Genomic DNA, 144,179 nt, shown 5'->3' on the forward strand with positions numbered 1-144,179 from the left:
CCAAGGAAAAATATCTGCCCTGCATTTTTCACATTAGCCTTTTATAGCGCCACCAGGAGGCCGACTTATGTAAAACTTTTTTTTTTTTAGATTAAGCCTTCACATTTTTTCCAAATTTCACGCAAATCGGTACACATGATCTCTATAGTCATGTGATCAAGATGCATCTGTTTGATATTTCATATTCCATCGTGATTGGCTAACATTGACATCTAAAGTTTGCAGGAGTGGCCCGCTTTGAACAAAATGCCGCAAATCATGAACACAGCGTCCAATTGTGGTGGAACTTTGCACGCACATTTGCACTACGTTGAAGAACAAACGCCACCCTTTTAACATTGCCCTATTATAGCGCCACCAGGAGGCAGATGTTTCTTTTTTATATTACTTTTAATTTTGTCCAAACATGCAAATCAGTACACATGATCTCTATAGTCAAGTGATCAAGATGGATCTGTCAAATTTTTTATATTCCATCCTGATTGGCGAATTCCGAAAATTGCTGGCCCACAATAACCTACCTGACCTGGCGGAGACCTGTGCTCCGAGGAGCACTTTTTCTGGTTTTTATATTTTTCTCTGTTGTTGGTGACAACTCTAGTGCGACGCCACGACGGCACGACGGTGTCATGAATGCGTCCTTTCACAATATTGTGCGTCAGCGACGCAGGACGCAGGCCTATGAGCATCTCTGCTCAGTGCGGCTGCAGAGTTCATGTGCAACATCGCATGGCTGTGGCTTTACAGTTTTCCTTCGCCGTGTCTGTAGGTCACCCCCAGGGACCCCCAAGGGTCTCCAGGGACCCCTAAGGGGGGGGGACGACCGCGGACCTCCTTTTTTTTTTTTTTTTTTTTTTTTCATCCCATGCTTTTGTACCCCCAAAACTATTTTCTTTTTTTTGGGGGTGGGGGGGGGGTCCTGCGCTGTCCATCATGACATCTATGTCATTCTTTCTTGTTTAATACTGTATGCTGTACTGCTGTTTTACTTATCCTTATCCTTCACAGGCTACTACTGTTCAGAAAGAGCCACGACCCCCATGCCGTCAGATGGTGTGACGGGGGACAAATGTCCAGTGGGACACTACTGCCCCCCAGGCTCAGCCTCTCCTGTCCCATGTCCTGACGGGCAGCACTCTAACGTCACAGGTACCACACACCATGTCCTGACGGGCAGCACTCTAACATCACAGGTACCACACACCATGTCCTGACGGGCAACACTCTAACATCACAGGTACCACACACCATGTCCTGACGGGCAGCACTCTAACATCACAGGTACCACACACCATGTCCTGACGGGCAGCACTCTAACGTCACAGGTACCACACACCATGTCCTGACGGGCAGCACTCTAACATCACAGGTACCACACACCATGTCCTGACGGGCAGCACTCTAACGTCACAGGTACCACACACCATGTCCTGACGGGCAGCACTCTAACATCACAGGTACCACACACCATGTCCTGACGGGCAGCACTCTAACGTCACAGGTACCACACACCATGTCCTGACGGGCAGCACTGTAACACAATGGTTCTCAAACTGGGGTCCGGGGACCCCCAGGGGTCCTTGGGGGGTTTCTAAGGGGTCCCCAGCAAAAGTAGTTAATGTAGCATAACACAAATCTTTGCTTCTGGGGGTCCCTGGCACAACATTATTTTCAGACGGGAGTCCGGGGCCAAATATTTATCAATTTGGGGGTCCTTGACATGAAAAAGTTTGAGAACCACTGCTCTAACATCACAGTGTACCACACACCATGTCCTGACGGGCAACATTCTAACGTCACAGTACCACACTCCATGACCTACTTAGGTAATTGTATGGTGAAAGGTCAAAGTTCAGTGAAATGCATGTTGAGTCAGTGGTCCCCAAACGTTTTCGTGTCAGGGACCCATTGGTATGTATTTGGCCGTGGACCCCCATCTGACAAAAGTTTTTGCCAGGGACCCCCAGAAGAGAAAATGTATGTTAAAATGTTTTTCGTAACATTCTCGGTATTTTTCAAATATTTACAAAAATAGATGTACAAGCCTGCAGCCCGGCACAAAGTGACGTGCAGTGAGCTTGTATATCTGCTATTTATGAATAGCCAACATATAAATGGAATAAAGTCATTGGGATGCTATATTAACTACTTTTGCCGGGGACCCCCTGCTGTAACCCCGTCAAGGACCCCTGAGGGTCCCCGGACCCCAATTTGAGAACCACTGTACTGTAGATGAAGTGAGATTTCTCCAATTTGGTGCAGTAAAATGTGTGTTACCATATGTGTACCAGTGATAGAATACAACCTTCTCACATGGTTTGAAAAGAAAAAGTCAACTGACTTACTGAGGCATTTGTTTGGTGAAAGGTAGTCGTGTATGTGATGATGAGTTGTGCATGTGAAAATATCATATATCATAAAAGTGGTATCTCCCAACCTGAAAATGAATGTTCTGTTTATTAATGAGCCGAAGAGATGGGGAGACCCATGTTACTGAAAAATAACTCTATATAGTAGGGATGTCCGATATTATCGACCTCCCGATATTATCGGCCGATATTAGCATAAAAATTGATATCGGGAAAATATCGGTATCGGTTTTTGAAAAAAAAAAAAAAAAAATTTTTTTTTTTTTTTTTTTTTGCTTTATAAATAAGTTACAGGAGTTCTTACTGTATATGGTGTGTGTGATATGAAATTTGAGCTTACCCTAATCACAATAATCCCCGCATATATCGGTATCGGTTGATATCGGTATCGGTAATTAAGAGTTGGACAATATCGGTATATCGGTTATCGGTAAAAAAGCCAATATCGGACAACCCTACTATATAGCAATAGATAGATACTGTAGATAGATAGATAGATACTTAATCCCAGAGGGGAAATTCAGATATCCCATAGCTCATATAGGCATACAGCAAGGTTAGTTAATACAAACACATCACAAAAAGAGGGGGCACAGGTTAAAACTGAGAGAAGACAAATATAAAAGATATATTATGAATAAGGATAAAACACATGGTGTCACTGGGAATGATAATAATAATAATCCTTTGTCATTGCACATAGACCCATAAAAAACTAAAACTAAGACCATTAGTCCAGTTCATAGGCCTAGCGGCTGGTCAGGGAGTTGAAGAGCCTAATTGCTGTTGTGACAAAAGCGTTCCTAAACCATTCATTCTTGCAGGGTAACGAATGGAACAGATCCCTACGACTGCTTTTCCGGCCTGCCAAAATGTTCTGGAGGGAATGACTCACATTATGGCCAATGATTACTATCGGAATATAGAGCTATTTAATACTTACTTTAACTTAAATAGAATAAACTTACACCCCCTTTAAGTGCATGTATTAGCAAAACGTTTCATTGTTTTACCAACCCAGGGGCAGAGGAGTGTGAGGAGTGTCGTCCAGGGACCTACTGTCTTTCGGGGGAAGGGGTGCAGCTGTGTCCGGCAGGACACTACTGTCTGGGGGGCAGTGAGGAGGGAATCCTGCCCTGTCCCCCTGGCACATACAGCCCTGAGCGCGCCCTCAGCCAAGTGGAGCAGTGCCTCATATGTCCAGCAGGTGAGAGCATTGCCACATACATTTTTCACTGCATCCCATGGTGTTGTCAGATGCAGGGAATTCTGATTTGGATGAATTAACTGCTACTGATTAAATCAATGTATAGAAACGGGTGTAAAGGAATCCTATGGTTTGGATCAATTAACTTGCACCTGATTTCACCTCAGGGATGAATAAAGTTTTTATCCAAAGTAGGAATTATAGGCACATTCAACTACCAGTTTAAGAACATGAACCCTAGCGTCACTATTCTGGCATGAACATTCAATGTGTTTTATGGTGTGGATCTTGTAGACCGGCTAGTTTGGGTAAAGCGATTTGTTGTAGAGGGGGGAAAAAAGGAGCGGACCAAATATAGAGCCCTGAGGGACACCGGTCAACTAATCATATAGGGTTTAAGTGGTTAAAGGTTCTGTTGTCAAATATGTTTGACTAGGGTTCATGCCATTCACTCTGATCTTGCATCTTGTACTGTAAATAGCTCCGGATAAGAGCGTCTGCTACAGTAAATGCCCGAATTCTATTTGCTATAAATGTTTTGTTTGTTGTTCCTGAATGTTGTCATGAAGTTGAATTGGTCCCACAGGCTTGTACTGTGAGGAGTGGGGTTTGTATGAACCCACTGGGCCCTGTCAGGCCGGCTACTTCTGCTTAGCAGGTACTGTCAAATATACATGCATCATACATTACTATCATTATTATGATGACATTTCATACCAGCGCAGTCGCTGGCTTTTATATCAAGAGTGCACGTTAAACTCTCTCTGAAAGTGTAACTTTAATTAACAAAATGAATAGACGTATCTGTGTAGGGCAGCATAGCTGAATGAATTAATCTTGTCAAAGGTATAAACTTCCGGAATCCAGATGGAAACTTCAGCACAGGAGTGGGAGGGGCGTGCCCACAGGGGCGGTACTGTCCTGAGGGCACCAGTCTACCTGTGCCCTGTCCACTGGGCACCTACTCCAACAGGTTGGGCAAACACACTTCTTAAAACCAATGATGATGGATGCTTTCTTGTTTAGTTTTTTTTTTTAAATAATGTTTTACATTGTAGCTCTTCAGAGGCGAGCCATCTAAAACAGTGGTTCTCAAACTTTTTCAAGTCAAGGACCCCCACATTGATGTGTATTTGGCCGCAGACCCCCATTTGAAAATGTTTTTGTGCCAGGGACCCACAAAAGAGAAGATCTGTCTTTTTATCCCATTTAGACATGAGGCCGATTTTAAAAACGCCCTCTAAATCCTGACCTAAGTTATTTGACCTAATATTTATTTAAATATTTATTCAAAAATAACCAAAAAAAGGGATTCCTGGCTTGAAAGGTATACCGTTACGTAATGGGGTTCCAGGTCTAAATGGGTTATTAACAATGTTCCAAACATTTTCAATATTTTCAAAAATAGCAGATATACAAGCAATTCTCCTAGTTGAAATGTAAAATGATGTGCCTGTGTGCGTGCCGTGCATGTACTGTATGTGCTCTTTGTGCATGTCTGTTTGTCTGTGTTCATTTAATATATGATAATATATTCATGCTTGTTGTGTCTGTGTGGGTGTATATAGCAGTAGTGGAAGAAATACTCAATATTACTTACGTAAAAGTATCAATACTGCAATGTAGAAATACTCTGTTACAAGTAAAAAGTCTGGAATTCCAAATTTACTTGAGAAAAAGTACAAAAGTGCTTTTCAAATGTAAGTTATCAAATGTATAAAATGTAAAAATCTTTTGAAAATGGCAGATCTACAAGGTCACAATGCGTCGCATTGTGAGCTTGTAGATCGGATTTTCAAATGGCTGAAATGGATAGGGCTGAAGTGGTTGATGTATGTTTTGTAATAATAATCAAATTCTATAAAATAACTAGTAACTAAAGTTGTCAAATAGTTGTAGTATTATTTTCCTCTGAGATGTAGTGGAGTAGAAGTAAAAGTATTGAAAATTGGAAATACTCCGGTACAGTAAAAGTAACTCAAAATTGTAGTTAAGTACAATACTTGAGCGCTGGTACTCAGTTACTTTCCACCACGGAGGATAATATATTCATGCTTGTTGTGCCCATGTGGGCGTGTATATAGTGTGTATCTAACAGAGGTGGGCGGCTGCATCTGGTGCCCGGCGGGACAGTTCTGTGGTTCTGTGGGTCTGACCCGTCCGTCTGGACCCTGTCAGGAAGGATTCTACTGCCCTGGAGGAGACGCTGCAGCCACCGGTACGCTACACACTGTCTGGAACACACACTGACTCACCACTTGAAACCCATTCACCCATTGAGACCAGGAACGCATCTGCGTCATTTTAGATTTCTTTGGCTGTTCAAAAAATAGCGAGAACACCGAGCGCCGCGCAAAAAAAATGGTGAACATTTGAAACTCAAATATTTGCTTCTGGAGGTCCCTGGAACAAAATATTTTACAAATGTTAGCTAAAATATATATTGAAAGATTTGCACAAATCTTCAAGATTTTTCAAAAATAGCAGATCTACAAGCTCATAGCGCGGCACTCCGCCGCGCTATGAGCTTGTAGATCTGCTATTTTTGAATAGCCAAAGACATCCAATAGGTTAAAACCCATTAAGACCTGAGGCTGATTCTACTTAATGTCCTCTAAATCCTAAGTTTTCTGAAAAAAACGTATGTTTCTATATCAGTGGTGGTCAAAACTTTTTCATGTCAAGGACCACCCAAAATTATATATGTGTGGCCGTGGACCCCCATCTCAAAATATTTTTGTTCCAGGGAACTCCAGAAGCAAAGATTTGAGTTGAAAATGTTTTATTTGAAAAAATATATATATTCAAAGATTTGCACACATTTTCATGATTTTTCAAAAATAGCAGATCTACAAGCTCATAGTAGAGCTATGAAGTGACGCACTATGAGCTTGTATATCTGCTATTTTTGAATAGCCAAAGTATAAGATAATGGTGAACCATTTTATATATATATATATATATATATATATATATATATAGCTAAAATCTAAAATGACAGATGCTTTACCGGTTTTAATGGGTCAAGACCTATATCCATCGTACGCCGGATATCAAAAGTAGCCGATCTGCTATATTCGCTATTTTGAACATATTGGAAAGTTATTCGAAAGGGAATTTCGAAAATTGATGTTTGAACATTTTCATCCATAAAGACATGCCCAAAATAGGAATGGCAGGTTAAAAAAACCTTTTAACTTATTTTATTAAAACGCTTTGGTTGTAGTGTAAGGAGGAAAAAATAAGAAAAATCAGTTTCCCTTCATTTATTCATGATTTCATATTAAACAATAATGAGTTAATTAATACTTTCAAGACTTTGGCCCAAAGAAACATGCTGATATGAAATGATGCAATATGGCAATTCTTATGAATAAGCTCACCAGAGAGCTGCTCTGGGTGTTCGGTACATTTGATTACTGAATTAAGTAGGATTTATCACATTTTAAAAGATTTGCATCCATAATGTCATTGAAAGTGTGTGTGTTTTTTAGTGGTGAAAGAAGTTCTCACATTTTACCACAAGCGAACGCAGCTTGACTTTCAGCCACACTGTAGTAGTGCACTCTGGCGCACTCTGGCGGCTGCACACAGGTAGTGCAGCTGCTATATTTCATTCACGGAGTTTCGAGTCACATGGGGGCGTGAGCCAATGAGGGCGTGAGTCACATGGGGGCCCGGCTGCACACATAGACAGGTTTCCTGTTAGTAAACATTGAGAGGAATATGACCGCGCAGCTGCGGGGGGAAGCCTATGGGTGCGTTTGGAAATTACGCACCGGAGCACACTCGCCTATTAGTTTGTATTGGCCAGTGCGCTCACTGCCGCTCAGGGCTGTATTTTCGAACGCGCCTTCCACCCCCAGGCATGCGCAGATTGCGCATTCTGCTCTGTGATGACGTCGCTCGGAAACCCGTCTATACTGCACACACACAGACAGAGCCACAAGCCGAGCCGAGTTTCATAGTAGGCTCCACTTGGGCGCCTCCTTCCGCGTTCGCAACAATGTAGAAATACTCTGTTACAAGTAAACGCCTGGTAATCAAAATTGACTTGAGTAAAAGTGCAAAGGTATTGGCATCAAAATGTACTTAAAATAACAAAACGTAAAAGTACTCATTATGCAGAAAAGTTCAATGCAGATCAAGTTTTCAAAATGTATAAAAATGTTTTGAAAATAGCTGATCTACAAGCTCACAATGCGTCGCATTGCGACAGCTTGTGAGCTTGTAGATCGTCTATTTTCAAAAAGCCAAAGTACAGGGCTGGGTTTATGAATGTTTTGTAATAATAATCAAAATCTACAAAGTAACTAGTACATATTTTTCTTTTTAATTTGTATTGCTACTCGTTTATATGATGTTTTTGCATAGTATTGTATATTTGTCTGTAATTAAATGTTTCGATGAATTGAATACACATGGACCCCAATGGAAACCAGCCATAGTGCTGTCTTGGGTTTTAATCCTTTTAACAGACCTTGTATAGAACTGTACTTTCAAACCGTTAATAAAATATTCAATCAATCATTCAAAGTAACTTTCCTCCTCCTCATGCAGGCTCAGAGGGGGCAGGAAGGATGTGTCTAGCGGCTCATTACTGTCCGGGTGGCAGTGCCAGCTCGGTGCCATGCCCAGCGGGAACCTATGCCAACCTGCCAGGCCAGACACACTGCTCCCACTGCCCAGCTGGACACTACTGTCCTGAGAACACTGGCAACTTCACCCAGTTCCCATGCCCACCTGGACACTACTGCCTCGATGGTACGCCACCAGTCCAGGGCTCCCCAAACCTTTCCATGTCAAGGATCCATAAGTAGCCTTAGCATCAGGCTGCACCCCCCGAAAATAGCAACAAAAAAATAGCCCATCTACAAGTTTGATCTATGAGCTTGCAATTGTTTTTACAAAATGACATGCCCAAAATAGAGGTGCCAGATTGGAAGTGGTTAAACTGGCACAATTTTCTGAATTAAAATTACTTTTTATTTTATTTTATTTGTTCATAGTTTCATAGTTTTTTATGATGAGCTTGTAGATCTGCTATTTTCAAAAGATTTTTTACATTTTATACATTTGAAAACTGAAACGGGACATTCTGCATAAGGAGTACTTTCTACTTTTGGTACTTTATTTTGATACCAATACTTTTGTGCTTTTTCTCAAGTAAATTTAGAATTCTGGACTTTTACTTGTAACAGAGTACTTCTGCATTGCAGTATTGATACTTTTACTTAAGTAAAACATTTGAGTACTTTTTCCACCACTGATAATAAGTGTGATTAGCATATTGTTTTTTGCATTACAGGCACCAAACATGCCACCCAGTTCCCGTGTCCTCGTGGGTATTACAACCCTGAACCCATGACCCAGAGCCTAGACAGCTGCCTGCCCTGTCCGCCTGGACACTACTGTGAGAAGGAGAGACTGGCCAGCGTCTCGGGAAAATGCAAAGCCGGTGTGTTGTTGTAATAACCTTATGCTGTTCAGTGTATTCTATAACTTAGACCAGTGGTTTTCAACCTTTTTCATGCTAAGGACCCCTAAAGTTAAATACATTAGGCCGCGGACCCCCATCTGAAAATGTTTTTTTTCAGGAAGAGAAGATTTGTGTTAAAAAAAAATGCAAAATTCTTCAAAAATAGCAGATCTACAAGCTGTGAGCTTGTACATCTGCTATTTTTGAATAGCCAACGTATGCAATATGGATAAAGGGGTGAAAATGTATTAACACCTTTTGCTGGGGACCCCCTGGAACCCCCTCAAGGACCACTGGTTGAGAACCACTGACTTAGACATTCCATTCATAATTCACATTCAGTCATTATGTTCCTGGGGGTAGTTTACCGTATCTTTGATTATATGTCACTTGACAGACAATAATTGGTGAATACAGTCAGGACAGCTCTCATCAAAGTTAAGCGCCACTCTCGTCAACGCAAAAATGTTGTATTAGCAGCTTCAACGATGTAATTAATGTGTCATTTATGTATGCCATCTACTGCAGCATGCAGCATGAGAGAGAGTATTAGGAGGCTTAAAAAAAAGGCTCCTAATGCCTATGATTAGTGTGTGAATCAGCGTACTGCTTTCTGTCAGTTGTGCCTGGTTTATACTTGGCTGTCCCACCTACTAACAAGCTCACAACACGTTGCCGATCCAATGCATTGTGAGCTTGTAGGTCTGCCGTTTTTTGGCGAGTATAAATGGATACAGGAAAGGTGGGCAGATCTGGACACCTTGATGTAAAATTGCCTATTTTGTCCAAAATGTAAAAAAAATGGTCTTAAGTAATGTAAAGTACATGATGTGAACATGCACGGTACATCATTATCAGACTTAATGTTAGCCTTCAACTTCTTGTTTATGCCCTCAAAATGATGGATATACCGGTTTTGTAGCAGTTTGTAGCAATTGTAGAAATATTAGACCTTAATTGTCGAATGTTTAAGCATGTTCTAATCAAGGGGCCAGCTTGAGATTTTTACATTGACTCCAATACGGAAGAGACAGTTCATATGAATGGCCTGTAGTTTCGCTGTTTTACCCCTGCAGGTGTCAGAAAGAATTTATTTTAACGCAAGCGGATGGGTTTTTGACAAACTTTCAGAGGTGGGGACTTGGACTCGAGACTCGACTTGACTTGAAGTCCCGATTTTGATGACTTGAGACTTGCTTGACCAAATCAAAAATAGACTTGGACTTGCTTGGGACTTGAATGCCAAAGACTTGAGACTTGACTTGACTTGAACACTAAAGACTTGAGACTTGACTTGACTTGAGCCCTCGTGACTTGAAAATTCAAGTCTTTTCAAGTCACCTTCAAGTCACTTTCAAGTCACTTAAGCAAGCCAAAAATGTTTAAAAAAGTGTGCATCAACTATAATGTTATTAGTCAGAAATCCCGGCCGTCAGTGACACCTAGTGTAGTGTTGCCAAAGCTGCTTATTTACCCTAACCTTTGGACAAAATTTGGTTTGTTTTTGGCTTGTTTTTGGAAGTCGGTTTGCTTGTTTCTCTCCCGATACTTGGCAACACTGGCCCACATGTTGCACGTTACCAAACAAACAACACACCGGCTTCACTCCTGCCGTCGCTGCTGGAACTGAAGCCAGGTGGAATAAAATGTCAACTCCAGCAGTTATAGCTTTCGGTTTTAAAGATAGACAAGACGAGAAAAGCAGTATGCAAGGCAAGACCTATACTTCACATTAACATTACTGCGTGCTAAGTGCAAACTATAACCAGTGGTGGAAAGTAACTAAGTACATTTATTCAAGTACTTTACTTAAGTACAATTTTGACTTATTTTTTACTTTACTGAAGTATTTGCAATTTTCAGTACTTTTACTTCTACATTATTTAGCAGACGCTTTTACCCAAAGCGACTTACAGTAAGTGCATTCAACATAGGTAGGGAACGAAACTACTAATCACCAGAAGTCTTAAGTGCATTTTCTGCAAAAACAAGCAACCAAGAGTATACCTAGCGCTAAGGTAAAAGTGCAATATATCAGCTACCTACTTCTACTCAACTACATATGAGAGGCAGATATTAGCCTACTTTTACTCCACTACAATTATTTGAAAATTTTAGGTACCAATTACTTTGTAGATTTTGGTTATTAATACAAAACATACATTGACCACTTCAGCGCTATATACATTTCCTCTTCTACCCCGGATTTGAATTATCACCATCGTGATAATAGAGCCTGCCTGCTTGATCAGAGGATACACTGAATTTGTGTCAGATCCTGTGTCTAGGTGAGACATGGCCTTTGACATTATCTAAATGTCTCAATAGAAGAGCAGGGAGACAAAATACAACCACCCTGATTGTATAAGTTATATTGTAGTAACATACTCTACCATACAGATTGTACAAAATTACATTATATTCATTAAAAAGGGCCCTTTTAAACCCTGTCCTCAAGGAGGATATTAAAAGTACAGTATCTGCGTTCTGTTGGCCTGGAAGAACCCATGTTTTAAAACAAATGCAAATTGTGAAAAATGCTCATGATGTATGTAAATCTTTACATATCTTGAATTAACATTTTGACTTGTTTGGGACTCGAAACAAAAGGTTAGGACTTGTTTGGGACTCGAAAAAAAAGGTTAGGACTTGTTTGGGACTTGAAACAAAAGGTTAGGACTTGTGTGGGACTCGAACCAAAATGCTAAGGACTTGTGTGGGACTCGAAACAAAAAGCTGAGGACTTGGACTTGACTTGGGACTTGGCTGTGTTGACTTGGACTTGACTCGGGACTTGAGAGCAAAGACTTGAGACTCGACTTGGACTTGCAACATAGGGACTTGGTCCCACCTCTGCAAACTTTAGACTAGATTTTCTTACCTTAATAAAAATGGTCATAAATTCTACATGCTTCCAGTCGCTAGTTTAAAGTCTCCTTTCAATCATCATGATATGCGTTTTGCTAAATTATGGTCCCATTTATTCTAAAATTGACGATAAAGTAGGCTATTCTCTAAGAGGGGCGGGATGATTTGATTGACAAGCTACACAACCAAAAGCATTCATTCCCCGCCCCCGCTCTTGATTGACAAGCTACCCAACCAATAGCATTCTTTGGGGATTGTTTTCCGGTTCCTGTTATTCCCCGCCCCCGCTCTTGATTGACAAGCTACCCAACCAATAGCATTCTTTGGGGATTGTTTTCCGGTTCCTGTTCCCGACGTGCTTTTAGGCTTATATTAGAGATGGCGGATTTCAAATTCCTGAACAATCGGCTTAATTTTCGATCGGTAGAAACCAGCGGTCTGGCTTTGTCCATCTCTTTTATACAGTCTATGGTTCTAATCATGTATACTTTACCTTTCTGAAAAACATTTTCCAAATATATATTTTTTTGACATTAAGGAAAAAATAGCCAATTTAACACTGAGGTGCCCACTCCTCCTTGGTGCCAACCCATCATGTTACCGTATAAATTGGGCATTAGAGCGTGACTGTTGTGGCATGCCTGAACCCACACAACGCTCAATTAAAGCCTCAGTCTTGAGTCCAAAGTGTCATCTCCTCCACGCGCCTTACTGTATAATTGCCCTTTCCTCCCCCACCAATCTTTGTGCCTCTCTCAGGGTGGTTTTGTGTGTCGGCGGCGTGGACCTCCCAGCCCTTCGACCTGGACAACTACACCAACGCCAACTGCCTGTGCCCTGCCACCTCCACTGGGGGCCGCTGTCAGGAAGGCTTCTATTGCCCGTCGGGCAGCTCTGAGCCTCTGCCCTGTCCCCCTGGAACCTTCTGCAACACATCTGGTGTTTGGAGCTTTAATATAGTCAAACATTGTTTTAACCTCCCCGCAATTCTATCAGCTATTTGGTTTATAGCTGGTGGCACTAGCGAATGCAGTCAATTTAGTACATTTCTTATCTTAATGCCAGCGCTGTGACCAATACATAGAAAACAATAGGACAAGATTGTCGCTGTTGGGTGGAAACCTTGTATGTCTAAAACTGTTACTTTTCAGGACATGGAAAAAAGAACCTGGGTTCCATGTAGTTATATTTTAATCACAAGCTTGTTAATACTATTTATGAAACCCATAGACACACTTAACTACTTTAACTTTCACAAACAAAATGACGCCTTGTATGCTTGTAGATCTGCTATTTTTGTTACCTTTGTGTACGGCATTAATTTAGTTGAAATATGGAGGTGCAAGGTTTCTACCCAACAATGAACAATGAAGTGCTGTGACCAATATAACAATACAATAGGATAATATGATAAATATGCAGTAGACAATAACAGTGCTGTGTCCTTGTGTTCTCCTCCAGGCTTGGCTCTGCCTATGGGCCCCTGCTCCCCTGGGTACTTCTGTATAGAAGGAGCCACTGACCCCAGACCCGGCGATGGAGACACAGGCAGCATCTGTCCCCCAGGGACATACTGTGGTATGACTTTGTTTTTCCCTCCAGCTGAGCCGATGCCATACGGTGGTTAAATATAAAAAGGTCAATTTATGCTTGGAGTGACAAGTGGTCGAGCTAGTATACGTGTGACACTACTGCAGTGGTGGAAAAAGTAAAAGTACCAATACTGCACTATAAAAATACTCTGTTACAAGTAAAGGTCTAGAATTCAAAATTTACTTGAGTAAAAGTGCAAAAGTATTGGCATCAAAATGTACTTAAAGTACTAAATATTTTCAAATAGCAGATCTACAAGCTCACAACGCGTCGCAATGCGACACGTTGTGAGCTTGTAGATCGGCTATTTTCAAATAGCTTAAGTATAAAATAGGGCTTTTATAGTTTTAAGTTTTCAGTTTTAAGTTTTCAAATAATTGTAGTGGAATAAAAGTACAATATTTGCCTCCGAGATGTAGTGGAGTAGAAGTAAAAGTATTGGAAATTGGAAATACTCAAGTAAAGTACAAATACCTCAAAATTGTACTCAAGTACAGTACTTAAGTAAATGTACTTAGTTACTTTCCACCACTGCACTACTGTACGTGTTTGACTACAGAATGTTCTCAGATTTGAGCATTCATACTTTCTGCGACTTGCCGACAGCCTCCTTGCCAGAATATGTAAACAAGGAAGTGAATGTGGTCTTGTGCATTACCTCATCTCCCCAACCAACCAGATTGTACGCAACATTTCATTAACACTCGCGTGTCTAAACGGTCAGCCTGACCGATTTTGAAGTTGATTATCTTTGCTCATATGAAGCTCTCAGAAGGTTTCCCTAAACCCTTCCATGACAAATATTCAAGCCAAATGACCCCTCTTTTTTTTCATATTTCTAAATATTTCTAAATATGAAATTAGGCATCATACCATCCCTGATGTTAATTTACGGCTAAATTGACCGCTGTCATCCATTCACCACCAGACACCGGTCTTGGAATCCGAAGTTTCCAAGTTCGATTCCCGGCTTCTTCTGGCTACGTGTCGAAGTTTCCTTGAGCAAGACACTGAAACCCTTGCCTTGCATGGTCTCCTCCGCCATCGGTGTGTGCATGGGTGTGAATGGGTCAGTGAAGCACACTGTAAAGCTCTTTGGAGAAAAGCGCTGTATAAATGCAGTCCATTTGTCTCTCAAAGCATATATTGGCCGTAACCCATTAAGACCGGGAAAGCATCTGTAATTTTAGATTTTAACCACTTTAATCTTATACTTTGGCAATTCAAAAATAGCAGATATACAAGCTCATAGTGCAGCACATAGTGCCGTGCTATCAGCTTATAGATCTGCTATTTTTTTGAAAAATCATGAACATTTGTTCATGATTCATCTTTGAATACATATTTTTTTAAAGCGAACATTTGTAACTCAAATCTTTGCTTCTGGGGATTCTACAAATGTCTTCTAAATCCTGACAGTTTTTTGAAAAAACTTGTCGCTATAATCAGTGGTTCTCAAACTTTCAAGGGCCCCCAAGATGATATGTATTTGGTCGCGGACCCCCATCTCGAAATATGTTGTTCCAGGGACCCCCCCCCCCCACCGATGAAAAAAAAGATATATATTCATAGCAGATCTACAAGCTCATAGAGCTGCTATTTTTGAATAGCCAAATTATAAGATAATGGTTAAAGTGGTTACACAGATGTGTTCCTGGTTTTAATGGGTTAACACTCCTAATTTGCGCACAGCATTATAAAGAACCAGATGGCATGATGTGATAGCAGACATACGTTGTGTTTGGGTTTCACCAGTTGAGGGCTCAGAGGAGCCGGAGTTGTGTCCTGCTGGTACCTTCTCCCCAGTGCCGGGTTTGTCCAGCGAGGACGGCTGTCAGCCGTGTACTGCAGGCTTCTACTGCGGACGCCAGGGTCTCAGGACCCCCACGGGACCCTGCACTCAAGGTCAGCCCCACGCATCGGCAAAAAAACACACGTGGAGGTGTGTTTTTTACACACAAAAAAAAATACACAATAAGAACAATACATAAACTAGAAAAAGTGCTCCTCGGAGCACAGGTCTCCGCCAGGTCAGGTAAGTTATTGTGGCCTCTTGGTGACGATATAATAGGCCAATGTGAAAAGAATGCCATTTCTTCTTAGACTTGCACGTCAATCTGACACTGCATTCATGATTTGAGGCATTTTGTTTAAAAAAAATGTTTTGCTAAATTAGACCTGCTGGTGGCGCTATAACAAGCCAATGTTAAAAGGGTGGCATTTGTTCCGTAACTTAGTGTAAATGTATGCGTGCAAAGTTTGACCGCAATAGGACGCTGTTCATGATGTTTTTGATTTTTGTTCAAAACAAGCCACTACTGCCAACTTTAGATGTGAATCTTAGCCAATCAGGATAGACTTTGAAAAATCAAACAGAATCGTCTTGATCACATGACTATAGAGATCATGTGCACCAATTTGCGTGAATTTTGGATAAAATCGGGTAATCGAGTAATATAAAGACATTTGTTTTCATAAGTCGGACTCCTGGTGGCGCTATAAAAGGTAGATGTGAAAAATGCAGTGCAAGGTTTTTCCTTGACCTCTAGGGAGTGCGCATACAGAGTTATACACAGATCGGTGCAGGTATAGGTAAAAACATGAATCGGCCTGTTATAGCGCCACCATGAGGCTGATTTGAACAAATTCAAGTGGCATTTGTTCCTCTCCGCATAGTGGGAATGTGCGTGCAAACTTTCACGGAAATGTTATGCTGTGTTCATGATTTCAGGCATTTTGTTCAAAACGGAGCGCTTCTTTAAACTTTGGAAGCCATTTTAGCCGATCAGGATGGAATATGAAAAATCTGAAAGACCTGTTTCGTTTAATGACTATAGAGATACTGTGTACCGATTTGTGTACCGGACGGGGTGCAAAACATACTCTCGCCATGCCTTTCGGCCTGGCGGAGACAATAACAATACTAACAGCATACAAGGCCATAATACAACAGAAGGTGTTCATCATATGAACACCTGGGGAGGAAGCTGTTCCTCAGTCTCTTTGTGCTGGGTTTGAAGATCCGATACCTCTTCCCTGTGGTGTGTGGGGTCTTTGATGACCCTCAGGGATTTCTTCAGGCAGCGCTGGGTGTATACAGCTCCTCCATCTACGGCCATCTTCTTCAAATAACTTGATTGACAACAAGAAAGTGCGCTCATCTGAGCACAGATCCCCACCAGGCGGGGTTTACTTGAGTAAAAGTACAAAAGTATTGTCATGAAAATGCACTCAAAGTACCAAAAGTTAAAAGTACTCATTATGCAGAAAATGTCATCTACATATCTACAATGCGTCACGACACGTTGTGAGCTTTCAAATAGCCAAAGTATATATAGGCCTGAAGTGGTTAATGTATGTTTTGTAGTAATAATCAAAATCTACAAAGTAACTACGGTAGTAACTAAACATTTTCAAATAATCGTAGTGGAGTAAAAGTACAATATTTACCTCTGAGGTGCAGTGGAGTAGAAGTAAAAGTGTTGAATGTTGGAAATACTCCAGTAAGGTAAAAAAAAATACCTTAAAAGTGTACTTAAGTACAATACTTGAGTAAATGCACTTAGTTACTTTCCACCACTGCTGAGCGCTGTGTGTCATCTGTGATCTGTGTTGCAGGCTACTGGTGCCCACCGGGTCAGACCGTGTCGATAGGCACACAGTGTCCCCCCAGGTACTCTTGCCCCCAGGGCAGTGCCGCCCCGCAGCCATGCCCACCAGGGACGTACCAGGACCACCAGAAGCAGGCAGCCTGTGATGTCTGTCGGGCAGGTAGGTTAAAAGACTGATATACAAGGAGAAATGCAACGTGTCATGTCGTCACCTTGCTAAAACAAGTAAGACGCGCGAACGCTGGAAGCGAACGCAGCTCGAAAATATTGTGTATTCACAGACTTGTGTGTGTGTGTGTGTGTGTGTGTGTGTGTGTGTGTGTGTGTGTGTTTTGGCTGTAGCTGCACTCTGGCGCACTCTGTGGGTTGCACACAGGCAGTGCAGGCAGTGCACAGGCAGTGCAAACACACACACAGACAGAGACACAAGCCGAGCAGAGTTTCATAGTATGCTCCACTTGGTCCGCGCCTCCTTCCGCGTTCGCAATAATGGCCTAAGTAATTTTTTTACGTTTTTTAGAAAAAAATAAAACTGATCCAAAACAAAACTATGTGATTCTTCTTAATCATTTCACCCACATTTTTTATAACAAATTATGACTATGAGCTTGTAGATCTGCTATTTTTGAATAGCCAAAGTATAAAATAAAGGTTAAAGTGGTTAAAATCTGAAATGACACAGATGCGTCCCCGGTGTTAAATTAGATTCTAGCCTACAGTGGCCTCTTTGCCTTCTCAGCAGAATGAATTCCATTTCTTTTATCATTGCTTTGTACTTTTGTGCTAGAATCCTCCATGCTAATATAAGGGTCCATTTGGATCCATTTGCACACTCTTCAGTGTGCTCTCATTAGTCTTAAAAGTATTCAAATGATTACAGATTAGTTTCTTAATAGAAGTTCCATTCCTTTCAATTTCACGGCACTCTGTGACTCTCTCAAGACTGCTGCTACGGTATTATGGAAATGTTCGAAATGTAATTTTTTTCCCCCTTAAAATTGCTCTTGGTAGTTTCTCCAAAAGTGGCCATTGTTCAATTATCGGCTTTTATGGATTTTCGATTGTGCGTCTTTTGTTCCCTCTAGGTTACTACTGTGATCTGAGCGTGGGTCCAGCCAACGCGTCTGCCCTGAGGCCCTGCCCCATAGGGCACTACTGCCCCGCGGGCACGGTGCTGGCCGGCGAGAACCCCTGTCCCACGGGCACGTTCAACCCCAGGGAACGCACGCACGGCCCGTCAGACTGCATGTCGTGTCCCCCCGGACAACACTGTCCTGACGTGGGCTTGTCAGCGCCAGCAGGTGACATTAGATCAAGGGTTCCCAAACTTTTTAGGCCCCCCCACCAGTGGTGTTAAGTAACTAAGTACATTTACTCAAGTACTGTACTTAGGTACCATTTTGAGGTACTTTTACTTTACCGGAGTATTCCAATTGTCTATACTTTTACTTCTGCTCCACTGCATCTCAGAGGCAAATATTGTACTTTTACTCCACTACAATTATTTGAAAACTTCAGTTACTACTTACTTTGTAGATATAAATTATTATATTATAAAACATACATTAACCACTTTAGCCCTATTTTACTACCTAGGCTATTTTCGGGACTTTTACTTGTAACAGAGTACTGCCCCCCCCCCCCACCCACCCTGACAAGCACTTGGAATTGTAGGCATTAAATTTAGTCTGACTCGGTTCCACAGATAATATTGTGAAAATGTTTGCCTCTTTCTATTATGTAATATTTGAAAATTTGGCCAATTTGGTATTAAAAAGGTCTTAAAAGTCATTGAATTGTAACTTTAGTAATGTGCAGTTCCCTGTATACACTGTTGGTTTGTTTACTGTTGAGTGAGAAAACAATGTTTTACATTAAGCTAATCACCTCCAAAATAATGTGGGGTCCCCCTTGACCCAGTTTGGGAACCACTGAACCCTGTTCTGTTCTGTTCTGTTCTGTTCTGTTCTGTTCTGTTCTGTTCTGTTCTGTTCTGTACTGTACTGTACTTTTTCATGTCAAGGGCCACCCAAAATGATAAGTATTTGGCCGCGGACCGCCATGTGAAAATGTTTTGTGCCAGGGACCCCCAGAAGAGAAGATTTGTGTTAAAAAAAATTATCCAAATTATTCAACACTTTCAAGATTTTACAAAAATAGCAGATGTACTATGTACAAGCTTGGTATATCTGCTATTTTTGAATAGCCAATGCTAAAATCAAAATTGACACAGATGCTTTCCCGGTGTTAATGGATTAACTTAGCTAGTTATAAAGTGTCTTTGTTATAAGTTGTTATGCATAGTTATAAACATTTATAGTGAGTGTTATGAAGCATTATAAGTGCATTATAATATGTTATAAATGTGATTGTAATGCATTGTAGACCCGACCTTAGTATAAAGTCTTACAAAAAAATCCCAGTTCTCCTTCGAGCACCACTGGATCTTCTGTTTTGTTCTGGTTCTGTCTCCATCAATCTGGGATTCTCTGCTTCCCTCCTCTCTCATGCATTAAAGCATGGGTGGGCAACTTTGATGATGGAGAGGGCCACTATATTTCCATACTCACTCCAGAGGGCCACATTGCATATACTGTCGGGCAGACACCTCGACGACGCGTTTTGAGCTTGTAGATCGGCTATTTATGCTATTTTTGAATTGGAATCCTGTTTTTCTTTTGCTATTTTTGAATTGGAATCCTGAAAAGTTACATTTTTATTTCATTTCTAATGCATTTAGTTATGTTAACTTTATGAACTTAAATACAAATACATAGGACATAAAAAAGACAATAGAATTTTAATACTAGTCATTAAGCTACTCATATAGACTGAAGTAATTAAAGTGGGTCATGTTTGGAATTGTAACAGCTGAAATCAATAATATATCAGTATTCCCATATTAACCTGCAGGCCGCATTCAGTGAAGGTGGGGGCCGCATGTGGCCCCCGGGCCGCCAGTTGCCCATGTATGTATTAAAGTCTTCCTAGTTGGAATTCCTGGAAACCACACTTACATATTCCTTTTTAAAAGCTGAAACATGATGAAATTCCACAGTGTTATAAAAAAAAATATATATATATATATATATATATATATATATATATATATATATATATATATATATATATATATATATATATATATATATATATTCCACCCATATGCCAACCTGCCCCGGGTGATTTATAATCACCTTCAATTCACATTCCACACAGTCAATCACAGTCTCCAACAATTTCTGGTTGTACTTGTGGATGACTGGTAGGATTTCGTGTCAACGATGAGTTTGGCAACTCAGAAGTTCAGAATGAGAATTTGCTGTTCTCTCTATTTATACACCCAGACCTGGGAGTGATGAGTGACAAGTGGTAGGATTGCAGGAAGAGAGAGCGGGGTGTGTGTGTGTGTGTGTGTGTGTGTGTGTGTGTGTGTGTGTGTGTGTGTGTGTGTGTGTGTGTGTGTGTGTGTGTGTGTGTGTGTGTGTGTGTGTGTGTGTGTGTGTGTGTGTGTGTGTGTGTGTGCGCGCAAATGTGATTACTCCCCGCTTTCGTTGTATGCTAATTTTATTACTTTTCATTGTTTGATTATCTGACTCTTAACTTGACTTGCATGGTTTAAAATGCTTCTCTCATCGTTTTTTCATTGACATTGGACTCAATCCTGTTTGCTTTCAGCAGCAGAGAGAGTAGTAGGGTAATAAGAGTGTTTCTCTTCCTCTTAATGCCCTTGTGTGACTTTTAGCTTACGTTTCGCTGCGCCCCCTGCCACCTCAATGGTGGGCAACGGCGCATGCCACCAGCCCAACACTCTGTGACACTGTCATGGCAGGGAAGGGAAAATTGAGACGGGCATCTAAAGGTTGACGCACGCAGCACACGATAGGACGTGCAGAGGTGGTCACCAAACCCACCCTCTACTCCATGCAAATCTGATGGACTGCGCCCCACCGGAAGTCTCGCTAGATGAGATTTCAATCTCGTGATTTCAACACTTTTGATGTATAATACGTCTCTGTCGGGTGGAAACCTCACATGTCCAAAACTGTTACTTTTCAGGATTCAAATTCAATAATAGCAAAAGTAGCAGATCTACAAGTTTCGAGCTTGTGGATCTGCTGCTTTTGATACTTTTGTGTGACACTGTAGTATGATCAAGTAGGGCATTCATTTATGAATACATTTAAAAAAAAAAGCTAATTTCAATCCAGTCCCCCACATGTCAAAAACAGAGAGAACGAATAAGAAATAAATAGTTTGAATATGAGATAGGAGGTTTGTGTTGAATATTGATGTTAATTGTGATGTTCTTGTACAGGTCCATGTCATGCTGGCTACTGGTGCAGAGAAGGTGCCGTCTCTCCCAGTCCTTTGGATGGAGTTACAGGGTTTCCATGTCCCCCTGGTCAATACTGTCCTTCAGGTGAGCTACTGTAGATTTTCCTACGAGGAAAAGAGAAGACGAGAACTTGGTTATGTTACCTCAACAAGGCAGGCGTACTGACAGTGTGGGCTTGAGACTCGTGAGCTGCCCCATGAGCGAGTTGACGAGCGCGCCGCCCCAGTTGTCAAAAAAATATTATCTTAGGTTACTGTCTAACTCTTCAGCCAATCAACCACCAGGTTACTGTCTTCCACTTTAGCCAATGAACTTCCAGGTTACTGTCTTCTTCTTCTTTAGCCAATCAACTGCTAGGTTACTGTGTTCATCTTTAGCCAATGAACTGCCAGGTTACAGTCTGAATCTTTAGCCAATCAAGCGCCAGGTTTCTGTCAACTGACACCTGAACTGTATACAATTCTAAATATTTTCTCAGGAGATGCACTTGTCTATTTTTGGGAGGCAAAAGCTCGGCCCTGGCCTCCCTAGGCTGGTGGTGGGAGTGTAGTGCCCAGGATCACTTAGCAAATTGGCACCGGGTGAAATAGTCTATATGACCCATTTAAACAAGCGAGTTCACATAAATGTAACTTTACAGTCAACACATGGCAAAACCTGGGACTGCTCGGCATCCTACACATATGATATTCCGAGGTATTTCTTTAAATTGCTGTTTAAATATAGATTTTAAAATAACACTTTCGGGCTGTAATGATTATGACATTTTACGATTCATTGTCGCTCAAATAATTGCAATTAACAATTTAATTTAAAGTTTCCATGATTGAACATTGGGACATTATGAATATAAATGACATTTAGGTTTTTAGGTTTCAGAAACAAAAGTTGCACGGGGCAGAAATTACAAATAACTTACATATTTGATAACTTTATACTTCATAACTTTATACTTAACACGAATAGTGGAAATAGACAATCTATTTCTGCTATTTCCACTATTTTTGAAAATGTTTGAAAATTTGATTTTTATATATATATATATATATATATATATATAACACTGGAATTTTACTGTGCATGACTGCAATGACTAAAAGTACAGCTGAAATCTCCAGTTACTGGAGGTTTTTGAAAGCAGGTGGCTTGTTGTTTGTGGCAGCGGTGGCCTAGTGATTAGAGGGGCGGCCTTGATACCGGAAGGTCCCTAGTTCGATTCCCCAATTCATCACATCAATCATGAATCACCGCTGAATAGCCCTTGAGCAAGGCTTCCATGCAGGGTCCGGCTGGAAACAAGTTTCGTACTTAGTCCGACACCCTGGGTAAACAACAAACTTTGCTTTGCTTTGCTTTGCAGGCGCCCCGGCTCCGGTGGCCTGTCTTGAGGGCAGCTGGTCCAACACCTCTGGCCTGCAGAGCCAGGAGGCCTGCCAGCCATGTCCTGGGGGACACTACTGTCATTCTGCTGGCCTCACCACTCCCACTGGACTCTGCTCTGGAGGGTACACCACACCCCACCACACCCTACCACACCACACCACACCACACCGATGCAAATATGGACATGATGAACATAATATGTTCATCATGTCCATATTTGCATCGGTATTTGCAAGTAGGGTGTTCATTTACGAAAAAACAGTTAGAATATGGAGATAGGAGGTTTCTGCCCGACAGCAACGATCGTTGCTGTCGGGCAGAAACCTCCTCCATATTCTAACAGTTTTTTCGTAAATTAACACCCTACTTGATCATACTACAGCGTCACACAAAAGCATCAAAGTAGCAGATCTGCAAGCTCGAAACCTTTGAGCTTGTAGATCTTTTACTTTTGAACATATGAGGGTTTCCACCCCGACAGTGACGATATATTGTGTTGCCTGACTAATTAAGTTGTTTTCTCCAAGCCTGTCTAATCCCTGAAATAATGAGACACGTATTAGAAACTTTAATGAAATCCACATTTTTCTAATTAATCAGAAAATGTTGCTTTTGCTTTTGACAAAACATTGGTCCAAACATTGGTAATCGATGGCCTCTACTAGGGCCAAGACCTAGACCAGTGATTATTTTATTTTTCTTTCAAAAGAATCAGTAACCCAGACCCAAAAATGTGTCATTAATATATAATAAAGCAATTGCAGACATTTGTGGGTAGGTCTGCAATCAAAGATTTAAATTGACCTTATGTTATGGGAGAACAGATCTTACATGTAACCCATTAAGACCTGTGGTTGATTCTAAAAATGCTGTCTAAATCCTAAGTTTTTGAAAAAAGCAGAAGCAACGATTTGAGTTACAAATGTTCGCTTTTGAAATATATATATTCAAAGATTTGCACAAATCTTCAGGATTTTTCAAAAATAGCAGATCTACAAGCTCATACTGTAGCTTGTAGATCTGCTATTTTTGAATAGACAAAGAAATCTCAAATGACACGGATGTATTAGCGGTCTTAATATTAAGCTGTAGGTCATTCCAAGTGGTTGGGGCACTAAAACAAAAGGCTGTTTTTCCCAGTTCAGTCTTTACTTGAGGCACCTTTAGCGTGGTTGGATTGTGTCCTGTTATGTTCCATGATTCCATTCCAGCAGAGATTTAATGTACAACGGTAATGTCCCATCAACTGTAAGTGTCTTGTTTTCTTTGTCAGATACTACTGTGTGAGGGCCTCGGTCACATCCACACCCACTGACGGCACTACGGGCGGACCTTGTCCCGAGGGGCATCACTGCCCGGAGGGAACTACTCTGCCTGTGCCCTGTGATCCGGGGACATATATGACTGTGACACATGCTACTCAGTGCGAGGCCTGTCTCCCAGGCTGGCACTGTGTGTCTGGCTCCCTGTACCTGTGTCCTGCAGGTGTGTGACCTGTGTGATGTTGTCACACATTACTTATACTAGTGGTTCTCAAACTTTTTCATGACAAGGACCCCCAAAATTATATGTATTTGGCTGCGACCCCCCCCCCCCCCCCCCCTCCCAACTCCAAACAAATGTTGTGCCAGATACCTCCAGCTATGATTTGAGTTAAAATGTTTGCTTTAAAAAAATATATATATTCAAAAGATCTTGAAGGAGTTGTTGGAGCTACGTGCTCAGAAGAGCGCTTCGCAGGGCTTCAAAAAATAATGCTTACATTTTCCAGAAGACAAACATGGCAAAGTCTGCCAAGATGGTCTCCATCTTCCTGGAGGAGGTGGCCCATAAGCTGAAGCCACTGGGAGACAAGGAGAGAGCAACCTCCTCAAACTAAAGGAGGATGAGTGTCAGAGAGAGAGACTGCCATTCAATGGGGAGCTATATGAAGGGGACCTTCGATACTACATGGCCCAGGTGATGAAGAATCAGTATTGAGTGGATCACAACCAGTTGAGGAAGTATTTTCCCTTGGAGGTTGTGACCCTGGGTCTGCTGGACATCTGCCAGGACCTGCTGGGTCTGTCGTTCAGCCTGGTGCACGGCGCCCCCGTGTGGCATCCCGTCACTCTGTACTGTGTCACCGACCGCTCCGCTGGACAGACAGTCGGACAGTTCTACCTTGACCTGGTCACCAGAGAGGGGTCTCTGGATGCTCTCCAGATATATTAAAACTCTATGGGTACAACGGGTGCTCTGACAAATCCCCCTGACGCTATGACATATTGGTCGGATCGACAGTGTGACGTAGGCTGTAACCTTAAACACCGTTAACACCTTTAAAACCTTTAACACTACCAATACTTTAACTATTTTAAAACCTTTAACACTACTAATACTTTAATACCTTTAACACTTATAACACTATCAATACTTAATAATATCAACATTCTTAGCGAGCCCACAGTGTTTCTTCAGGAACAGTACTTTCTAGTTATGCTTAGGATCGTACACAGCAGCAGGTGCAGGTATGTACATGAGGTTAGAAATAAGGTGCAAAAAAGTGGCAATGCATCGGTAGGTCCACATATAGTAGCAGCAGTTACGTACATGAGGTTAGACATAAGGGCGTTGTTATGGTCATTGACATTTTGTTTTAGACATGTTGTTTCTGGTTTTGGTTTGTTTATGTACAGTATTGTCATAGAACAAGAAAAAAGAAAGGAAGAAGAAGCCAGTTTCCCAAACATACTGTAAGCCTTGTTTATACTGTGATACAGTTTGTTTTTATAAGATGTCCACCTAACAGTATCTGTGTTGTTGTCCTGTAGGCTTCTACTGCCCTGAGGGAACTGGGTATGACATGAGAGGCTGTCCTGAGGGGACGTACAGCCCTGAAACTGGCCTCTGGGCTGCCTCACAGTGCAGGCCGTGTGACGGGGGACATTACTGCTCCTCCGCGAATGCCACCGCTGTCACAGGGCCATGTCAGCGGGGACATTACTGCTCGCTTGGAAGCACCTCGCCACGGCCCGTCTCACAAGATGCAGGTAGAACGAAACGGCATTGTTTGCAGACATTCAGTCAATGCAGGCAAGATGTTTGCTGTATATCGTTGCTGTGGGGCAGAAACCTTGTATCTCCATATTTCAACTTGTTTTTTCCCTAAATGAATGCCCTACTTTGTCATACTAACTACAGTGTCACACAAAAGTAGCAAAAATAGCCGATTTATAAGCTCAAAGCTCGCCTGCGATGCGACACATTTTGAGCTTGTACATTGGCTATTTTTTGCTTCTTTTTAATCGGAATCTGAAAAGTAACAGCAACGATATTATATAATCGCTCAGGTGATATATTGACATCCATTTAGAGACGTTTCTCTCAAGTCTGCATACATTTGTATTAGCCCTGTTTTATACTACTTTGTACAATGGTGTCGCACTTCTATTTTCACTATTACAACTTTTTCGGAAAATGTGTGATAATTTATTTTTGTTTGCGTCATATTGAGTCTCAAAGAGCAATATTTGCTCTGTGGATGTGTTGCGGCTTATACAGGAGAGGGAGGGCCATGTCCTGCAGGTCATTACTGTCCCAGAGCCACCAGCCAGCCCCTTGCCTGTCCCCGTGGAACCTTCTCTAATGTCACCAAGCTGGGCTCCCAGGTCAGACACACTCCCATGCCTCATTGACCACCGTTCAGAGGAAACCTTTTAATGAGTGACTTACTTTAGCGCTGTTCGCAGGGGAATAATATTACCTGGGGACCTCTGGTAACTTCAAATAATTGTGGAGGTCGTGTGTGATCTTAATCCTGGGCAGATCGGTAATTTGTAAAGTAGAAATTCCAGATCAAATTACCTACCATAACGGAGAGGTAATCTGTGTTTGTAATCTACTTCCCCCTACAGTATAATTCAGGATACTCCATGCCAAAGTTATTGTGGTAACTTAATATCAATATATACCTTAATATTGGCATTTACATAATTTTGCCAGAAACGTACAAAGGCCCCTGGAACCAAGCTCACCCAAGTGGGGAGTGTTTAGTATCAGCTTGTGATGGCCCAAGATACTGCACAGGCTACGAGGAAATAACAGTGGAAAAAAATGTAGCAGAAAAGTGGCCCCCGGCCTTCATCTTTCAACAGGCTCGAAGAAGTTTTTCATTCAGTAAATTTGAGTAAAATACAGACCAGCTTATCCTGCACAAAACGTAGACCGAGATGCTGGGGGGTCATTTCTAAATGATACAAGGTCCCAGTGTAATACTAGGCAAATAAAAAGATTAGGGCTGGGACTCGATTAAAAAAAATAATCTAATTAATTAGAGGCTTTGTAATTAATTAATCTAAATTAATCGCATTTTAATCGCATCAATATTTGACCTGAGATCAATGAAAAAAAATGTTTTCAAATGGATTTTGGTAAACGTCTTTAAGTACATGTACTCAAGAACTGTACTTAAGTACAATTTTGAGGTATTTGCACTTGACTCTCGAATACGCCTATTTCCAATTTTTTAATACTTTTACTTCTACCCCAGTAACTCCACTATATCTCAGAGGCAAATATTTTACTTTTAAACTTATTTTAAAACTTTAGTTACAAGTTACTTTGTAGATTTCGATTAATATTATAAAACATACAGTAACCATGTGAAAATAGCAGATCTACAAGCACAAGGCATTGTGAGCTTGTAGATCTGCTATTTTCCACCATTGGAGGCTGGTAGAGTGTGTTGTTGTTAGTTGTTTTATAGTCGTTTAATTAATTATTTTAAAAAATCGCGCGCATGTGACCCGCACCGCATCGTGCCCCCCCCCTTCCTTTTCACAAAGATCCTTTTCACATCTAGCGCATAGAACTGACGTGCAAGTGAAAATTGAGGGCGACCCGTGACAAATTACTTCCCTGCTTGGGAACTAGTTGTCACCGGATTCGACGCTTCAAATGTACGAAACACCTTTCAGTGTGGAGACCTATCAATATCCCCCCCCCCCCCACACACACACACACACACACACACACATCTTTTCCTCTGTTTCTGTCTCTCTCTTCCTCTCCATTTCTCTCTCTCAATTTCTTAATCTCTCTCTCTCTCTCCCTCTTTCTGCATCTGTCTCTCTCTCCCCTTCTCTCTTCCTTTCTTTCTCTCTCCCCCTCTCCATGCCTCTCTCTCACCTTCTCTCTTTCGCTCTCCCCCCCCCTCTCTCTCTCTCTCTCTCTCTCTCTCTCTCTCTCTCTCTCTCTCTCTCTCTCTCTCTCAGGAGGACTGCCAGCCCTGTCTGTCTGGTTTCTACTGTGATGCGGTGGGGCTGACGGCGCCGTCAGGTGCATGCTGGGAAGGCTTCTACTGCCTGGGGGGTTCGCAGCGTCCAGACCCTCCTTCCAGGGACATCAGAGGAGGTCCCTGCCCCAGAGGTCACCACATCCTCCTGTTGTAGAACCTTAGACGTGTGTGCAACTAGTTTCTCCAAAACAGAACAAGGAAATGGCTCTTCTTACAGAATAGAACGTTCATGAAGACAGTGGTGGACAAAGTATATGCTCAGTAAGATTCACACATTGAAAAGTACAAAATAGCACATTGTCTTTTTAAAAGCAAAAAGGTACAGTAATCATGCTGGCAGAGATTTAGCAGGAAAAGCAGCAATGCAACACCACCCTGTTTAGCCGCTTAAGCCCTTTATAATTCATCATATACCACAAATAGCGATAATAGCCGATCTGCAAGTGTGTGTCGTTTTTTATTCTGGGAAACTTTGGAAAAAAACGTCTGACCCATTTCTGACATGGTTTTGGTCAAGTGTTGCTCTCCTGGGTGAAGTTGAAATCTTTTGGAATTTGTGTACAACTTTTTTGTGAGGTTGAAAGTGCTTCAGTTCAAGCCTTTCAGATCAGACCTGATAAACAAAACACTCCCACACCATACTGTAACAATGCATTACTGTATGTAAACACCTGGTGGGGTCACACTGGATGATGGGGGGAAAACAAATCGTGTGTGTGTGTGTGTGTGTGTGTGTGTGTGTGTGTGTGTGTGTGTGTGTGTGTGTGTGTGTGTGTGTGTGTGTGTGTGTGTGTGTGTGTGTGTGTGTGTGTGTGTGTGTGTGTGTGTGTGTGTGTGTGTGTGTGTGTGTGTGGTGCATCCCCACCATTAGGTCATTTCTGTGTGGAGGGATCTAGCGTTCCTCTGGAGTGTCCACGGGGAACCATCAGTTTGGAGGAGGGCCAAGCCTTCTGTAGCCCCTGTCCCCATGGGTAAACACACTTATCACACACACACACACGCGCGTGCCTCGAACAACAAACATACACACAGAGTATTATGATGAGTATATAATGTTATTTTGGGTAGGCTATTATATAAAAACTGTTACTGCACACGCAAACACTAATACGTGTGGGAACATCAACATTTTATGAATGGCATCATTTTTTGCCATTTCTTTTACTCTAAACCGAAAGCCGAAAATTGCATATGTAGGCACACAGCTTGTGTTTTGGATTGGCTACTTTCGGTGTAGAGCACGGCACACAACTAAGTGTAAATCAGGCGTAACTCTAACCTTAACCCCTTCACCTAACCTCTAAATGACTATACCTTTACATATTGTCTCCTACGTCCCACTAAGTTCCTACTGTCCCAGTGGTAACGGCTCCCTGTCCCAGAGCTCTGTGTGTCCAGCGGGTCACTACTGTCCCACGGGGACGCGGGACGGTCATCAGCATCCGTGTCCAGCTGGCTCCGTCAACCCTCACACCAGCATGTCCCAGCCTGAGGACTGTCTGCCCTGCCCTCCAGGTTTACTACTACTACTACTACTTTATGATCAGAATCAACTTCATTATCATTGATTGATTGATTTAATACTTTAACAGTTTGCAAAAAAGTACAGAGGTACAGTTATACAATAATGCTAAAAGGATAACACAAAAAGCCCTGAGGGCTTGTTTCTATTGTGGTCCTGTGTATTCAATTCATCAAAGTCAAGTGCACTATGCATGGAGCCACCAATCATACCGTACATCACTGGTTTACAGGTGTAGTGGGTGAGAGTCGTTTTTTTTTGCGTAAGCTCCCTCATTTTATTGTCTTCCCGAAAGGGGGAAGAAGGAGAAGGGGGGGGGGGGGACAATGTCGGTTCTCTGCAAAAATGTAATTGAATTCAACACATAGTATGTTGTACACATATAAGACCAGGAGATACAATATGTAGGCCATATGAGCTTAAAGGACGACTTCACCCATTTTCAACCTATCTTCATATAATTGGTCCTCACTAATGCTCATTATAATATGATACCATTTTTGTCTACTTGGTCTCAGACGAGGGCTGTGGACAGTTCAGAAACCTGCCTACCAGTGACATCATCGATGGGGAATCCAAGCTAATAGAAACTGCAGGCTTTCTATTGCTGGAAAGTTAGCAAGCTATAATGGAAGCCATTGTTCTCTTAATAAAATATGTGAAATATTGTTTAAAAAAAAAAACCCTGTCTAACGATGTCACTGATAGGCGGGTTTCTGAAGTGTCCACAGCCCTTCTATGAGACACAAACCGAGTACAACAAATGGTACCATTTTATCATGAGCAATAGTGAGGACCAATTATATGAAGATACGTTGAAAATGTGTGACGTCGTCCTTTAAGCATAAGGTGCAAAAGTGGTAACACATTGGTAGGTCCACATTGTGGCAGGTATGTGCATGGTTAGACATAGGGTGCAAAAAAAACGTAAACCGCATAAACCTCACAGGTGAAAAATCTAATCCACAGCACAGGGAAGTCCACACGGAGGAACATATCTCCACATAAAGGGAGGAAAAACTGTCGGTTAACGATGCAGCTTACAGAACAGCGGGCTGCAGATCAATAGCTCTGCGGTTTACATCCGATGTAATGTGCAAACAGACTCTCTCACTTAACTAATTAAGACCGGGAACGCATCTGTGTCATTACGTTTATTTGGCTATTTTTGAAAAAAAAAAAAAGAAATGTGTGCAAATATTTGAATATATAATTTTAATAATAATATATATTATTTATTTATTTTATTCAAATCTTTGCTTCTGGGGGGGTCCCCGGAACACAATATTTTGAGATGTGGGGGGGGGGGGGGGGGTCCGGGGATAAATACAAATAATTTCGGCGGTCCTTGACATGAAAAAAGTTTGAGAACCACTGATATTATAACATCACAAGTTTTTTTTTTTTTTTCACTTTATAAGACATTTGTAGAATCCCCAGAAGCAAAGATTTGAGTTACGAATGTTCGCTTTAAAAAATATATATATATTCAAAGATTTGCACACATTTTCACGATTTTTCACAAATACCAGATCTACAAGCTCATAGTGCAGCACCGAGTGCCACGCTATGAGCTTGTAAATCTGCTATTTTTGAATAGCCAAAGAAATCTGAAAATGACACAGATGCGTTCCTGGTCTTAAAGGGTTAGGACCATTAGACTAGTCGTTCAGCTTTAGAAAAGAGTAGATGGTGAATAAGGAGGAGGCACTATACGGTAAAGAAACTGCAAATGCATTTTTTATAGGTTTTACTGGGCACAAGAGGGGTCAAACTCGTACTGTATTACAGGATAAATAAGCACAGCAGTTTAGAAGGTAGTTTAGAACTGTTTCCTAAACGCATAACATTGGTATCCCGACCTGAAAATGCATTTTCTGTTTAATAAAGGGCTGTAGAGACATGGAGACTCCTGTTACTGAACAAACACTCTATAGCAATTAGTACTATCAGAATATAGAGCTATTTAACTCTTACTTTAACCAAAGAAAATCACTTACCCTACCTTTTTAATGTTGATTTCTCCTCCAACCAGGCTCATTCTGTGCTTGGCCCGGGCAGGCCCAGGTGACAGGCCAGTGTAACGCCGGCTACTACTGCCTCTCTGGTGCTCAGTCCCCTACGCCACAGGACGGGGGGCTCACAGGGGACAGGTGTCCTGAGGGACATTACTGTCCTCAGGGGTCGTCGGTGCCATTCCCCTGTCCCTTGGAGCATTACAGCAACAACACCAGAAACACTCAGATCTCAGACTGCCTGATTTGTCCTCCAGGTTGGTCCCACATTTACACAGGTGTTTTTCATATCGTTGCTGTCGGGCAGAAACCTCTTATCTCCATATTTTAACTGTTTGTGTTTTTTTTTCATAAATTAACGCCCTACTTGATCATACTACAGAGTCACACAAAAGTGTCAAAAGTAACAGATCCACAGCTCGTTTTGAGCTTGTAGATCTGCTACTTTTGCTACTTTTGAATTTGAAAAGTAACAGTTTTGTACATATGAGGTTTCCACCCAACAGAGACGATATATTAATCACTTATGCCCTATATATACCTTGTCCTATAAGACGGATAGCAAAAATAGCCTATATACTGTACATTACAAGATTACAACGCGTCGAAATGCAACGTGTTGTGAGCTTCTGGATCTATTTTTTTCTTTTTTTAAATATCATGGAATATCAGATGACATTCCCAATAAAGGGACACCGGTTGAAAGTTGTTCATTTACTATTTATTTATGCATTTTCTTGGTCTCTGTTGCTATGTAATTCTTCTGCACTTTAACCTGTTTTTGCTTCTTTTGTTTTATGCACCTTAATGTCATTGTTTAATTGTGTTTCCTTCGCCTGATGTTACTGTATGTGTAAAGCACACTAAATTGCCTTGTTGTTGAAATGTGCTATAAAAATACAATTGCCTTGCCTTATGTATCAATTTATTTCCTGCCTGTCTTGCAGGGTTCCTTTGCTCCAGCAGAGGGCTCTCTCTCCCTTCACATACGTGCCACGCAGGGTCCTACTGCCCACACAGACACACCAGCAGCCTGCCCGCCTCTCTGCTGTGCTCCCCGGGGAACATGTGCCCCCCTGGCAGTGCCAGCCCAGCGCCCTGCATGCCCGGGGCTTACCAAGACTTACCCGGGCAGGTCGGGAGATGTGCTGCATTCTTTAAATTCCTGTTGTCATTCAGTCACAAAAAAACTCGGCATGCAAAAATATAAATGAGTGATTGGACTGTCTACTTTGTGAACCACCGTTGGCTGCTCCAGGCTTTGCGTGTGCTTTCATTTACTGAAGATGTTTTTCATTTACTGAAGATGTTTTATTTTAACCTCTAAAGCTTCAATACGGAGGTACTAACAGCTAACTGCATTTTTTTTAATGAATTGTGAAGGGCAAATATTATGGTAGTACCTTAAAGGTGCCATAAGTGATATTTTTCAAAGTTAAATAGCTCCATTCTGATAGTAATGATTGCTATAGAGTGTTGTTTCAGTAGTCTCCCCGTCTCTCCAGCTCTTTAGTAAACAGAACAGATATTTTCAGGATTTTACCAATTTGATGCATGAGAGAAAACTCATAGATGAAATTTGAAGAAGTGATGAAACAAAACCGGGTTAACAAAACAACGAACAAAGCAGGCAAAGTTGGAACTGGAACTGGTGCCCTACACGCAGTGTGATATTGTCTGGCCACGCGAGGCTAGAAGAGAATAGTAATTGAAGCTGATAAATCAAATTGGTGTCCCACCTGAAAAAGACTCCTGTTACTGAGCAATCACTTCTGTAACAAAACAGACAACGTTTTTGTGTGAACAAACAAAAACAAAAAAATCGCTTACAGTGCCCTTTAAAGCTGCAATCTGAAAGTTATTTTATTGAATGAAACATCATTTTAATAATGTATGAGTAGTTCACCCCCCAAAATATTATGCATTTTCTATCAATTACACACCCCATGAAGCCTTGAATTCATGGAGATTTGTATTGTTTTTGTCGCAAAGCCAATCATTTGATGACCGGCGGAGACTCTAATAGTCTCCTACTGAGTCTCTTATTGACCGATGACCCTGTCATCAAATAATTGCCTCAGGAATGCAACAAAAACAAAAAGATCTCCATGAATTCAAGGTTTCATGGGGTGTGTAATTGGTAGAAAATAAATGTGGGTGAACTACTCCTTTAACACGATTATAATAGTACATCTGCAGTGTAGTTGGAGGTGGTCTCCTTACTCTTCCATTAACCCATTCAATCCGGGAATGCACCTGTGTCATTTTATGATTTCTTTAGCTATTCAAAAATAGCAGATACACAATTTAAATCTGCTATTTGTTTTGGAAAAATCTCGAAAATGTGTGCAAATCTATCAGAATGGACTAATCTATTAGAATGGACTAATCTATCAGAATGGACTAACCTATCAGAATGGACTAATCTATCAGAATGGACTCATCTATCAGAATGGACTAACCTATCGGAATGGACTAATCTATTAGAATGGACTAATCTATCAGAATGGACTAATCTATCAGAATGGACTAATCTATCAGAATGGACTAATCTATCACTAATCTATAGTACTTTATTCTCAAATTGAGTTTGGACTGGAGGAATTGAACTGTCTATCAGAACGTTTACATAGTGTGTGCTCCACAGGCTGAGTGCAGGACGTGTCCATCTGGTTCTTACTGTCCTGTCACAGTGGATGTGGACACTGGACACGGATCTGGGACTGTCCACCCTGTGCCTTGTCCTACAGGACACTACTGTCCGCCAGGTGAGACAAGGCAGTCACAGCCATGCCAACACAACATTATTGCTGTCCCCCCCCCCCCCCCCAATGGGGACATTCATTTTATATGCTCATTCTGTGCGTCATTTAACCCATTCCATCCGGGAACGCATCTATCGTCTTCTAAATCCTGACAGGTTTCTGAAAAACCTATGTTGCTGTAATATCAGTGGTGCTCAAACTTGCATGTCAAGGACCCCCAAAATGATATGATATTTGGCCATGGACCCCCATCTAAAAATATTCAGTTCCAGACCCCAAAAATGATATGTTTTTGGCTGCCAGCCCCATCTCAAAATATTTAGTTCCAGGAAGCGAAGATTTGAGTTACAAATGTTCGCTTTAAAAAATATGAACACAGATGCGTTCCCGGATTGAATGGGTTAAGTTCTGATAAACAGACATGATTCACGATTAGTTCAGTTCTGATAAACGGTTGTGTTTGGTGCGGTCCTATACCATCTGTGTGTGTGTGATAAACAGTATAATTCCTTCCACAGGCACACAGTCTGCTGTGGCGTTCCCCTGCCCAGCTGGCACCTACGGTGGGCAGATGGGGGTGCCCAGAGAGGCGGGGTGCGAGCCCTGTCCTCCAGGGAGATACTGCAGCTCCTCTGGCCTGGCGTCCCCCACCGGAGACTGCTCTCCTGGGTATAAGCACAGGAACACTACACTCAAACGTTTTCATGTCAGGGACCCCCAAATTAACATGTATGTGGCCACGGACCCTATAGCCTGGAATCCAGACGGAGGCACTCGTTCAGCGTTTGTTGTTTTTCACTTCGCTTCTCATCGTTTGTTCTCATCCTGTATGAGCCGGAATAGGCTCTATGCACAGCAGCCATTTTGGAGAAAAATTGGGCCTCTTCTGACTTCCTTCACAGGTGTTACAAATGATGCTAATGAAGGCTCTGTTCCATTCTGGTCAAACAGAGTCAGGGTGCTGATATTGTGCATGTTGGCTCACTAGAAATACTAGTGGGTCTCAAAGTGTGGTCCAGGGACCCTCATGGTTCCTTGAGAGGGTGTAACTCTGAGAGTGTACAAATGGAACCAAATGGACCCGGAGGGTCCATTTGGTTCCATTTGTACACTCTCAGAGTTATGGGGGTCCTTGAAATTAAAAAGTTTGAGAACCACTGTGCTACATGGAACGGAGCCTTCATTAGTGTCATTGGTAACACCTGTGAAGGAAGTACTGTAGGGAAGGGGCCCAATTTCTTTCCAATATGGCTGCTGTGCATAGAGCCTATTTCAAACATCACCAATTTACTTTGGCAAGTCAGGAAGTGACTCGAATTTTACATCGGAAGTCTCTGTCCCGCCCCGCCCAGTGCCGCCCACAGACCTTTACATTGGAAGCCACTGGTCCCTCCCCACACCAATCAGAAGCCGCGGCTCCTGTGTGCCCGTTCCGCCCTGCTCCCGGCCCTTTGAAATAGCATGATTTCCAGACTGAGAAGCGACGTGAGGAAAAAAATGTATCATCCGAACAGAGCGGATCAGTCTGGATTCCAGGCTACCGCAGACCCCCATCTGAAAATATCTTGTGCCAGGGAGGACCCCCATACAAGATTTGTGTTCCAAATGTTTCAAAAATAGATTTCTGCACATTTCTTTCAAGATTTTTTTTAACAATAGAAGATCTACAAGCTCACAATGCGTTATGATGCGAAGCGCTGTGAGCTTGTAGATCGGCTATTTTCTAATAACTAATTTTGCTGGGGGGCACCTGGAACCCCATCAAGGACCCCTGGGGGTACCCGGACCCCACTTTCAGAACCGGACATCTTTGAGGGGTAAAAACCAGGTTGACTTAACATTGCCCAATGCCACGCCCAATAAGGGTTAAGATTAGGGTTAGGTTAGGGTTATGTTATTTAATTATTATTTTTGCCTGATTTTACCGATTTATTATCAAAAATTTTTTTTTTTTTTTTTTTTTTTTCGTATCTTTGATTTTCGGGACATTGCTCTTCTTGTACGGGACGCGGGACAGAGGGTCCAATTTTGGCCCCGAATCGGGACTGTCCCGCGAATTTCGGGACGGGTGGTCACCCTACGTTCATTTACGAAAAAACACAAAAAGCTAAAATATGGAGATAAGAGGTTTCTGCCCGACAGCAGCGGGATATATTTCCCCCCAAAATCTATGATTTAAAAAAGAAAAATCAGTTACTGTACGTCTTCATATTCAGTGAAATGGATTAGTTGAAAGCACCTCTATTACTCCACTCACGGTATCATGTTCACGCTTTAGACCATGAGAGATGAGGCTCTCTCCATCTGCTTCTATTCATTGTCCTACCAGCTGCTAATTAACCCATTAAGACCGGGAACGCATCTGTGTAACCACTTTAACCATTATTTTATACTTTGGGTATTTTAGAGAAATCGTGAAAATGTGTGCAAATCTTTGGATATATATATATTTTTAAAGCGAACATTTTTAACTCAAATCTTTGCTTCTGGGGGGTCCCTGGAACAACATATTTTGATATGGGGGTACGCGACCAAATACGGGGGTCCTTGACATTAAAACGTTTGAGTGATTGTAGCAACATAGTTTAAAAAAAAAAACTGTTAGGATTTAGAAGACATTTGTAGAATCCCCAGAAGCAAAGATTTGAGTTACAAATGTTCGCTTAAAAAATATATTCAGAGATATGCACAAATTCTCACGATTTTTCAAAGAAATAGCAGATCTACAAGCTCATAGTGTGGCTTGTCTATCTGCTATTTTTGAATAGCCAAATAAATCTTAAAATGACACAGATGCGTTTCCGGTCTTAATGGGTTAAAGGTCTGTGGCAGTGCACAGTGAATCATTGTGTCTCTTCATTCATCACCTCCGACATGCCTTTTCTTTCCGCCTCTTGCATCACAATATGTCTTCTCTTCTTCATCCCCCTCCTCTTCATCCTTTCATCACATGTTCTTTCTTTGTATGTCGGACTACATGCCGCCCCTCCCCTCACGCCCCTTCCTCCCTCTCATCTCCTTGCATTGTCTCCTCTCCTCTCCTTCTTCCTTCATGCTTTATTCTCTTCATTCTTTATGCTGTATGCTTTATTCTTTATGCTTATTATTTACGCTTTACGCTTTATGTGTTATTCTTTATTCTTTACTCTTTACTCTTTATGCTTCATGCTTTATGCTTTATTCTTTACTCTTCATTCTTTATGCTGTATGCTTTATTCTTTATGCTTATTCTTTACGCTTTACGCTTTACGCTTTATGCTTTATTCTTTACTCTTTACTCTTGTGTTTTAATAGGATCCCCATTAGCTTCCACAAAGTGGTCACTATAGTCTTCCTAGGGTCCACACAAAATTAATACAATAAAAACAGACGGGCGTACTGCATAATAAAAGTTCTCACCATACTATTTTTTTGTGATCTTGGCACCACCAGATGACATGAGCTCACTTGACGAGTATTATCTCCCCTCCCCACCCCTCTCCTCTCCTCTCCTCCCCTCTCACCCTCTCCTCTCCTCATTACCTCCATCTTTCCTTCAGTTACATCTGTGTCCAGGGTTCTATTCACCCCCAGCCAGAGGGAGGCCACTGCTCTCCTGGGTCCTACTGCCCCCTGGGTTCAGGGTACATGTCACCCTGCCCTGTGGGGACCTTCAGCAACATAGAAGGTGACATAGTTATAAGAGGCTGATCTACCTGAAGTTGTTGCTTGCTGTTACTTGTATTTGTTTGTTCGTATGCATAAATATCTATCTATTGCATCAGGGACAATGCACGTTAAACATTTCTGTTTGTGCTGCTTCTGTTTCTGTGCTATAGATATGAATAATATATATTCATCTGTAGTTTCTGGGCAGGTTGTTGCAATTGGTGGCTTAGCTTTGGCAATGCAATATACTGTACAACAAAACAGAACAGAACAGAACAAAACAAAACAACAAAACAAAAAACATGAAAAAGAAAAGAAAGAAACAGCATGTACAGTAATATGTAGACTGAAATAGTAATGTCAGACTCAGAATCGAGGTGGTATGTTTATTTTTGATTGCAAATTTGGCTTGCTTTAAGCCATCTCTTGAGTTTATGTTTAAAAGTGTGATAATTGGTGGTCTCTCTTAATTCAGTATTCAATTACGTCTTCATGGTGGCAATGAAGTACAAAACCATGGTGTTTGTTTTGCCGATCCAGGGGCCGTGTCCGCAGCGGCGTGTCAGCCATGTTTGCCGGGTCACTACTGTGCACGAGAGGGCCTCTGGTCTCCTTCTGCACCCTGCAACCCAGGCTTCTACTGTCTGCTGGGAGCCATTAGCGCCACCCCCTGGGGTAATATCACCACTACACTACCACCCCCTGGGGTAATATCACCACTACACTACCAACCCCTGGGGTAATATCAACACTACCTCCCCCTGGGATAATATCACCACTACACTACCACCTACTGTTTTTTTTTTTTTTTTTTTTCGTTTTCGTTTTTCTCACACAGATATAGTGATCCGAAGATTTGCTGCTCCATTCACTTCCTGGTTAACTTATTACTTAAAAAGGCTGTATCTCGGCTCCTGTGTACTTTTTTTACTATGTATTTTTGCTCGAGACATGCTCTTTTCAAGGGCGGATAACAAATGTCAACGAGGTCGCGATGACCTCGTTAACATTTGTGAAACCTCACAGTGAAATCCTCTGTAGGGTTGCCAACAGTCCCGTATTAGCCGGGACGCCCCGTATTTGAGCCAAAAGGGGCGTGTCCCGTACGGGACTTTGTTTGTCCCGGACTCCGGTGTAAAGGGAAAAATAAAAAATATATTTCTGTTTGCGCACACTGCAGTGTCTGGCTGCGTGTTTGTGTGCTGTATGCGAAGGGCGCTAGGACCGCGCAGTTGACAGGGCACTGAGGGCAGGCACAGTACTCGCACGTGTGCTTGTGTGTGTGTGTGTGTGAGATTTTCTCCGGTGGGAACGGCATCATTGTTTGTGTGGCATGTCAGCCTGTTCCCAACCCTAACCCTAACCCTAAAACCGAAATAAAGTAACAAAAAAAGTAACTTTATCCGCGGGAAACCCGAAAAAAAAAACGCGAGCGCGCGCACGAGGGACCCATGCACGCGTGCTGCGCGCGCGTGCATGTGTCCCGTTTCTCCAGTTCTGGATGTTGGCAACCCTAATCCTCTGTGATTAGCAACCATCAGGGGATCGATCTTACTGGAGGTACATATTCTGTGACTACTTCAAAAGGTAAGAAAATCGCTGGCAGTGGGTGCACGCAGCCAGAAATAAGTCTGGCAGTGAAAGAGTTAACGTAACATACCTGCCATCTCAGTATACAACCCACAATATGCTATAATATACTCCATCAGTGTGTCAAAAGTTCTCGCATCTGAAATCTAAAGTTTAAGTGGTCGCATGGTATGTCACGGACACAAGGTTTTCAATACCCAGATCTCATGCATAATTTTTATATGCTTTTTATTTTGGACAATTAACCAAACAGAATCTTGCAAGACTATTTGTATATTAATACTAACCTGGAAAATTCACTAAGTTGTTGAAAATGTCGGGATATGTCACTCCCCCATATAGTTGGGTTATTTCCCCAACTTACATTCAGGCAAGTTAATGCCTGAATTATTAACATTTTTCATGTGCCGTCGAAGCTCTGCGGTAGGTAGAAAATTAATATAAGCCTATGCGATGTTCAAAATATAGACATGAACAAAGTCAGTCGGGATTGGGATGAGAATTCAACACGCCCGAGATACAGACGCCTCAGAGCCGGAGGAGGCGTCTACCTTTATATGTCTATGAATATCACCACTACACTACCACCTACTGGGGTAATATCACCACTACACTACCACCCCCTGGGGTAATATCAACACTACCACCCCCTGGGGTAATATCAACACTACACTACCCACCCGGGGTAATATCAACACTACCACCCCCTGGGGTAATATCAACACTACCACCCCCTGGGGTAATATCAACACTACCACCCCCTGGGGTAATATCAACACTTCACTACAGTTTACAGTTTGCAGTTTAGGCATTTAGCAGACGCTCTTAATCCAGAGCGACAGTAAGCAAGGACACAAGATAAAACATCATGATACATCATAATACACATAATACTAATAATAAAGTAATACATAAGTAAATCAATAATCTAATAATAACTAATACATACGTAAACCAAGAACCATCATCAGCCTACATTGAAACTATACACACTATAGGATGCCAGGCCAACAATGATCTGGCATCTGTCTACATAACATGCTATTTAAGTTACATTTTTGCCTTTGCATAATCCTGCAAGGTCGTCAAGGCTAGGGCAAGAGCTACGGGCTAAGGTGAAGTCTGAAGAGGTGAGTCTTCAGATTATGACAGAAGATCGGGAGTGAGTCTGTAGTTCTAATTGCAATGGGGAGTGTATTGCATAAGAAGGGAGAAGAGTCTGGGACGTGTGGAGTGTTGTCCCGGATGTTTTAGCGAAGGTTCTGACAGCTTCCCTGTGTTATCTGATCTGAGAGAGCGTGTCATATACGTACCTTTGGTTGCTTTGTAGGCCAATGTCAGTGTTTTGTACTCTGTGCGGGCAGTAACTGGGAGCCAATGGGTTAATATCACCACTATATCACCTCCTGTGGGGTCATACTCTACCATGATTAATGGCTGCAGCATACTTCTTGCCAGAACAAAGTTCGGTTTGCGGTAATAATAATACAACTGAAAAGAACAAAACAAGACAAACGCTGATGTTCCTTTCAGCAGTTCTCTTGCAACTCTGAGACTTTTCTAAATAGCTGAACATCACCACAGAGACTCCGATGTGAACATCGTATTTGATTGGGCCAGAAACTCAAACTCAGTGATTTGTACTGTTTCGTGTCTGCAATCTTGACAATTTAGAAGAACGCTTGTCTGGGGAGTCTTCTTGGGAGGTGCAGTACAAATTACAAAACCTTTATAATCCTTCACTGAAACACTACCTGACAGCAATTTGTTAAAAAGAGAGAGATAGCACACACAACGCTGTACTCTGTTGTCTGTCGCCAGAAATTGTGAAATCTCTGAGAAAAATTGTCTGAGACACAAAGAACTTTTTGGGTTTTGACAAGCACAAAAGAAGTATGCTGCCAACGTAACACCATGTTATATTAGATTTTTTTTCTGGCTTTCTTTTGTAGAATTATGCATGTAGACTCAAAGCCCTTGCTTTGCATGCATCTTTTATCGACCATTTTGCAATTCTTGTGATTGAGCAGTGCTGTTAGATTACCCTGTGGGGTCCGGGGACCTCCAGGACGTCCTTGAAGTGGGTTCCAGAGGGTCCCCCAGCTAAATGATTCATAGTGAGGAACCAAAAGAGACAGTGTACAAATGGAACCAAATGGTCTTGTTTAAGGGTCTGTTTGGTTCAATTTGTACTGTCAGAGTTAAATTAACACTTTGACTGTCAGGAATTAATTAATTAATTCATCATCCTTGCCAGCGTTTTGACCATAGACGCAATCGTCCATTTTGTTGTTATCGGCAGTGGAATATGGCTCGTTTTCACAAAAAAAACAGAAGACTGTACCATGATTAATGGTTGCAGCATACTTCTTGCCAAAACAAAGTTTGGTTTGCGGTAATAATAATAAAACTGAAAAGAACAAAACAAAACAAAACAAGACAAACGCTGATGTTCCTTTCAGCAGTTCTCTTGCACCTCTGAGACTTTCCTAAATAGCTGAACATCACCACAGAGACGCCATAGTGTTTGATTGGGCCAGAAACTCAAACTCAATGATTTACTATACTGTTTCATGTCTGCAATCTAGACGGTTTAGAAGAAAGATTGTCTGGGGAGTCTTCTTGGGAGGTACACAGTACAAAACCTTTATAATAATCATTTAGCTGGGGGGCCCCCTCGAACCCCCTTCAAGGACCCCCTGGAGGTCCCCGGATCCCACGTTGAGAACAGTGTAATCTCACAGCACTGCTCAAGAATTGCAAAATGGTCAATGAATTCATTCATGCAAAGCAAGGGCTTTGAGTCTACATGCATATGATTCTACAAAAGAAACCCAGATAGGAACCCAGAACATTTTTAAATATAACATGGTGTTACGTTGGCAGCATACTTCTTTTTGTGCTTGTCAAAACCCAAAAAGTTCTTTGAGTCTCAGATAATTTGTCTCAGAGATTTCACAATTTCTGGCGACAGACAACATTGTGTGTGCTATCTCTCTCCATTGATACTGTATATACTGTACATTAGGCCCTAATGTACAGTACACAGTATCAAACTGGGGGTCCTTGAAATGAAAATGGCTCAGACTCCCAGCTCTCTAGAACTCTTATCCCATTAAGACATGAGGCCGATTCTACAAATGCATTCTGAACCAGTAGATCTCAAACCTTTTCGTGACAAAGACCCCCCAAAATGATAGATATTTGAACGGCTGACCCCCATCTGAAAATGTTTTGTGCCAGCCAGGGACCCCCCAGAAGAGAAGAGTTGTGTTAAAATAAAATCTAAGTTATTCAAGATTTTTCAAGCACTTTCAAGATTTTTCAAATATGTAAAAAAATGTGATGTACAAGTTTTCTGAAAAACATATGTTGCTACGTGTGTGTGTGTGTGTGTGTGTGTGTGTGTGTGTGTGTGTGTGTGTGTGTGTGTGTGTGTGTGTGTGTGTGTGTGTGTGTGTGAGTGTGAGTGTGAGTGAGTGTGTGTGTGAGTGTGTGTGTGTGTGCCTGCCTCCTGGTGGCACTCTAAAAGGCAGATGTGAAAAATGCATGGCAAAGGTTTTTCCTTGGCCTCTAGGGAGAGTGCGTGCAAAGTTTCATGCAGATCGGTGCAGTTATAGGTAAAAACGCGAATTGGCCTGTTATAGCGCCACCATGAGGCTGATTTGAACATTTTCAAGTGGCATTTCTTCCTCGGCCTAGTGGGAATGTGTGTGCGCAATTGCACGGAAATCCCATGCTGCGTTGATTTGAGGCATTTTGTTCATAATGAATCAATCCTGCAAACTTTGGAAGCCAATGTTAGACAATCAGGATGGAATATGGAAAATCGGACAGATCCGTGTTGATCACATGACTATAGAGATACTCTGTACCAATTTACGTGATGTTTGGATAAAATCTGTAGGAGTAATAGAGAGACCTGGAGTTTATTCCAATTGTCAGGGGCATAAAATTAAAAAGCAGATTTTCCTTTTTCACTATTCATTGTTGGAGTGGCAAGAGAAATGTAAGCTTGTGTGTAAACGTGTGTAATGTCCCGTAGGGTTGGTAAATACAATGCCACACAGGGCCTTATAAACAAATAAAACACAATGTTGTTCTCTACGAGTGGCTAGAGAAGGCCACCCTAACAGTGATGAGTATAAAAGCCATCGCTGGTATTGAAGCATAGTGCACTGCATCGAGAGGTTTTAGTATGGATAATGAGGTATGCATGTACAGAACATCTCCATAGTCAAACACAGACATAACTACAGCTTGAACATTCATCCTTCTTAGTTAGAGAGGGAGAGAAGCAAGCCTTATTTCTTTATAGGAAACCAATTTGTCCCCTTAGCTTTCTTATTAGTTGTTCAACATGAATCTTATAATGATATAGATGCTTTCCCCGTTTCATGGTTTAACAGAACACTTTCCAATCCTCCCTGACTGCTGGCTGCCTGGTGTGAAGGACGCGTCTCTCCGGCAGTATAAGGCATAATGGTGCTGTGGCCTTTTAGTTGGCCTGTATAATCTAATGAACAACGACATGCGATGAAGATCTATTGTCTCATTGCATACAGGAAATGGCACGTCTCCGTTCCCTCTGCCCGGTGGTGACTCAGATGCCCAGCAGCCTCAGATCCACGGAGGAGACGAGTGTCCTGCTGGACACTACTGTCCTGAGGGCAGCGCCACGCCTAGCCCCTGTCCTCCAGGTACTGTGGTGGTGATTGATTGATTGAATACTTTATTAACAGTTTTCAAATAGTACAGTATATATACTGTACTATACAATTATACAATGGTGCTAAATGGATAACACAAAAAGCCTTAAGGGCTTGTTTCCAGTGTTGCCAGATTTTGCGAGAGAAATAAGTAACCAAGTCTATGAAAACAAGCCCAAAAGAAGCGACATTTGATGTTTTAAAATATCAAGCTCACAACGCATCGCGATGCGACACATTGTGAGCTTGTAGATCTGCTATTTCTCAAAAAACAAATGAAAAAAAGGGAAACATTTTGACAACACAACAGCCCAAAGGTGCTTGTAATAAACAGACATGGTAACACTGGTGGTTATGGAAGAAAGTACTCAGATTTGTTACTCAAGTATAAATACAAGCTGTCAAATATAAGTAGTGGAATATACATACATGTATACAGTGCATGAAAGTAGCATAAAATGGAAATACTAGGGAACAAAAAGTACAAGTTCCTCTAAAGATTGTCTTAACTACTTTCAAACTAATGCCCCTATTTTAGCCATTATGTAGAAATGTAAAAACAAAAACAAACATAAAAAGAAGAAGAAGATAGCATTTTCCGTGGAGTAACGTGTTGAGAACTTGTAGATCTGCTATTTTTTAAATAATGTGACATTATTTTGTGTTTAAGTGGTTACGTACAATGCTTGAGTAAAGGTACTTAGCTAATGTTTGTCCCTCACTGTGTGCGATATAGTGCTGGTCCAGGAGGTGATATAAACATTATACAGACTTAATGTATCTGCAGCACTACAGAGCACGCTGTCAAACTTAATAGCAGGACAGTAAAATTGTCATTATGGCCAGACGGCTACTTAACTCACTGAATCATTTGTCACAGGCGAGTGCATGGCATGGCATTGTGATTCGTGTGTGTGTGTGTGTGTGTGTGTGTGTGTGTGTGTGTGTGTGTGTGTGTGTGTGTGTGTGTGTGTGTGTGTGTGTGTGTGTGTGTGTGTGTGTGTGTGTGTGTGTGTGTGTGTGTGTCCGCGCGCGCGCGTGCGTGAGAGAGAGATGGAAAGACATAAAAACAATGAAGGAAGAGTTAAGTTTAAAGCTGCAATCTGGTACTTATTTTAATGAATACAATGTTATTTTAATGAATATGTGTGGTAGAGTATGCTAATCCAATAATAACTAGTACATCTGCAGTAGTTGAAGGTGGTGTACTTGCATTGAAATGAAACAATAACACACATTATTTGAATATCCAGCATTTAAAATCATCTGTTGGCCTGAATTTAAGGATTGCAGCATTAATGTCTCCTCCACACACACAGGCACCTTCCTGGGGAGGTCTGGGGCTGAGTCGGAGGCCGAGTGTGAAGCGTGTTCCCCGGGGTTCTACTGCCCGTCCTGGGCTCAGACCTCTGCCGACCTCCTCTGTCCACAAGGATGGTTCTGTCCACCTGGATCAGTGTCTGGACATCAGCCAGGTCCGTGGCTTGCTTGCATACCTGGCTAGTGGCTCCCTTGGGCGTGCCTCCCAAGACCTCGCTGTCTTGTGATGCATTTGTTCTAAGACCGTGCACACAAAATACACAGGATGTGGAGTGAACAACAACGAGGCGTCGAGTGAAAGAAAATGAGCGCTCCTGTCCGCATGACATCCACGGAAAAACAAAACTGCGCACAATAGCACCTCTTGATGTGGCGATATTATACGCTTGGGTTACTGTATAAATCATGCTGTTGAAGTGGTTGTATGCTTCCAGCGCCACTGTGCAGCTAGTTTTCTTATGTATATGTGAACAGATTTTGTGCCATTATAATACAATAGAAGGATACCTGTTGTTGAAGAGCCTCTGCTCACAGCCCTCTGACTCCTATACGGGGTTCCCCTACAGGGTTTCCCTGCAGGGCCTGTGTAACACATTATTAACTAAAGGATGAACTAGAAAAGTGTTCCTCAGAGCACAGGTCTCCGCCAGGTCAGGTACTCATTCTGGCCTCCTGGTGGCGCTATAATAGGCCAATGTGAAAAGGGTGGCATTTCTTCTTAGGCCTTTCACGGCAATTGGACACTGCATTCATGATTTGAGGCATTTTGTTCCAAAAATTTGTTCTGTTAAATTAGACCTGCTGGTGGCGCTATAACAGGCCAATGCAAAAAGGGTGGCATTTCTTCCTCGGCCTAGTGGGAATGTGCGTGTGAAATTTCACGGAAATCGCAAGCTGCGTTCATGATTTAAGGCATTTTGTTCAAAACGGACCAATCCTACAAACTTTGGAAGCCAACCTTAGCCAATCAGGATAGAATCTGGGAAATCGGACAGATCCGGGTTGATCACATGACTATAGAGATACTGTGTACCGATTTGCATGACGTTTGGATAAAATCTGTAGGAGTAATATACCCAAATCGGCCTCCTGGTGGCGCTATAACAGGCCCATGTGAAGAATTTGGGCCAGAGGTTCTGAATTGGCATCCAGGGAGTGTGTGTGCACAGTTTTGCAGCGGCCGGGCCAACGGTGCCGGAGATTGGCTGCTCATAGACAGATGGACGGACGGACAGGGGGTAAAACATATTCTCTCGCCATGCCTTTCGGCCTGGCGGAGACAACAACGAGATCGGTGTGTTTTTAACTGATAAGATTTTTATATATAGAAGCCACAAAATGAATTGACAATGAATTATCCCTGATAAAATAACTAAACAAATACATCAAAAAACAATAATTATTCTCACAAGGCCCTCCCAATCCAATCAAGTCCCAATGTCCTTAAAGGCATTGTAGGGAACATTAAGCCTAAATTTAAAAAATATGCATATATATTTTTTTTGCATTTTCTCCCCTCTATCAGCCACTATATAATGATGCTGGGGTGTTTTCCTTCATTGAAACACAGTCCTCTGTCTGAAATCCGTATTTTCCCTTCTGTTTATGTTCATGTTGTTTATGTCCGGGTCGTAAATTAACGCACGCATGTGCGTGTCCGTGCGCGTCCGTGCCCGTATCAACTTTTTACTTTCGGTTTTAAAACGCTCTCAAACTTCTTTTTTGAGGCACATAATTTACTTTTAAAAAATCGTTTGGATAGAATTTAGTTGTTTAGCTTCATATATGTGGTCAATTTATCATGAAAGAGCCTATTTAAAAATATAAATTCAGAGAACCGTAGGGTCGGGCATTTCCGCGAATTGTATCCGCATAAGGCAACCTATTTTGGGCATGACTCATTTAAAAAGTCTGCCCTGCGTCACCCCCTGGTGGTCGGGGAAAAGAACTGCTGGAGGGGCGGTGTTTGACAACAGTTTTTTTCTTTGATTATGTCTGAACTCCCTACAATGCCTTTAATCACTCGGATAACAATTCAAACAAAAAAAATAAACAATCTCACACTGAATTAGAAGTCTGCTACGGCCCGCAGGCGATTTAAATAATAAACAGTCCCCGCGATCAACTTCTTCTCACAGCGCTCCTGCGAAAGTAAAGTTCCTTAATCCGAACGAAATGAAAAGGTTCTATCGCACGACACGGCCCAAAAGTAACCTAACGTTCGGGTTGCCCCTGTAATTTGTAATCCAAAAGAACTGGACGCATGGTTGGATCTCACCTGCCGCGGCTCCATCAGACTCCACACACCAACCGGTGTCTCTTTCACAAAACCAGCGCTCGATATCCCACAGCAGTTCCTTCATCCGCTGGGCACAAACGTTATTTATTCCTGGCTGCAGCTTACTATTATGTTAAAGGGACTACACCATGACTTTTAACTTTTCTTCTTTTTTGTGTGTTTTTGGTCTCCCCTACCTCTCTTCTATCCCAAAAAAACCCAGTTTGAGCACTCAGGCTTTCACAGCATATCTGGGGTTTTATGTAAATTGGTCTCAAAACAGGCCAAACTGATTTGCCCCCGAAAGTGACGTCACTAGTGGTACAATCCCTCCGGTTTTTTAGTTCCAACATTAAAAAAAAAATAATAATAATATATTTTTTTTCTTTCTTTTTTCTTTTTTTTTTACTTTTTCCACACAGAACCAGGAGATAACATGCATACAAACTATCTCAATAGCACCACGTGCCAAATCAGGACAATGTGGTATTGCAGGTGAAAGTGCTTTATAAGCCAGAGAGAAGTTAGTTGGAATGAGTATATCTGAGGCTTGATTTAGGCTCAAACCTTTTGAAAAACGTTTGAGGGACATAAACAATATGATATTAAATATATTCTTTAAATTCATGGTCAAACTTAGTGTCTTAAACTGTAAAACTGGCCCCTAGGAGATCTTCCCTTTCCACCAGTTCACACTGGCACACAGGTTTGTTTGATCCCTTTTCCCCTGTACCACACCCTCTATTTTCAGTGTCAGGTGGCACCAATGATTCAATCACCCACCGTAATCATACCCATTACCGCTCACTTGAATAGGAAATGTTCATATTTCTCATCGTTTCCAACAGGTTACATATATTCAACAAATACAATAACATGCATAGGCCAAGTGGAATAATATAATGATGTGCATTTGTCACACCTACCAGCTGGTATGCACGCTGAAGTATCCAACTTAGGGCTTGAACCTCATTGTCTCTGTGTGGTAGAGTCCCGGTGCCCGCTTGGCCATGAATGCCCACACGGCAGCACTGAGCCCACCATCTGCAGCCCTGGCACCTTCCAAACTTCATCTGGACGGCCCGACTGTGACACCTGCCCACCGGGTGAATGAGCACAGACACGCGCACACACACACACACACACACACACACACACACACACACACACACACACACACACACACACGTAGTACAGAGCGAGTCCAATCCTTCAATGATTAAAGATGAACTTACAGTGTAACAAGCTCAGGTCTCATGGATTAAAGTTTTCAGTCGCCACGACTGATTTCAATCATTCGGATTCAGCCAGTGGTGGGAAAAGTACACACATTTTTGACTTAAGTAAAAGTATCAATACTGCAATGTCGAAATACTCTGTTACAAGTAAAAGTCAGAAATTCAGAATTTACTTGAGTAAAAGTACAAAGGTATTGGTATCAAAATGTACTTAAAGTACCAAAGTAGAAAGTACTCATTGTGTAAACTGTCCCATTTCCCAAGTTTTCAAATGTATAGAAATATTTTGAAAATAGCATATCTACAAACTCACAATGTGTCGCATCGCGACACATTGTGAGCTTGTAGATCGGCTATTTTCAAATGGCCGAAATGTATATAGGGCAAATGTATGTTTTGTAATGATAATCAAAATCCACAAAGTAACTGAAGTTTTCAAATAAATGTAGTGGAGTAAAAGTACAAAATTTGGATCTGAGATGTAGTGGAATAGAACTAAAAGGATTGGAAATTGGAAATAGTCAAGTAAAGTACAAATATCTCAACATTGTAGTTAAGTACAGTACTTAAGTAAATGTACTTAGTTACTTTACACCACTGGATTCAGCCAGCATGTCTTCTATGGAAGACTGTCGCACAACGCAAATAGCCTATCTACAAGCTTGTGGATAGGCTATTTTCGGTTCTCATTTTAAGATTATTCACGCTGTTTCACAAATCACACATTAGGACTTATGCATACAACATTTGCCACTCGTGAGGTTTAATTTTGCTTTAATCCATGAGGTCTTCTGTCCCAGGTTTCTACTGCATGGAGGGCACGTCTGTCCCCTCTGCGTGTCCACGGGGCAGTGTCAGCGCGTCAGCGGGCCGGACGTCCCTGAGTGATTGTTCCCCTTGTCCCACTGGCTCCTTCTGCAACAGCAGTGCTCTGACAGACACCTCTGGACCCTGCAGCCCAGGTCTGACACTCAGAATCAGAATCAGCTTCATTGTCACATCACAGGTTTAGCAGTGGCGTAGCCAGAATGCTAGCATATGGCTGGGCCTATAGGCAGGAGCGGGTGGGCACGCATGTGCGCCTGAACCGTGCGGGGGTGGGCACAAAAACGAAATGGGTGGGCCCAGGCCTACCTATGCCCACCCGTGGCTACGCCCCTGGTTTACAGTAAAGAAGTGGGTGACATTTGCTTTCGTGCATAGTTCCCATCTATTGTTATTTCCATAGAAAAAAGAAAGGGAAGAAGAAGAAGAAGGGGGGGGCAAGGGGGGAAGGGACATCAAACAAGAAAAAAACAAAACAAAAAGAAATATCTACATATTTACACATGGTACCTGAGATAAGATATCAGGTGCGTGAGCATAGCAGCAGATGTATACAGTGCATGATATATGGATGCAAAATGTCGTATGTGCGTGTCGACCACAACCAAATGTGCATATGCGACATGCACATTTATTTCTACGACGTCATGTCACGTTAAACTTGGTGGACAATGTCAGAGCTGATGAGCATTAAAGATGTAGAAAAGAATATCCTGTTTCTCCTAGCCAGAACCAAGTAAAGAAAATCAATGTATCATATAGAAATTGTATGGTTTATCTTTTTAGCCATTGCACCACATTACACAATTTGAATTTCATAATCACAAAAAAAAGAAGAAAAAAACATTCCACACTCCCATATGTCATTCTATCATATCAACAATTTATTTTTTATTATATAAGTCGACTGACACTGGTATAATCCACAAGTAGGTCCATGAGGAAGAGAAAAGAAAAAAAGTCAAGACACTCTACCCTCACCTCTTGTTCTTATCTGTAAAGCCTGGACATTTACTGTATAACTTGAAATCCTACTATACTTAGTTGAACGGGGTTAGGGTTAGGGTTAAGGTTAAGGTCATTATGTATTCCATGTATATTACTATCACTAACCCCACATTTTGCAAATAAAAAAAAAGAAGAAATCAAATTTCAAAATGTTCAAATCATTAAGAAAAAAAAATCTACACGCTGCATTGTGAACTTGTAGATCACTATACGTCGTATGATGGTAATAATAATAATAATAATAATAATACATTTTATTTGTAACACACTTTATATTTGAAACAAATCTCAAAGTGCTACAGGTTAAAAACAAAAAAGAAAGAATAAAACAACAATAATAATAAACAGTGTAATGAATAAACTTCAAATCAAGTCACCAAAACACAGTAGAAGTTTAAAAAGATAAAAACAACTACATCTCTATCTAGGCAAATGCCTTGTTAAAAAGGAAGGTTTTTAGGCCCCTTTTAAAAATGTCAGTGGACTGTGGTGCTCTCAGATGGTCCGGGAGGGCATTCCACAGTCTAGGTGCTGCTGAGCAGAAGGCCCGATCCCCCATGGTGCGGAGATTTGTTGTGCGGAGCTCAGGTGAGTTTGAGTTTCTTGAGCGGAGTGAGCGGGTGGAGCGGGTGGAGTTCGGGGGTTTGAGGAGTTCCTTTAGGTAGGAGGGGGCATTGCTGTAGATGCACTGATGGGTGAGGAGGGAGACTTTGTGGTGTATATAGGGGGGTAATGGGCTAAAATAAAATAACATTTCGAAACTGGATATTATTTTTTACAGGGCATTTCTGCACCCTGGGAGCCGTTGAGCCTTCCCCTGTGTCACAGCCGTATGGAGATATGTGCCCCGTGGGACACTTCTGTCCAGAGGGCAGCAGCTCAGCCGAGCCCTGTCCTGTAGGTAGCTACCTCCCAGAGCCTGGAGCCTCTGCTCGGACCCACTGCCTGCCCTGTCCCCCGGGGAGTTACTGCCTCACTCCTGGTGCCTCACAACCCACAGGTGTGTGTGTGTGTGTGTGTGTGTGTGTGTGTGTGTGTGTGTCCTGGGCATGACGCTAAACTGCCTCATTGTAACTATCATCGTCAATGAAGTAGGTGCAGTGGATGGATTTGCAACTTCTGTGGACTACACATATGTAGCTTGCATACAAGAAGGCACTACTCACCGGTGCAATCTACCAACAGCCAACGCTACCTAACGGCCCCTCCCTCCCCTCCCTCCCGTGAACAGCTTCTATGAAGAGAGGCAATAGATCCTGCGGCCCTCCAGCGGTATGTCCGTCCACTGTTGGAATAGCAATAGGTGGACTTCCAGGCCCATGAGAACAACTACAGAGAGCGCTTTAACACCAAGCAGCAGTGCAAGACCAAGCACTTTGTTTCCTCTGGTAATGTTTGTGGGGAGGAATTATTTGGCATAATGACTACATTGGGGAGAAAAAGGGATAAAAGAATAATTGGCTACTCTAAATTAAAAATTAAAATAAAAGAGGTACAGAAGACCAAACATCTGGTACCACTCATGCAAGAGGGAATGCCTGCTTCAGTATTAACATACTCAATAAATAAATAAATTATAAATAATCGTATTCATTGAAATAAGTACCAGATTGTCTCATAAAATAACATTTTATTAATTACATTAGGCTCCACATTGAAGCTTTAATTATTTAAAGATGTGCGCTCATGAAATTCATGCATATTGTATTTGTACAGTGTACACACCCTACTCTACATGGTTTGCCTATAGGCTAACGCTCCAATCTGAGGTTTAGTGGTTAATGTATGTTTAGTAATACAAATCTAAATCTAAAAAGCAACTATAACTATAAAGTTCTCAAATAATCATAGTGGAGTAAAAAGTACTATATTTTCCTCAGAGATGTAGTGGAGTAGAAGTAAAAGTATTGAGAATTGGAAATACTCTACACCAAGTAAAAAAAGAAAGTACTTGAATACATTACTTTACACCACTGCTACTGCTCCGTATGTTTCAGGTCCATGTTTCCAAGGGTTCTACTGTTCTGTATGTTTCAGGTCCATGTTTCCAAAGGTTCTACTGTTCTGTATGTTTCAGGTCCATGTTTCCAAGGGTTCAACATGTTCCGTATGTTTCAGGTCCATGTTTCCAAGGGTTCTACTGTTCCGTATGTTTCAGGTCCATGTTTCCAAAGGTTCTACTGTTCCGTATGTTTCAGGTCCATGTTCCCCAGGGTTCTACTGTTCTCGGGGTTCAGATAGTCCTGAGCCACAGTCCAACTCCTCTCTGATCAGCTGTCTATGTGGAACCATGGGCTTCTACACCACACAACCAGACCCATGTCTCTGGAAACACAACCTGTCCTGCTTTGATAGCCCCGCCACATCAGGTAGAATAATATTTTTTTCTCACTGTTTGTTATGGAAAACAAAAAAGAGGCCTCCTTGGGAACTGCAGTAAGTTCAATGTTTGCCTTCAAGGTTATATATACCTTAAAGCCACGTGGTTGATTGGAGACAGAAATAATATGTACAAACATACCTTGCAATGAAAGACATTTTTATCATTATCAATTCATCCTTGTTTTAGCATACCTCCACAACATCTAATAATGACATCTGCATCTTGTACAGCACTTTACAACTTTGTCTTTAAAACGTGCTATATAAGTAAAATTATACGTATTTACATATGAATTACTTATTTCACTAGTTACTTACTTACTTACATACTTACTTACTCACTTACTTACTTACTTACTGTTATAGGGTTAGATGCAGACTGGATGGAAATGGTACCTGGTCCATGGTCAGAGTTGGGCCAGAACGTTACAATCACAGCGTCGTGTCTCAAGGGGACACACCATGCATGTGCCACTTTCAGAGGAGACGTCTGTCCCAGGGGTATGTATTCTACACACATCAAACTCTAACAGTAAAAGCACACATTCCTTCCCCACCTTCGATCCCCTTATGCCAGGAGTTATTAACTATTTGTCTTCATACTCAATACTGAGCATATAATTTATGTAATCAATTTCCCAAATGTGAATCACATTGGGGCGGCAGTGGCTCGGGGGTAGTGGCCAGGTAGAGTGAACTGGAAACCGCAAGGTTCCCAGTTCGATCCCGGGCTGGGGGGCTCCCCTATAGAGTTAGTGTCGAAGTGTCCTTGAGCAAGACACTGAACCTCTAATTGCTCCCGATGAGCAGGTTGGTGCCTTGGTGCATGGTTTCTTCCGCCATCGGGTATGAATGTGTGGGTGAATGTAATGCACAATCTATGTAGAGCGCTTTGGATAAAAGTGCTATGTAAACGCACGTTTCGTCCATTCAGTTTTTTTTGCCATCATAACAACAATCAATTTCTGTGTCACTGGCTGAAAATAACTGATTTACAAGATATGCAACGTGTTGGTAGCGTATTATTGCTGTCGGGCAGAAACCTCTTATATCCATATTTTACCTGTGCAATAGATCAAGCGTAACATGTTGCAGATGTTGTTTTTACAGCTCGCTAGAGAGCTGGTCAAGGAACAGGCTAAGGATTGTCGGTGTTTCCTTCAAAATGGGGGTGTGCCCTTCATTTCTTATACACCCCACCCGGAAAAGGGGGTGTGGCTTTTGGGAAAAGGGGTGTGGCTTTAAAGCCCAGGCCACCATCTGGTGGTGGCCAAAGAAATTAACTGCAGATTTTAAAGTTAAAACATACAAATTCATAGATTCATAAGAATGAAATTAGCTATGTCTCTGAAACAGTGTTCAAAGGAGTTGTGTATAATATGGATTTAATACTGCAGTTTTTATTGTTTAGCTTGCCTCGAGCTGGTATAAATTATGACTGTCCTTTTTTTTTTTGTTTTTAGGTTTCTACTGTCCGTTGGGGTCAGCTGTTCCTCTGCCGTGTGATGCTGGTTCCCACTGCAACCAGACTGGTCTGCATGCCCCGGCTGGTCCCTGCCATGAAGGATACCTCTGTCCCCGAGGCTCTGCAGACCCCCATGCCATGTTGTGCCCTACGGGACACTACTGTCCCCGGGGCAGCCCTGTCCCCCTGCCCTGTCCTCCTGGAACCATGAAAAGTATGATGACCTAACCTTATCCTTAACCACTTACACAAGCACTTCATCCACTTTCAACCCAATCTGGGAACCCATCGTCAAATAAAAAGGAAAAACAGCGCCCTCTGCAGTTTTTCACTTGTTCATTTGACTCTGGGCGGAGCTGTACGGAGGACCCGTGCTCAGGGAAACCTGGGTTTTGGTCTGCCTTCAGCCTTCCACTTCCAGTGGTGCGACTATGTTTTCATTCCCATTAACAATATTTCTCCACGGAACACTAACACCATTTCTCCCAAAGAACATGGATCGTTTTGGTTATAAGCCCAAGGTTCAAGGTTCAAGGTTACTTTATTTTGTCTCCCGTAGGAGAAATTTGTCTTGGACACACAGACCAGCAGCATACACAATACCATACAGTACACGACAAAGACAAAAACATAAACACACAGTGACATGTACAGTCCGTTTTTCCTAGTCATCACCCTCCATAATAATAATATTAAGCCCACTTGTTTCTATGATGAAAGAGCAAGTTAAAATGTTACTAACTTTCTGTGGTTTTGTCAGCTCCGAGGACATTATTGTTAAATGAGTTTCGGTTTGTTTCCAGTGGGGAACGAGCCGCACACATCTCGGCACTACATTTGATTGGGTAAAGTGCGGCCTGCTTCCTGATCTGATGGCTCGCTCACTTGTAGCCAATGTACATGGGTTGTCAACATGGCTACCGACAGATTCAAGCGCAGCGCTGAATCTGTTCTTGAGAGATTACTTTCAACCTATCTTCATTATTACATCACTACTGCTCATTATAAGATGGTGCGATTTTTGTCTCACTCACTCTGTGTCTCAGAGGAGGGCTGTTCAGAAACCTGCCTACCAGTACTGACATCATCTGTAGGTTTGGTTTGGTCATTTCAAACAAGATTTCAAGATGTATTATAGTAAGTTTTATTGCAAGAACAATGACTTCTATTTGAGCATGTTAACTCTTCAGGAAGATTAACGCTGTCGTTTCTATTAGCTTGGAATCTCCACTTATGATGTAATTTGATAGGCAGGTTTCTGAACTGTCCACAGCCAACCAATGAGACGCAGAGTGAGCAGACAGATGTGGTGCCATCTTATAATGAGCATTAGTGAGAACCTATTATATGAAGATAAGGTTGAAAATGGCCAAATTGCTCCTTTAAGACCTACTGTATATCATTTTGTGTACGACAAATAGCAAATATAGCAGATCTACAAGCTCAAAACAAGTTGCTGTGTGCTGCGTTGTTAGTTTGTAGATCTCTATTCTTTATTAAATAAAAACATTTAGATTGGTGTTTGGAGAAAGAAAATCTGTGATTTTTACAAAAGAAATTAAGCCAAAGAAATGAAACCCAAACCTCAGTTACAGGCAGCGGAAACAGAAATGTCTATAGCTTTGATTTAAAAGCTCTGAGTTATAGCAGACCTGCAGTTTCCATGCTAAAACACCAGTTTCACCACCTGGTTCATTTCTCTATAGCCAACACACTCTGGGTCTTGTGACTAGGGTTGAGTACCGAGAACCGGTACCATACTAGAACTGGTACCACCACATCCAATACTACCGATACCATGTAATTAGTAGAACCGAATAGGTACCGTGTTGTAATGTTGTGTCACTTTTTTTAGGCTGATCTAGAATCAGTACAAAGTAAGGCAGCACTGGTAGCAGACTCTCAGTATGAAACCAAGTGTCCGCCTGTAGTACAACCAGAAAAAAATGTCTTTGACAGTTTATTTGTATGGAAAAGTATCAGTTCTGGCACCGTTTAGACACCTTTTTTTAAATAACAGTTTAGCAGCGGTTTAGTACAACAAATTGGCCTTGGCATAAAAATAAAAATGCCGGTTTAGCACCCCATCGACACCCTACTTGTGACAAGGGATGTCAGGGCAACTCGTTGGTGGTTTTCTATCCAGCGCAATTAATTAATAAAATGCACGCATACTCGTAAAGTAAAGTATGCTAAATATACTGTAGATGTACGACACTTGACCCTTTATGTATCATGTATTATTATTATTGGATTTTGATGTGAACTTGGCTACTCAGGGATGCAGAGACGAGATTAAGACTACATAACATTGAGCATTTCGTTCCCCTCTCGGCCACTCTGACAAATTTCAATTGCAAAGTGGTGTAGCCACATAATTGAATTTGTGTTTGGTGATGAGCGACTGAAATTCCATTAAAATGCACTGTACCCCTTTTGAATGATTATGAATGTGAGACGCGGAGGGAATATTTTGCATCAAAGCAGTATTATTATGCATTTAGAAACCATTTCCCATGATATCAGCGGGCACGATTAAGCAGCTGATAGGGATTCTGCTGGCATGGAGAGGGAGGATGAATGCTAATCACCCAGGAACGAAATCAATATGCATCTATCAATGTATTAATTAACATTAACGACTTGCGTTGCACGCCCTCATGCCTGATTTATACTTGATTGCCAGAGTCGCCAGAGGAAAAACGCATGTTTGTGCTAATCGTGATATGTTGCTCAAGTTGAAGGTGAAACCTGCTTAGTTAGGCCACTCGCTTGGCTGGTGTATCTGTCGTGGGGGCAACCTCACGAGGCTCAAGCCTGCTGCTGCTGACGTCGTTCCAGTTGCGTTTGGCACAGAATATTAATAACTAAGTTCCCAGTTATGTACTTATGTACTGTTATGTACTGTAAAAAATAGGATTAAGTGAATCAGCCTGTGACGCCAGACATCTATGACTCAGTATCAATACTGCAATGTAGAAATACTCTGTTAAGTAAAAGTCCGGAATTCAAGATTTACTTGAGTAAAAGTACAAAAGTATTGGCATCAAAATGTACTTAAAGTACCAAAAATAGAAAGTACTCATTATGCAGAATGTCCCATTTCACAAGTTTTCAAATGTATAAAATGTATACAAAAATCTCTTGAAATAGCAGATCTACAAGCTCACAATGCTTCGCATCGCGACACATTGTGAGTACAGTACTTGAGTAAATGTACTTATAGTTGCTTTACACCACTGGCGTGTATTAATCTCATAAGTCCTTGCATAAATAAATCACGCCCTCAGGTTTCACCGGTGGCTCTGGAGTGGAGGCGTGCGAGGAGTGTGCTCCAGGTTTCTACTGCCAGCAGAGCGGCCTGGCGGTGCCGAGCGGTCGTTGCGCCGAGGGCTACCACTGTCCCCAGGGACAGATGTCCGCTCGACCCCAGCAGCACGTCTGTTCAGCTGGACATTACTGCGAGAAGGTCAGTCGTTATACGTCCCCTCCGGCTGCGGGCGCAACGTCAAACAGTGTTTACTGAACGCTGCTTGTGATGTCACTGTGTGAGTAGATGTCCTTGGGCGCGCTGTCTGTTTGCATCCTATCACATCCTCAAGTGCTTTGCTGCTCATTCCCTGGCTGTTTGCCAGAGTTCACAGGGTTCACATGGGGTGCAACGCACACCAGTCCTCCTGAGGTGCCGACAACAAAGTAGCCGCACGCTTGCAGCTTAACCCATTCAAAACCGGGAACGCATCTCTGTCATTTTTAGATTTCTTTGGGCTATTCAAAAATAGCAGATATACAAGCTCATAGCACGGCACCAAGTGATCTATGAGCTTGTACATCTGCTATTTTGGGGGAAAATCATGGAAAATCGTGGGTCTTTGAATATATATATTTTGAAAGCATTTTGTAACATTTGTAACTCAAATCTTTGCTTCTGGGGATTCTACGCTATGAGCTTGTATATCCGCTATTTTTGAATCGTCAAAGAAATCTTAAAATGACACACAGATACGTTCCCGGTCTTAAAGGGTTAAATCATGAAATATTTAAGAGATAAGAGAAAAAAATCAAACCAACGTTTCGGACAGCAAAGCTGCCATCAACCTGAAGAAAGCGTCTTCGCTGTTCAAAACATTGGTTTGATCTCTTGTCCTCAATGAATATTTTGTCACCAACTGTGCGGCTAACTTGTTGTTTTTATACCTTCCCCTGTCTTCAGGTTCTCCCCCCGGCTTGCCCAGTCTATGTGTCAAAGTGTCCCTGAGCAAGACATCTTAACCCCAAACTGACCCCTGGGTGCAGTATTAAAGGAGCTACACCATGCATTTAAAACAAATATTTAATATTTAATGTAATATTGTTTATGTCCCTCGAACGTTTTTCAAAAGGTTTGAGCCTAAATCAAGCCTCAATTTACATAAAACCCCAGATATGCTGTGAAAGCCTGAGTGCTCAAACTTGGGTATTTTTTGGGATATAAGAGAGATAGGGGAGACCAAAAACACACAAAAAAGAAGGAAAAGTTACAATTCATGGTGTAGCTCTTTTAATGGCACCCACTGCTCCTAATAGTTAGGATGGTTAAATGCAGTGGACACATTCTACGTATGTAAATGTACTGTAGCCTACACCCCGTCAACAACTAAAAGGGACACAAGTATTATTATTATCATTGTTTTATTTCCAAGTGACAATGACAAGCAATTACAATCAGGAGATGGAAACAACCTAACATAGCCTATTTGCAATGTTATAAGTTAGGTGCTTAATCATTCAAACAAGTGCTTTAACAGTCATTGAGATACAGATCTGGCTCAGACCTATAGGCTATACGAGTGCTTATACGAGAGCATTTTCTGGAGTCGGTGTAATCGCCGCTGTAATCTTTTCATGGTCAGTGAGGTCTCCAAACTTATATACAGTAGCTAGCTACGTCCTCTGGAGTTATGTGCCATCTGGTTTTTAAGGGTAAATCGTTATCTTCACGCAGTGGATTTCGGCCACGGGAGATCAGAGATCACCATCACAGCACACACCAGCCTTCACCCATTAATGTTTATGCATTCATTCATCAATCACTCCATAAACGTTCAGATAGCCTTGCCAGGCTAAACCTGGTGCCACGGCAGCCCGTGACTCACAGAGAATACATGACTGCTTTATTATATTGTAAGTCGAGCGTGCACTGCTCGGTAATGGTTAAATGAATATACGAACGTATTCCATTCATGACAATCACGGTGTCATTCATGTGGGCTACTGTTTGACAAAGAGTGTACCGTCACGGAATACATGATAATCCCACTGGGTTGTATTCCGGTATTTCGGTGTCGTAAAATCGGGGAGTTTCGAGAATATTTAAGGGCATGTTATTTAAATGACGGTCAGTTTCAGCCGTCAGATTTATGAAGCCTCAGACGATTTGTACACTGGGATTGGCTGTATACGATTTCTTGATAAATCCCACGTGGACGTGGTGGTACTCCTGGGCTCGAATTTAAGCTGGTTTCTATGTTGCATTGATAAATGAGGGCCAATGTCTCTACAAGCTCTACAAGCTCACAACGTATCGCAATGCAACGCCTTGTGAGCTTGTATTTTCACAATTTCTTTCCACGTTTGTGAAAACATTTGAGAATCTTTGAAACTTTTTGTTTTTTTTTAATACATTTTAGATTTTTTTAAAAAACATTTTCAGATTTCTTTTAAAATGTTTGGCATTTTTATTTAACAAAAATTGGATACCAGGTTGAAAGCGTTTTAATATTTTAGGGCAGTGCCAGGCAGACGGCGTGTCTTCCAAGCAGTTACCAGCCCAATGAAGGTCAGGACAGCTGTGAACCGTGCCCTGCTGGATCCTACTGTCAGCACCAAGGTGAGCTCTGACCATCCACACAAATATTCATTCAATACAAATATACTACAAAACATATTGGAATAAAGCTCAGTAGAATCGTAAGGTATATTTACAGGAGGGGAGGGGGCAGGGCTCCGAGGGTTCTACTATCAAGGTGTCCTCACTTGTATTTTGAGAACAGGAATTATTTTAGGTTATAGTTTTGATTTGGGCTAGGGAGACAGGCTATTTGACAACTGGTAGTTTTGTAAATATAAAAAAAAAAAGCTTCTGTAGTTAACCCTTTAAGACCGGGAATGCATCATTTGTGTAATTTTAAGATTTCTTTGGCTATTAAAAAAATAGCAGATATACAAGCTCATAGTGCGGCAAAATGTTTGTTTAAAGCGAGTTAGTATTTAGTTATAGTTAGTATAACTAAACTATTCGTTCCAGGGATTCCCAGAAGCAATAAGACTTGAGTTACAAATGTCCGCTTAAAAACAAAAAAAAGTCTAATATATGCACAAATGTTCATGATTTAGGTAGATCTGCTATTTTTGAATAGCCAAAGAAATCTAAAATGACAGAGATGCGTTCCCGGATTGAATGGGTTAAAACTGCCTTTGGTTCTATCGTATCTGAAAACATTAGGAATGGAGGTTCCTGTTCCATGTGAGAGAGGATTCTACTGCCCCAGTGGATCGGCGGGTCAGCATCCGTGTCCGGCAGGGACCTATTCCAACCAGTCAGGATTGGTAGTGGAGCGGCAGTGCTCCCCTTGTGATCCTGGGATGTACTGCAGAGGACCAGGTATTATTATGCTGCCTGTGTGTGTGTGTGTGTGTGTGTGTGTGTGTGTGTGTGTGTGTGTGTGTGTGTGTGTGTGTGTGTGTGTCCATGTTTAACCACTTTACACCTGGTGTCCCAATTTTGGGCATGTAAATGTAGGCACACAAAAAAAGCAGGTTATCTCCAGATTTGAAGTTTGTGTGTGTTTTCTTGTAAATTAACACCCCTACTTGATCATACTACAGCGTCACACGTTTTGAGCTTGTAGATGTGCTACTGTTACGACCCTTTGTCTAGGGGTCTAAGGGCCCACATAAAACGAAAAGGACAAAGGATTTAAAACGGAATATATATTTATTATAAACAAAAAGAGTTACGAAAAGATGTATGAACTGAAGATGCCTAACCTATAACATAGAACAACTAAACTAAACACACACAATCTAAACATAATACGAAGAATCAAAGGGTCACGGTCTCTAGTCTTTCCTACAGAAAGACAAACAAGGATGGTTTGGGTGAGAGGACAGAGGTATTGATTTTCTGGGGGTTCTCCTTCCATTCCGACATCTCGCCACTCCGACTAGTGGCTTCCGCGTGCGGTTAGGGTTAGGGTTAGGTATAGGGTTCGTTAACGTCGGAAAGGCGACATGTCGGAAAGGCGAAATGCACCCGATTTTCTGCTGCTGTGAAGCTGACAGTCGTTTGTAATCATGAACTCAAACTGAGGCTTTATAGAAGAGTAGAAGAGGCCACGCCCAATCAGCAGCCATGATCATTAGGGAACCAGCGAATCAGTTGCAGGGACGATTCCCCACATGCAGGTGTCATTGGCCACAGCTGTCAGAGACATTTGGCAATCAGCAGCAAAGTCTCCACCACATCAATTATCCACCACTCACTCCACCTCAGAACACAGGAAACACAGGATAATACAATGCAAAAGCAACACACAAATACTATAATATATCTAAAGAAATTAACTAATTACACAGAATAAAATATGGCTGGCCGTAACACCCTTTATGAAAAAAACCTTCTTCCCCAAGACGTTTTTCCTAGAAGGGCCAAAACAGACAGAATAGCACAGCCAAATTTAGAAGTTCACATTCAAGGTGAGGGTGGCCTCCCTCAACCTCTCGAATTTCATATTTTAATGTGTGGATATGCTCGACCAGTTCCAGAATACTAATGGATTATCCAAAAAAAAAAAAAAAATAGTACGTGGGGTTATAACAAAATACCCTTTCACATGTTAGAATGAAGTCTGAATTTAATGTAACACAGAAAAAGTGTCTTGAGCATATCCACACACAAACGAATGATCGGATACACGATCACTGATGAATACACAAGGGAACACAAGATTTGTCGAGTGGGGAAAGGGAGACGAAGGGATCAATCGATACACGATCACTGAGTGGGTCAAATACTAATACGGCTGGCCATTAACACCCCCCTTTCTAAAAGAAACCCCCCCCCCCAGAAGTTCAAAAGTTTATCAAAATGGGGTTACAATGAGAGACTGGCACAGCCGAACTTACACGTTTCAAAAGTGAGGTTGGCCTTCCTCAACCTCTCGCTCTCACACTAGTGTGAATATGTCAAATATCAGAAGTAAATGAATGAAGTTCACCCTTTCACAATATGAATGAAGCGATCGAGCTAATCAAAAGGGCTGAACAAAAGGGATAATACACAACTGAATTAACAATGAATCACATCACTGACACAGAATGAACCCCTTTTGCTCGTTCGAAGACTAATTTTTTGGCAGATTTACACAGAGACGAATTATAAGTTTGCGCAGCCTATACCCTACCAATTTATACTGCAAAAGCAGCCGAATACACCGAACAAGTGATACAATACAAATTAACCTAGGATTAAACAGGGTATTTTTACATTGCAGTATTGATATTTTTACTTAAGTAACAAAGTGGAGTACTTTTTCCAACCACTGAGTATGTGTGAATGATGTTGTGGACCAACAGGAAGGAGCTCCCCTAGTGGACCTTGTGCTGCAGGGTTTGTTTGCCTGGGCGGGGCCTCTGGACCGTCGCCGTTGGACCACCTCACCGGATCTCCCTGCCCTCCTGGCTTCTTCTGCCCCGAGGAGACCTCCACACCTCAGCCCTGTCCAAAGGGAACCTTCAGGTGAATGATCTGTCATAGACCTACAGTGTACTATATACAGTATGTTGCTGTCAGGCAGAAACCTTGTATCTCCAAATGTCAGCTTGTTCATGTTTTTGCTTTTTTTCTCCCGTAAATTAACGACCTATACTTTGTCATACTACAATTTAGATCTGCTATTTATTTTTTGCTATTTTTGAAAAAACATTTTATGTGAAAGTGAAAGTGGTTGAGTGTTTCTGTGGGTTTTATAAATACTGAACCAATGAAAAGTATTATCAAGAGCTTGTGACTAAATAATAACTATATATATATATATATATATATATATATATATATATATATATATATATATATATATATATATATATGTGTGTGTAACTGGTAATCAGAAGGTCACTGGTTCCCCAGCTTTATTCCATGAGCACAATAATTGACCTGAGAAAGATAATAATTCATTCATAATTCATAATTCATTTAAACAGAGGTTGGTGATAAACCAAAATAATCTCTCTGACTTTCGTCGTGGGAGGATTGTTTTCTATTTGTCAGTGATAATGATTTATTCATGCATACAGTTTTAAGCGGAGCCACACATCTCATTCTGTCACAGTATAACGTGAGTGTTGGACATTGACAAATGGGCTTGTAAACGGCCCTAAATGAACACTAAATGTTCCTTATGTGCCATAAAATCACATTGATGCATTTTATCAAATGATAGGACCGATACCATCTTTTTCCTTGAAATTAAAAGGTTTGTGAATCACTGATCTAGGAATAACAGCAGTGCAACATCAACTGAAGCATTCAAAATACAAAATAATCATTTACTGTAAATGACATATGACCACATGATAAATTATGTGGTGTGGAAATGGCATCTAGTCACTGATACCGATACCAGCATTTTAGGCCAGGGGTCTTCAACAGGGGGTCCGGGACCCCTAGGGATTCTGAGGGGAGTGAGGGGAACATTAGCCGATCTACAAGCCCGATCTACAAGCACACATGTGAGCTTGTGGATCTGCTATTTTTGTCAAAGAAGTTTGGTGTAGAGGGGAAAAAATAGCAGACCAAGTACAGAGCCAAGTTTGGTATTGAGGCTTTAAGTGGTTAGATGTCTGAAAATACACATTAACATGAATTAATAGAGAAACTAATGTGTAAAAAAAATAAGCAAAAAAACATTTGTACAGTACAACATTATACAACATTGATAGTGCTGTCAAGCAAGTCTATGAAGCTATTTATGAGAAAGCTAAGGGGTCCTTGGGCTGAAAAGCCCAAGGGCGCTGAAAGACGCTGAAAGACGGCTGTTTTAGGCTGTATATATCGGCAGCTTTTCCCGATGCTGGTGTGGGAACAGCTCTATTTGTAGTAGGAAGGTGTCTGAATGGGTTGTTATCTGGTGACAGTGCGAGCAGTGGACTGGTGGAGGCGTATCAGTGTATCAGCTGCAGTCCAGGTTTCTACTGCTCAGCACCAGGCCTCTCAGCGGCGTCTGGGCCCTGTCTGCCAGGTGAGAGATAACACTGTTGTTGTTCTGCTAGACGGTGGTGGAGAAAAAAACAACTACATTTCTTTACCTAAGTAAAAGTATCAATACTGCAATTAAGAAACTCTGTTGCAAGTAGAAGTCTGGTCATTTTTTCTGGACTTTTTTTACTTGAGTTAAAAGTACAAAAGTATCGGCATCAAAATATACTTAAAGTACCAAAAGTTAAAGTAGTCATTATGCAGAATGTCCCTTTTCACAAAGTATCATTATGTATAAAATGTATTCAAATCTTTTGAAAATTGCAGATCTACAGGCTCACAACGTGTCGCATCGCAACACCACGTGAGCTTGTAGATCGTCTATTTTCAAATAGCCAAAGCTTAAATAGGGCTGAAGTGGTTAATGTATGTTTTGTAATAATAATTAAAATCTACAAAGTAACTATAAATACTAACTAAAGTTTTCAGATTATTCTAGTGGAGTAAAAAGTAAAATGTTTGCCTATTGATAAGTGGAAATAAGTAAAAGTACCTCAATATTGAGTAAATGTATTTAGTTACTTTCCACCGCTGCTCATTGATACATTATACCCCATTCACATGTTATCCTGCACTTGTCCATGCACTCTAAAGGGAGCCATAAAATGTGCAGCTTTAAATGCATCGACAAGGACCCGAGGGAGTGTGGTGCCTGGCGTCGAGTTGGTTGGATAGGCGGTTGTCCATATGCATATTATGGAGATCTGGTTGTCCAGAACCGACGATCCGACCGATATGCCCATACATGGGCCCATATATATGCCCATATATTGGCATATACTGAAGACGTCGGGGAACTCCATATATGAGCATAAAAGGGACACAGGCATACAAACAGACACATACAGAGATATCCATATTTGGGCATAATAGGGACAGACAGATAGAGGGGTAACTTTTTGTCCCGCAAATCCCCATATATGGAGTCCATATGATAATAATAATCAATATGACTTCATAGTGCTGGCGTCACAGACTGGACTGAATATTTGGGCATTCATTTCCAACTTGCATCATTGTATTATAATATGCTTATAACAAGCAGATTATCATAGTTGTAATAATGCATTACAATAACTGTTAAAGGGGCTACACCATGAATTTAATTTTTTTTTAGGTTTTTAGTATTTTTTGGGCTCCCCAGTGTCTCTTGTACCCAAAAAAATATTTTTTTTTAACATTCAGTCATTCATGCTCATTTCATGGATTTCCTGAATGGGCGTGTCTGAACAGGCCATTTCAGAATGGCTGTGCAAGTGATGTCACTTGCACTGATTTTGCATTGACGATGGCCAGACAGAATTGCTCAGTAGCTCCCCCCTGCCCAATAGGACGTTTTGGTATTGCAGCTGAAAAAGCTTGGAATGACAGACGGTCAGATTGTGAGAAAAAATATCTGGGTGTTTTTTAGGCTTACAACCTGTTTAAAACGTATTAGGGGGCAATATTTATATATAATATATATTTTTTTAATTCATGGTGTAGCCCCTTTAAATACTGCATTATAGTGTGATTATTAAGTCACTGTAAGTGGTCCTTGGGTACTTGAACTAAAGTGATGACAGTCCTGAAGGTGTAGGCAGAAATGTGTTATGCTTTTGATATCACCCATTCAGGTTTCTACTGTCTGGAGGGATCTCAGAGTTCCACCCCTGTGTGGGGTGTTTCTGGAGGTGTGTGCCCGGCGGGGCACTACTGTGAGAGGGGCACCAGTGTGCCTGCACCCTGCCCGGCTGGCACATACCAAAACCACACTGGAGGAATGACCCAAGACAGCTGCACGCCATGTCCTCACGGTATTAACTACAAGCAATACATCAACAAGACAAGGGATTTGGCCCCTCGTTTCTCATTTGACAGTTTGATTTATTTCTTCATTTAAAAGGATGCTTCGTGAAGCATTTGCTCCGCCGCTTTTACTCACGTGACGTGGAAATTCATGTGTGTTCGGTGGTCTCAAGAGCCCGTATCTTAAATAAACCGAGTTATTTCGCTCAAATAGACAGCATAAATAAGTGTAAGAGTAAAAGGAAAAGGTGCTGCGAATAAAACGTGCTACAAGTAAGTGGGATACCAAGTAAACATCAAACATCTGTCTAAATATCATTCTTAGTATTTTGTGGTCAAGCAAACCAGGGCTTTGTAGCAGGGACAGACAACAGGATTTTTGGTTTAAATACTAACCCCAGCATCGGTATTGTAGGGGAAGCTTTGGCTGAAAATAGCATATCGACAAGCTTACAACGCGTCCCGCTGGGACTCGTTGTGAGCTTGTCGATCGGCTATTTTCAGTGAAAGCTTCCCCCATAAATAACAGAAAGGTGAAAAGACGCTAGCACAGAGCCCTGAGGGTCTCCGCTCAACCATAATGTGGTTAATGAAGTGGTTAATGAGCTCTTTATTCTCCGGTGTCATCATTATGTACACTTGTCATACGGTCCGGTGTCGTACGGTGTCATACAGTAGTAAAATCATACAGTCATGCTGCATGGCCATGCTGGCCCTGCTGTATAAACATATAAGATACTGTATCGCTACAGAAATTAATTGGTACAGGAAAGAGCAGATGTAAAGATGTACTGTCTATACAGAGGCTGTGTGTGCATGTGTGTGTGTGTGTGTGTGTGTGTGTGTGTGTGTGTGTGTGTGTGCGTGCGTGCGTGCGTGCGTGCGTGTGTGTGTGTGTGTGTGTGGTTATACTGAATTATTGAGTGGGCAGATGCACAACAGGTTTGTCCAAGCTCAGTCTAATTAATTTGACTCAGGCCTGGTGTGACTGCTTAAATGAGCCATGAAATCAATTTAGATGAACAGATGGTGGGGTAGGCAGGGGGGGGTCTATTTCTCTATTCCACCCACGCAATAACCCTGCCAATGCGAGGTACTGGCACCTGAACACAATAATCAACCTTGTATCTTATCACTCAAACAGAGAGCGTCTCCTTTCAAACCCCAATGGTTCTAATCAGCCCCCCGCCCACAGGAGTGGCCCAATTCTCTCACAACTTGCTACAAAAATCCCTCATGAAAAACTATATAATCTCCTACCTTTCATTTTCAACCTTCACATGTGTCTCCTTCTCTAATAATCAAAAAGTGCTATATATTTCATCTCGCAATTTACTTCCGGATGGTTCGTTTTGCACTTTTTTTGCCACATCGGTCACGGGAAAGAAATAAGCGCTGCCGTGGTCTATGGAAACGAGCCCAAAAGTGCACCCAAATAAGCCCAAAATCGCTTATACAAACAGTCAGACCTGGCAACGCAGCCTACGCCAATCATGCGTGAGAGATCTACAAGCTATGGGGCAGAGACGCCACCGTATCTTAGCAACAACTACAGCGCTCACTCTCATTGGTCGTGTCACGCTAAGAGCAGTCTCCAGACAATGGCATCGCAGACAGCTTGCTGTTACTGCTGTAGCCATCACAGTTAGTCCCAGCGACGACGGACAGGGCGCTGTGATAGCTGCCATGTCGCTAACGCTAACGTGGTTGTCATGCCTGCAGCGGCTGTGCAATCACTTTGTCAACAATGCACGTTCGTGTGGTGAATGTCAATATTGCTGCTCAGTTAGTCCATTGGAGATGGTGTATGTTTGTGTGTGTCTTCTGGAGAACTATTCCACAGCAACTACAGTAACTAACGTAATGGCAGGACCGCCCCGTGCAACGCATGTTAGGCTGCATTATGGTCATGTAGTAATTTCAGATAATTTCCCTCCGATTACAGCAGTGCTTATCAACCCTTTCACGCCGCCCCCCCCCCCCAATAAACGTACTTGATCTGGGGACCCCCCCATTCTGTTTGACTCCGTTCCACAAGTACAGTACATATTGTGAAAATAGCCGATCTACAAGCTCAAAACGCCTCACGTTGAGAGGCTTTGTAAGCTTGTAGATCGGCTATTTTCTACATGACTGCCTCTTTCTTACATTCTTTGACAATGTGGCCCATGTTTTCATAGTATAGTTTGTTGACTACTTTTGTTGCAGAAATGCTCATTTCCTTTACTTTCCTTTTTTTATTGTCTCCGCCAGGCCGAAAGGCATGGCGCAAGACTATGTTTCACCCCCTGTCCGTCCGTCTGTGATAGCTAATCTCTCACATCGTTGACTTGATCGCAGCAAAATAACAGCCCGATCAGTCAGTGAGAGCTGGATAAACGAGGTAAAATGTGTCAAAAGGAGTCTGTACGGCTGTCGATAAATGAACACATGACGTCGGTGGGAGAGGAGATATTGTGTCTTTTGGACAAACAGCAGTGTCGTGCTGATGTTTGTTGTGTGAAGCAGCTTAATGTCAGAGTGTTTGTGTTGGAGCGCCTCAGTGCGGCTGCAGAGTTCATGTGCAACCTCTTCCAGAGAGAGACAGAGACACTAGAAACTCTGCTGGGGAAAAAAAACACTGCTCGGCATTGACTTTCATATGGACATTGATCTACACACTGCAGGTATATCTGCTACACACACAACATCAAACTACACACTGCAGGTATGATGCAGCGTTTGCATTACAGCCAGCATGCCAGCGTAGTTCCCATATGGTTTCAAGGTGGGCTAAACCATATGGACCCCATGTCAGCAATGTCAGCGGCATCCACTTCAGTCCCAACTGCGATGCCCATGCAGGCTATAAGTAGCTTCTACCTGGCCCTTAGGTGGGCCCCAACTACCCATGTTTATGTGGGACCAAGGCGGGTCCTACCTGGGTTTGCCCATGCAGGCTTTAACTGGGTTCTACCTGGGCCCTAGGTGTACCCCAACCAACCACAGTGCAGTGCCCATCGCTCCAATTGTTGTGACGTCAGGGCTCTCAATACTGCACATTGGTGGAGGAGGAGGGGCCGCAGGGCGACCGCACACATCGCTGAACCAATGGTAGCCCACGGATGTTTCCTCTGGGGATTTACAATCTGCCCCTCTATGCCACATATCATCCGCACTACAGGGTCTTCACTGACCGAGCCACGGCCCCACTGACCCTCATGACGCTACGCCACTTATATGAGTTGCCAAGTGGCCGCGGGCGCTACGTGGGCGTGGCCGCGGGCTAGACGCGAGCCCCCGCGTAGCGGGGGCGAGCTTCTAGTTAGCACAATAACCCCCGGGCAGGCTGATTACGCAACCCCCTTTTCCGCTTGTATCTAATATAAACATAAAACAACATGCAACATGATTTACATGTGCCCCCCCTGTGTGTGTGTGTGTGTGTGTGTGTGTGTGTGTGTGTGTGTGTGTGTGTGTGTGTGTGTGTGTGTGTGTGTGTGTGTGTGTGTGTGTGTGTGTGTGTGTGTGTGTGTGTGTGTGTGTGTGTGTGTGCGTGCGTGCCTTTCCCCATACAGGCTGGTTCCAGTATCTATCAGGCCAAAGGGAGTGTAATGCTTGCCCCCCTGGCTTCCACTGCCACACCCCTCCCAGTAACACCAGCAATGACAGCTGGAGCTCCACTGGGGCCTCCAGTCCTCTGCCCTGCCCGCCTGGTTATATCTGCCCCGGGGAGAGTCCTGAGAGGCCACCTGCACCCTGTCCCTTGGGAACATACAGCTCCACACGAGGCCTCACTACTACAGGTGAAAACTGGAACATGTTTAAGACTTTAAGACCTGAGGCGATTCGCGCTATGAGCTTGTACATCTGCTATTTTTTAATAGCCAAATAAATCTAAAGTGACACAGATGCGTTCCAGGTCTTAATGGTTTAAGACATTAAGACCTGAGGCCGATTCTACAAAATGTATTTTTTGATAGCTTGTATATCTGCTATTTTTCAATAGCCAAAGAAATCTAAAATGACACAGATGCTTTCCCGGTCTAAATGGGTTAAATATAGTATATTATGCTATGAAGTAGTGGTTCCCAAAATGTTCTGGATCAGGGCCCACTTCAAAATCTCTAAAAAGGGTTTGCGGCCCACCCATCTGACTACGTAACACTTGCATCAGATGGATGGGCTGTGTGCATTTTCAGAGCATTGTTATTTTAATTATCAATCAATCAATTGTGTTGTGGCTTGGATCAGTGGAACTATAAAGTACTGTTATTAAAGTCCTTATTTATCAGTATCACAATGAAAACTATTTTCTATCTTTATTTACAGAAAAAATACCATGATACAATTTGTTGTTATATTACCATTAAAAGCATAGTGTTTTGTAAATTATTTTGGGGCCCACTTGCAATATCCTCTCGGTCCCCAGGTTGGGAAACACTACTCTGAAGCAGGGGTCATCAATATGTCAAATGTGTCCGTGGCAAAGACTTGGTCTCGTCCGTGGCAAATCTTAGATTTTATTTTTTACACACCATTATAATGTTCTTATTTTGATCATAAGACCCAATTACTAAAGGTCAGTCTCCAGGTTTTCGTCAGAATATGTGACACTGATTTACTACGTCACTATGGCACATTAGGAGTCCACTAGGACAGTGGTTCTAAAACAACAACAAAAAAGTGGTTCTCAAATGTTTTATTTGACAGGACCGCCTTAACTCTGAGAGTGTACAAATGGAACCAAATGGACCCGTAAGGGTCCATTTGGTTCGATTTGTACACTCTCAGAGTTACAGACCTGTTATGGTCATTTAGGGCTAGCTCTTTATGTGTTTCTGGTAATATTATTGTCCACTCATTTTGTATGTCTGTGGCAAAAATGGAATTTTGACCAAAATGTCCACCACAAGCCAGCATGGCGATGACCCCTGCTCTGAAGTTTACGTGCAATCTGAAATGTAAGAGATATCATACAAGGAGGAGCCTCTGTCTTTTTTATTTTTCTTTAGTTTTAATTATTTCCTCTCCTGCTCTTCCCTTACATCTATCCTCTCTTCTCACGAAAACTACAAATTATGGAAGACACTTGAAAATAGGAATATCACCCACTTCTGTACACCTACATGTAAAGCTGTGTCGTGACAATGACGATTATTTAGATTCCATAGTACTGTATATCAGCATGACTGTGTTTTGAAGCTACAAGCTGAATAGTACTAAAGATAATCCCAGCCGTGCTGATATTCAGTACAACAACATGATGAAATTGGAAGTGATAAAACAAAATAAATGAGCAGACAGAAGTTGTAACTGGAACAGTATCAAATTGAAGCTGATAAATGAAAATTGTCTGAAAAAGACCCCTGTTACATAACAACCTCTGTAGCACTGATTACTATCTGAGCTTTAACAAAAACAAAACACAAAACTTTTTGTTTTAACAAAAAACATGTCACTTACAGAGCCTTTGAAGCTGCAATCTGGAAGTTATTTTAATGATGCCAATTACTTTTCTTAAACATTTTTTGCAGGACTTTTACTTGTAGGAAAGTATTTTTAACACTGTGGTATTATTACTTTTACTTAATCATTTAAACCCCAGCATCCGTATTCTGGAAAAGCTTTTGCAGGAAAATAGCAGATCGACAAGCTCACAACGCGTTGCGTTGCAACCCGTTGTGAGTTTGTCGATCAGCTATTTTCAGTGAATATATTTAATGTAGAGCGAAAACAGAAAATACACTAGCATAGAGCCCTGAGGGGCTCCGCCTAAGCATAATGGGCTTTAAGTGGTTAAGTGAAAACCTTAGTTACTAGTTACTATGTAGATTTTGATTATTATTACAAAACATACATCAACCACTTCAGCCCTATATACATTTCGGCCATTTGAAAATTGCCGATCTACAAGCTCATGCGTCACGATGCGACGCATTGTGAGCTTGTAGATCTGCTATTTTCATTCATTAAATTCTATATACATTTGAAAACTTGAAATGGGACATTCTGCGTAATGAGTACTTTCTACTTTTGGTACATTTTGATACCAATACTTTTGTTTTACTCAAGTACATTTTTAATTCCGGACTTACTTACTTGTAACAGAGTATTTCGATATTGCAGTATTGAAACTTGTAAAGAAATTGAGTACTTTTTCCACCCCTGGCCATTCATTGTGTGAGTGTGTTTTCAGGTGAGTGCGTGGCGTGTCCAGCCGGTCAGTTCTGTGGTTCTGAGGGTCTGATGGGACCCTCTGGACCCTGTGCTGCTGGGTTCATCTGTCTGATGGGAGCCACCGTACCCAACCCCAAAGACAACACAACGGGCTCTCCCTGTCCTCCGGGGGTCTTCTGCCAAGACGGGCTCATATCAGGTACATCAGTGGTTCCCATTTTTTTTAGCTGGAGACCCAAAAGAGACATTTGACGTCTCCCTGGGACCCAAACTAGTGAAAATAACCGATCCACATGCTCCGCGGCTCACAACGCGTCGCATTGCTTCTTTAGATCTGCTATTTTCACTACTTCTTAAAAGTGTATTTTATTTTTCAATTTATGGGATTTATTTCTTTTTTTTTAATGTATGTTTGTGTCAGTTCTTTAAAAAATATATTTTTATAGTGTCAATTTTTTTATTTAATTTTTTATTATCTTTCTTTCGAAATCGGAAACTAAAAAGATATTGAGTCGCGATCCATAAAAATGTGAACGTGACCCACAAATGGTTCCCGACCCAGTGTTTGGGAAACAGTGACGTATGAACATGCTGTTGGAATATGTGTGCTTATTTATGCTGAGCGATACCACAAAATTACCTGTAGTGAACACTCTCCCCCTGAAATAAAGTCATAGTTCATTGTGAAACCATATTATGGAGATGATAGAGTACCGAAGTCCTGACATCACTGATGACACTAAAGGGCACTATCCCCCTGGGTCACTGATTATTTTCCCCATAGAAATTCCCCATAGAGAAATCTTAGATCGTATTAAATAAGAACTGAGTTCCAAAAAGAAACAAATCAACCAGGCGAGTCTGTCATGTATGTGACTCTGTGACTCTGTTTATGACATCGGGTTACATTAAATGTAATCTGAGTTCCCAGAAGTTTTCGCCAGCTCTCGCATACAAACGGGAGGGGCGAGGAAACTTCTGGGCCAGAGCCCTGGTATTTGTGGGCGGGATGTAACTTACGCTCAGAATCTGAGCGGACACGCCTCTTCCCGGTCTGAGAGCTGTGCAACTCGTCTAAACAGTCCGACCAGAGGCAAACAGCAGTACACAACAATGGCGGCCGCAATTTGCTTCCCGTCGCTCCTATTTACATGCAACACCCACTGCATGTGGATCCCGCCCCCTTTTCTTCATTGGCTGTTGATTTGAATCAGAACGCAGTGGTCGCGCCCCTGCTGTCCAGGCGCTGAGGCGAAGTCTCCCAGACTACATTAAATGTAACCCGATGTCATAAACGACAGTGACGTTATCAAATTTTGATAACGTCTGTGTTTGGAGAACAGTTTTATTTTTATTTTCATACTCTTTGGATAAATGAGTACTCTTTCACTGCCAGTTGATGCTTCATATCCACAGACATCCCGCCCTGGAAAAAAATCATTCCAGGGAGGTCCGAAAATATATGAACATATATTGTTTCAATATATGCCACATTATGTTTAACATATATATATGGATATATATGACACATACATTTCATATAAATCCACATACAGTATATGCACACATGAACCTGAATATGGCATATATGCAGCATACATTCTGCATATTTCTGCCATATGTTGGTGTGTGTGTGTATGTGTATATATATATATATATATATATATATATATATATATATATATATATATATATATATATATATATATATATATATATACTGTATATATATATATATATATATATATATATATACTGTATATATATATGTATATATATATATATATATATATATATATATATATATATACTGTATATATATATATGGCTTTCGCCATGCGTTTTTAGCTTTGATCACTCTCATCAAACAAATTGATGTAGATAACGGGCAAACGTGTTATTCTTTTTTACAGGGATTAGACACAGGCAAATCTTCTGAATACTCTGGTGTAAAATAGGTTTTATATTTTTTCTTATGCGATGCCATCTTCAGACTTGTTGACATAAACCAACGCACCTGTCTGTAATCAAACTGGTTAGACTCCCCTGCCTCTTAACTGAAGAACAAACTTTGTTTTCTCTCATCTCTGCATCTGAGACCAGTGGTTGGTCACTTTTAGACGCCCACTCCTCCCACAGTGAATTATATTAATATTCTTTTCCAGTTCAGCGACGAATGAGAACAAAGAAGAGGTAAAAAAAGTCTGTGTGTGCAAGCGGGATCCCGCCATTCTCCCGCATATGGTCGGCATTTGCGGGAGATGTATTACCACTCGCGGGTGTCCGGGTGCAGACGCTAATTACTTGAGACTCCCGCAACTTCCGGGAGAGGTGGGATGTCTTTATCCATAATGAGTAAAAACGCCAGGGTGATTTGTTTATTTTTGGAACACAGTTCTTATATGACGCAATCTAAGATTTCTTTATGGGGAATTCCTATTGGGCAAATAATCCATGACCCGAGGGGATAGTGCCCTCTTGTGGCAATGATGTCCAATAGGATCATTGCTATAGTTTGTTCACTATCAGGGGTCTCCCCATCTCTCCAGCTCTTTAGTAAACACAAAATACTCAGGACAGGATACCGATGTAATCCATTCAGGAGAGAGAACTCATACATGCTTCAAGATAAACAAATTCAATTAAAGTGATGAAACAAATACATGAACAGACACAGTTGGAATTGGAACACAAGCTGATGGTCATTGTGAGGTTCTCTATCCTGATTGGATGAAATGTAAACCACCTGAACATGTATTTTCTGTATCCTAGATGGTGAATTGGCTTTTACTGAACTAAGACTCTATAGCAATGATTACTAATGGAATAGTTCAACAATACAATTTGTATCCCACGATTTTTGTAACCCATTGTTTCACCCAGTGCCAATTGCCTAAACTGTAATTCTGGGCACTACTCTCCCTCTGCCAGCCTGGGGAGAGCCCCGAACTGAGCTCATGCTTCCGTCAACGCATGAGGAGCGAGCAGGCCGCTTCTTTTCACCTGACAGGGGGGAGTTTCTCCGGTAGGACATAGTGTGTGGAAGGAACACGTTATTCCAACCAGTTCCTTTCCCCTCCATCAGGCGCCCCGGCTGACCAGGGGGAGGCAGTATAGAGACTAGGATTACTACAGTTACTGAGCTTGTGATATGTAATACATATAATAACGTGTAAATAATTGACTGTGTTATGTATTGTGTTTCTGTCTGTTGTTCCGTTGTTCGTTGCTTAGGTGAATGCTGGCCAGGGTTCTACTGTGACTGGGGTTCCAGCAGACCCGATCAGTCTCTGTGTCCAGCTGGGTTCTTCTGCCCCAGAGGAGCCCAGTCTCCCCTGGCCTGTCCCGCAGGAACATTCAGCTCTGCCACGGGAATCACTCACCAGGACAACTGTGCCATCTGTCCTGCTGCATACTACTGTCAGGGTATGAATGTTTCATCTGTCCTGCTGCGTACTACTGACAGGGTATGAATGTTTCATCTGTCCTGCTGCTTACGTATTGATTTAGAACCGAGCTGGGATCGAACTCCAGTCTCCCACCCGACAAACCGGCGCACAACCTACTCTGCCAATAGAGCTGAGCCTGACTGACAGAGTTGTTGTGGCCGGGTCTTGTCTGGGGCACTACATCTATCCCCTCAGTTTTTGGAAGTGCGTCCCCGTGCTTCACACTACACGCTACTCACGATACGCACAACGACGCACGTTGTGTCCCTCACGCGAGAACCTCCTCCATGTCCTGCCGACTACGCCAGAGGGAGTGATTTAGACCCGAGCTGACCATGCCAATAGAGCTGAGCCCGATTGGCAGTGTTGTTGTGGCCGGGTCTTGTCTGGGGCACTACACTTACTACTGTCAGGGTATGAATGTTGCATCTGTCCTGCTGCTTACTACTGTCAGGGTATGAATGTTTCATCTGCTTACTACTGTCAGGGTATGAATGTTTCATCTGCTTACTACTGTCAGGGTATGAATGTTTCATCTGCTTACTACTGTCAGGGTATGAATGTTTCATCTGCTTACTACTGTCAGGGTATGAATGTTTCATCTGTCTGCTTACTTCTGTCAGGGTTTGAATGTTTCATCTGTCTGCTTGCTTCTGTCAGGGTATGAATATTTCATCTGTCCTGCTGCTTACTGTCAGGGTAATAAAATGTTTGTTCGTCTGTCCTACTGCTGACTATGCTGTTACAGTATGCTGCATTCAGACTAGCAGCTACAAAACTACAGGCCACTGTTTATTTTCATAGAAGTTGAGCTGGCTTCAACTGCAGCTACAAAGCTATAAAATGACCACGTGCTGTTTTCCAAATTTCTGTCTTCACACAATTTCAGCTTATAAATGTTTTTTAATAAAACTAATTGTTTCCGTCAGCCAGTTCTGTTCTTTTTTAACGTCAGGCTTAATATTTTCCTTTATTTTCTCTCTCGACTGAGGCATAATTGACCTCAGCGAGCATGTCGGTCAACGCTTCCACAGTGATGCAGCGACAGATATTGTCTCTGTCGGGTGGAAACCTCATTATGTCCAAAACTGTTACTTTTCAGGATTCAAATTAAAAAATAGCAGATCATCAGCTCAAAATGCTGCGATCTGCTATTTGTTATACCTTGGCGCTGTAGTACGATCAAGTAGGGCGTTTTAATGAATTTTCAATGAATCTAACATGGTTAAAATGGAGTTTGAAGTTGCAATGTGTTTATATTAGAAGGAGGTGTGTCTGATAAAATGACAAACATGTTTGAAAGAACTGAAATATGTGTTTAATGTGTGTGTCTTTTATCTGTGGTGTGTGGAACAGGTGAAGGTACTGTGCAGCCTGCACAGTGTCCTGCCGGTCACTACTGTCTCCCTGGGCTGGTTCTCGGGTTGGAGTTCCCATGTCCATCTGGTACTGTGCAGAGTCAGCCTGGAGCGTCCAGTCTCAGTGCCTGCCTGCCTTGTCCTGCAGGTACACACACATGATTCATGCTGTTTCACTTGGTTTTCAAACTCTGTAGGTCTTTGTGTACAGTACTTTTGTACATGTACTGTACTCAAGTACTGTACTGAAGTACAATTTTGAGGTATTTCCAATTTCCAATACTTTTACTTCTACTCCGCTTCATCTCAGAGGCAAATGGTGTACTTTTACTCCACTACAATTATTTGAAATCTTAAGTTACTAGTTACTTTGCAGATATAAATTATTATGTTATAAAACATACATTAACCAATGTAGCCCTATTTTATACCTAGGCTATTTGAAAATAGCCGATCTACAAGCTCACAACGCGGCACACCGCGACACGTTGTGAGCTTGTAGATCTGCTATTTTCAAACATTTTAGTACTTTTACTTTTGGTACTTTAAGTATATTTTGATGCCAATACTTTTGTACTTTTACTCAAGTAACATTTTGAACACAGGCCTTTTACTTGTAACAGAGTATTTTTATACTGTGGTATTGGTACTTTTACTTAAGTAATATATCTGAGTACCATTGATAATGTTTTATGTGTACTACGTATATACTTAAGGAATGATTCACGACAGACCGTGATATAGGGTGCGTTCAGAAATACTCTCTGAGACTCTGCTCAGTTTTCAGAGTGATCTGGCAGTGACGTCCTAGTGCGCACGAGTTCAGTTGGTTTACAAAGGGTCAGTAAAAACCACACACCTTGCCTGTGCCGGGTGTAATGTGTTGTTGCTTCGCGCATCCGTACCTGCTGTCTGTATTGTTCCTAGCTGCTCCCTATACAGTACCTGCCGAACCGGTGTCAGATAATAAACAACATTTTACAGGCAGTAGTACTCGCCTCATCTAGCTGGTCTCGCCTCGTTTAGCACACTCTATTACTTCTTCCACTATTGTTGTTTTCATCAATGTTCGGAGTCACAACGCACTGGGAAACCCAGCTTCTGAGATGAGTCGGTCAGTGCACACACTCAGTGCCTCTAGGGCACAGCACACAGAATTTTCAGACGGCAGCGCACCGACTGGACTGAATTTATGAACGACCACAGAGCACTCCAGTGCTCTCACCCAGTGTCATAATACTAAAGGCTGTTGTTCGGCCCCACGCCAATCGGAAAAAGGTTACCAAATATGGCAACGCAAAAATCATTTTTAATAACTATTTTATTACAAGGGTCTATACCCCTTTCTTTTTTCCCCTCTAGCCTACAAGCATAAAATAGATTTAAATGTTCGCCCCCCATATAGATGCTAGGGATCATGTGGCTAACATAATGGGGTTGAAGCCTCACATTTGTTTGTGGTTTTTCCCCCCAGGTATGTTCTGCTCGTTGCCGGGCCTGTCAGAGCCCACAGGACTGTGTGAAGCAGGGTACCTCTGTCTCGCTGGCTCCACTAGCCCCAATGCTATGGACTATCAGGTGATTCCTCTACATCTATAGCCTCGCGTAGCCAGACAATATCACACGACACACTGCGTGGATATTAGTCTGGTCCCTATCAACGGTAGATTTTCTTCCAAGGGGCGGTTACAAAAAGATCCAAACGGACTCTATTGGTTAGACCTAAACCAATCAGAGCAGTGCTTCCTTGAACGAACCAATCAGAGCAGTGCTTCCTTGTACGTCATTGCTCCAAATAAGGTGATAAGCCCGCCCACATTTGGATACTGGGCCCTGGTTGGTTCCGCACAACTGCGGAGGGAGAGAATTGAAATCTCTATGGAGGGGGGCCAGACCTAATCTGCCGAGGGCTAAAGTGCATGCAATTTTGCAAAGGCAGATTCGTCTGGAACCAGGCTACTACATCTACACACCTGCCACTAGAAGTTACTGTACTGTAGTTCACAGAGTGGTAACCTTGGATTACACACACACACACACACACACACACACACACACACACACACACACACACACACACACACACACACACACACACACACACACACACACACACAATAGTGTGTGGTTGTAGCATTAAATGAGCACTGATAGAGAATTTGATATGCACTGATATTGTGCATATATAATACGTGTATTCTTTTTCTAGGGCAACTCCTCCAGAAACAGTCTTTGCCCTGTTAGCCACTACTGCCCTGCTGGCACGGGCTACCCTCTCCCCTGCCCCACTGGCACCCTGTCCACCTCCCTGGGACTGAGAGGCATGGAGGAGTGCCCACCATGCCCGCCTGGGCTGTTCTGCGACAGGCCTGCGTTGGCAGAGCTCTCAGATGCTCTGCCGTGCCATGCTGGGTAAGCTTGTCTGACATTCAGCTAATGAACAACTCTGGGCTGTAAGCTTAGCCTCCCCATGCTGTTTGTTTACTTGGGCTCAATAATAATGGCCATGATGCCATGACTACGGTTCACTTGGCTGTTTATTTTCCTCTCACCAGACAATGAAGTTATCCAGAAAACCATTATTCACACTCTGTATTCTGTGGCTGTGTGATTTAGAGAGCTGTTATTTCGCTGAACTTCTGTGGTTGTGTGTCCTGGCTTGGGCCTTGGACTTATCAACAAATACTTAAGTCTTACTGTGAAACCTTTTCAATCAACCCATTAAGACCTGAGGCTGATTCTACAAATGCCCTCTAAAGCACCCTTAAACAATATGGTGTTTGATAATTGTATTATATTTCTCTCTCCATCTCTCTCTCTCTCTGGAGTTATGTGTGTCAGGGGGGCAGCTCCACTGCGACGCCGGTCGATCGTAACCAGGGTTACTTGTGCCCCGCTGGCCACAGCTGTCCTGCTGGTTCGTCCATAGAGGTGCCCTGTGTACCTGGCACCTACACTGCTGCCCTCGGGGCAGCCCACTGCATCATCTGTCCCAGTGGCACCATGTGTCCCTCCACAGGCACAGAGGAACCTGGCGTCTGTACAGCAGGTGAGAAATGGACCTATAGGAACGGTCATTTATCATTATACAACAGGTTGTTCCGACGAAGCAATCTGATTGGTTGAAATAGCTATCTACCCGTGCTTCAAACGAGCATGACAGCACACCTAGCCCTGGGCCTAATCACATTAATAAATCACTCCGCACCTGATTAGACCATATATGGCACAGCTGCGCTGTCCCACTGGGGGAAATAATGTAAAACTAAAATAGCCGATCTACAAGTTCACAACGAGTCACCGTCACGACGTGTTGTGAGCGTGTAGATCAGTTATTTTGGCCACGCGACACGATCGTACGACGGAGCATATAGCCTATTGGAATTCCTCCCACAGCACCGGCATTGACAGCTCAGCTGTGTTGATTGGTGAGACGGTGCCTCGGTGACAGAGCGCTGCTACTTTGAATCAACAGGGACTATTTAATGTCTCAGTCAAATGAACTTTTCTATTTACAGGGAAACAAATAAGAATAGCGGAACATTATTTTCGTTTTGATTGTGATTTGCCCCACAATATGAATACATTTTGATGTGTTTTGTTTTGTTGGTAACTGTGTAATCTCAATATTACACAACAGTAATGCGGTCAGGAACGAGGCGAAGCCGTGTTCCGCAAGCAAAAAAGTACTTCTTTTTTATCTTTTTACTTAAGTTAAAGTATCAATACCATCATGTAGAAATACTCTAAGTAAAAGGCCAGTATTCACAATGTAGTAAAAGTACAAAAGTATTGGCATCAAAATATACTTAAAATACCGATCTACAGAAAAAGAACAGATCTACAAGGGGTAGATACCAGGGGTTCTCAAACGTTATAATTTCAAGGAGTGACGTTGCCTTGGAATACAATTATATTTGATACACAGGATTATCACTCACACATTGCTGGTTATAGAGAACTTTAAATTAAAGTAATCTGCTTGTGTTCTGGATTAATCAAACACACTCTGCAGCCGGGCCAGACGCACTGGGACGCATGACATTGGACATTATACCCGAATTTTGTTTCATACGCTGTAGCCTTTGATTGCCTTTGAATAAAACCATATTAGATCAATATAATTATCACCCACATGTTGCTGATTATAGAGAATTTTAATTGTATTGTATTATTGTATCATTGTAATCTGTTCATTATTTCCTGGGCAATGGATTAATGAAACTGAAGGGAACGCTTTGAATAGACTATCATCTTATATAAACACAATTGACACAAGGAATTGGCACTCTCACTTCTGCTGATTATAGGAAAATTAGAATCACAGAGATTCTTTGAGAATTAGGAGAGAGGGAGCGTTTGAATGTTGTGCCGTTGTGTGCCCCGGCTGACATGTCCATTGCAGGCGCGTGCTCTACCAAACGCATTTGGCACGGCGGGTGGTTTTAGAATCCGCTATGCGCTTTCCCAAACGTGTGTGGGTAAGATAGCAATTTTAGGGAAAGCGCAACAACACGCCCACGGGCACACCTCCAGGCGCAAATAACGGAGTCGGCATAATGAATAGCGGGTATAGCGGTCGCAAGATACCGTTTAGGGACAGTGCCAGCTCCCTTGTGCGTAATTCACGGGTAGCGGGTAGCGGCGAAAATAGGGCCCTGAGAGTGTACAAATGGAACCATTTGTACACTCTCAGAGTTACAGATCTACAAGAGCCCATTTGGAACCATCGTTAAAGGGAACTGTTAAGGAATCAGATCGTTAAGAGGGAATCGTTAAGCTACCAGAATGGTTAAAATCCTAAAGGATCCCAACCCTATGTCCAAAGCGGACTTGAGCCACGAGGGGCACCGCCGAACGAGTGGCCGTGCAGAGCGTTGCGAAGTCCGCTTCAGCCAACTCAGAATCATACCTCACGTCCCCCCTAGTCAACATGTGACCCCACGGGGTCACATGTTGACGTCTGGTCAAATCCGTCCGAAGCCGTCACCCGTTTGCCTTCTTGGGAGTGAGAATGCGTTGTCCGTTTGCATACAATGACTATATCCGACAGTTGGCTCTGCACTGTACAGCCAAGGCTAAGTGAAACATCGAAGACACTCACCACCACAACCACAATCTGTTCACACTGCTGCTGCCCGGCAGGCCATATAATCACAGTATGTAAAGCCACAGACGTGTGCGTTATCAAACACCCATTGTTTACAACGGCTGCAGCCACACTAGGAGGCATCAATTGGACATGTCAACACCTGTAGACACGTCTTTCAGAGCTCGGTTCTATTTTAGAGCGTTGATGCGTGGCACAGACCATCCAAAATTAGCAGAAAGGGAGTGAATGGCGCGATGGTGCATGCGTGTGTGCGTGTGTGCGTGTGCGTGCGTGTGTGTTTTTTGATACATAGCCTATACCTCATTTAATTTGGGTCGGTGCAATGTGGTTAAAAGCCTGTAATATACGTGTATGTACATGCAATGACACACGGACGAGTTGAGTGCCACAGTGGACTGTTTATTTTCTGACTCACGTCAACAGCGGATGTGGATGTTTTTTACAGCCATGTCTTTTATCTGCAAGAGACCGAGGAACTTTATTTATTACACACTTCATGTTTATTTGATATTTGTTGTTTTTTACTCATTCTTATTTAACCCCATGAGCCCTGTGTGCTTCGTTGTACGTCAATAGCGAAAATAGCAGATCTACAAGCTAATTAATGTGCTGCATTGCCACGCATTGTGATGCTTCTAGAGCTGCTATTTTCTTGGCTAAATATTTGCTTAGTATGTTTGTATATTTTCGCCTATTATGAACTCAGAACAGGTGGCACGAGGGTTCACTAAAAATAATATCACCCCCTTACAGATCTGTATAACCTTGTGATGTGACAACAAAGTGCAGTTGAGTTGATCTGAGGGTTCATTGTATTGTTGCCAGGTCATTTCTGTCCTGCTGGGACGGTGCGGCCGATCCCATGTCTTCCAGGGACATTCAGCAACCAGACCGGAGCCCATTCTGATGCTGTCTGCACAGCCTGTCCCACTGGGTTCTACTGCAGCACGTTCGCAGCCTCAATGCCAGAAGGTGACCACATACTGTAGGCATACAGTACATATTGAATGTGGATCATTTGCTGTTATAAGATACACAATACATTCTGAAAGAGATTGGTTTGTAGATTGAAATTATGCTATGTCTTCGCTGTCGGGCAGAAACCTCTTAACTCCATATTCTAACTTTTGATGTTTTTTGAATTTATTAACACCCTACTTGATCATATTACAGCATCACACAAAAGCATCAAAAGTAGCTGATCGACAAGCTCAAAACGCGCCGCGAAGCGACGTGTATTGAGCTTGTATTGAGCTACTTTTGCTACTTTTGCTATCCTATAATTTGAGTCCTGAACAGTAACAGTTTTGGATGTATTAGGTTTCCACCCGACAGAGACGAGATGCTGTTATAATAATATAATAATTGATAGAGCTGTTTTTTCCTTATCACCCACACAAAGTACCAGACACTTTCATAAAGGCAGGCAGCCCTTGGTTATAACGATTATATTCAGACAGAGAGACTGGGAAGGTTACAGTATCAGCAACAAAAAGCCTGTAGCTAGTTTGACCTTGCATAGACAGAGAGAGAATAGGAGAGTACAGAAGCTCATTTAACATGACTGAATGAGGCCAATATGACACCATTATATTAATTTGACATTTTAAGCAGATTTATGACCCTAGACACATTATGATAATTATGATAACGAGATTAACTCTATCAATAATAAACTTTATTTGCATAGCACCTTTCATACAGGGCTGCAGTTCAAAGTGCTTCACAGGCAGGACAGAATTAAAACACTTCATCATTCAGAGAGATAAGTCAGATATAGAAATTAACACAGCAAACACCAGGCAAAAACACAGAATGTGCATAGAATCATGGGCATTAGAGGACTAGGATTGGAATAGTCAACACACAATAAGTAAAAACAGTAAATAAAAGTCAGGTTTAAAATAATAAGAAATTCTGGAAGTAACATTCAATAACTTATAGACAGGAAACATAATATGTTCTTTATTAATAAAGTGCTGAGGAACCATATAAGGTAAGAGAGAGCTAACCTAAAAAGTGCTATGAGAAGGCCAACCTAAAGATGTGTGTCTCAAGGTTCAAGGATGTACTTTATTGTGTACAGACTGAGTAAAACTTATTTTGGTTTGGCTTTCTTCAGACAATGCAGCTGCATAGATAACTATAAAAAGTGCTCCTCGGAGCACAGGTCTCCGCCAGGTCAGGTACGTTATTCTGGCCTCCTGGTGGCGCTATAATAGGCCAATGTGAAAAGGGTGCCATTTATTCTTAGGTCTTTCACGGCAATCAGACACAGCATTCATGATTTGAGGCATTTTGTTCCAAAAATGTGTTTTGCTAAATTAGACCTGCTGGTGGCGCTATAACAGGCCAATGTGAAAAGGGTGGCATTTCTTCCTCGACCTAGTGGGAATGTGCGTGTGAAATTTCACGGAAATCGCAAGCTGCGTTCATGATTTGAGGCAGTTTGTTCAAAACGGACCAATCCTGTAAACTTTGGATGGCAACCTTAACCAATGAGGATGGAATATGGGAAATCGGACAGATCAGGGTTGATCACATGACTATAGAGATACTGTGTACCGATTTGCATGACGTTTGGTTACAAACTGTAGGAGTAATGGGAAAAAATGGGTTTTGCACAAATCGGCCTCCTGGTGGCGCTATAACAGGCCCATGTGAAAAATTTGAGGCAGAGGTTCTGAATTGGCATCCAGGGAGTGTGTGTGCACAGTTTCGCAGCGACCGGGCCAACGGTGCCGGAGATTTGGTGGTAACACACGGACAGGACGGACACACGGACACACGGACACACGGAGGGACGGAGGGTAAAACATACTCTCTCGCCATGCCTTCGGCCTGGCGGAGACAATAACAACAACAGAACTAGAAAAAGTGCTCCTCGGAGCACAGGTCTCCGCCAGGTCAGGTACGTTATTCTGGCCTCCTGGTGGCGCTATAATAGGCCAATGTGAAAAGGGTGCCATTTATTCTTAGGTCTTTCACGGCAATCAGACTGCATTCATGATTTGAGGCATTTTGTTCCAAAAATGTGTTTTGCTAAATTAGACCTGCTGGTGGCGCTATAACAGGCCAATTTGAAAAGGGTGGCATTTCTTCCTCGGCCTAGTGGGAATGTGTGTGTGAAATTTCACGGAAATCGCAAGCTGCATGCATAGTTTGAGGCATTTTGTTCAAAACGGACCAATCCTGCAAACTTTTGAAGCCAACCATAGGCAATCAGGATGGAATATGGGAAATCGGACAGATAAGTGTTGATCACATGACTATAGAGATACTGTGTATCGATTTGCATGATATTTGGATAAAATCTGTAGGAGTAATGTAAAAAAATGTGTTTTGCACAAATCGGCCTCCTGGTGGCGCTATAACAGGCCCATGTGAAAAAATTGGGGCAGAGGTTCTGAATTGGCATCCAGGGAGTGTGTGTGCACAGTTTCGGAGCGAACGGACCAACGGTGCCGGAGATTAGCTGGTAACACACAGACAGGACACACGGACACACGGACGGACGGAAGGACGGACGGAGGGTAAAACATACTCTCTCGCCATGCCTTTCGGCCTGGCGGAGACAATAAGATATTTAACTGCCATACCAGGCTGTGAAGCAACCAGTCAGGATGCTCTCTGTGTTGAAAGCTCTTAGGACTTTGGGACCCAGCCAGCTTTCTTCAGTTTTCTGAGAAGGTAGAGGCGTTGTTGTGCTTTCTTCACCACTCGCTATGTCTGCACATCCCAGGAGAGATCTTCAGTGATGTGCATCCCCAGGAATTTGAATTCTCTGACCCTCTCAGTCTGCACTGCAGCGCCCCCGATCTGGATGGGAGAGTGATCTCTGGGAGGCCTCCTGTCATAGATTATGTTTAAAAGTTTCGGTGGAGTTAGCCTCTCTAACTTCCCCAGGAAGTATGTTCCACAGTTCTGGTACATAGAAGAAAAAGCTGTCTCTCCTATTTTTTTTTGTGGGAACTGAGTTGTGTCATGTAGACCTGCTGAGGATCTCAGTGCTCTCGATGGAGTGTATGGCAATCAAAAGTCTGTAATGTAGGCCCGGACCGCTGGCCTACTGTAGCAGTCCGGCCACTAATGTAGCCCGACAGCGCATCGCGGGTTCGAGTCCCGGTCCCGACGATCTTTGCTGCATGTCTCTCCCCATCTCTCTTCCCTGTTTCCTGCCCATCTCCACTTACACTATCAATTAAGTTTTTAATTTTAATTATTATTATTATTTTTAAAGGCTGTAATGTATGCAGGGCCTTGGCCGTTGAGTGCTTTGCAGGAATACCAAAAGCTCGCCCCAAAACACTGTTGCCCCGGGGCAAATCCGGCGTTATTCACCTTGTATTCCTAAACTTAACAAGTGAAAAAATGCAGAAGTTAGGAGGCAATGTTTCATGTAATTCAAAATGGTGGGAGATCTAAAGGTCAGAGGTCAAAAGTCAGAGGGTGAAAGTTGTTCAGCATGAAGAGACGCATATGTGTATGGCCCTGTGTGTAGGTCACACAGGGCATGAGTTGTACCTGTTCAAAGTTGCCATTTTTCAATTGAGTGCTATAGCGCCACCTTTGGACGAAAGATTGTGAGAATTATTTCTTGATAGTTTTTCATGACCATCTACCATTATGGCCGAATTTCGTAAAAAGCGACAGCACGGTTCAGCCAGAACTGCGAAAAGTGTCAGAAGAAGAACTAAAATACTGCCAGAGCTGAGCTCTGGCCCCGTAAATACAAGAGCCGCTGGTCCGCGAAAAAAAGTGGGGACAAGCTTGTTTTGGGGTGAATCTTCCTGTTACCCTTTGCAGACTATGAGTGGGACCTTGAAATCTATTCTATGGGAGACTGGGAGCCAATGAAGAGTTTACAGGACTGGTGTGATGTGTTCTCTTTTCTTTGTTTTGGTTACTAATCTAGCAGCAGAGTTTTGTATGAGTCTTAGTCTGTCTATGGCTTGTTTTATAAGATACTCTGTCTGGTTCGTAGATTGAAATTATGTTTTGATACTCTTTCATACCCCACCATGAATCAAAAGATACTGTGGGTTTATTTTACGCCCATGTTTACAAATGTTACCCTCATAAACAAGCCTGTTACAGCTCCAAAATACAGTAAAACGTTTAAAAACATGTCCCCGTTGCTTTTTTAATATGGCTGGGGCTATGCATTATTTTGTTCACCTTTAGAACACTGATTGATTGTGTCTTTAAATAGATATATAAGGGTTCAGTACGTATGTGTGTTTGTTGTCCAGGCCCATGTCAGCAGGGTTTCTTCTGCCACGGCGGAGCCTTTGCGTCAACACCTCAGAGCTCTGACGACTTCCCCAGGAACGGGGCCTGTCCTGTGGGACACTACTGTCCATCCGGCAGCCTGACCCCAGTCCCATGCCCCATAGGCAGTATCCGCAACAGCACTGGTATATACAGTACACCACATAGATAGATTTCTTTATTTTTTCTATCTATTGTGTCATGCACCAATGGTGCCCAGCCCACATGGACTTACAGGACACAACATATAAATCATTGCATAGGTGTACAATATAAACTCCATGTCATACATTGTCTTTTTTCCCAAGCCTTGCAAATAAAATAATATCACTCGTAAATATCACTCACAGATAGCTTCCATTGCACAACGGTTGCCCACAGTAGAGATCTACGCTTTTTCTTTTAAGCAAGTCACACAGCCATTGTCCAGAAAATCCATTCACCTCAGCACTCGAGGTCATCCTTTGTTAGTGTGTTGATGTGTGCCGCCTGTAGAGGTTGTGTCATCTCATTTGTCTGCCTTCAGGGGGCGTCTCCGTGGAGGGATGTTCTGGCTGTCCCTCAGGACACTACTGTTCCACTGAAGGTCTGGCCAGTCCCAGTGGGCCGTGCGCCACTGGCTTCTACTGCCCCTTTGATGTCTCCTCCACCACTCCACACACCTTCCTCTGTCCCAAGGTGTGTGTGTGTGTGTGTGTGTGTGTGTGTGTGTGTGTGTGTGTGTGTGTGTGTGTGTGTGTGTGTGTGTGCGTGTGTGTGTGTGTGTGTGTGTGTGTTTATTTCTCTGCTTTCCTGTTGCATTCCCTCTTCTCTTCCGTCCTTATTTCTCTCTCTGCTCCCCTGGTGGTTTGCACTTCATGCTACTTGGCAGATAGTCATTATCTCTGAGATGTGTGTTTGTGAAACTTCGTGAAATGAACCATGAGGCGAGGCAGTCATTATTGAGACATAAACCATGACAGGGTGATGCACCCTGAAGGGGGTTATATTGTTTTTATTGTTTTTATATGACCGCCTACTGTTTATATCCCGCTTATCGTACCCTGTATGCTACTACCTGTTTACTCTTACTTCTTTATTATTTGGTTTATTCTTAGCTGCATCTCTATTTTAGAGGAAGTACTGCTTGCAACCAACAGGGGCTACTGCAGTTCCAAACATGCAGACTCATACACTTATACTATATACAGTATCACTTTAAATGGTTTTTCACACAAATCCTGTTTTAATGAAGTTGAGTACATCGTGAATAGGATGTTGGAGTGTGTAATGTGATTCCCAAATGTGCCATCATAGACAGTTCTTCAAGATTCAAGTCTTTGAGGATTTGGAAATCATGTTGAAATTCAGCAAACACAGGGGGGGGGACACGGGGGGGGGGGGGGGGGGGTCACAGGGGGGGAACACAGGGGGGGGCACATTCCGACATCATGTTTAACGTCATTAAAACAGGATTTGGGTGCAACATTGGTGAAGTGAACTTATCATCTCTGTCGGGTGAAAATTCAAAAGCGGCAGATGGACAAGCTCAAACGTTTCAAGCTTGTGGATCTGCTACTTTTGATGCTTTTGTGTGACGCTGTAGTGTGATCAAGTAGGGCATTCATTTACGAAAAAAAAACAAAAAAAGGTAAATTATGGAGATAGGGGGTTCCTGCACGACAGCGACCATATGAATTAAGTGTTTGTCTCCTCCTCCAGGGTCACTTCTGTCCAGAGGGCTCTCCCTTGGCCCTGCCCTGTCCCACAGGAGAGTACCAGCCCAACCCAGGCTCAGACGGCTGCATACCCTGTCGACCGGGCTTCTACTGTGAAGAGGCTGTGGTAGGAGACCCGCTGCCCTGTCCGCCACACTCCTTTTGCCCTGCAGGTAGGCTACTGCATCACACTGTGTGGACCAGATAGTCCCCCACTTAACGCACGGCTGCCGTTGCAAGTGCTCAGAGGAGATTTTCAAGTGCATCATGGCCCCTGATCAGAAAAGGTTGAGAACCACTGTTCTAGAACATTGGTTCTTATAGTGGGGTCCTTGGAGGGGGGGGGGTCCCCAGCCAAAGTAGTTAATATAGCGTCACAATCATTTTAACCACTTTAGCTATTATTTTATACTTTAGCTATTCAAAAATAGCAGATATACAAGCTCATAACGCGGCAAGTTTTTGAATGCTTATTTTTTAAACGAACATTTTTAACACAAGTCTTTGCTTCTGGGGTTCCCTGGCACAACATATTTTGAGATGGGGGTCCGCGACCAAATATATATCAATTTGGGGGTCCTTGATTTTATAGCACCTTTCATCTGAATCAAACAAGAAGTCCCGCACACTGTATCTTGCTGTGGCAACTCACTTTTTTTAATGACAATAGCACCTTTCATGACATGAAATGCAGCTCAACGTGCTTTACAGAGCAAGAATAAACCACAAGTGCTTTAAGAAAAAAGTTCAAATGATTAACAATAAAGCAAAAAATTAAAGCAAAAACATAAAACAACATTAAAAACATAGCAAAAAAAGCAGTGAATCAGGCAAATCAAAGAGGACATGAATAACAACACAGAGATTGAAAAATCAACTAAAAGCAAGAGTGAAGAAATAGGTCTTGAGATGTGCTTTAAAGCTATACACAGGGGCTACCTGTTTTAGGTGTAATGGGAGTTTATTCCAAGCCGTCGGCCCGTAGAAGCTAGAGGACCTAGACAAAGTATCACATTGCTGTTATGGATCACATTGTCTTGCATTCATCCAGAATGCAACAGTAATAATGGGAATGACTCATTTCATTTAGGCATGCTGCAATATCACAGAAAACAAACCAAGAGAGAAAGATGTTCTATTTGAGCGTAAATAAGATCTTATCAGACCACAAAAAGACACATAATTATGGCAGGTTAATGTCTGGTTTGAAATACATGTAAAGGAAGTATTCGCTCATCCACTTCTTTTGGATGTAGGTGCTTTGGACCTTCATCAGGTGTCTTAGACACTCTTGATGAAGGTCCAGTGGGACCGAAACGTCTGTCAATTTGAATCAAAGAGGCTGCTGAGCAAGAGCAGTGTGCAGGCCTTTTTGTTCATGAGAATATTTTTTCATGTTTGCTTCAGTTTGGTTTGAAATACACCCATTATATTTCTGTTCCTTTGTAATACGTTATCTTGTTGACAGCCACCATGGTGCCTCAGCCGTGCCCTCATGGCACGTACACCCCGCCACAGCAACGAGGGTTACAGGAAGAGAGAGAGTGCTTACCCTGTCCCCCAGGGAAGTACTGCAGGTAAGATAATATGTCGCTGCTGTCGGGCAGAAACCTCATATCTCGATATTTTAACTTTTTGTGTTTTTTCGTAAATGAACGCCCTACTTGATCATAAAACAGCATCACACAAAAGCATCACAAAAGTAGCAGATCTGCAAGCTCGAAATGCGGTGCGAAGCAACACGTTTTGAGCTTGTAGATCTGCTACTTAATTTTTTTTGTTTTTTTATCACAGTGACGAGTGACAGTGACGATATTATATATTGTTCGCTGTCGGGCGGAAACCTTGTATGTCCAAAACTGTACCTTTTTTAGGAAATGGAAAATAGAACACGTGTTCCAATGCAATCCAATGTACTGTAGTTATTATTTAGTCACAAGGTCTTGTTGATACGTTTCATTGGTTACATATTTATAAAACCCACAGATAATTAACCACTTTCACTTTCCAAATATTTCAGAAATAGCTTGTAGATCAGCTATTTTTGCAAATTTTGTGTGATACTATTTGTGACGAAATTGGCCAATAATTTACCAAACAAAACAAGTTGAAATATGGAGACACAAGGTTTCTGCCCGACAGCAACAATATTTTACATACTTATGTCATGTTCAGGAGCCCCGGCTCAACAAACAGCTTAAAATGTCCATTAAATAAAAAAACACTGTTGATTTGTGTCAGATATGTTTTAAATGTATTCAAATAATCAATCAACACTCTGTTCTGTCCAGGGCTGGTAAGATCCAGGGTGTGTGTGCTGCAGGGTACCTGTGCCTTTCAGGCAGTGCAGCCTTCACCCCTCAGGGACACGTTTCCAACTGGAGCCACTGTGAGTGGAAGATGCAGTGCGCTGGAACATGTCCACCAGGTACGCACTGCATTCAACACTTTAAACACTGGAACATGTCCACCAGGTACATGTACGCACTGCATTCAACACTTCAAACACTGGAACATGTCCACCAGGTACGCACTGCATTCAACACTTTAAACACTGGAACATGTCCACCAGGTACGCACTGCATTCAACACTTTAAACACTGGAACATGTCCACCAGGTACACACTGCATTCAACACTTTAAACACTGGAACATTTCCACCAGGTACACACTGCATTCAACACTTTCAAAGTTTTTCACAATTTTGCACAAAAACATTTAATAAAATAATGATCAGCTTGTCTAAATAAAAACAATTCACAAATGTTTTACAAATTGTTTTTCAAATCTTATGCACACATCTCACAACGCATTGCGATGAAATGGTTAAACACTTTAAAAACTACATCAACACCTTTCCAAATCTTTGTTAAATACTGTCACTTAATCGTATTCCATGGCACAGCAGTGTTGCTTGTCTAAGAGTGACACCATCCCTTGGCTTCTACAGGGTATAAATTAGGCTTTATCCCATTCAATCTGGGAACGCATCTGTGTCATTTTAGATTTCTTTGGCTATTCAAAAATAGCGGATCTACAAGCTCATAGCGTGGCACAGAGTGCCGTGCTATGAGCTTGTAAATCTGCTATTTTTGAAAAAGAAGTTTGTGCAAATCTTTTAATATATATATTTTTAAAGCATACATTTGTAACTCAAATATTTGCTTCTTGGGGGTCCCTGGAACAAAACATTTTGAGATGGGGGGTCTGCGCCCTAAAAATGTTTTCTAAATCCTAACAGTATGTTGCTATATCAGTGGTGCTCCAACTTTTCCATGTTAAGGCCCCCCAAAATGATATGTATTTGGCCGCGGACCCCCATCTCACTTGTTCCAGGGAACCCCAGAAGCACAGATGGTAGTAAAAAAAATTAAATAACACAGGTGCGTTCCCGGTCTTAATGGATTAACTAGAAATGCATGCACTTACTTGGTGCCAGGTTTCTTCTGCCCTGAGGGTGTGCTGAGGGCAGAGATGTGCCCTGCCAACACCATCAGACGGTCCCCGGGAGGTGCCAGTCTACAAGATTGCCTGCCCTGCCCGCCTCAACACTGGTGCAAAGCTGGTACTGTACAGCTTTCTAACGCCAAACTGTTTTAACCACTTAAACCCCAGCATCCATATAGTGGGGAACGTTTTTTGCAGTTTTTTGCAAATAGCCGATCTCACAAGCTCACAACACGTTGTGAGCTTGTCGTGAAGAGTCCATTTGGTTACTAACAAGCTTTTGATTGAATACTTTATTAGCAGTTTGCAAAAAAAGCACAGGAAAGTACAGTTAAATACAAGGTCTGCTAATAGAAAAGAAAGCCTGTAGCTTGTTTCCATTGGGGTCCAAGTTGCAGTCACAAGCTGATGTCATGTCGTTTACATAGCAGTAAAGTCCCTAGTATACAGGTGGATCACCTCCACCACCTGTTCTCTCCCCTCCAGATATAGGATTTTAATTTATCAATCAATATAGAGTGATTAAAGGTGTCAAAAGCCTTTTGGAGGTCCAGTGGAGTGGGGTTTTCTGAAGCAATTATTTATTTGGGTAGGTACTGGAACCCCCTCAAGGAACCCACTCTGGGGTCCTAATGGATTGGACCCCAGACATCGGCTATTTGAAAACGACCAGTCAATCTCACAACGCGTCGCAATGCGACAAGTTAAGAGCTGGTAGATCAGCTACTTCCCATACCTTGTATGGGGGTCTTTCTGCCACAAAATACTGTCTGGTGGGGAGTCTGTGGCCAAATAAATCATAATTTGGGGGTCCTTGACGTGAAAAAAGGTTTGAGACTCACTGACTTAAACCCATGACCTCCACACAGGTGACCCAGTCCTGTATCTGTGTCCTGCTGGTCATTACTGTGATGGTTATGGTGCATCGGCAGGACCCAGGGAGTGTCCCTACTATACCTACAGAGCCCTACCTGGGGCGGGCAGCAAGGGAGACTGTCTACCCTGTCCCCCTGGCACACACTGTAACTCCACAGGTACAGTATATACAGCACAGAGCAGTGTTGATTTTGACACCAAATTTTGATTTAGTTTTAATAAAATACCATTTAGTTTTAGTCATCTGAAATGTTTTAGTTTTTTTTTCTTTCTAATACCACAAGATTTGAATCGAGTAAATCTACAGTTGATTTAGTCGACTAAAATGTATTTTGGCGGTGCCTTGATGGCGTCGTACTGGCTGATTTTACACTTGGTTGCATGCTGGAAATAGCCGATCTACAAACAAACAACGCGTCAACTTGTAGATCTGCTATTTTCAGAGTGCAACACCCGAGTGCAACCAAACATAAAATGACTTGTCTTTTAATTCTACTGTATCTCTTCTCCATAGTCCCTCCCTAAAGTTTTAGTCTATTTATAGTCTTTATTTGTTGACAAAATTGTCAATATATTTAGTCTTAGTTTTAGTCACCGTAGTTTCGTTTTAATTTAGTTTTAAAAGGTAGTCGACGAACATTTTTCGACATTATTATAGTACAGTATTATATCTACAGAGAGTAGGCTAGTTAAAACTCTGGCTGACGCATTTTTTAAAAGTTATTATCTGTCAGTTGTTTTCTTTGGCAAGCCAGAAAAAAAATGCATTGCAGTAATCAAGCCGAGAGAAAACAAAAGCGTGGATCAACGTTTTTGCATCGTTCAACGACAGATGGGCTTTAATTAGTGCAATATTTCTAAGATGAAAGAAAGCAATCTTGGTAACATGATTAATGTGTGTATTAAAATTGTATTCAGAATCAATAATAACCCCCAGGTTCTTTACTGCAGTGTTACTTTCTACAGTCAGCTTTCTACTTATTATTGATTCTCTCTGCTCCCTGTTCCCAATTATGAGAACTTCTGTCTTATCCTCATTTAGCTAAGGAAGTTCTCACTCATCCAGCATTTGATGCTGGACAGACAGGTATTATACCTACAGAGAGTACAGTGGTATACTGTAGGTACAGAGAGTATAGTATTATACCTACAGAGAGTACAGTGCTATACCTACAGAGAGTATAGTATTATACCTACAGAGAGTACAGTGTTATACCTACAGACAGTACAGTGTTATACCTACAGACAGTACAGTGTTATACTGTAGCTACAGAGAGTATAGTGTTATACCTACAGAGAGTATAGTATTATACCTACAGAGAGTATAGTGTTATACCTACAGAGAGTATAGTGTTATACCTACAGAGAGTATAGTATTATACCTACAGAGAGTATAGTATTATACCTACAGAGAGTATAGTATTATACCTACAGAGAGTATAGTATTATACCTAAAGAGAGTATAGTGTTATACCTACAGAGAGTATAGTATTATACCTACAGAGAGTATAGTATTATACCTACAGAGAGTATAGTATTATACCTACAGAGAGTATAGTGTTATACCTACAGAGAGTATAGTGTTATACCTACAGAGAGTATAGTGTTATACCTACAGAGAGTATAGTGTTATACCTACAGAGAGTACAGTGCTATACCTACAGAGAGTATAGTGTTATACCTACAGAGAGTACAGTGTTATACCTACAGAGAGTACAGTGTTATACCTACAGAGAGTATAGTGTTATACCTACAGAGAGTACAGTGCTATACCTACAGACAGTACAGTGTTATACCTACAGACAGTACAGTGTTATACCTACAGAGAGTATAGTGTTATACCTACAGAGAGTATAGTGTTATACCTACAGACAGTACAGTGTTATACCTACAGAGAGTATAGTGTTATACCTACAGAGAGTATAGTGTTATACCTACAGAGAGTACAGTGTTATACCTACAGAGAGTACAGTGTTATACCTACAGAGAGTATAGTGTTATACCTACAGAGAGTACAGTGCTATACCTACAGACAGTACAGTGTTATACCTACAGAGAGTATAGTGTTATACCTACAGACAGTACAGTGTTATACCTACAGACAGTACAGTGTTATACCTACAGAGAGTATAGTGTTATACCTACAGACAGTACAGTGTTATACCTACAGAGAGTATAGTGTTATACCTACAGACAGTACAGTGTTATACCTACAGAGAGTATAGTGTTATACCTACAGAGAGTATAGTGTTATACCTACAGAGAGTACAGTGTTATACCTACAGAGAGTACAGTGTTATACCTACAGACAGTACAGTGTTATACCTACAGAGAGTATAGTGTTATACCTACAGAGAGTATAGTGTTATACCTACAGAGAGTATAGTGTTATACCTACAGAGAGTATAGTGTTATACCTACAGAGAGTATAGTGTTATACCTACAGAGAGTATAGTGTTATACCTACAGAGAGTATAGTGTTATACCTACAGAGAGTACAGTGTTATACCTACAGAGAGTATAGTGTTATACCTACAGACAGTACAGTGTTATACCTACAGACAGTACAGTGTTATACCTACAGAGAGTATAGTGTTATACCTACAGAGAGTATAGTGTTATACCTACAGAGAGTATAGTATTATACCTACAGAGAGTATAGTGTTATACCTACAGAGAGTACAGTGTTATACCTACAGAGAGTACAGTGTTATACCTACAGAGAGTATAGTGTTATACCTACAGAGAGTATAGTGTTATACCTACAGACAGTACAGTGTTATACCTACAGACAGTACAGTGTTATACCTACAGAGAGTATAGTGTTATACCTACAGACAGTACAGTGTTATACCTACAGACAGTACAGTGTTATACCTACAGAGAGTATAGTATTATACCTACAGAGAGTATAGTGTTATACCTACAGAGAGTATAGTATTATACCTACAGACAGTACAGTGTTATACCTACAGAGAGTATAGTATTATACCTACAGAGAGTACAGTGTTATACCTACAGAGAGTATAGTGTTATACCTACAGAGAGTATAGTGTTATACCTACAGACAGTACAGTGTTATACCTACAGACAGTACAGTGTTATACCTACAGAGAGTATAGTGTTATACCTACAGACAGTACAGTGTTATACCTACAGAGAGTATAGTGTTATACCTACAGAGAGTACAGTGTTATACCTACAGAGAGTATAGTGTTATACCTACAGACAGTACAGTGTCATACCTACAGAGAGTATAGTGTTATACCTACAGACAGTACAGTGTTATACCTACAGAGAGTATAGTGTTATACCTACAGAGAGTACAGTGTTATACCTACAGAGAGTACAGTGTTATACCTACAGAGAGTATAGTGTTATACCTACAGAGAGTACAGTGTTATACCTACAGACAGTACAGTGTCATACCTACAGAGAGTATAGTGTTATACCTACAGAGAGTACAGTGTTATACCTACAGACAGTACAGTGTTATACCTACAGAGAGTATAGTGTTATACCTACAGAGAGTACAGTGTTATACCTACAGAGAGTATAGTGTTATACCTACAGACAGTACAGTGTTATACCTACAGAGAGTATAGTGTTATACCTACAGAGAGTACAGTGTTATACCTACAGAGAGTATAGTGTTATACCTACAGAGAGTATAGTGTTATACCTACAGAGAGTACAGTGTTATACCTACAGAGAGTACAGTGTTATACCTACAGACAGTACAGTGTTATACCTACAGAGAGTATAGTGTTATACCTACAGAGAGTATAGTGTTATACCTACAGAGAGTACAGTGTTATACCTACAGAGAGTATAGTGTTATACCTACAGACAGTACAGTGTTATACCTACAGACAGTATAGTGTTATACCTACAGAGAGTATAGTGTTATACCTACAGAGAGTACAGTGTTATACCTACAGAGAGTACAGTGTTATACCTACAGACAGTATAGTGTTATACCTACAGAGAGTATAGTGTTATACCTACAGAGAGTACAGTGTTATACCTACAGAGAGTATAGTGTTATACCTACAGAGAGTACAGTGTTATACCTACAGAGAGTATAGTGTTATACCTACAGACAGTACAGTGTTATACCTACAGACAGTATAGTGTTATACCTACAGAGAGTATAGTGTTATACCTACAGAGAGTATAGTGTTATACCTACAGAGAGTATAGTGTTATACCTACAGAGAGTATAGTATTATACCTACAGACAGTACAGTGTTATAACTACAGAGAGTATAGTGTTATACCTACAGACAGTACAGTGTTATAACTACAGAGAGTATAGTGTTATACCTACAGAGAGTATAGTATTATACCTACAGAGAGTATAGTGTTATACCTACAGACAGTACAGTGTTATACCTACAGAGAGTATAGTGTTATACCTACAGAGAGTATAGTGTTATACCTACAGACAGTACAGTGTTATACCTACAGAGAGTATAGTGCTATACCTACAGAGAGTATAGTGTTATACCTACAGAGAGTATAGTGTTATATACCTACAGACAGTACAGTGTTATACCTACAGACAGTACAGTGTTATACCTACAGAGAGTATAGTGTTATACCTACAGAGAGTATAGTGTTATACCTACAGAGAGTATAGTGTTATACCTACAGAGAGTATAGTGTTATACCTACAGAGAGTATAGTGTTATACCTACAGACAGTACAGTGTTATACCTACAGAGAGTATAGTGTTATACCTACAGAGAGTATAGTGTTATACCTACAGAGAGTATAGTGTTATACCTACAGAGAGTATAGTGTTATACCTACAGACAGTACAGTGTTATACCTACAGAGAGTATAGTGTTATACCTACAGAGAGTATAGTGTTATACCTACAGAGAGTATAGTGTTATACCTACAGAGAGTATAGTGTTATACCTACAGAGAGTATAGTGTTATACCTACAGACAGTACAGTGTTATAACTACAGAGAGTATAGTGTTATACCTACAGACAGTACAGTGTTATACCTACAGAGAGTATAGTGTTATACCTACAGAGAGTATAGTGTTATACCTACAGAGAGTATAGTGTTATACCTACAGAGAGTATAGTGTTATACCTACAGAGAGTATAGTGTTATACCTACAGACAGTACAGTATTATACCTACAGAGAGTATAGTGTTATACCTACAGAGAGTATAGTGTTATACCTACAGAGAGTATAGTGTTATACCTACAGAGAGTATAGTGTTATACCTACAGACAGTACAGTATTATACCTACAGAGAGTATAGTGTTATACCTACAGAGAGTATAGTGTTATACCTACAGAGAGTATAGTGTTATACCTACAGAGAGTACAGTGTTATACCTACAGAGAGTACAGTGTTATACCTACAGAGAGTATAGTGTTATACCTACAGAGAGTATAGTGTTATACCTACAGAGAGTATAGTGTTATACCTACAGAGAGTATAGTGTTATACCTACAGAGAGTATAGTGTTATACCTACAGAGAGTACAGTGTTATACCTACAGAGAGTACAGTATTATACCTACAGAGAGTATAGTGTTATACCTACAGAGAGTATAGTGTTATACCTACAGAGAGTATAGTGTTATACCTACAGAGAGTACAGTGTTATACCTACAGAGAGTACAGTGTTATACCTACAGAGAGTATAGTGTTATACCTACAGAGAGTACAGTGTTATACCTACAGAGAGTACAGTGTTATACCTACAGAGAGTACAGTGTTATACCTACAGACAGTACAGTGTTATACCTACAGAGAGTACAGTGTTATACCTACAGACAGTACAGTGTTATACCTACAGAGAGTATAGTGTTATACCTACAGAGAGTATAGTGTTATACCTACAGACAGTACAGTGTTATACCTACAGACAGTACAGTGTTATACCTACAGAGAGTATAGTATTATACCTACAGACAGTACAGTGTTATACCTACAGAGAGTATAGTGTTATACCTACAGACAGTACAGTGTTATAACTACAGAGAGTATAGTGTTATACCTACAGAGAGTATAGTATTATACCTACAGAGAGTATAGTGTTATACCTACAGAGAGTATAGTGTTATACCTACAGAGAGTATAGTGTTATACCTACAGAGAGTATAGTGTTATACCTACAGAGAGTATAGTGTTATACCTACAGAGAGTATAGTGTTATACCTACAGAGAGTATAGTGTTATACCTACAGAGAGTATAGTATTATACCTACAGACAGTACAGTGTTATTGATAGATTGCTTTATCATTTTACAAACACCTTAGGCTCAGATCACACATTCAGTTTCACCACGTTCCAACGGATTTCTCATCGAACACCCAAGAGTACTCCCATCCAATCTAGACCGAACACCCCTTAGAATGAAATGGGGGTTATTCTAGATTTAGACTGAATACAGATACCTCGTGGGTTATTCTAGAAGATGATCCGGAAAAGTGCTCACGGCTCACTCATAGTGATGACCGCGGAGAGAAAATCGTTAGACCCGGATAACTCACTCAGATCGCGTTTTGGATACACATAGTGATGACGCACGTCTGTCAATATCTGTGATTTCATACACACTACAGTATACAATTTGCAGGAAATAAATCACTCTGTTGCTTCTAAAACAAGCAAAATATCCTAAGATTTCACTGCTTATTCAGTGCTTAGGCCTATGTCTATATGCACGCAGATAGACAACTTTTGTGTCTCACTCACGTGCTATCTTATAGTTGTGTGATCAGCGTTCAAATGCCGTCGGCCGTTCCTTGAAGAGCAGATGATAAGACGAGATGACCACCGGCCTGGAGGCGAATTCAACGCTCCAGGATTTTTTCAGGATCCGGGTCCTGGCTGCAGACTTTTCCAGCGGCGTCTTCCTTCTTACTCTTCTTGGAACAGCTCTGACATCCGGCTCGAAGGACCATTGTAATGATAGATTGCTTTATCATTTTACAAACACCTTAGGCTCAGATCACACATTGGAATAAGATAGACACAGACACAACGGAGATCTCCTTCTTTTTACTTGCGCAAGGAGCAATGTACAGCTTGACCTGAATCATTTCTGGAGTACAAATACTTTTACATTGGTTTATATAGCAACATGAGACAGGAGATACAGTTAAGCAGGAGGCAGGGCTTAGGAAGTACTCTATGAGTACTCAGTACTTGAAGTTAGCAGGCAGAGCAGAGGATACAGAGACAGCAAGCTTCTGCTGGACTTAGAGATAAGGAAACTATGTAAACATCTGTAGCTGTAACGATAACAAACCACCTAATATGCAGTCTCTGGCTCCTGCACACATAAGGAGAAGAATATACATCATCTATTCAATTGAATGATTAATTAGTTGAACACATTAACAATATGAATAGAACTTATAAACCCACATTACATAGAACTGAGAATCGGCTCTGTCAGTTATACCTACAGAGAGTATAGTATTATACCTACAGACAGTACAGTGTTATACCTACAGAGAGTATAGTATTATACCTACAGACAGTACAGTGTTATACCTACAGAGAGTACAGTGTTATACCTACAGAGAGTATAGTATTATACCTACAGAGAGTATAGTGTTATACCTACAGACAGTACAGTGTTATACCTACAGAGAGTACAGTGTTATACCTACAGAGAGTATAGTGTTATACCTACAGAGAGTATAGTGTTATACCTACAGACAGTACAGTGTTATACCTACAGAGAGTATAGTGTTATACCTACAGAGAGTATAGTATTATACCTACAGAGAGTATAGTATTATACCTACAGAGAGTATAGTGTTATACCTACAGAGAGTATAGTGTTATACCTACAGAGAGTATAGTGTTATACCTACAGAGAGTATAGTGTTATACCTACAGAGAGTATAGTGTTATACCTACAGAGAGTATAGTATTATACCTACAGAGAGTATAGTGTTATACCTACAGACAGTACAGTGTTATACCTACAGACAGTACAGTGTTATACCTACAGAGAGTACAGTGTTATACCTACAGAGAGTATAGTATTATACCTACAGAGAGTACAGTATTATACCTACAGAGAGTATAGTGTTATACCTACAGAGAGTATAGTGTTATACCTACAGAGAGTATAGTGTTATACCTACAGACAGTACAGTGTTATACCTACAGAGAGTACAGTGTTATACCTACAGAGAGTATAGTATTATACCTACAGAGAGTATAGTGTTATACCTACAGACAGTACAGTGTTATACCTACAGAGAGTATAGTATTATACCTACAGAGAGTACAGTATTATACCTACAGAGAGTATAGTGTTATACCTACAGAGAGTATAGTGTTATACCTACAGAGAGTATAGTGTTATACCTACAGAGAGTATAGTATTATACCTACAGACAGTACAGTGTTATACCTACAGAGAGTATAGTGTTATACCTACAGAGAGTATAGTATTATACCTACAGAGAGTATAGTATTATACCTACAGACAGTACAGTGTTATACCTACAGAGAGTATAGTGTTATACCTACAGAGAGTATAGTGTTATACCTACAGAGAGTATAGTGTTATACCTACAGAGAGTATAGTGTTATACCTACAGAGAGTATAGTATTATACCTACAGAGAGTATAGTATTATACCTACAGAGAGTATAGTGTTATACCTACAGAGAGTATAGTGCTATACCTACAGAGAGTATAGTGTTATACCTACAGAGAGTATAGTGTTATACCTACAGAGAGTATAGTGTTATACCTACAGAGAGTATAGTGTTATACCTACAGAGAGTATAGTGTTATACCTACAGAGAGTACAATGTTATACCTACAGAGAGTATAGTGTTATACCTACAGAGAGTACAGTGCTATACCTACAGAGAGTATAGTGTTATACCTACAGAGAGTATAGTGTTATACCTACAGAGAGTATAGTGTTATACCTACAGAGAGTATAGTGCTATACCTACAGAGAGTATAGTGTTATACCTACAGAGAGTATAGTGTTATACCTACAGAGAGTATAGTGTTATACCTACAGAGAGTATAGTGTTATACCTACAGAGAGTATAGTATTATACCTACAGACAGTACAGTGTTATACCTACAGAGAGTATAGTATTATACCTACAGAGAGTACAGTATTATACCTACAGAGAGTATAGTGTTATACCTACAGAGAGTACAGTGTTATACCTACAGAGAGTACAGTGTTATACCTACAGAGAGTACAGTGTTATACCTACAGAGAGTATAGTGTTATACCTACAGACAGTACAGTGTTATACCTACAGAGAGTATAGTATTATACCTACAGAGAGTATAGTGTTATACCTACAGAGAGTATAGTATTATACCTACAGAGAGTATAGTGTTATACCTACAGAGAGTATAGTGTTATACCTACAGAGAGTATAGTATTATACCTACAGAGAGTATAGTGTTATACCTACAGACAGTATAGTGTTATACCTACAGAGAGTATAGTATTATACCTACAGAGAGTATAGTGTTATACCTACAGAGAGTATAGTATTATACCTACAGAGAGTATAGTGTTATACCTACAGAGAGTATAGTGTTATACCTACAGAGAGTATAGTATTATACCTACAGAGAGTATAGTATTATACCTACAGAGAGTACAGTGTTATACCTACAGAGAGTATAGTATTATACCTACAGAGAGTACAGTGTTATACCTACAGAGAGTATAGTATTATACCTACAGAGAGTACAGTGCTATACCTACAGAGAGTACAGTGTTATACCTACAGAGAGTATAGTATTATACCTACAGAGAGTATAGTATTATACCTACAGAGAGTATAGTATTATACCTACAGAGAGTACAGTGTTATACCTACAGAGAGTATAGTATTATACCTACAGAGAGTACAGTGTTATACCTACAGAGAGTATAGTATTATACCTACAGAGAGTATAGTATTATACCTACAGAGAGTATAGTATTATACCTACAGAGAGTACAGTGTTATACCTACAGAGAGTACAGTGTTATACCTACAGAGAGTATAGTATTATACCTACAGAGAGTATAGTATTATACCTACAGAGAGTATAGTATTATACCTACAGAGAGTATAGTGTTATACCTACAGAGAGTACAGTATTATACCTACAGAGAGTATAGTATTATACCTACAGAGAGTATAGTATTATACCTACAGAGAGTACAGTGTTATACCTACAGAGAGTATAGTATTATACCTACAGAGAGTACAGTGTTATAACTACAGAGAGTATAGTGTTATACCTACAGACAGTACAGTGTTATACCTACAGAGAGTATAGTGTTATACCTACAGACAGTACAGTGTTATAACTACAGAGAGTATAGTGTTATACCTACAGAGAGTATAGTGTTATACCTACAGACAGTACAGTGTTATAACTACAGAGAGTATAGTGTTATACCTACAGACAGTACAGTGTTATACCTACAGAGAGTATAGTGTTATACCTACAGAGAGTATAGTGTTATACCTACAGACAGTACAGTGTTATACCTACAGAGAGTATAGTGTTATACCTACAGAGAGTATAGTGTTATACCTACAGACAGTACAGTGTTATACCTACAGAGAGTATAGTGTTATACCTACAGAGAGTATAGTGTTATACCTACAGACAGTACAGTGTTATACCTACAGAGAGTATAGTGCTATACCTACAGAGAGTATAGTGTTATACCTACAGAGAGTATAGTATTATACCTACAGAGAGTATAGTGTTATATACCTACAGACAGTACAGTATTATACCTACAGAGAGTATAGTGTTATACCTACAGAGAGTATAGTGTTATACCTACAGAGAGTATAGTGTTATACCTACAGACAGTACAGTGTTATACCTACAGAGAGTATAGTGTTATACCTACAGAGAGTATAGTGTTATACCTACAGAGAGTATAGTGTTATACCTACAGAGAGTATAGTGTTATACCTACAGAGAGTATAGTGTTATACCTACAGAGAGTATAGTGTTATACCTACAGACAGTACAGTGTTATACCTACAGAGAGTATAGTGTTATACCTACAGAGAGTATAGTGTTATACCTACAGAGAGTATAGTGTTATACCTACAGAGAGTATAGTGTTATACCTACAGAGAGTATAGTGTTATACCTACAGACAGTACAGTGTTATACCTACAGAGAGTATAGTGTTATACCTACAGACAGTACAGTGTTATACCTACAGACAGTACAGTGTTATACCTACAGAGAGTATAGTATTATACCTACAGAGAGTATAGTGTTATACCTACAGAGAGTATAGTATTATACCTACAGAGAGTATAGTGTTATACCTACAGAGAGTATAGTATTATACCTACAGAGAGTATAGTGTTATACCTACAGAGAGTATAGTGTTATACCTACAGAGAGTATAGTGTTATACCTACAGAGAGTATAGTGTTATACCTACAGACAGTACAGTGTTATACCTACAGAGAGTATAGTGCTATACCTACAGAGAGTATAGTGTTATACCTACAGACAGTACAGTGTTATACCTACAGACAGTACAGTGTTATACCTACAGAGAGTACAGTGTTATACCTACAGACAGTACAGTGTTATACCTACAGAGAGTACAGTGTTATACCTACAGACAGTACAGTGTTATACCTACAGACAGTACAGTGTTATACCTACAGAGAGTACAGTGTTATACCTACAGAGAGTATAGTGCTATACCTACAGAGAGTACAGTGTTATACCTACAGAGAGTACAGTGTTATACCTACAGAGAGTATAGTGCTATACCTACAGAGAGTATAGTGTTATACCTACAGACAGTACAGTGTTATACCTACAGAGAGTATAGTGTTATACCTACAGAGAGTACAGTGTTATACCTACAGAGAGTACAGTGTTATACCTACAGAGAGTATAGTGTTATACCTACAGACAGTACAGTGTCATACCTACAGAGAGTATAGTGTTATACCTACAGACAGTACAGTGTTATACCTACAGAGAGTATAGTGTTATACCTACAGAGAGTACAGTGTTATACCTACAGAGAGTATAGTGTTATACCTACAGAGAGTACAGTGTTATACCTACAGACAGTACAGTGTCATACCTACAGAGAGTATAGTGTTATACCTACAGAGAGTACAGTGTTATACCTACAGACAGTACAGTGTTATACCTACAGAGAGTATAGTGTTATACCTACAGAGAGTACAGTGTTATACCTACAGAGAGTACAGTGTTATACCTACAGACAGTACAGTGTTATACCTACAGAGAGTATAGTGTTATACCTACAGAGAGTACAGTGTTATACCTACAGAGAGTACAGTGTTATACCTACAGAGAGTACAGTGTTATACCTACAGAGAGTACAGTGTTATACCTACAGAGAGTACAGTGTTATACCTACAGACAGTACAGTGTTATACCTACAGAGAGTACAGTGTTATACCTACAGACAGTACAGTGTTATACCTACAGACAGTACAGTGTTATACCTACAGACAGTACAGTGTTATACCTACAGACAGTACAGTGTTATACCTACAGAGAGTATAGTATTATACCTACAGAGAGTATAGTGTTATACCTACAGACAGTACAGTGTTATACCTACAGACAGTACAGTGTTATACCTACAGACAGTACAGTGTTATACCTACAGAGAGTATAGTATTATACCTACAGAGAGTATAGTGTTATACCTACAGACAGTACAGTGTTATACCTACAGACAGTACAGTGTTATACCTACAGACAGTACAGTGTTATACCTACAGAGAGTATAGTGTTATACCTACAGAGAGTATAGTATTATACCTACAGAGAGTACAGTGTTATACCTACAGAGAGTATAGTGTTATACCTACAGAGAGTATAGTATTATACCTACAGAGAGTATAGTGTTATACCTACAGAGAGTATAGTATTATACCTACAGAGAGTACAGTGTTATACCTACAGAGAGTATAGTGTTATACCTACAGAGAGTATAGTATTATACCTACAGAGAGTACAGTGTTATACCTACAGAGAGTATAGTGTTATACCTACAGAGAGTATAGTATTATACCTACAGAGAGTATAGTGTTATACCTACAGACAGTACAGTGTTATACCTACAGACAGTACAGTGTTATACCTACAGAGAGTATAGTGTTATACCTACAGACAGTACAGTGTTATACCTACAGACAGTACAGTGTTATACCTACAGACAGTACAGTGTTATAACTAAAGAGAGTATAGTGTTATACCTACAGAGAGTATAGTGTTATACCTACAGAGAGTATAGTGTTATACCTACAGACAGTACAGTGTTATACCTACAGACAGTACAGTGTTATAACTAAAGAGAGTATAGTGTTATACCTACAGAGAGTATAGTGTTATACCTACAGAGAGTATAGTGTTATACCTACAGAGAGTATAGTGTTATACCTACAGACAGTATAGTGTTATACCTACAGAGAGTACAGTGTTATACCTACAGAGAGTATAGTGTTATACCTACAGAGAGTATAGTGTTATACCTACAGAGAGTATAGTGTTATACCTACAGAGAGTATAGTGTTATACCTACAGAGAGTATAGTGTTATACCTACAGACAGTACAGTGTTATACCTACAGAGAGTATAGTGTTATACCTACAGAGAGTATAGTGTTATACCTACAGAGAGTATAGTGTTATACCTACAGAGAGTATAGTGTTATACCTACAGAGAGTATAGTGTTATACCTACAGAGAGTATAGTGTTATACCTACAGAGAGTATAGTGTTATACCTACAGAGAGTATAGTGTTATACCTACAGAGAGTATAGTGTTATACCTACAGAGAGTATAGTGTTATACCTACAGAGAGTATAGTGTTATACCTACAGAGAGTATAGTGTTATACCTACAGAGAGTATAGTGTTATACCTACAGAGAGTATAGTGTTATACCTACAGAGAGTATAGTATTATACCTACAGAGAGTATAGTATTATACCTACAGACAGTACAGTGTTATACCTACAGACAGTACAGTGTTATACCTACAGAGAGTATAGTATTATACCTACAGACAGTACAGTGTTATACCTACAGAGAGTACAGTGTTATACCTACAGAGAGTATAGTATTATACCTACAGAGAGTACAGTGTTATACCTACAGACAGTACAGTGTTATACCTACAGACAGTACAGTGTTATACCTACAGAGAGTATAGTGTTATACCTACAGAGAGTATAGTATTATACCTACAGAGAGTATAGTATTATACCTACAGAGAGTATAGTGTTATACCTACAGACAGTACAGTGTTATACCTACAGAGAGTATAGTGTTATACCTACAGAGAGTATAGTGTTATACCTACAGAGAGTATAGTGTTATACCTACAGACAGTACAGTGTTATACCTACAGAGAGTATAGTGTTATACCTACAGAGAGTATAGTATTATACCTACAGAGAGTATAGTGTTATACCTACAGAGAGTATAGTGTTATACCTACAGAGAGTATAGTATTATACCTACAGAGAGTATAGTGTTATACCTACAGAGAGTATAGTATTATACCTACAGAGAGTATAGTATTATACCTACAGAGAGTATAGTATTATACCTACAGAGAGTACAGTGTTATACCTACAGAGAGTATAGTATTATACCTACAGAGAGTACAGTGTTATACCTACAGAGAGTATAGTATTATACCTACAGAGAGTATAGTGTTATACCTACAGAGAGTATAGTATTATACCTACAGAGAGTATAGTGTTATACCTACAGAGAGTATAGTGTTATACCTACAGAGAGTATAGTATTATACCTACAGAGAGTATAGTATTATACCTACAGAGAGTATAGTATTATACCTACAGAGAGTATAGTATTATACCTACAGAGAGTATAGTATTATACCTACAGAGAGTATAGTATTATACCTACAGAGAGTACAGTGTTATACCTACAGAGAGTATAGTATTATACCTACAGAGAGTACAGTGTTATACCTACAGAGAGTATAGTATTATACCTACAGAGAGTACAGTGTTATACCTACAGAGAGTACAGTGTTATACCTACAGAGAGTATAGTATTATACCTACAGAGAGTATAGTGTTATACCTACAGAGAGTATAGTGTTATACCTACAGAGAGTACAGTGCTATACCTACAGAGAGTATAGTGTTATACCTACAGACAGTACAGTGTTATAACTACAGAGAGTATAGTGTTATACCTACAGACAGTACAGTGTTATAACTACAGAGAGTATAGTGTTATACCTACAGAGAGTATAGTGTTATACCTACAGAGAGTATAGTGTTATAACTACAGAGAGTATAGTGTTATACCTACAGAGAGTATAGTGTTATACCTACAGAGAGTATAGTGTTATACCTACAGACAGTACAGTGTTATAACTACAGAGAGTATAGTGTTATACCTACAGAGAGTATAGTGTTATACCTACAGAGAGTATAGTGTTATACCTACAGACAGTACAGTGTTATAACTACAGAGAGTATAGTGTTATACCTACAGAGAGTATAGTGTTATACCTACAGAGAGTATAGTGTTATACCTACAGACAGTACAGTGTTATAACTACAGAGAGTATAGTGTTATACCTACAGACAGTACAGTGTTATACCTACAGAGAGTATAGTGTTATACCTACAGAGAGTATAGTGTTATACCTACAGACAGTACAGTGTTATAACTACAGAGAGTATAGTGTTATACCTACAGACAGTACAGTGTTATAACTACAGAGAGTATAGTGTTATACCTACAGAGAGTATAGTATTATACCTACAGAGAGTATAGTGTTATACCTACAGACAGTACAGTGTTATACCTACAGAGAGTATAGTGTTATACCTACAGAGAGTATAGTGTTATACCTACAGACAGTACAGTGTTATACCTACAGAGAGTATAGTGCTATACCTACAGAGAGTATAGTGTTATACCTACAGAGAGTATAGTGTTATATACCTACAGACAGTACAGTGTTATACCTACAGACAGTACAGTGTTATACCTACAGAGAGTATAGTGTTATACCTACAGAGAGTATAGTGTTATACCTACAGAGAGTATAGTGTTATACCTACAGAGAGTATAGTGTTATACCTACAGACAGTACAGTGTTATACCTACAGAGAGTATAGTGTTATACCTACAGAGAGTATAGTGTTATACCTACAGAGAGTATAGTGTTATACCTACAGAGAGTATAGTGTTATACCTACAGAGAGTATAGTGTTATACCTACAGACAGTACAGTGTTATACCTACAGAGAGTATAGTGTTATACCTACAGAGAGTATAGTGTTATACCTACAGAGAGTATAGTGTTATACCTACAGAGAGTATAGTGTTATACCTACAGAGAGTATAGTGTTATACCTACAGACAGTACAGTATTATACCTACAGAGAGTATAGTGTTATACCTACAGAGAGTATAGTGTTATACCTACAGAGAGTATAGTGTTATACCTACAGAGAGTATAGTGTTATACCTACAGACAGTACAGTATTATACCTACAGAGAGTATAGTGTTATACCTACAGAGAGTATAGTGTTATACCTACAGAGAGTATAGTGTTATACCTACAGAGAGTACAGTGTTATACCTACAGAGAGTACAGTGTTATACCTACAGAGAGTATAGTGTTATACCTACAGAGAGTATAGTGTTATACCTACAGAGAGTATAGTGTTATACCTACAGAGAGTATAGTGTTATACCTACAGAGAGTATAGTGTTATACCTACAGAGAGTACAGTGTTATACCTACAGAGAGTACAGTATTATACCTACAGAGAGTATAGTGTTATACCTACAGAGAGTATAGTGTTATACCTACAGAGAGTATAGTGTTATACCTACAGAGAGTACAGTGTTATACCTACAGAGAGTACAGTGTTATACCTACAGAGAGTATAGTGTTATACCTACAGAGAGTACAGTGTTATACCTACAGAGAGTACAGTGTTATACCTACAGAGAGTACAGTGTTATACCTACAGACAGTACAGTGTTATACCTACAGAGAGTACAGTGTTATACCTACAGACAGTACAGTGTTATACCTACAGAGAGTATAGTGTTATACCTACAGAGAGTATAGTGTTATACCTACAGACAGTACAGTGTTATACCTACAGACAGTACAGTGTTATACCTACAGAGAGTATAGTATTATACCTACAGACAGTACAGTGTTATACCTACAGAGAGTATAGTGTTATACCTACAGACAGTACAGTGTTATAACTACAGAGAGTATAGTGTTATACCTACAGAGAGTATAGTATTATACCTACAGAGAGTATAGTGTTATACCTACAGAGAGTATAGTGTTATACCTACAGAGAGTATAGTGTTATACCTACAGAGAGTATAGTGTTATACCTACAGAGAGTATAGTGTTATACCTACAGAGAGTATAGTGTTATACCTACAGAGAGTATAGTGTTATACCTACAGAGAGTATAGTATTATACCTACAGACAGTACAGTGTTATTGATAGATTGCTTTATCATTTTACAAACACCTTAGGCTCAGATCACACATTCAGTTTCACCACGTTCCAACGGATTTCTCATCGAACACCCAAGAGTACTCCCATCCAATCTAGACCGAACACCCCTTAGAATGAAATGGGGGTTATTCTAGATTTAGACTGAATACAGATACCTCGTGGGTTATTCTAGAAGATGATCCGGAAAAGTGCTCACGGCTCACTCATAGTGATGACCGCGGAGAGAAAATCGTTAGACCCGGATAACTCACTCAGATCGCGTTTTGGATACACATAGTGATGACGCACGTCTGTCAATATCTGTGATTTCATACACACTACAGTATACAATTTGCAGGAAATAAATCACTCTGTTGCTTCTAAAACAAGCAAAATATCCTAAGATTTCACTGCTTATTCAGTGCTTAGGCCTATGTCTATATGCACGCAGATAGACAACTTTTGTGTCTCACTCACGTGCTATCTTATAGTTGTGTGATCAGCGTTCAAATGCCGTCGGCCGTTCCTTGAAGAGCAGATGATAAGACGAGATGACCACCGGCCTGGAGGCGAATTCAACGCTCCAGGATTTTTTCAGGATCCGGGTCCTGGCTGCAGACTTTTCCAGCGGCGTCTTCCTTCTTACTCTTCTTGGAACAGCTCTGACATCCGGCTCGAAGGACCATTGTAATGATAGATTGCTTTATCATTTTACAAACACCTTAGGCTCAGATCACACATTGGAATAAGATAGACACAGACACAACGGAGATCTCCTTCTTTTTACTTGCGCAAGGAGCAATGTACAGCTTGACCTGAATCATTTCTGGAGTACAAATACTTTTACATTGGTTTATATAGCAACATGAGACAGGAGATACAGTTAAGCAGGAGGCAGGGCTTAGGAAGTACTCTATGAGTACTCAGTACTTGAAGTTAGCAGGCAGAGCAGAGGATACAGAGACAGCAAGCTTCTGCTGGACTTAGAGATAAGGAAACTATGTAAACATCTGTAGCTGTAACGATAACAAACCACCTAATATGCAGTCTCTGGCTCCTGCACACATAAGGAGAAGAATATACATCATCTTTCCACTCAAACAGAGAGCGTCTCCTTCCCAAACCCCAATGGTTCTAATCAGCCCCCCGCCCACAGGAGTGGCCCAATTCACTCACAACTTGCTACACAAATCACTCATGAAAAAATATATAACCTCCTACATTCCATTTTCAACCTTCACATCTGTCTCCTTCTCTAATAATCATAAAGTGCTATATATTTCATCTCGCACTTTACTTCCGGATGGTTCGTTTTGCACCTTTTTTGCCACATCGGTCACGGGAAAGAAATAAGCACTGCCGTGGTCTATGGAAACGACCCCAAAAGTGCACCCAAATAAGCCCAGAATCGCTTATACAAACAGTCAGACCTGGCAACGCAGCCTACGCCAATCATGCGTGAGAGATCTACAAGCTATGGGGCAGAGACGCCACCGTATCTTAGCAACAACGACAGCGCTCACTCTCATTGGTCGTGTCACGCTAAGAGCAGTTCCCAGACAATGGCATCGCAGAGAGCTTGCTGTAGCCATCAGAGTCAGTCGCATCAACGACGGACAGGGAGCTGTGACAGCTGGCATGTAGCTAACGCTAACGTGGTTGTTGTCATGCCTGCAGCGGCTGTGCAATCACTTTGTCAACAATGCACGTTCCTGTGATGAATGTTATTATTGCTGCTCAGTTAGTCCATTGTAGATGGTGTATATTGTGGCCTTGTGTGTCTTCAGGAGAACTGTGTAGCTCCACAGCAACTAACGTAATGGCAGGACCGCCCGTGCAACGCATGTTTAGGCTGCATTATGGTCATGTAGTAATTTCAGATAATTTCGCTCCGATTAGAGCAGTGCTTATCAACCCTTTCAGGCCCCCCCCCCCCCCCCCCCAAATAAACGTAATTGATCTGGGGACCCCCACATTTTGTTTGACTCCGTTCCACAAGAAAATATTGAGAAAATAGCAGATCTACAAGCTCGAAACGCCTCACGTTGAGAGGCTTTGTAAGCTTGTACATCGGCTATTTTCTACATGATTGCCTCTTTCTTAGATTATTTCACAATGTGGCCAATGTTTTTATAGTATAGTTTGTTGACTACTTTTGTTGCAGAAATGGTCATTTCCTTTACTTTCGTTTTTTTATTTTCTCCGCCAGGCCGAAAGGCATGGCGCAAGACTATGTTTCACCCCCTGTCCGTCCGTCTGTGATAGCTAATCTCTCACATCGTTGACTTGATCGCAGCGAAACTGTGCACACACACTCCCTGGATGGCAATTCACAACCTCTGCCCTATTTCTTTCACATGGCCCTGTTACAGTGCCACCAGGAGGCCGCTTTTTGCTAAACACATTTTCTCACAGTACTCCTACATATTTTGCCCAAACATCACGCAAATCGGTACACAGTATCTCCACAGTCATTAAAAAAAACGGCTCTTTCAGATTTTTCATATTCCATCCTGATTGGCTAAAATGGCTTCCAAAGTCTGCAGGACTGCTCCGTTTGGACCAAAATGCCTCACATTATGAACACAGCATGCACTTTCCGTGCAACTTTGCACCCACATTCCCACTATGCCGAGGAAGACATTCCACTTGAGATTTCTCTACTCAGCCTCATGGTGGCGCTATAACAGCCCGATGTGGAGAGTCAGTGAGAGCTGGATAAACGAGGTAAAATGTGTCAAAAGGACTCTGTACGGCTGTCGATAAATGAACACATGACGTCGGTGGGAGAGGAGATATTGTGTCTTTTGGACAAACAGCAGCGTGGTGCTGATGTTTGTTGTGTGAAGCAGCTTAATATCAGAGTGTTTGTGTTGGAGCGCCTCAGTGCGGCTGCAGAGTTCATGTGCAACCTCTTCCAGAGAGAGACAGAGACACTAGAAACTCTGCTGGAGAAAAAAACAACACTGCTGGGCATTGACTTTCATATGGACATTGATCTACACACTGCAGGTATATCTGCTACACACACAACATCAAACTACACACTACAGGTATGATGCAGCGTTTGCATTCCAGCCAGCATGCCAGCGTAGTTCCCATATGGTTTCAAGGTCGGCTATTTTCTACATGATTGCCTCTTTCTTAGATTATTTCACAATGTGGCCAATGTTTTTATAGTATAGTTTGTTGACTACTTTTGTTGCAGAAATGGTCATTTCCTTTACTTTCGTTTTTTTATTTTCTCCGCCAGGCCGAAAGGCATGGCGCAAGACTATGTTTCACCCCCTGTCCGTCCGTCTGTGATAGCTAATCTCTCACATCGTTGACTTGATCGCAGCGAAACTGTGCACACACACTCCCTGGATGGCAATTCACAACCTCTGCCCTATTTCTTTCACATGGCCCTGTTACAGTGCCACCAGGAGGCCGCTTTTTGCTAAACACATTTTCTCACAGTACTCCTACATATTTTGCCCAAACATCACGCAAATCGGTACACAGTATCTCCACAGTCATTAAAAAAAACGGCTCTTTCAGATTTTTCATATTCCATCCTGATTGGCTAAAATGGCTTCCAAAGTCTGCAGGACTGCTCCGTTTGGACCAAAATGCCTCACATTATGAACACAGCATGCACTTTCCGTGCAACTTTGCACCCACATTCCCACTATGCCGAGGAAGACATTCCACTTGAGATTTCTCTACTCAGCCTCATGGTGGCGCTATAACAGCCCGATGTGGAGAGTCAGTGAGAGCTGGATAAACGAGGTAAAATGTGTCAAAAGGACTCTGTACGGCTGTCGATAAATGAACACATGACGTCGGTGGGAGAGGAGATATTGTGTCTTTTGGACAAACAGCAGCGTGGTGCTGATGTTTGTTGTGTGAAGCAGCTTAATATCAGAGTGTTTGTGTTGGAGCGCCTCAGTGCGGCTGCAGAGTTCATGTGCAACCTCTTCCAGAGAGAGACAGAGACACTAGAAACTCTGCTGGAGAAAAAAACAACACTGCTGGGCATTGACTTTCATATGGACATTGATCTACACACTGCAGGTATATCTGCTACACACACAACATCAAACTACACACTACAGGTATGATGCAGCGTTTGCATTCCAGCCAGCATGCCAGCGTAGTTCCCATATGGTTTCAAGGTGGGCTAAACCATATGGACCCCATGTCAGCAATGTCAGCGGCATCCACTTCAGTCCCAACTGTGATGCCCATGCAGGCTATAAGTAGCTTCTACCTGGCCCTTAGGTGGGCCCCAACTAGCCATGTTTATGTGGGACCAAGGCGGCTCCTACCTGGGTTTGCCCATGCAGGCTTTAACTGGGTTCTACCTGGGCCCTAGGTGTACCCTAACCAACCAGAGTGCAGTGCCCATCGCTCCAATTGTTGTGACGTCAGGGCTCTCAATACTGCACATTGGTGGAGGAGGAGGGGCCGCAGGGCGACCGCACACATCGCTGAACCAATGGTAGCCCACGGATGTTTCCTCTGGGGATTTACAATCTGCCCCTCTATGCCACATATCATCCGCACTACAGGGTCTTCACTGACCGAGCCACGGCCCCACTGGCCCTCATGACGCTACGCCACTTATATGAGCTGCCAAGTGGCCGCGGGCGCTACGTGCGCGTGGCTGCGGGCTAGACGCGAGCCCCCGCGTAGCGGGGGCGAGCTTCTAGTCTATTCAATTGAATGATTAATTAGTTGAACACATTAACAATATGAATAGAACTTATAAACCCACATTACATAGAACTGAGAATCGGCTCTGTCAGTTATACCTACAGAGAGTATAGTATTATACCTACAGACAGTACAGTGTTATACCTACAGAGAGTATAGTATTATACCTACAGACAGTACAGTGTTATACCTACAGAGAGTACAGTGTTATACCTACAGAGAGTATAGTATTATACCTACAGAGAGTATAGTGTTATACCTACAGACAGTACAGTGTTATACCTACAGAGAGTACAGTGTTATACCTACAGAGAGTATAGTGTTATACCTACAGACAGTACAGTGTTATACCTACAGAGAGTATAGTGTTATACCTACAGACAGTACAGTGTTATACCTACAGAGAGTATAGTGTTATACCTACAGAGAGTATAGTATTATACCTACAGAGAGTATAGTGTTATACCTACAGACAGTACAGTGTTATACCTACAGAGAGTATAGTGTTATACCTACAGACAGTACAGTGTTATACCTACAGAGAGTATAGTGTTATACCTACAGAGAGTATAGTATTATACCTACAGAGAGTATAGTATTATACCTACAGAGAGTATAGTGTTATACCTACAGAGAGTATAGTGTTATACCTACAGAGAGTATAGTGTTATACCTACAGAGAGTATAGTGTTATACCTACAGAGAGTATAGTGTTATACCTACAGAGAGTATAGTATTATACCTACAGAGAGTACAGTATTATACCTACAGAGAGTATAGTGTTATACCTACAGAGAGTATAGTGTTATACCTACAGAGAGTATAGTATTATACCTACAGACAGTACAGTGTTATACCTACAGAGAGTACAGTGTTATACCTACAGAGAGTATAGTATTATACCTACAGAGAGTATAGTGTTATACCTACAGACAGTACAGTGTTATACCTACAGAGAGTATAGTATTATACCTACAGAGAGTACAGTATTATACCTACAGAGAGTATAGTGTTATACCTACAGAGAGTATAGTGTTATACCTACAGAGAGTATAGTATTATACCTACAGAGAGTATAGTATTATACCTACAGAGAGTATAGTGTTATACCTACAGAGAGTATAGTGTTATACCTACAGAGAGTATAGTGTTATACCTACAGAGAGTATAGTGTTATACCTACAGAGAGTATAGTGTTATACCTACAGAGAGTATAGTGTTATACCTACAGAGAGTATAGTATTATACCTACAGAGAGTATAGTGTTATACCTACAGAGAGTATAGTGTTATACCTACAGAGAGTATAGTGTTATACCTACAGAGAGTATAGTGTTATACCTACAGAGAGTATAGTGTTATACCTACAGAGAGTATAGTATTATACCTACAGAGAGTATAGTGTTATACCTACAGAGAGTATAGTGTTATACCTACAGAGAGTATAGTGTTATACCTACAGAGAGTATAGTGTTATACCTACAGAGAGTATAGTATTATACCTACAGAGAGTATAGTATTATACCTACAGAGAGTATAGTGTTATACCTACAGAGAGTATAGTGTTATACCTACAGAGAGTATAGTGTTATACCTACAGAGAGTATAGTGTTATACCTACAGAGAGTATAGTGTTATACCTACAGAGAGTATAGTATTATACCTACAGAGAGTATAGTATTATACCTACAGAGAGTATAGTGTTATACCTACAGAGAGTATAGTGTTATACCTACAGACAGTACAGTGTTATACCTACAGAGAGTATAGTGCTATACCTACAGAGAGTATAGTGTTATACCTACAGAGAGTATAGTGTTATACCTACAGAGAGTATAGTGTTATACCTACAGAGAGTATAGTGTTATACCTACAGAGAGTATAGTGTTATACCTACAGAGAGTATAGTGCTATACCTACAGAGAGTATAGTGTTATACCTACAGACAGTACAGTGTTATACCTACAGAGAGTATAGTGTTATACCTACAGAGAGTATAGTGCTATACCTACAGAGAGTATAGTGTTATACCTACAGAGAGTATAGTGTTATACCTACAGAGAGTATAGTGTTATACCTACAGAGAGTATAGTGTTATACCTACAGACAGTACAGTGTTATACCTACAGAGAGTATAGTATTATACCTACAGACAGTACAGTGTTATACCTACAGAGAGTATAGTATTATACCTACAGACAGTACAGTGTTATACCTACAGAGAGTATAGTATTATACCTACAGAGAGTACAGTATTATACCTACAGAGAGTATAGTGTTATACCTACAGAGAGTATAGTGTTATACCTACAGACAGTACAGTGTTATACCTACAGACAGTATAGTGTTATACCTACAGAGAGTATAGTATTATACCTACAGAGAGTATAGTGTTATACCTACAGAGAGTATAGTATTATACCTACAGAGAGTATAGTGTTATACCTACAGAGAGTATAGTGTTATACCTACAGACAGTACAGTGTTATACCTACAGACAGTATAGTGTTATACCTACAGAGAGTATAGTATTATACCTACAGAGAGTATAGTGTTATACCTACAGAGAGTATAGTATTATACCTACAGAGAGTACAGTGTTATACCTACAGAGAGTATAGTATTATACCTACAGAGAGTATAGTGTTATACCTACAGAGAGTATAGTATTATACCTACAGACAGTACAGTGTTATACCTACAGAGAGTATAGTATTATACCTACAGAGAGTATAGTGTTATACCTACAGAGAGTATAGTGTTATACCTACAGAGAGTATAGTGTTATACCTACAGAGAGTATAGTATTATACCTACAGAGAGTACAGTGTTATACCTACAGAGAGTATAGTATTATACCTACAGAGAGTACAGTGTTATACCTACAGAGAGTATAGTATTATACCTACAGAGAGTATAGTGTTATACCTACAGAGAGTATAGTGTTATACCTACAGAGAGTATAGTATTATACCTACAGAGAGTACAGTGTTATACCTACAGAGAGTATAGTATTATACCTACAGAGAGTATAGTGTTATACCTACAGAGAGTATAGTGTTATACCTACAGAGAGTATAGTGTTATACCTACAGAGAGTATAGTATTATACCTACAGAGAGTACAGTGTTATACCTACAGAGAGTATAGTATTATACCTACAGAGAGTACAGTGCTATACCTACAGAGAGTATAGTGTTATACCTACAGACAGTACAGTATTATACCTACAGAGAGTATAGTGTTATACCTACAGACAGTACAGTGTTATACCTACAGAGAGTACAGTGTTATACCTACAGAGAGTATAGTGTTATACCTACAGACAGTACAGTATTATACCTACAGAGAGTATAGTATTATACCTACAGACAGTACAGTGTTATACCTACAGAGAGTACAGTGTTATACCTACAGAGAGTATAGTGTTATACCTACAGACAGTACAGTATTATACCTACAGAGAGTATAGTGTTATACCTACAGACAGTACAGTGTTATACCTACAGACAGTATAGTGTTATACCTACAGAGAGTATAGTATTATACCTACAGAGAGTATAGTGTTATACCTACAGACAGTACAGTGTTATACCTACAGAGAGTATAGTATTATACCTACAGAGAGTATAGTATTATACCTACAGAGAGTACAGTGTTATACCTACAGAGAGTATAGTATTATACCTACAGAGAGTATAGTATTATACCTACAGAGAGTACAGTGTTATACCTACAGAGAGTATAGTATTATACCTACAGAGAGTATAGTGTTATACCTACAGAGAGTACAGTGTTATACCTACAGAGAGTATAGTATTATACCTACAGAGAGTATAGTATTATACCTACAGAGATTACAGTGTTATACCTACAGAGAGTATAGTATTATACCTACAGAGAGTATAGTGTTATACCTACAGAGAGTATAGTATTATACCTACAGAGAGTATAGTGTTATACCTACAGAGAGTATAGTGTTATACCTACAGAGAGTATAGTATTATACCTACAGAGAGTATAGTATTATACCTACAGAGAGTATAGTGTTATACCTACAGAGAGTATAGTATTATACCTACAGAGAGTATAGTATTATACCTACAGAGAGTATAGTGTTATACCTACAGAGAGTATAGTATTATACCTACAGAGAGTATAGTGTTATACCTACAGAGAGTACAGTGTTATACCTACAGAGAGTATAGTATTATACCTACAGAGAGTATAGTGTTATACCTACAGAGAGTACAGTGTTATACCTACAGAGAGTATAGTATTATACCTACAGAGAGTACAGTGTTATACCTACAGAGAGTATAGTATTATACCTACAGAGAGTATAGTATTATACCTACAGAGAGTATAGTATTATACCTACAGAGAGTACAGTGTTATACCTACAGAGAGTATAGTGTTATACCTACAGAGAGTATAGTATTATACCTACAGAGAGTATAGTATTATACCTACAGAGAGTATAGTATTATACCTACAGAGAGTATAGTATTATACCTACAGAGAGTATAGTATTATACCTACAGAGAGTATAGTATTATACCTACAGAGAGTATAGTATTATACCTACAGAGAGTATAGTATTATACCTACAGAGAGTATAGTATTATACCTACAGAGAGTATAGTATTATACCTACAGAGAGTACAGTGTTATACCTACAGAGAGTATAGTATTATACCTACAGAGAGTACAGTGTTATACCTACAGAGAGTATAGTATTATACCTACAGAGAGTATAGTATTATACCTACAGAGAGTACAGTGTTATACCTACAGACAGTACAGTGTTATACCTACAGAGAGTATAGTGTTATACCTACAGAGAGTATAGTGTTATACCTACAGACAGTACAGTGTTATACCTACAGAGAGTACAGTGTTATACCTACAGAGAGTATAGTGTTATACCTACAGAGAGTACAGTGTTATAACTACAGAGAGTATAGTGTTATACCTACAGAGAGTATAGTGTTATACCTACAGAGAGTATAGTATTATACCTACAGAGAGTACAGTGTTATAACTACAGAGAGTATAGTGTTATACCTACAGACAGTACAGTGTTATACCTACAGAGAGTATAGTGTTATACCTACAGAGAGTATAGTGTTATACCTACAGACAGTACAGTGTTATACCTACAGAGAGTATAGTGTTATACCTACAGAGAGTATAGTGTTATACCTACAGACAGTACAGTGTTATAACTACAGAGAGTATAGTGTTATACCTACAGACAGTACAGTGTTATACCTACAGAGAGTATAGTGTTATACCTACAGAGAGTATAGTGTTATACCTACAGACAGTACAGTGTTATACCTACAGAGAGTATAGTGCTATACCTACAGAGAGTATAGTGTTATACCTACAGAGAGTATAGTATTATACCTACAGAGAGTATAGTGTTATATACCTACAGACAGTACAGTGTTATACCTACAGAGAGTATAGTGTTATACCTACAGAGAGTATAGTGTTATACCTACAGAGAGTATAGTGTTATATACCTACAGACAGTACAGTGTTATACCTACAGAGAGTATAGTGTTATACCTACAGAGAGTATAGTGTTATACCTACAGACAGTACAGTGTTATAACTACAGAGAGTATAGTGTTATACCTACAGACAGTACAGTGTTATACCTACAGAGAGTATAGTGTTATACCTACAGAGAGTATAGTGTTATACCTACAGACAGTACAGTGTTATACCTACAGAGAGTATAGTGCTATACCTACAGAGAGTATAGTGTTATACCTACAGAGAGTATAGTATTATACCTACAGAGAGTATAGTGTTATACCTACAGACAGTACAGTGTTATACCTACAGAGAGTATAGTGTTATACCTACAGAGAGTATAGTGTTATACCTACAGAGAGTATAGTGTTATACCTACAGACAGTACAGTGTTATACCTACAGAGAGTATAGTATTATACCTACAGAGAGTATAGTGTTATATACCTACAGACAGTACAGTGTTATACCTACAGAGAGTATAGTGTTATACCTACAGAGAGTATAGTGTTATACCTACAGAGAGTATAGTGTTATACCTACAGACAGTACAGTGTTATACCTACAGAGAGTATAGTGTTATACCTACAGAGAGTATAGTGTTATACCTACAGAGAGTATAGTATTATACCTACAAAGAGTATAGTGTTATATACCTACAGACAGTACAGTGTTATACCTACAGAGAGTATAGTATTATACCTACAGAGAGTATAGTGTTATATACCTACAGACAGTACAGTGTTATACCTACAGAGAGTATAGTGTTATACCTACAGAGAGTATAGTATTATACCTACAGAGAGTATAGTGTTATACCTACAGAGAGTATAGTGTTATACCTACAGAGAGTATAGTGTTATACCTACAGAGAGTATAGTGTTATACCTACAGACAGTACAGTGTTATACCTACAGAGAGTATAGTGTTATACCTACAGAGAGTATAGTGTTATACCTACAGAGAGTATAGTGTTATACCTACAGAGAGTATAGTGTTATACCTACAGAGAGTATAGTGTTATACCTACAGACAGTACAGTGTTATACCTACAGAGAGTATAGTGTTATACCTACAGAGAGTATAGTGTTATACCTACAGAGAGTATAGTGTTATACCTACAGAGAGTATAGTGTTATACCTACAGACAGTACAGTGTTATACCTACAGAGAGTACAGTGTTATACCTACAGACAGTATAGTGTTATACCTACAGAGAGTATAGTGTTATACCTACAGAGAGTATAGTGTTATACCTACAGAGAGTATAGTGTTATACCTACAGAGAGTATAGTGTTATACCTACAGACAGTACAGTGTTATACCTACAGAGAGTATAGTGCTATACCTACAGAGAGTATAGTGTTATACCTACAGACAGTACAGTGTTATACCTACAGACAGTACAGTGTTATACCTACAGAGAGTACAGTGTTATACCTACAGACAGTACAGTGTTATACCTACAGAGAGTACAGTGTTATACCTACAGAGAGTATAGTGTTATACCTACAGACAGTACAGTGTTATACCTACAGACAGTACAGTGTTATACCTACAGACAGTACAGTGTTATACCTACAGACAGTACAGTGTTATACCTACAGAGAGTACAGTGTTATACCTACAGAGAGTATAGTGCTATACCTACAGAGAGTACAGTGTTATACCTACAGAGAGTACAGTGTTATACCTACAGAGAGTATAGTGCTATACCTACAGAGAGTATAGTGTTATACCTACAGACAGTACAGTGTTATACCTACAGAGAGTATAGTGTTATACCTACAGACAGTACAGTGTTATACCTACAGACAGTACAGTATTATACCTACAGAGAGTATAGTGTTATACCTACAGAGAGTATAGTGTTATACCTACAGAGAGTATAGCGCTATACCTACAGAGAGTATAGTGTTATACCTACAGAGAGTATAGTATTATACCTACAGAGAGTATAGTGTTATACCTACAGAGAGTATAGTATTATACCTACAGAGAGTATAGTGTTATACCTACAGACAGTATAGTATTATACCTACAGAGAGTATAGTGTTATACCTACAGACAGTATAGTATTATACCTACAGACAGTATAGTATTATACCTACAGACAGTACAGTGTTATACCTACAGACAGTATAGTATTATACCTACAGACAGTATAGTATTATACCTACAGAGAGTATAGTGTTATACCTACAGACAGTATAGTATTATACCTACAGACAGTATAGTATTATACCTACAGACAGTACAGTGTTATACCTACAGACAGTATAGTATTATACCTACAGAGAGTATAGTGTTATACCTACAGACAGTATAGTATTATACCTACAGACAGTACAGTGTTATACCTACAGAGAGTATAGTGTTATACCTACAGACAGTATAGTATTATACCTACAGACAGTATAGTATTATACCTACAGAGAGTATAGTGTTATACCTACAGAGAGTATAGTATTATACCTACAGACAGTATAGTATTATACCTACAGAGAGTATAGTATTATACCTACAGAGAGTATAGTGTTATACCTACAGAGAGTATAGTATTATACCTACAGACAGTACAGTGTTATACCTACAGAGAGTATAGTGTTATACCTACAGAGAGTATAGTGTTATACCTACAGACAGTACAGTGTTATACCTACAGAGAGTATAGTGTTATACCTACAGACAGTACAGTATTATACCTACAGACAGTACAGTGTTATACCTACAGACAGTACAGTGTTATACCTACAGACAGTACAGTATTATACCTACAGACAGTACAGTGTTATACCTACAGACAGTACAGTGTTATACCTACAGACAGTACAGTGTTATACCTACAGAGAGTATAGTGTTATACCTACAGACAGTACAGTATTATACCTACAGACAGTACAGTGTTATACCTACAGACAGTACAGTGTTATACCTACAGACAGTACAGTATTATACCTACAGACAGTACAGTGTTATACCTACAGAGATTATAGTGTTATACCTACAGAGAGTACAGTGTTATACCTACAGACAGTACAGTGTTATACCTACAGAGAGTATAGTGTTATACCTACAGACAGTACAGTGCTATACCTACAGACAGTACAGTGCTATACCTACAGACAGTACAGTGTTATACCTACAGAGATTATAGTGTTATACCTACAGACAGTACAGTGTTATACCTACAGACAGTACAGTGTTATACCTACAGAGATTATAGTGTTATACCTACAGACAGTACAGTGCTATACCTACAGAGATTATAGTGTTATACCTACAGACAGTACAGTGCTATACCTACAGACAGTACAGTGCTATACCTACAGACAGTACAGTGTTATACCTACAGAGAGTATAGTGTTATACCTACAGAGAGTACAGTGTTATACCTACAGAGAGTATAGTGCTATACCTACAGACAGTACAGTGTTATACCTACAGACAGTGCAGTGTTATACCTACAGAGAGTATAGTATTATACCTACAGACAGTACAGTGTTATACCTACAGACAGTACAGTGTTATACCTACAGAGAGTACAGTTTATCCTAGATTAGATTTAAAGGAATAGTTCACCCAAAAAATGACTTATTTTCTATCATATTACACACCCCATGAAGCCTTGAATTCATGGAGATATTTTTTGTTTTTTTGACACATTCCTGAGCCAATAATCTGATGTATTTCCAGTAGGAGACACAAAGAGACTCCTTTGAGTCTCCTACCGGATACATTAGCATCTTTCCGCCGGTAATCAAATTACCATTAAGTGTGTGTGTGTGTGTGTGTGTGTGTGTGTGTGTGTGTGTGTGTGTGTGTGTGTGTGTGTGTGTGTGTGTGTGTGTGTGTGTGTGTGTGTGTGTGTGTGTGTGTGTGTGTGTGTGTGTGTGTGTGTGTGTGTGTGGGAATTAATTTCTTAATAACAGCAGGTGGTTCAAAGCAGGACTCAGCAGGATGCTATTATTGTTGTTGTATAACATGCAGAGATGATTCATATTTACATCATCATAAATACCATAAGCCAGGATTGTACATTGATATTGTTGCTGTCGGGCAGAAACCACTTATCTCCATATCCTAACTGTTTGTGTTTTTTCGTAAAGTAATACCCAACTTGATCACACTAGAGTGTCTTACAAAAGCATCATAAGTAGCAGAAGTAGTATATCTGCTACTTTTTTATGTTTTATTTTCATTTTAATCAAAGTAACAGTTTTGGACATATGAGCTTCCCACCCCGACAGAGACGATTATGTTATGACACATTATGTGCTTGGTGGATTTGCACAGAAATAGACAAATTAATCTCATTTTCCCCTCGAATGCCTGCAGCTATGTTACAAATGCTGTGCTACTAGTGAGTGTATATTTAGCCTTTACATATGCCAAATAGATTATTCCACCTTACTAATTCATGATTGCTAATACACTAAAATCTACTTGTGATAGATTTATAGATGATTTGAGCAGGAATGTCAATAAGGCGCGTGTGTGTGCGTGTGTGTGTGTGTGTGTGTGTGTGTGTGTGTGTGTGTGTGTGTGTGTGTGTGTGTGTGTGTGTGTGTGTGTGTGTGTGTGTGTGTGTGTGTGTGTGTGTGTGTGTGTGTGTGTGTGTGTGTGCGCGCACGTGCGTGCGTGCGTGCGTGCGTGTTGAATCCAACACACTGTATCTGGGGTCCATACGAAGGCTCTATGCACAGCAGCCATATTGGAAAGAAATTGGGCCTCTTCCTTACTTCCTTCACAGGTGTTACCAAAGGTGTTACCAATGACACTAATGAAGGTTCTGTTCCATTCTGGTCAAACAGAGTCAGGGTGCTTATGTTGTGCATCACTGGAAACGCTCTGCTACACCAGTGGGTCTCAAAGTGGGGTCCAGGGACCCTCATGGCTCCTTGAGGGGGTTCCAAATGGCCACTTATGGGTGTGTAACTCTGAGAGTGTACAAATGGAACCAAATGGTTCCATTTGTAAGGGTCCCTTTGGTTCCATTTGTACACTCTCAGAGTTATGGGGGTCCTTGAAATTAAAAGGTTTGAGAACCACTTTGCTACACTAAATGGAACAGCGCCTTCATTAGTATCATTGGTAACATCTGTGAAGGAAATAAAGAAGAGTCCTGATTTCTGTCCAATATGGCTGCTGTGCATAGGGTGGGACGCCGAGTGGGGAGGGTGATATTTGCGGCGTGTGTTGAATGGAAGAACAGAGGCGCTATATGTCTCCCGGTGGGGGCTCATCACTGGCAGGTGAGCCAGTTTGGGTAAAATAGCCTTGGCAACACAGAAATGTATGCGGAGGGTTAATTGACATAATGACTAAACTTGTAGAAAAGTGGTAAAGAAATAATTGGCTACTCTAAATTAAAACAAACAGCAAACAATCAAATGAACAGAACAAGGGTGTGTGTCATTTTCCATTGCGTGTATTTTTATTTTATTTTAGGTCTCACAGGCTACTCCAATAAGCCATGCCCACCTGGGTACTGGTGTAGTGGGACAGGACCCCCCATCCTCTGCCCAGCTGGCACCAAGAGACCCCTTCCAGGAGGTGCAGTGCCTAGCCAGTGTGAACCCTGTGCAGGGGGAACGTACTGCCCAGACCCCCGCACTACAGGACGGCCTAACGTGGAGGGGATACCGTGTAGGGCCTCCTACCAATGCCCCCCTGGTAAGTTGACCTGATAATATACAGTGGTTCTCAAGCGTTCTCGTGCTAAGGACCCCCAAAATGATATGTATTTGGCCGCGGACCCCCATGTCAAAAGTATTTGTGTGAACAGGGACCTCCAGAGGAAAATATTTCAGTTAAAAAGTTCGCTTTAAAAATATTATAAAATTAAAAGATTTGCACAATTCTTTTTCAAAAATAGCAGATCTACAAGCTCATAGCGCAGCAATGGAGTGACACACTATATGAGCTTGTATATCTGCTATTTTTGAATAGCCAAAGTATAGAAAGTGGTTAACGCCCACCCGCCTAACCGTTGCTCTATGCCGGCGTGCTGTGTGAAGTTACACAAGTGACGTTGTTTGGGCGGAAACAGTGCTCTCTGATTTTCACAATACAATGTTAACCACCCGTGTTTAGTTCAGTACCGCCCGTCTCCGTACCCGTGAACTTAAAATAAAAATATATTTACCACTCGTTTTCACCGTCAAACGCGGGTACCCGTCGGGTATCCCGCCCGTTGCAGGACTCTGCCTCAAAGTCATGCATTCAACAAGCTTTGGACTGAGAAGATTGGACCTTCCGTTCCATCTTCGCCGACTTTCGATGTTTGAGTTTTGGCCGTTTTTGCCAGTTTATTTTTAATAACACGGACTAGGAAGGTCGGACGGCGACAAATTAGATACCTGACTAAAGTTCACTTTGAGCTGCATCCAACGCATCCACTGCCATTTCCGTCGGCCTTACCGTATAGGGCAGTTAAAATGTCTATTTTGTGAGTGACTAATTAGCATACATTTTCGGCCTGGCTTGGCCCAAAAACATCGGGTCGGGTCGGTAGGGTCGGGTGCGGGCAGAATTTGAGAACTCTAAAGGCGGCTTTCCAAATGCATGGCCTCACCCCACACCACACCGACCACCAGAGCAACGGTTTCCACTACAATGAAGTGGGTAGAGTGGTGTGTAAGTGGTACTAAACTGGTGCCTAAAGATGACCCAGTCCTGGGTAGGTCTGAGCTAGGCCAAGCTGGGCCACGTGCACAGGTGATTTGCATTTGTATACAGGACAGTTGGCCACTCACCTACATTCCATTGTTAGGCAAAAATTTACATTACAAATGAGTGTGAATGACCGGAGTCTGCTACTCATACCTGTGGATTTGAGCAGGGGTACTTTTGTGTAATGGAAACGGTAGATATTTTGAAGTGGTGCGGTTCTGGTCTGGTATATGCTGGACTGGACTGGTCTATAAGCTGTAATGGAAAAAGGCCTTAATACAAATAATTGTTCTATTGTGTAGGTGCTGTCTCAGAGAAGCTGTGCAGAGCAGGCTCATACTGTGGACCCCAGACTGCAGAGCCTCATGTCTGTCCTGCAGGTTACTTCTGTCCTCAGGGGTCGCACACCTACAATGTTCCAAAGCAACTGTGAGTCCCGGGCCCAGCCCAATAATCAATAATAAAGGCAGCAAACAAAGGTTCATTATACTCCTTTTCATAAAGTTAAAGCGGCACTATGTAACTTTTATTTAATGAATAAAATGAAATTTTGGTCGCATGTTACAGGCCGTTGAAGCAGGAAGTCAGATCTTTCGATCACGTGATCTGTGTGACTTGAGGATGATAGGTCACTTGTGTGTTAATTAGAGAACAGCACCATCTGGTGGAAAACCACTGAAAACAAAAAGGTCATAAAAGTTGTCTTTGGCAGTCTGAGCCTTTGGAAAAAAAGTCGTAAAAGTTGTCCTTGGCAGTGAAAGAGTTAAGAATCTCCTTTGATATCTGAGATCAGTTCTGTGGAAATGATAAAAGCTTGAAAATGTTGGACTTATTCTTGGATATGACTGTCCTAAGACTGATTCTGCATTGAGAAATAATGCATCGAAAGTGTTATAAATAACCCAGCCGCTCACTGTTCCTCTGCAGCTGTCCATTCCCCTACTACTGCCCCGTCAACAGCTCCCACATGCGCTCCTGTGAAGGGGGTTCCATGCCTGTCAAAACCAACGGCCTCCGGGGCTCCAAGGACAGCTGCTGTGTGGCGTGTGAGGGAGGCACCTATCGTCCTTACCTCTCTCCCTTACTTCAGTGCCTTCCGTGCCCAGCGGGATACCACTGCCCTCCAGGTATATAGCATTACGGCACAGATCATTACACTGACTCCATTGGGAATTATTTCAGTCTTACTGTTGCTATGAGACTTGTTGAAACCCCATGTCAACATCCACTCAGCTGTTTACATCACTAGAAAGAGGTAGGCTCTAGGCAGCGGTTCAAAGCAAATTGAAAACAACCTGAGCTGGTAGAAATGGATGCAGTACATGTTTTTGCAGGTATGCTAGCTACATAATTAGTCTTGCGTTGGCAAATGATTGGAGATCTCCGTCAACCGATACGTCTGTGGACTTCTAAATGCAAGGCAGTTCCTAGAACAGTGCTTAGAATGGACGCTAACAAACCTACGCCTCGCCCACTGCTTTGGAAACTATCCTCTCACCACTTCAATATTAAGTCCTAAAGACTTTTGATTGGTTCTGCAATGCAATGCAGGGTCATTTTAAACTCCTTTTAAACATCGAAAGTTTGGAGATTGTCCTCTGTCTCTAGTTGAAAAAAAGCTTTAAAGACGTCATGAAATGAAAAAATAAGTTTTTCCACAGTGTCATAATGGAGATAATTATAATTAACAATAGATTAAAGTCCAATCTTAATTACTTCCTGTCAAACGGAAATCTGGGAACCCATTCTGCATTTTTTTTGGTTTACTGTTTTTGCCGGTGGGGCCATGACCAACTTTTTCGTGTTAAACAGGAACTCGGGTTTGACTAGGGCCTTTTCAGTCCGCTCCATCCGGGTGCTCCTGTGTTTATTCCTATACTAACAACAATAATAATACATGTTTAAAGCAGTAGTGTTGCGACCCATTGTGAGCATGTAGTTTGGTTATTTTCAGTGAAGAGATGTCATGGTGTAGAGGGGAGTACAGAGCCACCTCATGTCAAGTATAAAGGTTTTAATCATCTACAGTTGTTGCATGACACTAACACCTCCAAATCAACAGTGTTGTTTTTCCTATTTGTTAACGTGCCCAGGTGCAGATGTGTTCCGGAGTAACCCGTGCCCTCTGGGACACGTGTGTCCCGTGGGTTCCAGCAGCCCTGTGCCCTGCCCCCCCGGTACCTTTGGTAACCTGGACCGTGCAGAGAGAACGGACGACTGCCAGCCGTGCCCAGCTGGCACCTTCAACCACCTGGCTGCCCAGAAGGCCTGCTTCCCCTGTGGCAGCTCCTCCACCTCCACAGCAGGTGCACCCACTTTAATCACACAGCAGAGCAGTGATTCACAACCTTTTGAATTCCTTCTTTTAAATAATGTAATTATTTTTCCAAACAAGGTTGATTTTTCAGCACAAATAAAATCACACCAATCTAAACTGTAAAATCCTCAGTGTTCATTTAAAGGTTGGGTAAGTGATTAAAAAAGTGATTTGTTTTTTGTTAAAAGGTTAAAGCACTATATTCTGATAGTAATTATTGCTAATAGAGCGTTTGTTCAACAACAGCCCCCCCCCATCTCGCCAGCTCTTTAATAAACAGACAATACATTTTCAGGGGTGTTGCAAATTTTCAACTTTAACATTTTACATTTTCAGCAGAGAGTACCTATTTATTAGCTTACATTTTATATTGTTCCAGTTGTTTTTTTTCCTGCTCATTTCTTTGTGTCATCACTTCCAATTTCACTGGTCTATCCTGTATCCTGTATGAGTCCTTTCTCCTGATTGGATAACATTGGTATCCAACCTAAAAATGCATTTTTAGGTCTTATTTTTATTTTATTTGTTGACGAAATTGTCAATATATTTTGTCATAGTTTTAGTCATTATAGCTTCGTTTTTATTTAGTTTTCATTGGTGAAAACCGTAGTCAACAGTCATAGTTTTAGCCGACAGAATTAACACTGATTGTAACAGCAATAATGACAATAATAAAGCCTGAGGGCCGCAGTCCCCACTTTGAAAACCACTGCATTAATGCAGGAAATTTGTCTTGCCATGCAGGGTCGTCGTCCTGTACTTGCCTTGGTAAGAACAGAGCGTTCCAGCACTCGGACGGCTCCTGTCTGTGCAGAACGGGCTTCATCTTCTACAACCAGCTGGACTTTAAGAGCTCCAACGCTGACAGTGAGCTGGACTGTCAGCCCGAGGTCAGTGCTCCATTCCATTAGCACAGTGAATCCTAAGCTTGTTAATATCAAGTAGCAGTGGTGGACGAAGTACTCACATCTTTTACTTAAGTAAAAAAATCACAATGTAGAAATACTCTTTTACAAGAAAAAGTCCTGTATGCACGATTTACTTGAGTGAAAGTATGAAAGTATTGGCATCAACATGTACTTAAAGTACCAAAAGTAAAAGTACTCATTATGTAGAACGGCAGTGTTCAAAATGTATACAAATCGTTTGAAAATAGCAGATCTACAAGCTCACAACGCAGCGACGCATTGTGAAAAAATGTAGTATGCGCCTGGACTGCTAGGCCAGCGCCCCCCCCCCCCTATGTTTTTTAATCTCTGGGGCCAAATACTCTGTTATTTTAACTCCAACACTGAACAAATTACTTTACAAATGAAACCAAATGGCCCCAAATGGTCCATTTGGTTCCATTTGTACAGTCTCTGATTAAAAAAAGTGCTGCTGCATGGTGGGAGATCGTATCATCCTCTTTGGAGGATACAGAGGATCAACAATCAATGATGACATGAACATCTTAGTTCATTGTTTTGTATGCCTCAGCTTTTTGGTGGTTTATCCTGTGGACAGTTCAGAAACCCACCTACCATTGACATATCGATGGGGAATCCAAGCTAATAGAAACTGCAGGCTTTCTCTTCCTGGAAAGTCATTGTTTGCACATTAATAAATAAATAAATACAAAACTGCCCATCGATGATGTCACTGGTAGGCGGGTTTCTGAACTGTCCACAGCCCTCCTCTGAGACACAGACAGAGTAGACAAAGTGGTACCATATTATAATTTGCATTAGCGATCACCAATTATACGAAGATAGGTTGAAAATGGGTGAAGTGGACCTTTAAGTTCAGTACTTTGTTACTGTCCTCCACTGGTTCCAGGTGAACAGGCGGTGCGTTGCAGGAGAGGTGCGCCTGGCGGCCACCAGGGAGTGTATCTCCCCCAGCCTGTATGACTGTAACGTCACATGTGGAGCTCATGGAGGAACTCTGGACATAGAGATGGGCATGTGAGTTTGTTGTTGTTGTTGTTGTTGTTGTAGTGGGCCTAATTATCAATTAGATCAGGGGTCTTCAACAGGGGGTCCGGGATCCCTAGGGGTTCCTCGGAGTTACAACAGGGGGGCCGCAAAATCGTTGTGTGATAGGAACTTTCTTTTCGTTTTTACATTTACCATTTGAACCCTAGCATCCCTATTCTGAACTATAAGCAGATCTTTTTTCTTTTTCTTTTCGTTTTACTATATTCTGTTTAATAAAGAGGTGGAAAGACAGGGAGACCCCTGTTACTGAACAAACACTCTTTGATTACAGAATCCGAATATAGAGCTTTAACCTTTAAAACGTTTTTTTTTTTTTACATACAAATAAATAAATTCTCCCGAAGGTGACAAACATTTTGAAGCACCAACATGAAACTCCTGACTCCTGTAAGCATAGATATAGACACAATGATGTCATGGCTACTGTCAAGTTGACATGATAACACTCATTTATCACACTGCAAAATGACAACGAGGCAATAATGACCTCACTTCTTTTCCAATACACATCCATCATCGAACAACACTGCACCCAACGATGTGTCGACCGTTTTATCCACTTAATCCCTACTGTATATTTCTTTGTTGGATGAACAGCAAAAATAGCTAATCTAAAAGCTAACAACAACATTTACTTGGCACACTCTAACTCCACCATACTTCAAAGTTTTGAGGAGAAAAATTAACATAACTGAGCTCTCTCAAGATATCACGCCCACTAATACCTTTATTGCAGAGCAAAGTAGGGGTGTAAAAGTTAATGGTCAAATGGTCATTGATTTAATCTATTATAAAAACAAATTTCAATTTTAATAAAATAACCGATTTTGGAGGAATAATTGTCTTTTTCTTTTGTTTTCTTGTGACACTATAGGTTAAAAAATCGTTCAAAATAGCAGATCTATTAGCAGAGCTCACAACGTGTCGAATCATGACGCGTTGTGACTGGTAAATGGTGCTCACAGCTTAGTGGGGGCATGCAGGCAGGAGGTCAAAATCTGGTAGTCACTCCCAACACACAAACACGTCCACAGGAAGAAGCCATGGCGAGACTCCAACAATCCCCATGACAGGCAAAAGGTCAAACCCTTACAGAAGCAGGTAGAGTAGAATCTGAGACGGGACTAAGAAAAAACGGGAATCTCACAAGTAGAAAGTACAGGGAGCCAAGACATGGTGACACATGGTGACATATCGACTCTGTCGGGTGGAAACCTCATATGTCCAACTGTTACTTTTCAGAATTCAAATAAAAAAATAGCAAAAGTTGCAGATGTACAAGCTCGAAAAAACGCGTCGCTTCGAGCTTGTACATCTGCTACTTTTGGTACTGTTGCGTGACGCTCTAGTATAATGACGTAGGCCATTAATCCATTCAATCCGGGAACGCATCTGTGTCATTTTAGAGGTCTTTGGCTATCAAAAAATAGCAGATATACAAGCTCATATCTTGAGCTTTTATGAGCTTGTAGATCTGCTATTTTTTAAAAATCTTGAAAATGTGTCCAAATCTTTGAATATATATTTTCTAAAGCGAACATTTGTGAAATATTTTGTTCCAGGGAGCAAAGATTTGAGTTACAAATGTTCACTTTAAAAACATATATATTATATTAAATATAACATTTGCACACATTTTTCACAATAAAAAAAAAATAGCTTGTAGATCTGCATCTTTTTAATAGCAAAGTATAAAATAATGGTTATAGCTAAAATCTAAAATGACACGGATGCGTTCCCGCATTGAATGGGTTAATTTACACAAATACAGTAGTTAGACTATGGAGATAAGAGGTTTCTGCCCGACAGCAAGGTTATACTTTACAGTCTGGCAGAGAGCTGTTGGGTGGCATGCGTCCAGTGTTATCAGCAGGCTGATGATGGCTGAGGAAGCTACAGGGCTGATGACAGGAGCGGGGACAGGCAACAGGTGTGTGTGTGTGTGTGTGTACTGTAGCTGGGACTGGAGGTGAGCTGGAAACAATCAGCAGAATATATATATATATATATATTGAAGTAGCAATACCACAAGGTAGAAATAATCGGTTGCAAGTAAAAGCCCTGTGTTCACAGGGCTTTTACAAAAATATTGGTGTCAAATTATACTTACAGTTCTCATTGTGCCTATTTGTACCTATTTCACAAATGGCAAATCTACAAAAATAGCCGGTCTACAAGCTCAGAAAGTGACGATTTCTGAGCTTGTAGAATGGCTATTTTTGAATAGCCAAAGAAAGAAAATGGTGGAAGAAAGCAGCATTCGCACACTCAAAATTGTGCAGAAATCATAGTTTATATTATAAACTCTGATACTTTCACCGTTTTTAGTGTGTGGAATGCTGTTTTTTTTTCTCCACCAGTTTCATCCTCTTCAGCTCCAACACCTCTGCTAAGTTTGCTAACGGCTGAGCGGTGGTATTTTCACAATGTTGAATAGCTGATGTGATCTAAATCTGTTGTAGGCCTAGTAACTAAGGTTACAGAATAATTGTAGTGGAGTAAAAAAGTAGGCCTACAATATGGGCCTCTGGGTTGTAGTGGAAAAGAAGTATAAAGTATTGAAAAATGGAAATACTCAAGTAAAGTAAAACTACCTCAAAAGTACAGCACTTTAGCAAATGAACTTTGTTACTGTGGAATGTAATGTAATGTGGGAGTGGCCAAAGGGGAGAGACACTTAAAGGCAGGAGAGCGAGACAGAGAAACAGACAGCTGTGACAAGAAAGCTATGAACTCGCTTAACCCATTAAGACCTGAGGCCGATTCAACAAATGCCTTCTAAATAAGTAGTACTCAAACTTTTTTGTGCCAAGGACCCCCGATATGATATGTACTTGGCCGTGGACCCCTATCTGAAAATGTTTTTTCTTGCCTGGCATGCACCCCCCGGATTTGTGTTAAACAATTCTAAATTATGAATCATTTTTCAAACACTTCTTTTCAAAAATGTTCAAAAAATAGCAGGTGTACAAGCTCACAGCACGTCCCGTCGTGCCGCGCTGCGGGCTTGTACACCTGCTATTTTTTGTGTATCACTGGGGCCACTGGGTTTAATTGGTTTTTCTCTCTTCCTACTGTTTGTACCCGTCGGTGCGTTCCCTCCTCAGCTGTCAGTGTGAGCGCTACGTGTCGTCTGAGGAGCTGTGCAACACCTCCTGCATGGCCAGGCTGCCACAGCTCTCTGGACAGGTCGGCCCTGATGGACAGCTGCTGCTCAGCCTCAGACACAGAGACCACACCAGAGGCTGGGCCAGGGTGAGTCCATCCGTCACAGTCTAGAGACCAGGCAGCTCTCAAACTTTGTTTTTAATTTCAAGGACTCCCATAACTCTTCAGAGCAGTGGTGTGAAGTAACTAAAGTACATTTACTTTAAGTACTGTACTTAAGTACAATTTTGAGGTACTTTTACTTTACTGGAGTATTTCCAATTGTCTATACTTTTACTTCTATTCCTCGGAGGCAAATATTGTACTTTTACTCCACTACAATTATTTGAAAACTTTAGTTACTTTGCAGATACACATTTTTACGTTATAAACATACATTAATCACTTTGCCTTATTTTATACATATATAGGCTATTTGAAAATAGCCGATCTACAAGCTCACAACGCGTCGCCATTTTGAATTTTTTGAATTCCGGACTTCTACTTGTAACAGAGTACTTCTACATTATAGTATTGATACGTTTACTTAAAGTAGTACTAGGTAACCTTTTCAACAAAACTAAAGTTAAATTGTATAACTTTTGTGAGTGGCAAAAACACCCACTCCATGAATTTCACCCCCGAAAGCCTTTTATTTATATATTTTCTATTGAACGGTGTCGGGGGGGAATTTCCCGCGAAAATGGCGTCATCTGGCCGGAAAACGGAAGCGGAAATGCACTGGTTTCCTGTTTGGCCAGGAACTACCGCACCGGTTTCCTGTTTGGCCAGGAACTACCGCACCGGTTTCCTGTTTGGCCAGGAACTACCGCGCTAATAACAAAAAAGAAACTCACGCTGATTTTAAGAGATTGTATGATTTGAAGATCGAAAAACAACAGAAAAAGAAAACACAGCTCACGGTAACTAAAGCTCCACTGGATAAGAGAAACGATCCACAGATCGTATAAAACAATTAAAAGAACGCTTTTTGAAACGCTTCCGTCTTCCGGTGAAAACAAATGGAATTCTGGGTAATAGGCCTGTCAAAAAAAATCGATTCATGAATAAATCGCGATTCTTAATGCCACGATTTTAAAAATCGATTCAAAATATTAAAATCGATTTTAAAAAAAAAGAAATATATATATATATATATATATATATATATATATATATATATATATATATATTATTATTTTTTTTTTAATAAGTTAGTACCTTTTTCACTGGCAATTTGTCTGAAATCAATGTTAGAAAGACTGCCTGACATGATCTGGCTGCATTGAAGTGTATGATTCAACTTTTCATGGTTTATATTATATTAAAATGTTCTAGTATAATTAAAGCAAAGTGATTTGGGGTAGAAAATCGCAATAAATCGCAGAATCGAATATCAATTAATCGCAGAATCGCAATTTTAATCGAATCGGCACCCTAGAAAATCGCAATAAATCGCAGAATCGAATCGAATATCAATTAATCGCAGAATCGCAATTTTAATCGAATCGGCACCCTAGGAATCGATTTTGAATCGAATCGTGAGGTAAGTGAATCGTGACACCCCTACTGGGTAACAGAGGATAAACGAACGGCCTGCAGTGACGGTAATGACCAGCAGAGGCTGCTAAAAATCGTTATTTGTGGACCTGCACTGTATAACTTTAAGTAAAACATTTGAGTACTTTGTCCACCACTGCTTGAGAGTGGTGGCACAGTGGTATTCATTGATATAGACAATTGGAAAGACTCCAGTAAAGTGCCTCAAAATTGTACTTAAGTACAGTGCTTGAGTAAATGTACTTAATTACTTTAAACCACTGGTTGTTTTTTTTTACCACTTTTCACCTGGTATGTGTCCCTATTTATTGAGCATGTCATTATAGGCGAACATACTGTATATTTGTTATTGATCCATTTACAAAAAGTGGATTGTAGCTAAAATAGCCAATCTACATGATCTTGTAGATCGTGCTATTTTTTGCAATGAATACAGGTGTGGCTTGAGATTTTGACTTGCCCATAAGCATGCCTTGGGCACAAAACATTTTAAAACCTCTGCCCTAATCTATGTGTACAGTAATTGACAATTGGGATTAGTGGCGTCTGCTACCACCAGATATGTACTGTATGAGTAAATACAAATAGTCCATAACATTAGCATCAGCACAGCTTAGGGACTTAGGGATCAGATACTGTATAGGTCTGCCCTGATTTAATATAACACTGTATTGTGTGTATAGCATAGCAGGGCCTGGAAAAGGACTGTTCAGGGTCTTATCCAGTGAATCACATCACGATGCTTGGGAACACTGTGCAACTGCATATTTTGTGCTAGAAACATAATTTCCAGGGTAACTTGGAGTCGATTTTCGTGAACAGAATGGTCCTTTTGCCGTAGTACTACACTCCAGTGTACTGTTTAAAACGGCATTGTTTGAACTGTATTTTTACAGTGTGGTTCCGTGGGAGGGAAGCCATCTGTAAGAGGATCAGTCTGTGTGTCTGGAGCTAATTAATCTCACAAACCACTGGACAAATCAGCGACACATTTCTTGTGCACACTACCAGTAGGCCATGATTAGTTTCCTCGGATAGGGACTGAGGACTTGGCTTGTGATTGGCTGAGACGTGGGGGGAGAGATTGCTCGTTTTGATGTGTTAAACGTGATAACATGATGTGTTAATGTGATAAAGGATTCCTCCCTGCCACGGCTGGGCCAATTTGGATGGCAAGCTTGTATATCATACAAAAACTTGGCTTGTAGTTCAGAAACGTGGTTAGCATATTTCTTTAACCCATTCAAGCCGGGAACGTTCATTTTTAGATTTCGTTGGGCTATTTTTTTTAAATCAGACATTTAAATAAGCGGACATTTGTAACTCAAATCTTTGTTTCTGGGGGTCCCTGGAGCTAAATATTTGACAAATGTTCGCTTAAAAAAAATACATTCCAAGATTTGCACACATTTTCACGATTTTTCAAAAATAGCAGATCTACAAGCTCCTAGTGCGGCCCTCGTGTCGCGCTATGAGCTTGTATATCTGCTATTTTTGAATAGCTGAAGAAATCATAAAATGACACAAATGATGCTTTCCCGGTCTTAAAGGGTTAATTGAAATAACCGCATGATGCCCAGAGTAACATTCATTACTGTATGAAAATGATGTCTTAGTCAAGCTGTTGCTGCACTATATGTGTGTTGCTGTAGCTATCTCACTGGATCTACAGTATGTTTGTGTTTTTTTTTCTTCCAGAATGTGGTGGACGTTTTAGGGCCAGACATCCATCTGAAGAACTTTGGCAAAATCCATTTTGTTCAGTTTGACCCTCAAGGAGTGTTTGGCTGGATTCTCAAAGACAAAACGCTCATCAATCATTTTCTGTCAGGTGAAGTAACTGCTCAGGAATGATATGTGCATCCAGTGTTTAATTTGTAAGTTATTAGGTGACGGAGCTCATGAACCCGTCAGTCTTGCCATTTTGTCTAATGGCGAATAGAGTTTTTTTTTTAAAGATTTACGACCCTAACTCAGTTTAATTTCACTCAAGGTCCTTTTCCATTGGGAAGAAGTGAAAGCTGAATTAATAATAAATAGCCTACATAAAAACGTATTGTTTATGCATTTGAGGTGACGGAACGCCTTCTAGAGGTACCAGAGTGCAGGAGGCAGGTCCCGGAGCCGAGCTCCGGCCAGCTCCGGCATTAATTAAGCACTGCGTGCATCTCAAAATACTAAATCCTCCCTTCTTCTCGTCTTTAAAGGAGTAGTTCACCCCAAAAAAATACTTATTTTCTATCAATTGCACATCCCATGAAGCCTTGAATTCATGGAGATTTTTTTCCCCCCCGCATTCCTCAGACAATAATTTGAATTGAGTGGACTCAATTGAGTCTCCTACTGACCAGCCATCCGGTCATCGAATTATTAGCCTCGGAAACCCATGCCTTTTTTTTTTGTTTCAAAAGAAATAAAAAAGCCTGGGAGAACCTTGCAGGAACGGTGGTTTAGGACCTTGTTATCTCCTAACCAATCAGAGTGCAGAGGCGCGTCGCTCTAAACTTGGTGACGTCAGCGTGCTCCGTGCACAGGCTGGGGGGGGGGGAGGCGGGGACATAGATTGGTGAAGCAATAGGAAGCGGCGCTGGTACATGTACTCAGCGCAAGGCTTTGGGTCCGCCCTTCAATGACCTTCGATAGGCCTGGCTCCTCCACTCTATCGAACGCGTGTTCTCCTCCGTGTCATCAGTGCCCATACCCTAGGTGGGGTTGGCAAAAGGGCCTTTCTGTGTGGAGTTTGCATGTTCTTCCAGTGTCCCCTGGGGTCGGTGCCCTCACAAAACACATGCAGTAATCCTGGTCTCTATACTGCCTCCCCCTGGTCAGCCAGGGTGCCTGATGGAGGGGAAGGGAACTGGTTGGAATAATGTGTTCCTTCCACGCGCTAAGTCCTACCAGGGAAACTCCCCCCTGTCAGGTGATAAGAAGCGGTCTGCTAACTCCTCATGCGTTGAAGGAAGCATGAGCTCAGTTTGGGGCTCTCCTCAGGCTGGCAGAGGAAGAGTAGCGCCCAGGATTACAGCTTAGGCATTGGCATTGGGTGAAAAATAGGGTTACAAAATCATGGGAAAAAATGTAGAAAAAAAAAACTGTGGATCTTCTTGATGATCTTTGTAATCCACGCATGTAATAAGCATTTTTTTTACAGCTAATGCCTTAGTTACACCAGCATTGGAGTGGTGAAGCAGTTTTTACTAATAGAAGTGTTTAAAAAGATCATTATTTCCATTTGCCAAAGTGACAGGGAGGGAAGTGCTTTGGTAAGACTATAATGCCTAATTTATGGACCGCCGTACGCCTAAGTATGAATCGTGCTTAAGTGGGTGGAGAAAAAGGAGGAAATGGGCCCTTGCCCCACCAACATTAAGTTAGTTACGGGACGTTAATCAATGCTGTGAGCAGCTGGGAGTAATGGTGTGCTAAATGGACATCTGCCTCTGTCCAGATCCAGTGGAACTCCTGGACAAAAGACCCAGGAAGAAAACGGACACAGAACACGTGGACGCAGTGTCGTCTTCAGGCCTCCCTCGTATCCCCAACCCCATTGCCTGCATCTCCTCCAGTGATATGCTCATATTCCAGCTCACCATCAACCATACTGGTACCGTCTCCGTTTCATTTCAATTAATACTGGTATTGTACCTATTGCATTGCAGTGTTTCCAACATCTCAAGGGAAATAGCCTACCAGTGGTGGAAAAATATACTGGTGTGTGGTTAATGTATGTATGTTTTGTAATAACTAGAAGCTCGCCCCCGCTACGCGGGGGCTCGCGTCTAGCCCGCGGCCACGCCCACGTAGCGCCCGCGGCCACTTGGCAACTCATATAAGTGGCGTAGCGTCATGAGGGCCAGTGGGGCCGTGGCTCGGTCAGTGAAGACCCTGTAGTGCGGATGATATGTGGCATAGAGGGGCAGATTGTAAATCCCCAGAGGAAACATCCGTGGGCTACCATTGGTTCAGCGATGTGTGCGGTCGCCCTGCGGCCCCTCCTCCTCCACCAATGTGCAGTATTGAGAGCCCTGACGTCACAACAATTGGAGCAATGGGCACTGCACTCTGGTTGGTTAGGGTACACCTAGGGCCCAGGTAGAACCCAGTTAAAGCCTGCATGGGCAAACCCAGTTAGGACCCGCCTTGGTCCCACATAAACATGGCTAGTTGGGGCCCACCTAAGGGCCAGGTAGAAGCTACTTATAGCCTGCATGGGCATCGCAGTTGGGACTGAAGTGGATGCCGCTGACATTGCTGACATGGGGTCCATATGGTTTAGCCCACCTTGAAACCATATGGGAACTACGCTGGCATGCTGGCTGGAATGCAAACGCTGCATCATACCTGTAGTGTTTAGTTTGATGTTGTGTGTGTAGCAGATATACCTGCAGTGTGTAGACCAATGTCCATGTGAAAGTCAATGCCCAGCAGTGTTTTTTTTTCTCCAGCAGAGTTTCTAGTGTCTCTGTCTCTCTCTGGAAGAGGTTGCACATGAACTCTGCAGCCGCACTGAGGCGCTCCAACACAAACACTCTGACATTAAGCTGCTTCACACAACAAACATCAGCACCACGCTGCTGTTTGTCCAAAAGACACAATATCTCCTCTCCGACCGACGTCATGTGTTCATGTATCGACAGCCGTACAGACTCCTTTTGACACATTTTACCTCGTTTATCCAGCTCTCACTGACTCTCCACATCGGGCTGTTATAGCGCCACCATGAGGCTGATTAGAGAAATCTCAAGTGGAATTTCTTCCTCGGCATAGTGGGAATGTGGGTGCAAAGTTGCACGGAAAGTGCATGCTGTGTTCATAATGTGAGGCATTTTGGTCCAAACGGAGCAGTCCTGCAGACTTTGGAAGCCATTTTAGCCAATCAGGATGGAATATGAAAAATCTGAAAGAGCCTTTTTTTTTAATGACTGTGGAGATACTGTGTACCGATTTGCGTGATGTTTGGGCAAAATATGTAGGAGTACTGTGAGAAAATGTGTTTATCAAAAAGCGGCCTCCTGGTGGCACTGTAACAGGGCCATGTGAAAGAAATAGGGCAGAGGTTCTGAATTGGCATCCAGGGAGTGTGTGTGCACAGTTTCGCTGCGATCAAGTCAACGATGTGAGAGATTAGCTATCACAGACGGACGGACAGGGGGTGAAACATAGTCTTGCGCCATGCCTTTCGGCCTGGCGGAGACAATAAAAAAACGAAAGTAAAGGAAATGACCATTTCTGCAACGAAAGTAGTCAACAAACTATACTATAAAAACATGGGCCACATTGTCAAATAATCTAAGAGGCAATCATGTAGAAAATAGCCGATCTACAAGCTTACAAAGCCTCTCAACGTGAGGCGTTTCGAACTTGTAGATCGGCTATTTTCACAATATTTACTTGTGGAACGGAGTCAAACAGAATGGGGGGGTCCCCAGATCAAGTACGTTTATTTGGGGGGGGGGGGGGGGGCGGCCTGAAAGGGTTGATAAGCACTGATCTAATCTGAGCGAAATTATCTGAATTTACTACATGACCATAATGCAGCCTCACATGCGTAGCACGGGGCGGTCCTGCCATTACGTTAGTTACTGTAGTTGCTGTGGAGCGACATAGTTCTCCAGAAGACACACACAAACATACACCATCTGCAATGGACTAACTGAGCAGCAATATTGACATTCACCACACGAACGTGCATTGTTGACAAAGTGATTGCACAGCCGCTGCAGGCATGACAACCACGTTAGCGTTAGCGACATGGCAGCTATCACAGCGCCCTGTCCGTCGTCGCTGCGACTGACTGTGATTAGCCTGGGTGCCAGCCTGCTTCGCTACGTTCGGCGGATTGTTTTTTCTTTCTGGAGAGTGAAAAAAAGTCCGCCGAACGCAGCGAAGCAGGCTGGCACCCAGGCTAGACTGTGATGGCTACAGCCATAGATATATAAACACTACAGCAAGCTCTCTGAGATGCCATTGTCTGGAGACTGCTCTTAGCGTGACACGACCAATGAGAGTGAGCGCTGTAGTTGTTGCTAAGATACGGTGGCGTCTCTGCCCCATAGCTTGTAGATCTCTCACGCATGATTGGCGTAGGCTGCGTTGCCAGGTCTGACTGTTTGTATAAGCGATTGTGGGCTTATTTGGGTGCACTTTTGGGCTCGTCGTTTCCATAGACCACGGCAGTGCTTATTTCTTTCCCGTGACCGATGTGGCAAGAGAAGGTGCAAAACGAACCATCCGGAAGTAGATTGCGAGATGAAATATATAGCACTTTTTGATTATTAGAGAAGGAGACACATGTGAAGGTGGAAAATGAAATGTAGTAGATTATATAGTTTTTCATGAGGGATTTTTGTAGCAAGTTGTGAGAGAATTGG

The 144,179-nt window shown here is 41.2% G+C and overlaps 3 protein-coding genes and 2 long non-coding RNA genes across 5 annotated transcripts in view; 4 read left to right on the forward strand and 1 right to left on the reverse strand.

Moving 5' to 3' along the window:
* The first annotated feature begins 3,439 nt into the window (after positions 1–3,439).
* On the forward strand, positions 3,440–5,779 carry LOC311051115. The gene is made up of 4 exons (XR_014601377.1): positions 3,440–3,576; positions 4,163–4,234; positions 4,423–4,549; positions 5,661–5,779. It is a non-coding gene; the product is annotated as an uncharacterized lncRNA (long non-coding RNA).
* Positions 5,780–8,224: 2,445 nt separating this feature from the next.
* LOC311050326 lies at positions 8,225–12,790 on the forward strand. Its single transcript, XR_014601287.1, has 3 exons — positions 8,225–8,340; positions 8,885–9,034; positions 12,683–12,790. It is a non-coding gene; the product is annotated as an uncharacterized lncRNA (long non-coding RNA).
* Positions 12,791–20,485: 7,695 nt separating this feature from the next.
* LOC311050527 (uncharacterized protein) lies at positions 20,486–88,499 on the forward strand (the record flags this gene model as incomplete). Its single annotated transcript, XM_084064612.1, has 37 exons — positions 20,486–20,499; positions 20,873–20,906; positions 21,446–21,550; positions 22,827–23,074; positions 24,123–24,334; positions 25,663–25,881; positions 26,393–26,499; positions 28,105–28,277; positions 29,473–29,642; positions 31,685–31,921; positions 32,612–32,799; positions 34,312–34,432; positions 34,948–35,098; positions 37,969–38,096; positions 38,618–38,752; positions 44,233–44,367; positions 45,696–45,851; positions 48,964–49,080; positions 50,013–50,174; positions 51,827–52,045; positions 53,259–53,414; positions 53,794–53,928; positions 54,891–55,106; positions 58,183–58,361; positions 60,659–60,761; positions 61,377–61,535; positions 63,509–63,671; positions 65,069–65,172; positions 66,806–66,985; positions 70,535–70,762; positions 73,156–73,335; positions 76,371–76,562; positions 77,942–78,091; positions 79,418–79,521; positions 80,153–80,355; positions 80,850–80,992; positions 88,309–88,499. 37 exons carry the CDS (start codon positions 20,486–20,488, stop codon positions 88,497–88,499), a joined length of 5,817 nt encoding a protein of 1,938 aa, XP_083920738.1.
* A 2,996-nt stretch (positions 88,500–91,495) lies between these two features.
* The window catches only part of LOC311050528 (uncharacterized protein), a gene marked incomplete at its 3' end in the record, with an annotated part of 55,407 nt that continues 2,723 nt past the window's right edge, over positions 91,496–144,179 (forward strand). Inside the window, exons 1-13 of the mRNA XM_084064613.1 lie at positions 91,496–91,601; positions 92,316–92,452; positions 93,464–93,589; positions 94,341–94,505; positions 127,582–127,806; positions 129,108–129,234; positions 129,733–129,932; positions 130,899–131,111; positions 131,867–132,012; positions 132,941–133,068; positions 136,209–136,356; positions 139,507–139,639; positions 141,257–141,412. Of these exons, the coding sequence (XP_083920739.1) occupies positions 91,498–91,601; positions 92,316–92,452; positions 93,464–93,589; positions 94,341–94,505; positions 127,582–127,806; positions 129,108–129,234; positions 129,733–129,932; positions 130,899–131,111; positions 131,867–132,012; positions 132,941–133,068; positions 136,209–136,356; positions 139,507–139,639; positions 141,257–141,412 (2,008 nt within the window). The 5' untranslated portion in view covers positions 91,496–91,497. The remainder of the gene's footprint in view (positions 91,602–92,315; positions 92,453–93,463; positions 93,590–94,340; positions 94,506–127,581; positions 127,807–129,107; positions 129,235–129,732; positions 129,933–130,898; positions 131,112–131,866; positions 132,013–132,940; positions 133,069–136,208; positions 136,357–139,506; positions 139,640–141,256; positions 141,413–144,179) is intronic.
* ankk1 (ankyrin repeat and kinase domain containing 1) overlaps positions 137,846–144,179 on the reverse strand; it is a 361,956-nt gene continuing 355,622 nt past the window's right edge. Inside the window, exon 10 of the transcript XR_014601334.1 lies at positions 137,846–137,910. The gene's annotated coding sequence lies outside the window, so the exon portion shown is untranslated. The remainder of the gene's footprint in view (positions 137,911–144,179) is intronic.

Source organism: Gymnoscopelus microlampas (assembly GCF_963454915.1).
Source record: "Gymnoscopelus microlampas genome assembly, chromosome: 8".
NCBI lineage: Eukaryota > Metazoa > Chordata > Actinopteri > Myctophiformes > Myctophidae > Gymnoscopelus > Gymnoscopelus microlampas.